Source organism: Cetorhinus maximus, chromosome 13 (genome assembly GCF_964194155.1).
Source record: "Cetorhinus maximus chromosome 13, sCetMax3.hap1.1, whole genome shotgun sequence".
NCBI classification, from domain to species: domain Eukaryota; kingdom Metazoa; phylum Chordata; class Chondrichthyes; order Lamniformes; family Cetorhinidae; genus Cetorhinus; species Cetorhinus maximus.
This window is the reverse complement of record NC_135891.1, coordinates 107,886,900-108,031,078: the sequence shown is the minus strand read 5'-3', so window position 1 is coordinate 108,031,078 and position 144,179 is coordinate 107,886,900. Positions and strand designations below refer to the sequence as shown.

The following is a 144,179-nucleotide window of genomic DNA, read 5'->3' as shown; positions in this document are numbered from 1 at the left end:
CAGAACACCTTCGGTCTGTTCGCAAGCATGACCCGGACCTCCCTGTGGTTTGCCATTTCAACACCCCACCCTGCTCTCATGCCCACATGTCTGTCCTTGACCTGCTGCATTGTTCTAGTGAAGCTCAACGCTCATCTTCCAATTAAGCACTTTACAGCCTTCCGGACTGAATATTGAGTTCAACAGTTTTAGATCATGAACTCTCTTCCATCCTCACCCCCTTTCTGATCCCCCTTTTTTTTTCCAATAAGTTATCTAGATTTTTCTTTTCCCACCTATTTCCATTATTTTTAAATGTATTTCCATCCATTGTTTTATCTCTACCTTTTAGCCTATTTCGATCCCTTCCCTTCACCCCACTCCCACTAGGGCTATCTTGTATTGTCCTGCTTTCTACCCTTAATTAGCACATTCCTTAGATAATATCACCACCTTCAACACCTCTTTGGCCTTTGTCTATGACATCTTTTGACTATCTCCACCTACCACTGGCCCGCTATCCAGCTCTACCTGTCCCACCACCACCACCCCCCTTAAACCAGCTTATATTTCACATCTTTTCTATTTTTAATAAATTCTGTTGAAGAGTCATACAGACTCGAAATGTTAACTGTGTTCCTCTCCGCAGATGCTGCCAGACCTGCTGAGTTTTTCCAGGTATTTTTATTTTTGTTTTGGATTTCCAGCATCCACAGTTTTTTGCTTTTATCGGTTAAAATCTATTTTGTTTTTACTGTTGCCTTAACGTGGATGTAGCTGGGAGCCGGATTAATTAGGGGTGCTAGGAGTTATCATAGTAATAATTTGCAGGCCTGTGCATGTGCTTAAAATTATTTCTTTTATTAATAAATGTTTAATTTAGTTTTGCAAAAAAAATCCTCCAAGACTCAGTGGACTTATTACTACTGAGTTCAAGGCACACATCTTGAAATAAAAATACAAATTGCAAAACAGTTGTGGCAGTTGTTTCAAGTTTCCCTCTGGGATTTGAGTAGCTTAGCACTTTCCATCCACTGTGCCATAACAAACAATATAAGGTGTTAATGGTCACATCAGTAAACAAATTGACAAAACAAAGCAGAACAGAGGATCGCCCATGAAAAGTCCCTCTTGTGTTCATGGTGCCTTATACTTACGCTTGCGAGTGCTGCGGCTTGGTGACCCCCCCTTGCTGGCTGCGGCAATGGAGGCAGCCTGCTGACTGTGCTGTCCTGTTGGTCTTGATGAGCTTGGCGGTAGTCCTCTGGCCAGTGGAGCCTGTGCTGGCCCCGCCTGGGCTATCCTCAGTCATCGTGGCCTCATCAGATGCTACGCTCACTGGCAGAGGGGCGGAGTAACTGCTGCTGTCATCCAGAGCACCTAGAGAGGAGCCGCCAGAGATGACAAGCAGATTGTGCCCCTCCCTGCTCACCATTGCTGGACAGGCGCTGAGCAGAGATACTAGGTGCCTCATCCATCTCTCACAGTGGCAGAAACCTTCTGAGGTCATTGCCTGTGTGAGGGCTTGCAGGTCCAAGGGCAACCCCAGGAACCCCCAAAACAAAAACAGAAAATGCTGGAAAAACTCAGCAGGTCTAACAGCATCTGCGGAGAGAGAAGCAGATTTAACGTTTTGAGTCCATATGACCCTTCTTCAGAGCTGCTCAGAAACTCAGGAAGCCCACCAGCTAACCGATGTGGGGCTGCTGGATAGCGGGGTAAGCGCCTGTCCACTTGCATCCAGCACACCTGCCTGGCCAACCACCTCGCAATTGGGCATCGCCATATCTCACCTCCGACTCTGCCAATCTCCCTACTGATCTCCAGGCCATCAATTCCGCCCACCCCCCCTCACACCACTCAGTCTCAAATCTCTCAGGCTTCCATTCTTCCCCCACCCACATCCTCCCTCCCTTGAGGTCTCCAATTTCCCATCTCCCCCAAGCCTCGAATCTCTCAGGCTACTAAACTGCAACTTCACTGCCTGCCCCCCACCCAACCTAACCCCACCCCGCCCCCCAACCCGAAACCCTGTGATCAACCTTTCAGGGCCACCACCTCTCAGGAATTGGAACCACAAAATCAGACCCTGCCCACCCTACCATTCACCAGTTGAAGGACAGATCTACCTGGACCTGGGGGTGGGGGGGGGGTGGGGGGGGTGGGTGGAGCTAGTCCTCCCTTTCCCAGCGGGTCGAGAAAGCTCAAAATCCTCCCTCCGATTCCTGTACGATGCACCTAGGCAACTGCATTCCTACTTCACTTCATTAGCAGGACTAGGCTTGCCTATGTTCACTTTTCAGTTGAATAGTCTACCTCGTAGACGCTATCACTGTTTAGACAAAAAGATGGTCATCTGGGCAGGATGCTGGATGCTCCCCTCCCCCTCCCTCCACCGCCAGTATCAGCCCCATCTTAACACTGCAAGGAGACAATACCTTCAGGGAGAGAGAAGGACAGGGAGAAGAAAAAAATGCCAGGAAAAGGGAGGGGAAAAACAGAAAGAAGAAATTACGTGAAGGTTTTAAATTAAATTAAACACGCGCAAGGGCTCCTTTCTTGGGCAGTTTAGTATTGCATAATCGTAATTGAGAACTAACTTACAAAAGAATCGTATATAAAAAACCATAATAACTTTTGAAAGTTAGGGCAGCAAAAATGTCACATCCAGTCCGATTCTTGGATGAGAAAATTCAACTTGAAACCCATTTCAATGCTTCTGAACTGATTCAGGAAAGTGAGGAAATGAACTTTGTGGTCATAAATCATTTCAGTGACTGTTTGAAAGCCCAATCCAGAGCAAGTTATAGCAAAATTATAACAGTCTTCCTGGTACGACTGTATCCAGCTAATACACAAATATTTCCAGTCAAAAATGCTGCTGTAATCTGGCACCCGTAAGAAAACATGTTTTTTGGCAGTGATTTCATAACAAGGACTACCTTTACAGCATTGGCACTCAGACATAGCAAAGCAAATAAACACTCTAGTCGCTAAAAGGCAAAGTAGGAAATGGCAGGAAAAATTCATGATAAATTATTTTAAATGATAAATTATTTAAACTGGTAAATGCATAAACAGTAAAACAAAACATAGTACGGTTTCCCTGTACTAATGAGCGTGAGTATGAATCCAACTACCTGAAATGATTTCAGCAGAAGAATTGCTACTGATTCAGGTATGAATGTTTAATTTAATGGTGACATTGGAAATAACACCAAAGAGGTCCAATGGTTATGGGCAATAATAACTCAGAATTACAAATCTCCAAAAAAACATTTAAAAGCTCAATAATATTTGGCTAGGTACTGAATGTTCTTAGATGTGGAGTCATAATGAGCCTACACAATAATGCTTGGAAATGGTCAACCTGAAAGAGTGGATTGCTTGTGTTTTCAGTTGAACACTTAAAATAATACGAATGGGAGAATTATGCTAGTGAATCAAAAACAGATTTAAATTGGAGTTAGCAAATGCAAATGCTACAGTTAGCCAAGGAAAGAAGACAAATGGGAGCTTCTTAAGGCTGAAAAATTGCACTTAACGCTGATACCTTCTCAATCTCATTCTCAGGTTGGCAGCATGGGACTAGTGGGGTATCACAAGGATCAGTGCTTGGGCTCCAGCTATTCACGGCCTGTATCAATGATTCGGATGTGGGAACCAAGTTTGCTGATGACACAAAACTAGATGGGAACGTTGATTTGTGAAGAGGGCACAAAGTGGCTTAGGCAGGCTGAATGAATGGGCAAGAAAAAGGCAGATGAAATATAATGTGAGAAATGTGAAGTTATCCACTTTGGTAGGAAAATGCAGACTATCTCTTAAATGTTGAGAGATTGGGAAATGTTGATGTCCAAAGAAACCCAGGTGTCCTTGTTCATAAGTCACTGAAAGCTAACGTGCAGGCGCAGCAAACAATTAGGAAGACAAATTAAATGTCGGTCTTTATTGCAAGAAGATTTGAGTACAGGAGTAAAGAAGTCTTGCTGCAATTGTATAGAGCCTTGGTGAGACCGCATCTGGAATATTTTGTAGTTTTATTCTCCTTACCTAAGAAATGATACATTTGCCAAAGAGGGAGTGCAATGATGGTTCACTAGGCTGATTCCTGGGATGACAGGATTGTCCTATGAGCAAAGACTGAGGAGACTGGGCTAAGAGTCTCTAGAGTTTATAAGAGTGAGAGGTGATCTCATTGAAGCATGCACAGTTCTTACAGGGCTTGACAGGGTAGATGCAGGGAATATGTTTCCCTTGGCTGTGGGGGTGTAGAATCAGGGGACATAGTCTCAAAATAAGGGGTATGCCATTTAGGACTGAGATGAAGAGGAATACCTTCACTCAGAGCAGTGAATCATTGGAATTCTCTACTACAGAGGGCAGTGGAGGCTCAGTCATTGAGTATGTTCAAGACAGAGGTCGATAGATTTCTAGATACTAAAAATATTGAGGGATATGGGGATAGTGTGGGAAAATTGCACTGAGGAAGAAGATCAGCCATAATATATTGAATGACAGAACAGACTTGAGGGACTGAAAGGCCAACTCCTGCACTTATTTCCTATGTTCCCCAGGCTAGGTTCCTTTTCTAGTGGTTGACCAGCTACTCTATCCATTCAATGATCGGAAAGGCAATTAGGTGTATGTCACACAAGAGTTAGAAGCTTGGGAAGCAATTGGATCTAGTTTTGATGGCAGTGGTCGGACTAAGTTGCTGGTAGAAATCAACACCTCCAATTCAGGAATTGACTCATCACAGCCTACAAGAACCAGATGCACATGCTGGTTACAGCTGTCTCTCTGTACATATTGCTGTGTTATCCTGCTGACCAATTCCTCAGACTAGCTGCAAGTGAAGAGCCCTGGCTGCACTTTGACTTATGATTGCACGAAGGGTACTGGGTTTGAGGTCACTATTGCCTTGCCATTACTGCTCTTTGTGGGAGCCAGACACTGAAATCTTAGCCCAGGGTTTTTCTGTGTTGGATCAACTAAATTATACGCTTTGCCCTTCAATATACATAGAGACATGGAGGGGGTGAACTTCCTTGCTATTTTCAGTGCTTTAGTGGTGCATAAATGATGAAAGCAATTTTTATCAGGCAGGAACATCTGGAGAAGATGTTTCTGCCTCACTGTTGGTGGGCAGGCAAAGAGGCCAAGCGGCCTTTGCATTAATTTGGAAACCTCATCCACGGGTGGGGTGAGGTTTCCAAAAGCAAATAAAAATAAAATAAAACTTTAATTTTTCATTAATAGCATATCCCTGCTCATGTGACAGAGTCACATGGGGAGGGGGCATTGTTTCATTACATTTTTATGTATATTGTTTTTCATATCTCTTCATTTCCCTGAGGCAGCTCCATGTCTCAGGGAGATTATGAAGCACTCACCCGCGCACATGCACGAAAATTGTGCTCGGCCGCTTACCTTCCTCCCCCCTCCTTAAATTGGCCCACCAGCATGAAGTCGCGGTCCGGTGCCGATCATAGCTGGTGGTCGGCTTCCCGACTGCCCCCGCCCACTCCTGCCGAGCCCACCTCCCCGCCAAGGGCAACATTCTGCCCAATGTTTCGAGTTGAATAGCTTGGCATGTGGGTACAGCAAGCAATTAGGAAGGCAAATGGCGTGTTGGCCTTTATTATGAGGGAATTGCAGTACAAGAATAAAGAAGTCTTGCTACAATTGTACAAAACTTGAGTATTGCTGTAAAAAGACATTTTGTTGAAGCTTTTTGTCTTGCACCTCAATGTCAAGAATACCAATGTCAGGAGAAGCACTAAATAATCCTCAGTGTGCTGAAAATTACATTGTCAACCAATTTAAGATTGTTGGTTGGGCTTACAGTGTGGCACATTTGTGTGTAACTGGAAACTATATATATTAATACACAGGGCATGTTCTTTGCAGACAGAAAGAACATGTACACACATTGTGCCTGTTTCAGCTAAACAAAATAAGTGACAGCCATTCACTGGTTCATTCTCAGGGCAATGCCTTGACCAATCAGAGTCAAGCTGCCTGGTTTAAATTTCAAACAATGCTTGGCAGTTAACTGTCATTCTCCATGGCAACATCTCTACCAATCAGAGTCCACTTGCCAACCAATTAGCACTCTCTTCTCAAACAGTATAAAGTTGTTGTTCCCCTTGACATTGGTATTCTTGCAATTGTTCTGAGGAGAGCAATACTACTCAAGTTCTGTACTACCAAATGGCTAATTGCACAGAGCTTCAGTGAGTGGATACCTGGGGCAGTGTGTGCAGTTTTGGTCTTCATATTTAAGGAAGGATATACTTGCATTGGAGGCAGTACATCAAAGGTTCATTAGAATGGTCCCTGGGTTCAGAGGGTTGTCCTATGATGAGAGGCTGAGTAAATTGGGCCTTTATTCTCTGGAGTTTAGAAGAATGAGAGATGATCTGATTGAAACATACAAGATTCTGAAGGGTAGACACAAAGGTTTTTTTCTGCTGCACGGAATCTAGAACATGGGTGCACATTCTCAGGGTAAGGGGTTGAGAAATTTCTCCACTCAAAGGGTTGTGAATCTTTGGAAGTCTTGACCCCAGAGGGTTTTTTATTCATTCACGGGATGTGGGCTTCGCTGGCTGGGCCAGCATTTATTGCCCATCCCCGGTTGCCCTTCAAAAGGTGGTGGTGAGCTGCCTTTTTGAACCGCTGCAGTCCATGTGGTGTAGGTATGCCACGCTGAAAGTGGCTGAAATGGCAGAGGATGATTCATTGAATAAGGAGGCCGGTGGGGTGAAAAGTGAGGACAAGGAGAACTCTATCATGATTTTGGGAGAGAGAGGAAGGGGGCTAGAGCAAACATGTGTGAAATAGACCAGACACACGCGAGGGTCCTGTCAACCATGCTGGGGGTGAATCCTCGGACATTTCAGAAGCTCTAACGTGGTGAGGAGACCTGGGAAGACTGGGTCTCCGGGTCGCTGACTCTTACCTGGAGGTTCTGCTGCAGGAACCGAGGGGTTGCAGTGAAGTGAGCTTTCCGAAGGACAAGGGGAAGAGGATAACCTCCCCAGCCAAGCAAGCATGGATGGAATTGGCCGAGGAAGTCAGGAGTGTGCTCCCTCCAATCTGGAGACAAGTGCACCAAGAGGATCCAGGGCCTTAGGAGGGCAGGACAGGTGAGTGGCATAAAACTTCAGGTGCCAGGCCCCACACTCTGACTTGCCCAACATTCTCAGGTCGACACACCTTTCAGGTCTATTCATTCCTCTCTCCACAGGCACCTCACATCCCCTTTTGAACAGCCAAAACACAAGCTCACCCTATTGCCCTCTCTCACCCATTCCTCATAATGACCCTCTAGTGCTGGTGCTCTTTTTGCTGTTTCTCCTGCTGCTGGTGCTGTTGCCGGTTGCATCACTTCCGCTCGTGCTCCCCAGCAGAGGTGGAGTTGGAAGGTGTAGCTGCATAAGCTGCTCCCGTGCTGTATTGGTGGCTGAGAGCAGGGAGGTGCAGCTGAAGGTGAGTGAAGTGCTAGACAGGTGAAGACAAGGAAAATGTTGTCCTCCCCTCCTCTCTATGTAAACCATCACGAGCACCCTCACCCCTCTCCTTGCTGGAGAAGAAAGCAGATAACCTGCTGAGAGGCAGACCCCGGGGAGGAGGAAGGGGAAGGGGAAAGGGAGGAGGAGGAGGAGGAGGAGGAGGAGGAAGAAGAGGAAGAGGAGGAGGAAGGGGAGGACTGGGTGGCCCTCCGATGGCAGGCACCTCGTCAGATACTGACGTTGTGTTCCCCCCTGCTTCACTGCAGAGAAGGTCTTGTTGCAGGAGGCTGCAGATGACAGCAGTGACCTGTGTGAAAGCCTGAATGTCCTCCAGCACTGGTGTTCAAACATGTTGAAAGAGCTGATCATGTCCCTTTAGACCCGGTGTTGGGGCCTCCCCTCCTTCCAGCTGGATTTTGGTGTCTTTCCTCTCTGCCCTGTGGAATGGCAAGCAGCGGAGTGGAAGGCAGCTGCTGGTATTGCTCTTGCTCATGTTGCTCTTGTCCCTCAGCAGAGGTGGAAGCTGGAGCTGCATAAGCTGCTCCCAGGTGCTGTTGAAAGATGGCAGCAGGGAAATGCAGCTGAAGGTGAGTGAAGTCCGAGACAGGTGAGGTGCCTCCCAAGAAGTGGGCAATCACCTGTCAAGCAGTGGTGGTATTCTATGTGAGAAGTGCTTTGAACAGCAGTATCTCAATAGCTGTGGCTGGAGTTCTCCAGTGTAACTGATCAAAGTGTTCCCAGCTTGTCAGTTTCACTGAAGAAACTCTACCCTCTCTATTCGACTCGGTGACCCTGGCGAAGTGTAGACACAGTGTGGATCTCATACACTGTTGGGACAGAAAGGATCCAAGGTTAAAAAGGCTCTTCATTGCCTTTTTAATTGGCTCAGTTGCTTTTCTGCGTGACCCAAGGGGGTTCCCCAATGGACTCAGAACCCACCCTGGGAAAAGCAGGAGGAGGGCGGGATCACATCATGTTCCTGACCCGTTGTCAATCTAAAGGGATTTAACATCCTGCACTCTCAAAACCCTCCTCACTTGGCTGGGAAAATTGTGCTCAAGTTCAGCCTCTCTTCATCCACATGTCATCAGAAACAAACTCAAAGTAAAAACTTCAGTTCATACCAACTGAGAGGGACTATGCATCAGTTTCATGACTAATGAGAGTGATGTAGACACAGTTTTTAAGCAGAAGCTCCATTTCTGTCTTAGACCGCCATAATATGGAAAGTAAAGCAGACCTTTACAACTCTATCATTTTTGTCATAGTTTTCCTTCCCAGGATCTCCAAATGGGCCAGTTAAATCTGATTTGGTCACAAATAGGGGCTCTTGATTGTTACCTGTTGCCACTTTACTTGTGGGTACATTATGAAGTTCCATGTTTTTTCCAAAAAGTGTTCATCTTAAAAATTTAGCTGCTGTGCTAGGGTAGATGGGTCTCAATCAATAGCTCCATGGGACTCATCTTTTATTCTACAAATATTACAATGCATTTGGTTTTGGAAAATAAGTTTAATCCAGTGATAATGGAAACAGAGAGTGGGGTCCAGTTACTTGACACTTGCAGTCCTCAGGGGCTTTGCTGGGGAGGCAGTGGCATAGTGGTATTGTCACTGGACTAGTAATCCAGAGAGCCAGGATAATGCTCTGGGGACCTGAGTCCCATGGCAGATGGTGGAATTTGAATTCAATAAAAATCTGGAATTAAAAGTCTAATGATGACCATGAAACCATTGCCGATTATAAACGCACCTGGTTCACTAATGTCCTTTAGGGAAGGAAATCTGCTGTCCTTACCTGGTCTGGCCTACATGTGATTCCAGATCCACAATAATGTGGTTGACTCTTAAATGTCCTCTGAACAAGGGCAATAATATGCCAGTGACGTCTACGTCCCATGAACGAATAATAATAAAAAAAAGTTTGTTATGGGATCCAATGCAATATCAGAACAAAGATTTGTCACGTGTGAATGGCAGAAAGTTTGAGAAGTATCACGACAAATTTATCTACAACAGGGTAAATTAATCACGAAACAAAAACAGAATTACCTGGAAAAACTCAGCAGGTCTGGCAGCATCGGCGGAGAAGAAATCAGTTAACGTTTCGAGCCTTCATGGCCCTTCGGCAGAACTGAAGCATAGTTAGGAGAAAGGAGAAATATAAACCGGTTTAAGGTGGGGGGTGGGGGGGGAAGAGAGACGTTGAGGGTGTGGTGATTGTGGAGATAAGCAGTGATAGGCACAGACAAAAGGGTCAAAGAGGTGTTGAAGGTGGTGATATTTGTCTAAGAAAAGTGCTAATTAAGAATGGAAGACAGGATATTCAAAGTACAGCTCTAGTGGGGGTGGGGTGGAAAGACTAACAAGGTTTTAGTTTTAGATTTAAAAATAATGGAAATAGGTGGGGAAAGAAGAATCTATATAAATTATTGATAAAAAGGGGTGGGGGGGAGAAACGGGGTGGGGATGGGGGGAGGGGGAGTTTAAGATCTAAAGTTGTTGAATTCAATATTCAGCCCGGAAGGCTGTAAAGTGCCTAGTCGGAAGATGAGGTGCTGTTCCTCCAGTTTGCGTTGGGCTTCACTGGAACAATGCAGCAAGCCAAGGATAGACATGTGGGCAAGAGAGCAGGGTGGAGTGTTAAAATGGCAAGCGACAGGGAGTTTTGGGTCTTTCTTGCGGACAGACCGCAGGTGTTCCGCAAAACGGTCACCCAGTTTGCGTTTGGTCTCTCCAATGTAGAGGAGATCGCATTGGGAGCAACGAATGCAGTAGACTAAGTTAGGGGAAATGCAAGTGAAATGCTGCTTCACTTGAAAGGAGTGTTTGGGCCCTTGGACGGTGAGGAGAGAGGAAGTGAAGGGGCAGGTGTTGCATCTTCTGCGTGGGCATGGGGAGGTGCCATAATTGGGGGTTGAGGAGTAGGGGGTGATGGAGGAGTGGACCAGGGTGTCCCGGAGGGAACGATCCCTACGGAATGCCGTCAGGGGGGGTGAAGGGAAGATGTGTTTGGTGGTGGCATCATGCTGGAGTTGGCGGAAATGGCGGAGGATGATCCTTTGAATGCGGAGGCTGGTGGGGTGATAAGTGAGGACAAGGGGGACCCTATCATGTTTCTGGGAAGGAGGAGAAGGCGTGAGGGAGGATGCGCGGGATATGGGCCGGACACGGTTGAGGGCCCCCCCCCCCCCCCCCACCCCAGCCCACCTTAAACCAGTTTATATTTCTCCCTTCTCCTAACTATGCTTCAGTTCTGCCGAAGGGCCATGAAGGCTCGAAACGTTAACTGATTTCTTCTCCGCCGATGCTGCCAGACCTGCTGAGTTTTTCCAGGTAATTCTGTTTTTGTTTTGGATTTCCAGCATCCGCAGTAGCTTTTAGCTTTTTGTTTTTATCTCAGGGTAAATTAATCACCTATCTTAATCAAGATATACAGTAAAAATGATGACATCCAACTATTTTTCATTATGTTTTCTTCACACACGTAAGCAAATGCTAATAAACATACATGAGCTTTTCCCTTTTGTCACATAACAGTCTATCCTTTTGAGTTGTTTATAAGCACTGTTGCTTGCTGTGAATTCAGAATTTTCAACGCTAGACAAAATGAAGGAGGTAATTTTGAACTTATTGAGCTGAAATTCAGGGACCAGAAAACATCCTTTAAAAAAAATTGCTGCAAATGATAAACTTTCTCCTGTGCAGTTCATACTTTGAATTATTTTCACTGTGGTTTCATATATAAACCTTGGAATGCTACTCACTGAGATAGGCTGAGATCTGCCAGCAGTCATAACTGAGCAATGATATACTCTTGTGATTAAATAATGAGTCCTTGTTGCCTGTATCTCTTGACTAAAGGCATATTTAACAATCCATTAACTCCTTGTAAGTTTCTGCATCAATTTTTTATTAAACATCACATAAAAATAAATCTTTGGGTAGGTAAAACAGACTCACAGGGCAGAACTTAATGATCTTCCCCGCAGTGAGTTTGATGGTGGGGGCCATTTAATCAGGCAGGAGGGTGGCAATTAAGTCCATGGGGTTGTGACGGGGGTGGGGGGAAGTCCCATGGATGACCTTCTTGCCCCGCCACCAATAAAGGTCTTTGAGTATTCACCCAAAGGCAGGAAAGGGATTTAACATGTGGGAGGCCCAAAAAGCAAACCATGGTGTGTTTGCTCATGGGATTCCAGGATGGGTCTCTCATTGTCAGGTATTCAGTGCCTGATCGAGGGACCCAGCATCGGGAAGAGGGGTGGAGGCCCAAAGAGAGCCACCCCCTGTCTTTGCTGCAGACTCCCCTCCCCATCCCATGTGACACCCATCCTACATCCCGTTCCCGCCATCACTCACCTGTGCCTGGGTCCATTGGCAATCCTCGACCTCAGGTGAGTCTAATATTGACAACAGTCACTGCCTCCCCAGTGGTGCCGAAGAGCTGCCGCCCTCCGATTGGCCGACAGCTGTCGTTGGGTAGAACTCCCGGGGAAAGCCTGCTGCTGCCCAGTTAAATGCCTGATTGGTACTTAATGAGGCGGGCCTTCCTGAAAAGAAGGGATGCAGGGTTCTTGCCGGCTCTCCAGCCAGCGGGTGAGACCCCTGTCACCTCTATTAAATACCATCCACGGTCACCAGGCATCACATGAACACATGATAGGTTAATGAATAGAATGCAATGCTATAAAAAAAATTACTGTGTGCTAGTGGTTTACCAATGACAGGTGGCACAACCAACAATATTACTGTAAAAAAAATGCATTTTCCATGTTTGTCACCCTGTTTATGAAAAGTGTGACAATTAAATTAATTTATATTCCAATTGCAAGGGAAGAAATTGCATTTATAGAACATCTTTCACAACCTCATGTAGCACCCATTCATACTGGCATTGGAAGATCTAAATGTTCTTCCTTTAAAGGGCTGCTGGAGGTTGCAGTACTCTTCCAGAGCACACTGCTGACCTGTACAAGGTCCCTTCTGGGCCCACCTCTACCCCCTGTAACTCCACCCCTATCCCCTAGGATACAACTGCTGGCTGGCTCATCATGAGAAGCCAGGTGAGTTTCACCTCCCACAGCTGGTATGTTGCAGCAGGACGTCTACAGCATCCAGAGCTGGCCCAATGACAACTTGCATTTATTTAGAGCCTTCCATGTGCTAATGTCAAAAGCTGTGTCTAATTTGGTAGCCCTCTTGCCTCTGGGTCTCAAGGTTCAGATCTCACTCCAGGGCTCAAGTACAGAAATCATTGCTGACACTGTAGCATGAGGAGTGCTGCACTGTTGAAGGTTCCGTCTTTCAGGTAAGATGTTAAACCGAGGCCCCATCTGCCTGATTGGCTGGATGTAAAAAATCCCTTGGCACTATTTTGAAGAAGAGCAGGGGGGTTATGTGGGGTGTTCGGGCCAAGATTTACCCCTCAATCAACATCACAACAAGTTATTTGGTCATTCTCACATTGTTTGTAACAGCTTGCTATGTCCAAATTGGCTGCTGCTTTTCTTAGACCATGGAGGGATTTAAAACACGAGGATGAAAACATTGCTCATTGTGTGCCTTAGCCTAAATTTGATTTTTATGACGTTACTTTGTGAGCCTTAGACAGGAAAATGATGCTTCTTGTGTTGTACTAAAATGTTTGATGAAAGTAAAGCGTCACAAAGTGGTTAGCTGACTTTGAGAGTTTGCGATTCTGAGTTAAACCTTTTAATTAGAATAAAGTTCAAGGATAATATTAAACAGTAGCTTTAATTAATCCTTTATCTGAGTGATACATCATTATATCTGTTCTGTTCAGACTGCTTGGATAACATCTGATTTTTTAACTTACTTTAACAGAAACACACTCAATTTTTTGTCTCCTGGTTACATGACATAATTGTACAAATTGTTTTCTAGGGGACAAAGACAACACTCATTTTGTTTCTTTGGCAAGTTCCAAAATTTAAAATTAGAGAGAGACAGCTGAATAAATCACTGCATTGTCTGGTTAAAGTCAAATTGTAATTGAAGATTAATTGGAACACTCAATGATGACTCAGGAAAATAAGCTTCTGAAACAAGTATTTAGTCATGACAATGGCTCGATTTTCACTAAAGTGAGTGAAGCTCATTATAAAATTATTCTGCGTTTTTTTAAAGGATATTTTATTCCTTTATACAGTATAATCCTTTTGAATTTTACAACTGCAAATACTCTTCCCAGAGCTGAAGAGTAAAACAGATCCTTCTGATAGATTATTTAACCATTTAGTTATTTGCAAGATCAGAGAGGTGATTGTCTCAGGTAACAAGGGAATAGGTACACGTGTTTTGATAATCCGACTACTTTGTTCCTTCTTGGCGATAGAGGTTGTAAAGATGGGAAGCACTGTTAAAATAAGCTAACTTTGCATCACTGGAGGTACAGCAGCCACAGTGGGAGAGTGGCTTGATTATGGGGGAGAAATTGGTCCCTGTCATGCCTGTGTTTTGGGTGCAATTTTTCTTCTATTCTTTTACAGGATTTGAGCATCACTGGCAAGTTCTGACAGCATCTGTGTTTCAAGTCCGTATGACTCTTCTTCAGAACTAAAGAGAAGTAAAAATGTGGTGAAATATATACTGTTTAAGGGGGGTGGGACAGGTGAAGCTGGATAGAAGGCCAGTGATAGGTGGAGGCAAGGGGGAGATTGCAAAAGATGTCATAAACAGAAGGTCGAAGGAGCATTGATGGTGGCGATACTGGCTAAAGGAGGAGCTAATAGTGACATTGAGAGTAGAAAGCAGGATGAGCAAGTGGCAGGTGGCCCTAGTGGGGGTGGGGGGAGGGGACAGTGTGGGAGAAAAGATTGAAATAGGCTAAAAGGTGGGGATAAATCAATGAATGGAAATAAATTTTAAAAATAATAATAGAAATAGGTGGGAAACCTGGGCTCAGCACGATGCTGAATCTTCTTCCGCCGCCTTTGTCTCCGTGCTCACTTCTTTGGGCAGGAGTCCTCTCCCCGTTCAACGGATCCTTTTACCCACCTCCAGTATTCTCCCTCCACCTGGACTCCTCCCTCTGGATTCTTACCTGCTCTTCATCTTTTCATTGAGAACTGTCGGCGTGACATCAGTCGTCTCAATTTCTCTGCTCCTCTCACCCACTCTAACCTGTCTCCTTCTGAACTTGCCGCACTCCATTCTCTCAGGTCCAACCCCGACTTTGTTATCAAACCTGCCGACAAGGATGGTGCTGTTGTTGTCTGGCGTACTGACCTCTACCTCACCGAGGCTGAGCACCAACTCGCAGACACTTCCTCCTATCTACCCCTGGACCATGACTCCATCACCAAGCATTAAGCCATTGTTTCCAGGACTGTCACTGACCTCACTTCCTCTGGAGATCTTCCCTTCACAGCTTCCAACCTCATAGTCTCCCAACCTTGGACAGCCCACTTCTACCTTCTCCCCAAAATCCACAAACAGGACTGTCCGGGCAGACCAATCATGTCAGCCTGTTCCTGCCCCACGGAACTCATCCCTTCCTATCTTGACTCCGTCCTCTCCCCCCTTGTCCAGTCTCTTCCCACCTACATCCGCGATTCCTCTGATGCCCTACGTCATATCAACAATTTCCAGTTTCCTGGCCCTAACCGCCTCTTCACCATGGATGTCCAATCCCTCTGAACCTCCATCTCCCACCAGGATGGTCTTAGGGCTCTCCGCTTCTTTCTTGAACAGAGGCTTGAACAATCCCCATCCACCAACACTCTCCTCCGCCTGGCTGAACATGTTCTCTCACTAAACAATTTCTCCTTAAACTCGTCTCACTTCCTCCAAATGAAAGGTGCAGCAATGGGTACCTGCATGGGCCCCTGTCTCTTTATGGGGTATGTGGAACATTCCTTGTTCAAGTCCTACTCAGGCCCCCTCCCACAACTCTTTCTCCAGTACATCGATGACTGTTTCGGTGCTGCTTCATGCTCTCGTCTGGACCTAGAAAAATTTATTAATTTTGCTTCCAATTTCCACCCCTCCATCACTTTCACATGGTCCATCACTGACACTTTCCTTCCCTTCCTTGATCTCTCTGTGTCAATTTCTGGTGATAGACTGTCCACCAATATTCCTTACAAGCCTACCGACTCCCACAGTTACCTCGACTACAGCTCCTCACACCCTGCTTCCTGTAAGGACTCCATCCCATTCTCTCAGTTCCTTTGCCTCCGTCGCATCTGTTCTGATGATGTCACTTTCCAAAACAGCGCTTCTGACATGCCTTCCTTCCTTCACCGACGTTTTCCATCCACAGTGGTTGACAGTGCCCTCAACTGTGTCCGACCCATCTCCCGCGCTTCTGCCCTCACACCTTCCTCTCCCTCCCAGAACCATGATCGTGTCCCCCTTGTCCTCACTTTTCAACCCACCAGCCTCCGCATTCAAAGGATCATCCTCTGCCATTTCCGCCAACTCCAGCATGATGCCACCACCAAACACATCTTCCCTTCACCCCCCCGTGTCGGCATTCCATAGGGACTGTTCCCTCCGGAACACCCTGGTCCACTTCTCCATCACCCCCAACACCTCAACCCCCTCCCACGGCACCTTCCCATGTAATTGCAGAAGGTACAACACCTGACCCTTTACTCCCCCCCTTCTCACCGTCCAAGGGCCCAAACACTCCTTTCAATTGAAGCAGCACTTCACTTGCACTTCCCTCAATTTGGTCTACTGCATTCGCTGCTCCCAATGCGGTCTCCTCTACATTGGAGAGACCAAACGCAGACTGGGTGACCGCTTTGTGGGACACCTTCAGTCTGTTCGCAAGCATGACCCAGACCTCCCTGTCGCTTGCCATTTCAACACACCACCCTGCTCTCATGCCCACATGTCCGTCCTTGGCCTGCTGCAATGTTCCAGTGAAGCTCAACACAAACTGGAGGAACAGCATCTCATCTTCCGATTAGGCACATTACAGCCTTCCGGACTTAACATTGAGTTGAACACCTTCAGATCATGAACTGTCTCCTCCATCCCCACCCCTTTTTGATCCCTTTTTCAAATATTTTTAAACTTTTATATATATATATATATATATATATATATATATATATATATATTTCTTTTTCCCACCTATTTGTATTATTATTATTTTTTAAGTTTATTTCATTCATTGTTTTATCCCCGCCTTTTAGCCTATTTTAATCTTTCCTCCCACACCGTCCCCTCCCCCCACCCACCCCCACTAGGGCCACCTGCCACTTGCTCATCCTGCTTTCTACTCTTAATGTCACCATTATCACCTCCTTTAGCCAGTATCACCACCATCAACACCCCTTGTTTTTGATATCTTCTGCAATCTCTCCTTTGCCTCCACCTATCACTGGCCTTCTATCCAGCTTCACCTGTCCCACCCCCTTTAAACAGTATGTATTCCACTACATTTTTACTTCTCTTTAGTTCTGAAGAAGAGTCATACGGACTCGAAACGTTAACTCTGTCTTTCTCTCCACAGATGCTGTCAGAACTGCTGAGTTTTTCCAGCAATTTTTGTTTTTGTTTCAGATTTCCAGCATCCACAGTATTTTGCTTTCATTTGAACTAGGCTGGGACCAGTGTCCTGGAGAATCGTATAACTAGAGTTATAAATAGGACTTTAAACTAATTAGTGGGGGGGAGGGTTCAACTGAAGGGAAGTTTAAAAAATCAAAAAGAAACGAGAGAGCAGAGGTGCAGGGTAGTGAAGAGGCAAATGATAATCAAAGCAAAGCCTGACAGGGAGGGAGCAGAAAACATAAGCAGAAAAGTGCAGCCAAAATTAGAACCTGAATGAGTAATAATGGTAAAAAGTCAAAGCTTAAGGCTCTTTATCTGGATGCACGCAACATTTGTAGCAAAATAGATGAATTGACAGCAAAATAGAAACAAATGAATATGCCTTGATAACTATTACAGAGACATGGTTACAGGGTGACCAAGACAGGGATCTCAATATTCAAGGGTATTCGATATTCCAGAAAAATAGGGAAAAGGAGATGGGGTAGCTTTGTTAATAGTGGAAGGTATCAGTGCGGTAGTGAGTAGTGATATCAGTGCAATAGGTCGTGATGTGGAATCAGTTTGGATGGAAATATGGAATAGCAAAGGGAAGAAGTCACAGGTGGGAGTCGTTTATAGACCCCCAAAGAGTTGCCTCACTGTAGGACAAAGTATAAATCGGGAAATAATGGAGGCATGTAAGAAGGATGCTACAATTGTTATGGGTGATTTTAATCTGTATGTTGACTGGACAAATCAGGTTGGCAGGGATAACATGGAAGATGAATTTGTAGAGTGAATCAGGGATTGTTTCTTAGAGCAATACATTGCAGGAGCTACCCAGGAACAGGTTATTTTAGATCTAGTAATGTGTAATGAGGTGGGATTAATAAGAGATATCATAGTTAAGGGTCCTCTAGGGGATAGCGGTCACAACATGGTAGAATTTCAAATTTAGTTTGAGGGCGAGTAACTCAGGTCTCAAACCAGTTTCCTCAACTTAAATAAAGGCAATTACAGAGGTATGAAGAAAGAGTTGTCTAAAGCGGGCTGGGGAAATAGACTAAGGGGAAGGTCAGTGGATGAGCAGTGGCAGACATTTAAGCAGATATTTCATAATGTTCAGCAAAAATTTATCCCGGTCAAAACGAAAGACTCGATGAGAAGGATGAACCACCCGTGGTTAACAAAGGTGGTTAAGGAGAGTATCCAATCAAAAACTAAGGAGCAGCGAAAACTAGTGGTAGGCTAGAGGATTGGGATTTTTTTTTTAGGAACCAGCAGCGGCTGACTAACAAGCTAATAAAGAGGGAGAAAATTGATTATGAAAGTAAGTTGGCAAGAAATATAAAAACAAACAGCAAGAGCTTCTTTGGATATATAAGAAGAGAGTGGCTAAAGTGAGCACGGGACCCTTGGAGGATGTGACTGGAGAATTGATAACAGGGAACAGGGAAATGATAGATAATTTAAACCAATACTTTGCATTGGTCTTCACGGTGGAGGACAGTATAAACATCCCAAAGATATCAGATAAGCAAGGAGCTAATGGGAGGAAAGATCTTGTAACAGTCTCTATCACGAGGGGCAAAGTGTTTGACTAACTAATGGGACTAAAGGCAGACAAGTCATCAGGACCTGATGGCCTGCATCCAAGGGTTTTAAAAGAAGTGGTTGCAGAAATAGTGGAGGCATTGGTCGAAATATTCCAGAATTCACTGGATTCTGGGAGGGTCCCAGCGGGTTGGAAAACCGCTAATGTGATGCCCCTGTTCAAGAAGGGAGGGAGACAAAAAGCAGGAAACTATAGGCCAGTCAGCCTAACATCTGTCGTTGGGAAAATGCTAGGTTCCATTATTAGGGGAGAAATAGCAGGACATTTAGAAAAGCTGAACACAATCAAACAGAGTCAACATGGTTTTGTGAAAGGGAAATCATATTTGACAAATTTGCCAGAGCTCTTTGAGGATACAACAAGCAGAGTTGATAAAGGGGACCTGGTAGTAGAGTGTATTTGGATTTTCAAAAGGCGTTTGATAAGGTGCCACATAAAAGGTTATTGCACAAGATAGGAACTCACGGTATTGGGGGTAATGTACTAGCATGGATTGAGGATTGGTTAACACACAGAAGACAGAGTCGGGATTAATGGGTTTTTTCAGGTTGGAAAGACATAATTAGTGGAGTGCCACTAAGATCAGTCCTAGGACCTCCATTATTTACTATCTATATTAATGACTTGGAAGGGGGCAGAGTGTAATGTATCCAAATTTGCTGATGAATAGGTGCAAGGGCATGTTGTGATGAGGACATAAGGAATCTGCAAGGGGGATATAGGTAGGTTGAGTGAGTGGGCAAAAACTTGGCACATGAAGTTTAATGTAGGAAAGTGTGAGGTCATACACTTTGGTAGGAAGAATGAAAGGGCAGATTATTATTTAAATGGAGAGAGACTCCAAAAAAGTGCAGCACAGAGGGATCTGGGTGTTCTTGTGCATGAAACACAAAAAGTTAGCATGCAGGTGCAGCAAGTAATTAAGAAGGCAAATGGAATTTTGGCCTGTATTCCTAGGGGGTTGGAGTTTAAAAATAGGGAAGTCTTGTTACAATTGTACAGGATGTTGGTGAGGCCCCATCTGGAGTGCTGTGTACAGTTTTGGTCCCCGTACTTAAGAAAGCATATACTGGCATTGGAGGCAGTTCAAAAGAGATTCACTCGGCTGATTCCTGGGATGAAGGGGATCAAGAATGGTTAAACAGGTTAGGCCTTTATTCATTAGCGTTTAGAAGATTGAGGGGTGATCTTATTAAAACATACAAGATTCTGAGGGGGCTTGACAGGGTAGATGTTGAGAAGATGTTCCCACTAGTGGGGGAGTCTCGAACTAGGGAATATAGTTACAGATAAAGGGGACACTCATTTAAAACTGAGGTGCAAAGGAATTTCTTCTCTGAGGGTAGTGAATTTCTGGAATTCTCTACCCCAGAGAGCTGTGGAGGCTAGATTACTGAAAGTATTTTAAAGAGAAGGTAGACAGATTTTTGAAATATTGAGGAGTTGAGGACTATGAGGAGCTGACATGAAAGATGAGTTGAGGCCTGAGGCAGGTCAGCCATGATCTTATTGAATGGTGGGGCAGGCTTGAAGGGCCAAATGGCCTATTCCTGCTCCTATTTCTTATGTTCTAATGTTCTTACTAATATATATCACGAAAAACAAGGGTCCCAATACCAACCCCTGGGGAACTCCACTATAAATAATCTGTAAAATATCCATTAACCATTACTCTCTGCTTCCTATTTTTCAGCAAATTTTGTATCCACATTGCTACTGTCCCTTTTATTCCATGAGCAATAACCTTTCTCAAAAGTCTGTTGTGTGGCACTGTGTCAAATGCCTTTTGAAAGTCCATGTACACCACATCAACAGCATTACCCTCGTCGACCTTTTCTGTTACCCCTTCAAAAAAACTCCAGCAAGTTAGTTAGAAATTCATGCTGGCTCTTCCTTATCAACCCATATTTTTCCATGTGACTACTAATTCAATTCCGAATAATTGTTTCTAGAATCTTGCCCAGCATTGGCGTTAAACTGACTGACTGACTGATCTGTAATTGCTGGGCTTATCCTCACAACCTTTTGTGAACAAAGGCGTAATATTTGAAATTCTCCAGTCCCCCGGCACCACCCCTGAGTCTAGGGAAGACTGAAAGATTATGGCCAGTGCTTCTGCAATTTCTACCCTCACTCCCTTCAATAGCCTTGGATGCATCTCGTCCAGTCCCAGTGCCCTGTCAACTTTAAGTACTAACAGTCTATTCAACACTTCCTCCTTATCAATTGTGAACCCTTCCAGTGACAGAGTTTCCTCATCTGTCACCATGGTCTGAGTAGTATCTACTTCCTTGGTAAAGACAGATGCAAAAATTAATTTAATACCTCAGCCATGGCCCCTTTGTCCATGTGTAAATTCCCTTTTAGGTCCCTAATCAGCCCTACTCCCCCTTTTACCACTCTTTACTATTTATATGCCTGTAGAAGACTTTGGGATTCCCCTTTATGTTGGCTGTCAGTCTTTTCTCATAATCCCACTTCGCTTCTCCAATATCCTTTATCACCTCCCCTCTGAATCTTCTGTATTCCTCTTGGTTCTCAATTGCATTTTCCACCTGACGCCTGTCATAAGCACACTTTTTCTTCTTTATCTTAATTTCTATCTCCTTTCTCATCCAGGGAGTTCTGGATTTGTTTACCTAATCTTTGACTTTCGAGGGAACATACCTTGACTGTGCCCGAACCAATCCTTTTTATTGAAGGTAGCCCATTGTTCAGCTGAACAGTTTTTTCTGCCAATCTTTCGTTCCAGTCTATCTGGCCCAGCTCCGTTCTTGCCCCTTTAAAGTCAGCTCTCGTCCAGTTAATTATTCTTACTCTGGATTGCCTATCGTCCTTTTCTATCATTATCCTAAAACGTACAATACAATGATCACTGTCTCCTAAATGTTCCCCCACTGACACTTGATCTACTTGGCCCACTTCATTTCCAAGAACCAGGTCTTTTCTTGTTGGTTTGGACACATACTGCTGTAGAAAATGCTCCTGAGCGCAATCTAGGAATTTTTGCTCCCTCCCCACCCTTTACACTAACACTGTCCCAGTCCACATTTGGGTATTAAAGTCATCCATTATAACGACTCTATAATGCTTGCATCTCTCTGTAATTTCCTTGCAGATTTATTCTTCTACGTCCTTCTCACTATTTGACAGTCTATAGTCTACACCGAGCATTGTAATTTCACCCTATTTATTTCTTAGCTCTAGCCAAATTGATTCTGTCCTTGAGCCCCCTGGGACATCCTCTTTCTCCAGCACTGCAATGCTCTCCTTAACCAATACCACCATCCCTCCTCCTTTCCTTCCTTTCCTATCTTTTCTGAACACCTTGTATCCGGGAATATTTAACACCCAGTCCTGCCCTTCCTTGAGCCAGGTCTCTGCCATGTGGAAATATGATGTTGTGGCGATAACAATCTGTGCCTGTGACTCCCCAATCTTATTTACTATACTTTGTGCATTCACATACATGCATAATAACCCTGATTTAGATTTTGTTACTTTCTCCATACCCAGTTATTATCTATTAACTTACTATTCTCTATACTAATACTATCTGTCTCTCCCGGTATTTTGTGCACCCTGGTATTCCTCTCTAATATTTTCTCTTGGTTCCCACACTCCTGCCGAGTTAGTTTAAAGCCCTCCCAACAGCACTAGCAAAATGGCCTGCAAAGAACTCAGTCCCAGCTCTATTCAGGTGCAACCTGTCCAGCTTGTACAGGTGCCATCTCCCCCAGAGCCAGTCCCAGTGTCCCAGGAATCTAAAGCCCTCCTTCCTGCACCATCTTTCCAGCCATGCATTCATCTGCCTTACCCTCCTATTTCTGTACTCACTGGCACATGGCACTGGGAGTAATCCAGAAATTACTACATTTGAGGTCCTGCTTGCTAATTTTCTACCTAGCTCTCTAAATTCTGATTGCAGGACCACATCCCCCTTCCTACCTAAGTCATTGGTGCCAATGTGGACCACGATCTCTGGCTGATCACTCTATTCCAGAACAATGTCCTGCAGCCGCTGTGACATCCTCGACCCTGGTGCCAGGGAGGCAACATACCATCCTGGAATCATGTCTATGACCACAGAAACGCCTGTCTGTTCCCCTAACCAATGAATCCCCTATCACTATAGCTCTTCCTTTCTTCTTCCGCTGCTTCTGTACAGCAAGCCGCTAATAGTGCCACAAATATGGCTCTGACTGCACTCCTTTGAGGAGCCTGCACCCTCACCAGCTTCCAAAACGGAAAACTGATTTGTTTTGGGGACTCTTGCACTACCTGCCTACTTCTCTTGGACTGCCTGGTGGTCACCCATCCTCTCTCTGTCTCCAGACCCTTAAGCTGCAGTGTGACCACCTGTCTGAACATGCTATCCACGTAGCTCTCAGCCTCGCCAATGTGCCACAGTGACTCCAGTGGCCACTTGAGCTTTGAAACTCGAAGCTCAAGTTTCTGCAGCTGACAGCACTTCCTGCAGATGTGGTCATCTAGGACACTGGTAGCGTCCATGACTTCGGACATATTACAGGACACACATTCCACTTGACTGAGCTGCCCTGCCATGTCTTAACTTTATTTCCCTTATGTTAACTTTGTTCTACTTTGGATTATTTATATTACTTTATCATATTGGCCCTAAATTTCCCTTATTCCTGGCGCTTCTCAGTTAAATCCAAGTATAGCAACTTGTTTAAAAGTATTGCACTTTTCTAATTTACTCACCAGGTCCTACTTACCAAGGCTGCCGTGCTTCTTTGAGGAAAGGCAGAAAAGGAGAGGAGCACCCCCTCCCTCCTCACTGACCTCTCTCAGTCACCAAACCCCAACTGAAGCACTCTACTGCAGCCAAAAACAGCACCCCAGTGCAGACTCAAATGATAGACCTCTTATTCTTAAACCGTGCCCTGGCTCTCTCAAAAGTGGAAACACCCTCCTGGTATAAATGCTATCAAATCCCCTCAGGATCTTATATATTTCAATTAGATCACATCTCATTCTTTGAAACGCCAATGGATATAGGCCCAACTTTTTCAGCCTAAGATAAGCCCGTCATCCCAGGAATGAGTTGAGTGAACCTTCTCTGAACTGCTTCTAATGCATTATAAAAACAGAATTACCTGGAAAAACTCAGCAGGTCTGGCAGCATCGGCGGAGAAGAAAAGAGTCGATGTTTCGAGTCCTCATGACCCTTCACTTTGTTTTTATCTAATGCATTATATCTTGTTTCAAATAAGGAGACCAAAACTGTACACAGTATTCCAGATGTGGTCTCACCAAGGCACTGGACAGCTGCAGTAAAAGTTCCATACTTTTATATTCCATTCCCCTTGCATTAAATGCCAACATTCCATTTGCCTTCCTAATTACTTGCTGTTCCTGCATGCTAACTTTTTGTGATTCACATACCAGGACACCCAAATCCCTTTGTACCACCAAGTTCTGTAATCTGTCTCCGTTTAAATAGTATATTGCTTTACTATTCTTCCCGCCAAAGTGGACAAGTTCACATTTTCCCATAATATACTCCATCTGCCAAACTTTTGCCCACTAACTTAACCTACCTATATCCCTTTGCAGGTTCTCTACCTCCTCTTGACAACTTGCTTTCCCACCTATCTTGGTGTCATCGGCAAATTTAGCAACCATACTCTCGCTCCCTTCTTCCAGATCATTAACGTAGATTGTAAAATAGTTGAGGCCTCAGCCCTTGCCCACATCCCCATTCCCTCTATCACTAGAGATCCCTACTGAGATCTCTCTGCCTCTATTTTAAAAAGTCACTCCGATCATGCCTTTGCTTGTCACTTTGCCCATCTCCATGTTCCTTGCTGCTCACAATCAATTTACCTCACAATTTTAAGGAACTTTGTGGTACCATTCTATACTTTACAAGTACTTTATCAGTTGTTCATATCTTGTGCCTGAAAAATGAATAATTAATACAAACGAGTAGCGACTGGAAGAATTATTTCAATTAATAATTCGAAGTTATTTGGAGTTCAAATTTTACACGGAATTTGACTTGATTAGGATATGTTGCACAGTAACAGTTTCATGCAAAAGAGCTTTTGATCATACAGCTTCCCTCTCCACAGTATACTCTTGGTATGTTTCGAATAATGCTGAATTCCATTTGTTGACAAGGATCTATCAAGCTCCTTTCTGAAACCCATAAAAGTTTCTTATTTCACCATTCATGCCAGTATTCTGTTCCACAGGCCTTTTTTTTTTCCAGTAAAAAGTTCCTCTTGGAATTTCCTATTTTTTTTTTATTGTCCTTAATTTGTAATATGGCCCTTTCATGCTGCTATGCTTGTAGTATGCAGCCAGTGCTAACTGTGCTCTTCAGTGGATCCACTCCTCAGCAGGGGGCCCTAAATCACGAGAGGCTAGCAATGGTAAAAGAAAGGTGCATTTTTGCTGCAGCAAGTGCCAGAAGTCATTCTACACCTGATTCTGACCTGGGAAAGACACAAGAACGGAACAACACTGGAGAGAAAGGCTGCAAGATCTTACAATGCTGTGCTTGAGGAACTTGGTTGAAGAGAGGAGAGATGTGTTCTATCCACAGGGGGCCAGATGAACTCTCAGAAAGGGGTGGAATCAGGTAGCTGGGGCAGCCAATGCTAGGGGTCAAGCCCTGATGACTTGGATGCTGTACTGCAAAGAGGTTCAATTAGCTCACGAGTGGCGAAGGTCAAGTGAATGCATCTTCAAATGCCAATCCCAACAACTGCACCACTGGTCTCTGACACTGTTCAATGCCCCATATCACCACCACTCCATCACTCACCTATCGATATTCAATCATGACTCATATTTATCATTTATAGCTTCACTTCACCCTCATACATTTATCACTGTTTACGGATTGCGCATTGTCAGCTATTCAATCGTGACTGCCACCTTACCCAAACATATTGTACAATACTCACTGACACACTTCCTTATCTCTTGCAGAACAAGGCAGTGCACAGTTAGAAGCAGCAGGTTCTAGCTGCCAGGGGCAGGGGCCGTTGCAGGTCCTTACCTCCATTTGGGAGACAGTATTTGCCATCATCGGAGTGGCCATCACTGAGACCGTGGCCAGCACTGGGGCAGAAACAGATAGAAGATGATGGTATCCTCTTATCTAATCTTTCTTCTCACCTCCCACTTTCCTCTTATCCCACAATCTCTCCTGATTTAGAAGCTGCAGATGGTGTATGTTCTTTTTGCTTCCCTTTCTCCCCTCCTCAGCACACCCCTGCCCCTTGTGCCTTTCTCCTTTAGGACACACAAGTGCTGCAACTGGCCAGGCAGTGCTGTAAGAACAACGGGCAGAAAAGAAAAAAGACAGTGGCTTGATCTCTCACTCTCAGCCACCACTGTCACATGACTACTTTGGGAGAGGTGAGACACTGGGCACAAGCAGCCTGCAGCCAGGGCAGGTGGCACAGGTAGCTTAGGTGCCAGCTTGCAGAGCTCAAGGTTGCACACTAGTTCTGCCACAGAGGACTCAGGTGAGCACCTCAAACGGGTAGGCTATTGAAGGCTGATGGTTGTGCACAATGAAATGTTTGGTCCATTGGCAGGTCTGCTAGAAAACCTGTATACAACGTCAAGGCACATGGGGAAATCCAGCTCGAACCTTGCATAGGGCCTTTGCGTCCTTTCCAGCATGGAAGTGGTGGCCAACTCCATTAGCACTCTTGTGGACCCACCCATTATGCAGCGTCTAATGGTCAATGTCTTAGCTTCTACTGCATTACAAGCAGAAGCCACCCAATATCTGAATTCTGCAGTGAAAGCTCAGATTGAAGTCAAGCAAGATCAAGTTGCTGTGATGCAAGCACAGGCTGCTGCCGAGGCAGCTGTAGAGGCTGAGCATTCACTGGGGCATTCATAGCAGTCCTGCAATCTGTGCTCCAACAGATTATTAAGATTGCTCAGCTCCTGCCTTGGGAGAGTGGCAAGTGGTTCCGTGGAGCAGAAACCCGTTTGTCCTCCCAGCACTACCAATTCCCATACTATTGCTGTCAGCCAGCCCGCCCAGGCTGCTGCCACCTGAACCGAGATGGTGCAGCCAGTACCCCGGTCTTCCAGGGCTGTTTGAACTTATCCTGCTAAGCCACCTGCTGTCTCCCCCATTGAAAGTTAGCAGCCTTCACCAGCCAGATTGTATAGTGATTAGTTGACATTTGGCATGGCTTGCTTCGTAAATTTGCTTTGGAAGGTTTATCCTGTGTTGGTGTTTATTTTTTACATTGTAGCCAAGTGAACGCTTTGATAGTCAGTGGCGAGGGACCATAAGGGGTGGAATTTTCCATGCCCGCTGGCAGTGGGCGTGACAGGTGGCAGGTGGGACAACATGGCGCGATCGGTTTCATGACAGCGAGAAGGCAGGTCACGACCTTCATAGCGGGGCTGCGTTTCCCGCCAATGGTCGTTGGGGAGCTCATTGTAACACATCAGCATATCATTCAAAGGCCATCCCGCCAGGCTTTTGGGCCCCCACCAGATTGTCCGTCCGCATCGGCGGGAAAGCACGTCGACATGTTTCATAACGGCACAGAGGTGACATGCACTTAGCGGCCTTCAATTTGGGGAAACTGAGGTGGGTGAACAGAATCATTTTCCACAGCTCGCCAGGGTCGCCTGTTGCTTTGCAGACTTCAAGGGCACCTGGGGGGCCTGGGTAGTGCTGCCCTGCCTCGGAGGCAAATGATTTCAAGGGGTCATGGGGGGGTTTGTGTCTGGGAGCAACTGCTCCCCAGCCTCAGAAGCGACTGTTGCTGTTGTTGGGGGGTGGGGGAGGATCAACTGCTGCCCTGGCGTTGTATCCCATGCACAAGAAATCAAGGTGGGGGGCGGTGTAGACGAGGGAAGTGGCCACACAGTAGGGGCACCTGTATAAACTGATCATTTCTCTGCAACTAAGACAGTTCAGGTGCAGCCACAGTGATGTGATTGGGGTCGGGCTCCTAGGCTGCCCACCCACACAAACAACGTGGAGGAACCAAAGTGCCACCAAGTGCTCCAGACCTTACCCCCTCCCACCCTCCCCCCCATCCCCCCGGCACAGACTGCGAGTCAGCAGCCATTTTACTGGACCATGGAGCAGTTTGGACTGCACACGTTGTACAATCTCCTCACCAACCCTGGCCATGTAGCAGTCACTGCTGGAGGTGCTCACAACCCCTTGCAATCTCAGCATCCTGGCTAGGAGCAGTCTCCCCCAGTCACAGGTTGACAGGGCAGCCATGCAGCGCACTCATCTCTAGCCATGCGAGGGGTGGCCAGCAACCTCTGGGAAGTGTTAAGGGGCAGCCACACAGGACCAGGAAAGGTGCTAAGTTCACCCATGCTAACCACATCTCTTTCTCTCAGGAGGACCACATCAGGAGCATGGAGCCTGGTGACCTAGCTGTATGCCTGATGAGAGCGAAGAAGACTGAGGAGAGAATGACTGAGGCTCCTGCCCACGTAAAGACAGGAGCAGCAACTTCAGGAAGAAGGGGCTGCTGGGGCTCTCTGACAGGCTGCCCAGGAGAGACAGAGAGCTGTGGCTGGTCGGCGCCTTGCAACACCCAGGTCTATAGACGCCGCCTGTCATTCTTGCAGATGACTGAGAACTGGTGTTGCCGATGACTGCATGTTTAGGGACCTGGTCGCTCACATCTGCTCCTTACTGCAAGACTTGGTGCCAAGGGGACATGGAGGGCATCCACTGCCAGTGGCTGTGAAAGTGACCGCGGCACTCAATTTCTATGCCAGTGACTCTTTTCAGGGCTCCACAGGTGACGTCTGCAGGATATCACAAGCCTCCACCAATAAATGCATCCATGAGGTCACAGATGCCATCTTCTCCATAGCACACGACTTTGTGCATTTCACCTGGGACTGGGACAGCCAGGATTCCAGGGCCATCGGATTTGCCTGGATGTCAGGATTCCCACAGGTGCAGGGTGTGTTTTGCTGCACCCATGTGGTGCTCAGGTCTCTGACGCTGTACGCGGTGGATTACATCAACCGCAAGGGCTTCCATTCGCTGAATGTGCAGCTGTTATGCGACCACCAGAAACACATCCTGCAGGTTTGCGCATGGTTTCCAGGGAGTGTGCACGAAGCCTACACCCTCAGTCAGTCACAGATCCCTGGAGTCTTCCAGGGTCCACAGAAGCTGCAGGGATGGCTGCTTGGGGACAAGGGCTACCCACAGAGCCCATGGCTGATGACACCCGTGTGGCGGCCTCAGACTGCAGCGGAGTGATGGTATAACGAGGCTCATGCTGCAGCTCACAACTTGGTAGAGCAGACAATCGGGATGCTGAAAATGTAGTTCTGGTGCCTGGACAGGCCTGGTGGAGCCCTGCAATACAGTCTGCAGAGGGTGTCACGCATCGTCATCATCTGCTGCACCCTTTACAACCTGGAGCTCCAATGGGGAGAGGAGCTGCCTGAGGAGGAGATGGAGGAGCTGCACATCTTCTCCAATGAGGAGGACGCCGACGGGGATAAGGGTGAAGAGATCCTCAGAGGCGACGATGATGGGGATGAGGCCCTTGCACTTGCTAGACGAGCCAAGCGCGCTCTGGGATGCCTTCATAGCTGCTAGATTTGTGGAGGATGATGGCGACATAGATCCTCACAGCACATTTGTGAACGTTTGACTCCAGTCTGGCTTATGGTAGTGTGAATACCCTCTGTGAGAATGCTCCTGTCATGGAGATGCAGTGGAGGCCCTAAAAGTCACTTGATTGTTGGAGGATGATGCCGACATGCAGTGAGGACATTCCATAAATCTTCACATAGCCTCTGAGAATGTCTGACTTCTGTCTAGCCGAGGGCAGCTCACTTGCGCTCTGTGATCAGGGTCATATCATAGAGATGCAGCCAAGAAACTTTAGAAGCATCTGATCCTTTGTCCACCTTCAGCATCTGAGCCCTTCAGGTGCTGGAGCATATCATCAGTGGTCACAGATGCTGAAGAGATGGGGGCCAGCCCCTCCTTAAAAGTGCTGAGAGCACAGAGAGAGAATGAGAGAACTCTGTGGTACCTGCCCACTACATCCTGGCAGCAATAACAAACACCTCCGAGATACAGGCATCAGTAACATTTCCAGGGAGTGAGAGGCTGGACCATCACTTTGGTCTGAAGGCTGCACAGAGCACAGGGAAGAGGCCCTGGACTGAGACACCTGCCTTTATCTTGTGCAGAAAGGTTTCACATCTGAGTGACATGAACACTGCTCATCAGAACAAGGAGCCTTAGGCAGGTAGACATTCTTGAGAGTTTACTGACAATAGTGAACAGTATGTACAAGTGATTAACACCCATGCACAGGCTGTGCAGCTAATTCTCCTTAACTTTCCTAATCCTGCCTCTACGTCTTGGTTCTTCCAGGACATCCACAGTGGAGGTGGAGGCAGCCTGCTGACTGCGACGGCATCTGTGATGACTCTGGAGGGCCGAGACTTGGAGGGCCCCAGCCTGCTTTCAGGGTCCTGCTGTGTGGCAGTGGCACCCTCCTCGGCCTGTGAAGCGGGAGCTGCTGAGGTCACAGGAAGAGGGGATTCGGGTCGGCCGGTCTCTCCCGGAGTCACCAGGGTGGATGGCCCCAGAGTGTGCACCTGCTGATCCTCTTCCCTATGGGTACCCGCGGGACCCTAGTTGACTCAAGGAGCAGGGGTAGCTGGAGTGAGACTGAGCTGCCCCATACCCCATACACACTGTTGTAGGCCAACTATGGCGTCAACGATGGAGTTGAGCCCACACAGCAACGCAGGAGCAACGTCCTGGACTAAGGTCTCCATAGTCCAGCCAGAAAACGGGCTATCTAGATTACATCGTCATTTCCTCTTCCTCCTCTTCAACTGCTCACTGTATAGTTGATGGCATACCTTCACGATGGTAGAGTTGTACAGGTACAGAAGACCACCATGAATCTTGGCACCCCCTCTGCTGAGGACTGCTGGGCTCCCCACAGTCAGGCAGCCAAAGTTTCCTTCCAGCATATTCTGAATTCGGCACTTCATGTGGCAGCATGACTTTCATTGTCCACACGTGGGCGGTATGTATACAAAGCTATAAGTCATCAACGGATAGCTCTTGTTATTTTGTAGCAGCCTTTGGTTTGTTGCAGTGGCTAAAATACAGAAAACAAAGCGAACTGCTGCAGAATAAAGGCATCATGACTGCTGCCGGGATACCAGGCATGATATGCTGCTTATGAGCATATATACACCCTGCATACCAGCTCCACATTGAGAGGGTGGGATTGCTTTCCGTTGAGATGCATCTTAGAGCCAACAGGTGCCCACAAAGCAATGCATATGCAATCAATGGCACCCTGTACCATAAGGAAGCCTGCAATTCTAATGAGGCTGTGCGCTATCTCCGCCTGCTGTTCTCTGGCATGAGAGAATGAATCAGTCAATTCCCTTTGAATAGAGATGTCACTGACCTCCATTATGCAACAGTGGATAGCAAACTGTGAGATGTTGCAAATATCACCGCTCCAGACTGGAAGGAGCCCAATGCATAAAAGTTCATGGACACGGTCACCTTCACAGCCGCTGGCAATAGGGACCTATCCCTGCTCTGAGGTTGCATTTATGGCTGCAGATTAAGTGAGGTCACCCCCTACAGGAGCACAGATACCTGACACACTGTTCTATGCAGGGAATTACTCTCTGAATGCCTAGGGCAGACATGGTATCCTGCACAAAACCCTTCTCCCCCACATCTGGCTCCTGCTCCTAACATCTTGCCCTGCTCTGTGTGCCCGTTATTCATTCCGCGAGTTATGCTGTGCTCCAAGGGGTATACTACTAATTCCTAGGAGGAACTAATTTATTCAGAGGCCTCAAAGCCAAGACCCCTCTATAGACTTCAGCAACTTTCAAGAACTCTAGTTAGCAGCAAACACTTATGTAATTATGACAACAGCAAGTATAAATCAATCAGCAACTAACCTGAAATTGGTTGATAATCCTCTTAAATAGCATTGGTGGAAGGGGTGGGGGGAGCGCGGGGTTCTTGCTGCTGAACATGTTCTGCTATGCGTGATTAAGAGAGGGTACTAGATGAAGGATTTTTAAAAATCCTTTGATGGGATGGGGCAAGGCTAGCGTATGTGACCCATCCCCAATTGCCCTTGAACTAGGTGGTTTACTAGACCATTTCAGAGGGCAGTTAAGAGTCAACCAAACTTCTGTGGGTCTGTTGTGACACTGCAGATGATGTGCGCCAGGCAGATCAAATCCACGTGGGAACTTGATTAAGCGGTCACAACGATTTTGCAATTTGTAATTATTTCGAGATGCGTGCCCTGAATTCAATAGTAACAAGTCCTCCAAGACTTGAGATTTTTTAGAAAACTAAATTAAACATTTATTAACAAAAGTTTTCAAGCACATACATAGGTCTACAAATTACTATAACTCCTAAAACCCATAATTAATCTGGCTTCCAGTTACATCCCCATTAAGACAACAGTAAAAAAAAACAAATAGACTTTAAATAGATACAGGCAAGTCACCACAATACCCTGGGCAGTAGAATTCAAAGTGGCTTTTCCCAGCTTCAGTTTCTTTGGACAGCACCTTATTGCACAAATACTGGAGGCTTTTCACACTTCCGGTAGATCTTGTAATGCCTTCCCTGACACATAGTTTCATATCCCTTTATACATGTTTCTCCCTTTTAATGCAAATTCCATTGTTCCCATATGTCTTTGGAATTTTACTTTTCTCATAAGATAAATATTTTCACGGTGCTCATATTATCAGTACCCTTTGGGAAAAATAAACACATTGCTTGGCCTAGCTTCTCTGGCTAGGTATAACATCCTAGCACCTCTTTGAAATTCAAACGACCCTGATTTATCTACAAATGCAAATTCTCCTCATCTCACATTCTACAACTTCAGCCTAGCTTCTTTTGATGAGCCAAAGCCTCTAGACCAGCTGTCTCCAATTCAATTAAACCCCACACACAAACTATCCAAAGCCCACTATTAACCTACTTTTACAATAAATCACAATAATATTATGAGAATTTATACTTTCGTGACAGTCTGGAGTCACATATAGGCCAGATTGTGTAAGGACAGCAGATTTCCTTCCCTAAAGGACATCTTTGATGCGTTTTTACAACAATTGATGATAGTTTCATGTCACCATTACTGGACTTGTTTCAATTATAGATATTTTTAAATAATTGAATTTAAATTTCACCAGCTGCCATGGTGGGATTTGAACCCATATCCCAAGAGCATTAGCACGGGTCTCTGGATTACTGGTCCAGTGACATTACCGCCATGCCACCATCTCTCCAAATCCAATCCTAAAATGACAGAATAACGTTAAATCAGTGTTACGTGCTGATTGATGCTATGATTTGCCTACGCTTCATACTTTTGCTTGACGCTCAATCCACAAACACAAATGCCCTTACCAATAAAGCACCTGGCATACCTCACGCAAAATGTGCTAGCATGTCATGCACCCTGTTTTGGAACACTAAGGGCACTCGCAGCACCCCAAAAAAGGTCCTGTCCCTTTGTGTATAAATTCCGCACATAGCAGTAACACATATTTGGATTCATTTTGCAATATATTGGAACAAAAAGTAATTAGAAGACTATTAGTTCCAAATGATCAGAGACAGACTCATAATAGGTAATGAAAAATTTACAGTGAGGTTAATGTGTCACGCCCTTATTCCATAAGATTAACGAGCGAGATCATTCTTCATTAGAATTTTTTTCCCCCCCAAAGCAAAGTACTTTGGCTGTATCTGGGTCTCCTATAGCAATATTCTGTTGTACAACTTAAGTACTTTAGCAATTAGCAGAACATTTTGGGAAATACTCAGCAGGTTAAGCAGAGCTGTGAAGAGAAAAACAGAATTAACGTTTCAGGTCGATGAACTTTCATCAGAATTTTTTCAGCATTAGTTATAAATTGAGAAAATTCCTGCAGCCTCCCAGTGCTCTTGCAAGCTTTGGTGGCTTCATTAATGCACTAACCTTGCGACTAACAGTTATGGGGTGAAGCTTTTTTGCCTAGTGTTGAAGTGTTACAGGGACCGTGGGTGTTCCAGTGGAAAGTATGGGTTTCTGCCTTGTCCACATTGATAGAGAGGCTGATACCAATGTTCTCTAAGGAACGGTCTTTGGAATAGAAACATTGCAAATATATCTGGAAAACATTAATTATAGTTTAATAAAAGTTTGGGTAGTATAGTTCGAAGCCTTACACAGTGGATTGAGAGATTAGAAAAAAGTGACAAAAAGGCCCATCAACTAGAGGTGAGAAATTATGTTTTTAAAATGTTATTCAGGCATGATATAAAAAGAGAAGGCATCTAACTATAGGATGAAAGCTAGAGATAATTTTAGTACTGTAATGAAAGTTTGTGCGGGTTTTTCAAAAAGATAATGACATGCAATTTAATGAAAACAGCTCTTCTTGGAGTTAATTGGTTCAGTAATGTATTAAATATTGCACTAGTGGTGACAATGAACTATTTTTTCTTCTCCAGGTCTACTTCAATGCCTCAATTTTTTTAAAAGGGAGATAAAGAATTGAAAAGGGGTAAATCTAGACAAACCATTCATCATCAGGTCAAACAAGCTAGGCAAGTGTTTTTATTTATCAAGGTTTTATTATATAGTACAAAATGACAAACATAGGCTTTTTCACAATGGACAAACAATACTAAACTGGTCACAGTTTGAGAGGGAAGTCTACATTACTTTCAATTATTTCAACTGAATCAAGAACAATTTCAAAAGTACATTAAGAAATGTTAGATACAAATATTCCTATAAAGAAAAACAGTAGAGAAACTGGATAATGAAGCAAGATTACTGAGGTACTGTGTTAAGTATCAAATCAGATTGGCCATGTACTGTAATTTTGCATCACAAGATGTGGTCCACATCAATCTAACATCCAGGATGAGTCCACACTTTATACATATGTAGCCAGTTACTGTGTAGCTAGTCTTCCGCAACCTGCATGTGAAACTTAAGGATGCAATTACAGTGCATGCAGAACAGTCACACAGAAATACTTAGGCTAAATTAGAAATAGAAGAGGCTTTTGCTGTGGATGGGTGTATCGAAACATTAAAATGTCACAATGCATTTATCGCTTGGTATGCAGACCAGATATATGTATGCAGACGTACATTAAATTCTGGAATTTGCAGAGTCTTTCAGAAACTTTAATGGGGAGGAGAAGCATCTTATATAGTGCATCTTTTCAAAAGTTAACAGCAAAGATCCCAGTTATTTCTCACTGTATCTTTTTCCACACTTCCAACAGGCCTACATTCATGTTACTTTGGCAGATGACAGAAAATGGAAGTAAACAGGTTAAAAAGAAATCTTTGAAAATGAAGAATCACCATAGCTCAACTTTTACTTCTGAAACCAATGACCCACCATAGGTGGCAATGAATTATTGAAATATTTTCTCACAATTGAAGTACAGTTATTTTGCACTCAGTTAAGCTTTTATATAAAAAAAATCCTGTGCCCTCCCTCCCCAACTACATTCATCCAGACCTTTGCCACTTACGACGAGCTATTAGATGGCATACAAAAATGACATGTTCATTTTTGCACCATGTTCCATTTGCAGGGTAGTCTGTAGTGAATAACTTAAGCACTGAAAACAATGCCACAAATGGCATTTTCAAAAACACATTATTCCATGTTAGTAAAAGTTTCACAGCCTGCAATCTCAACTCCAAATGCACACAAATACACATTTGTTCCGTTATCTTCACATTTACCACTTTTACTCAAAAGTAATTTCAGATATTAGACAAATCTTTTTCAGATTTTTCCTTTGATTGATCTGTGTTCAAGAAGCCGCACACACATTCCCTCGATCAGCTCTGCTGCTCATTCAAAAACAAAAGGCATTATTTGCACTGAATGAACAGAAGTTGAACATAACATATTCATGAATTTATGTAACCTGGCTATAACTTACTCTTCTTTCAGATAACAGTGTTCTTTTTTTCCCTAATTCATGTACACAATTTGACATTTAGATCGGTTACACCCTTTATGAAAGCAAAGTTTCTACTCTAACCATTGCAAGAGTGCCACTCTTTTAAAAACAGCTACATTTGAAAAACAAAGTGGTCTCTTGCACAACCAATATTGCAATGATTTTCAATAAGTTAATGAATTCCAAATACTTCCAGTTAAAGCTAGTATGACACAATTTGCACTTTCATAGAACGGCATTCAGAATGGCCAAGGATCTTTCACACCAACGGGCAGCACTTTGCCAAAATCATAAGATAAAATTCACCATAAGGCAATAATGATGATATTAAATACTTCTAAAGTGTTTGCTTTCATCACTGTACTGGACTTTCACTTCTTGGACTTTGAGCACAATATTGTAGGCACATTATTACAGACCTGTACAGGCTGGAATTGACAAGTCACAATGACATATTTTTCTGCATTTGAACAAAATTTTCAACATTTCCAACTATTTTGAAGGTTTCAAAAGGGCATTAATATGTAACACAGTAATCCAAATATGTTGGGTTAACTGATAATATGTGCAAAACATTAACTACATTGATAACCATCTTATTTTCAAAACAGTTTACAATGCATTAAAACACTACAAAAGATCAAAATGATAGGTACAGCACAGTGAAACATGCATTATATGAAGGGGAAAATGTCTGTTGGAATGTGCAACAGAATGATTTTCTGAATGAGGTGGAATCACTAATAGCTCATTATGGAATAAAATGATTTCAAGTCTTCTTAAAGTAGGTGGCTCAAATGCATTGATAAATTACAACATACAGCAAAATCACTCATCTCAATTAACACATTTTGAAGTATTGAAAAATGTCAAAGTTGAGAGAACTGGAATAAGCTGTAATGAAGCACGGATGTTATGGTGCCTATTCACACAAAACAGAGAAGTGCCACTAATACTGATCTTGACAAAATGTATATGCAACAAAGAGGAATTTCCCTTGGTTTTCAGGGTGGCTGATGAACAAAATACTCCCAATTGAAGTATAAAATACTGTGCAATATAAAACTGAGTTCTAGAGATCAGCCTATGCAAATTTGCAAAAGTGAATGTCCTCGATAGTTCCTTTCAAGTCCTGAATATAAAATCTTACAGGCACAGAATGTTGTTATCCATTACCATCTTTTAAAGCGTAGTGTAGACTTCACCAGCTAAATGACCACAAAAATAAATATATTTCACCATCTAGTGGTTACTTCCTAGATTGCGGCAGAGTGCTTCTTTCTGACAATCTAGGCAGTCCAGGAAATCTACAAAACATACGAACTACAGGAGTTTAAACATCATTACAGCATCAGTCTTATAACTTATATTTACAAAGAAACATCAAAAATATTGTACCACTATTTTTCTTCTTTACAACAGGAATTTCTTATGCAATTCGGACTTTTAGTGCCAAGCTGTAGGTGAAGCCACAGTCTGAGAGTAATAGAGGGCAGTTACATACAAGGAATGTTGCAATTTACAAATGTGCAATTGGCTGTCCAAATACTGGGTCCTTATTCTATTTCATAGTGAAGTCACATACATGTAACATGCATGAAAACAATGTCTAATCCATATACACTTTCTCCAGTCTAGTTAATATATAAAAAAAAGCATATTTAGATTCAAATAAGACAACAAATCTGCACAAATAGAGGTTATGCTTATTTTCAACTTCAACGTAAAAAAATAACTATTGTAGATAGAACACATTTAACCCAGTCACATTTTGCCCAGAGCATGGGTTAGAGAATTCATACATATCATTTGTCCTCTTCAATGTACAAATTTTGTTCTTTAAAATACCCGAAAGAAAATATGCATGTTGTTTTAAAATCAATCTTATTCAAGAACATGACTAGTAACTTTAAGCAATGAATGCTTTTTTTAAAATATGCGCACATGGTTGTCTCAGAAAAATTAGCATTTAAAAAGTCAAAACTAAAAATCGATGGGACTGTATCGCCTCCAACCCTAATGAGAAGTTTTGACCCTTTTGCTCGATAGTTTCACAATTGCCAATTGCCACTGGGTACCTCACTCAAGTGAGGATGTTTAAGCCTAGGTATTGAGTAAGATACTGGTCATGTGAGGTTTGGCTCTATCATGTCCTCACCCAACCTTTGCACTTCCAGCAGGGATCAATGTATAGAATTCAGAAGTAGAAACCATGATTGCTTTTAGTCTCCTAACCCAGGGGCACTTAGCCTTCAACTGCTGCTCTGCTTGTGGTCAGCTAAGTATGTACAGAGTGCTAAGCCTGGTATCCTCCTGATCTGTTTTGGTTACTCATTGGACCAATTTGCTATGTCATAGGGGACATGTCATAGATCAATTTTAAAATTGGGCAATAATTTTATGTTTCAATCTCATTCTCCTTCTGCAAAGAGCACATCTGAATACTTTATATGCTTTTGACTATATGCATAATGACCATGGCACAAAAGGAATCCCAAATCACACTGCATTTGGAGGATATGACACGTAGTACAGGGACATAGCTGGTTTCCATACTGATGAGCTTAAATACATTGCTACCCAAAAACTGCACTTCAAGCCTGGTCTTTGGTTCAATTAACTACGCTGAGTTGGGCAAAGTGTCAAAAGATTTATGCCAACACCTGAAATTTAAAATAATGAAAATTTCTACATATAAATATATATATATATATATAAAATAAAAAGTACGAGTGAAACATTGGCAAAACTTCCAAAAAATATTCGGGTTTTCCTTTGTAAAACCAAAAAAAAATCATAAGATTGAGTAAATTTTGGATTTGGTTTTTGCTCATCTTGTGAAGCCAAGTTTTCGATGACACCCAATTATGAAGCATTAAGGAAAGACAGCAAAGGGATTGCACATCAAGACAAAATGACAGAGGTTGATAAACATTAGCAGCAGTAGGACAGTATTTTTCTTTCAAAACACGCATACTTATTATTAGTTCCTTCTGTAAGACAGCACTTTTGTTTCAATTAGTACAAATATAGAGTAAGTGCAACATTTTACAATGCACCGCATGTTTTGTAACATACATGACTTCTCTATGGTTTCCTGGCTACAGTATCCAAGAACAGCCCAAGATGCTTTGGAAAGGAAAATATCAATAACACCTCACATATTTTTCTGAAGCACATCCCCTTCTAGCACCTTGAACTGCACACACCTGTCTCCAAATTCCTGGTTCCCTCCATGGCTGATTCTACCTTGAGATCCTAAGCAAAACAATTAGGGGGAGTTGGATCATCAGCCACTAGGATTCAACACCTGAGGGTAGGATCTTTGCAACTAAGCTAGCAGGTTGCTCTTCATAATGCCCATTGTAACTGTATGAACTTCCTTGTTTTTGTCTACTGAATTGATGCACAGCTTTTGTTTAATCCATCTGAAGTGTGACTGATAAAAAAATATTATTTAAATTTAGGGAACTCCAACCCCTTCACTGACTGAAAACTAATTTTGGTTTGAACAAGGTACACTTAGGCTGGTGTTATGTCTATTAATATTCATCAGGCCAGTGAAGGGGTTAAATGTCAGTCACAAATAACTAATGGCTTGCACAGGTTAAATTACACGACTGAAAATGTACAAATATACATTATATGTTTACTTCTAATCTTATAATTCAGTCCATCAATGACAAGGAGGATCAAGTCACTGTAATAGAAACAAGGCATCTATGATGCAGCAACCACCCAAATACACAGTTGTTGTGCCATAGAAATCATTTCAATGCCACATTATAGGGTTATATTGCAATGGAACTCTACATTCCTGTAGGATATTCTCACAAAAATACATGTTATTAGTTCAGATTATGCTACACAGAACAAGAATAAAGTTTTCATTCTCTCTCAATATAATACACCATGGACTGTGACTTATTGCTGCTTCTAACCATTGCATGAACACCTACAGCTTTATGAATAGATTTGTCGATTTTTCTTTTTACATAACAAGTATTTGAAGTTTGTGGAAACTGTAAACGTCCATTATAAGTTTCAGAAATACAAACTTGGCGAGGATTGCAGACAATTAAGCCAATCTAACTCAATAGTATTAACTTTTTCATATTTTGCAAGCCTGGCCAATTCCCTGGGTAGTAGTGCATACATACAGCTTTTGTGATCTCCCAACATTGCTCAAGAACACACATTTTCTCCCACACTCAGTTCAGCACCTCAGCTGGCCTGATGGAGCTGACCTTTGTGAGTTGTAGTAAGGTTCCCCAAATGTTAATCAGATTTGATGCTAGCTAACTGCTGTTATGGACTAAGTGGTGATGTAATTATGATCGCATCTTCACAACAAATGAAAACGCCTTTGTGCTGGGTCCATTGTGATTAAGATGCGAGCATGTTCACTCCTTGCTCTTATTTGTTCTTTTCACTCCACAACCTCCAAAAATAAATCAAGTTGGACAAAAAAAAACATTTGCGATTTGGCCATCTTGCAGCAAGTTTTATTAAAAAAAATCATAATCTCATCAAAATTTTGGGGAAACCAGGAGTCATCATAACCACGAGAGGGTTAAAATAAATGCAGACATGGGAGTCCATGACACAAGTAGAAAATAAGAGGAAGCAACAAAGCGATGGTGAAAGGTTTCAAGAAGGAACGTGTACATAGAGTGCATGAATAAATAATGCAAATGGGAAGACACATAAAACAACCATCATCTAGCAATAAGAACAGACAGTCCAGTCTTCACCGCATTAAGGTTTTAATACGATCAGTTTCCTTAGAGCCGTACCAACCTCACAATGTCATAAAATTTAAAGCAGGAGTGGGGAAAGTGGGTGACAAAGTCAGATCAAGGCTTCACTCTGTTTTAAATATTATGTGAATTAGAAAAGCATGCAGAATGGGACTATTTATGAAGTTCATTATTTTTCCCAGTTGGCAGTTTTAAGCATTAATCTAAAGAATGGTCAGGTTTGTGTGCCCAGTTGGTCCTTTCTGGATGGCGAAACAAAATTCCTCCTCCCTCCTTTTGAAGCGAGAAACATAACACTCCCAAACTTATGAGCAGAGGGAACAAAAAGAAAAGAAAACGTCTGCTTTTCTATGCAATTGACGACCTGCTAATGAAATTACGCACTTCAACACTGCACCTCCGTGTGATTTGTTATCAAGTAGTTAAATAGAGAGAGCAGACATTCTGCAGATTCTGGCTAAAAAGAAGAATTTCACGCCAAAGAGACTAAGGGGGATACTGTGCAAGTGATAAAATACAACGGCCGCACACGAGAAACTCTGCAGTTCTAACTAATGTCACTTCGTTCTTCACAAAAAAAAGTGAAAAGCCAGATCCTTTCTTTAAGGAGCTCAAGTCCAAAGATATCAAGAGAACGTTATCTAGATGCTGGCAAGAGAGGGAGAAAAAATTAAAGAGAAATCAGGCCCTGCAGAAAGTATCAAGTTTCGTTCTAACAGCAAATGCTGCTCATCAGGACAGAGCATAGACACCCTAACAGACATGAAACACAAGCTGCCCTCCAATAGCTCTGGGGGCGCATTTAAAATGTCAATTTGCCAGCAAGTGGTACATTTGGACACTGGTGATATGCAACATGCATAACGTTCAATGCTGTTCAGAATTTTTGGTTCGCCTCATCCTTATTCCCACACCATATTTTATCAGATGTCACTACTCACCTACGTAGTAACAGTGCAAGTTTGAATTCATTAGAATACTGTTTGAAATAAGTGGTTGTTAGAATATGGACATTTCCAACAGTTGCACAAGCTTGTCCTTTACAACAAAAATAATGACCCTGAGAACATTCCAATTCTGCACTTATTGTATTTTAAACATGGCATCGATGATTACATTGCCCATAGAAGTGACTGTAAGAATCATATTATTAAACTGCAGCAAAACTGAGCATTTGAAGAACTTTCCTCCAAAAATTGCTTGTCATTATGGACAATCTCAGCTTTTTCGCTACTACAAGAGAATTTGATCAAAGGACATCTCTAATTTAACTGCAGAGCTTTGGTTTAGTTTGATTTGTGCCCCTATAAATTTATGGACCTCTTCCCAATAAACATAGTGGGACTCATGAGGGGAATCCAAGGTTCTTGTTAAAACGGCTTTTAATACTCATTCACACCGAGAGGTCCTGACATGAAATTTTCTTACGCAATAACTGCAACAAATTCATCCTCTCAGATTTTCTGTTTTTATTATGCTTGGAGCTATAAATGGCAAAATGCATAGCTTGCAGGTGGGAACAATTGTCCTGGAATTACTTTGTGTTCTCTGGAACACAATCAAGAACAAGAGCAATAATATTGTAGAAAGTTTGTGAAGTACTCTGGCATAGACATGATATAGAGTTTCATGCAAGTTTGTACCTCCTCAGTATTAAACCAAGATTTCAATTAATAGATGATTCATATAAAAAATTAAAACTATAAAGGCTACTGTAAAATAGCAGCACAAATATACAATTTTTACTTCATCGCAAAATCTAAACTTTACGAACTAAATGGCTCTTATGTTTTGGAGGGAGTAACTCAATTGTTCATTATGGTGCAAATGACAGACAGTACAATTTGGAGTACTTCAGGATTCAATCACAATTTAAAGGCAGTGAACTTGGTGTTTGATGCAGCTGCAAACATCCTCTTCATCTTTACTCATGAAAACAGAGATGAACTAAGATAGAATCTGGCATTGGTCTCTCGACATGCAGTACTCGACATACAAGAATACTGCATGTAGAGAGAAATTCTCAGTTTGAGAACTAAGTGGGACCTACTGAGTTGTACGTAAAATGACTTATGACACAGTGACTCTTATGGACAGCCTAAAAATACTGAATAGTAAATAATTCCAAGCATTTCTAAAGAGTTCTTTTAACATTCAGTGGGACCATTGGATCAACATGTAGAAAAAAAATGTGTAGCAGGTTATGATAACTTGGTTGAGGGAGGAGGGCCAAGTGATCTGATGACTAAGGTTTTCAGCAACATTTAAAAAATAGTGTAACACAAATGGCTTTACGTGTATTATCCTTTGTGCGTTAGTCTATTGCAGTCTTGCAGAGGCAGTTAGCAAATCTGTTTCCCCAACAAACAGGGATGGTTTTTAAAGTAACACAGTGATGTGATATGAAAGAGTTAGTAATGTTTGAGTGCACAGATCCTTTTCAGTGCAAGATTACTGAAGTTTTGTTTTATTAAACATACATGCTGGAAGGCAAAGGTTACTGCAGCCCCCAGCCACTCAAACAATGTTGTGTCACTGTCTAAATTAAACTGCAACTCAACTGTAGTACAGAGAAAACTGCTTCACCACACTGTAAAGGATAGTGCAATTAAACAATTTAAAAACCTACTCCGACGTTACTTCATGGAAGAGGATTTCAATCACAAAGCAATCATCATTTCCCAATGATGGGTATAAATTTTAACCACTGATAGTCTAGTTCTTCAGATATGCAGGATTAGCGTCTGTGACAAACTAAACGTGTTTCGATAAAGGAAGCAGTTCTAAATGTTTAACTTAATAGCCAATTAACTGGCCAGCAGCAAGGTGGGTATACTAGTGAATGAATTCCAACTGGACCATGGCTTGGATACTTAGGTGACCTATACTGGCTTATTTTAAGAGGTTTAGCAGCTATTAAAAAGAATTGTACTTTTATATGGAGGAGGTGGGATGGGGGCAGGTCTTCTCTAATGCAAGGCTTTAATGTAAAAGAAATTCCAAACTTCCACAACCCTTATGTTCATGGAAATACAAATCCTTTCTGGTCCATGCAGTACCCTTTTATTAACACTAGATGTACAGCAAAATATTTACCACAAACCATCATCTAGTGGCATAAATTCAACACAGCAACCGGCTCACATTTTGGTATATGGAGTCCCTGGGACCCAGTTTCAGCAATCCCTAGTACTACCCTGGTTCTAGTGATTGGATAATATGTGCCCTCTCCTGGCACCTAGATCATTGTTTTGTACCAGTTCAAAATGGTTCAAGGTTGGCTCACCTCTGGCGGCTGGATCCAAAAAGGGGACAGATAGACAGTTGATACAAAATGAGGTTTCCTTAAATTGAATAGTTCATATTTGCCCAAACCATTCATAGGTTCAGCTATTCCATGTTTCTCTTTCTTGGTCATGAAAGTAGCTTCTTCCACCGTTAAGGTGGTTTGGTTAAATCGAAGATACAACTAGAAATCTGTCACACACAAAATGCACACACACCCTTGTCCAAAAGGAACACTGATTAGCTTCTTAGAGATGCAGGAAATGACTGGAGTTGAACTTTAAACACCGTGCACAATAAAAAAAATGATCATGTCTATGACTAGAATAAAATGCCATGAGTGAGACTTGCTGGTGAAATCGTTATGAATCCAATTTCACAGACAAAACGAATACAAAAACTGAACAGGTGAAAAGGTTGCTCTGTAAAGTGTGGGGAAAGCCTCCTCTCCATGTAACATCCAAAGAGGGTTATAGATTCTATCCTTGTATCTGGGCCCAAAAATAAATGGTTCTTTCCTCTCAAGAAACAAATACACACTGTAAATAAATAGAAGACATCACTGATGTCATGCCAAAAATTAGATTTCCAGTAACTTTTAAAGTAAAATATAAATAAAATATTCTGTAAGACGCCTAGCTCTCACTGAGATAACGATTCCGAATGAATAGTTGCAGGGTGGTGCAATGTGTGAGCACTGAGCAAGCTGTTCACATCTCCAACATCAATACTTCCAAAATCCGTCACAGCAACAGACATTTTTGCCTGAGCAATGTGCGAGGTGTGGTTTTCAAAATCCACACTGCCAGGATTATCAGGCAGTCCGGGATTGAATGTTTTGGGCAGAGAGAAATCCATCTTCAATTTTTTTGTGGACATCTCCAACGCTGGTCTGTCCAGAATGACTTGATCCAGTTCCAGCTGGAAAAACCCAGATTCTGCTTGACTTAAGGTAACAGTATCACAGTCGTGCGTGGGTGTAACTCTTCCTTGGCCACAGATGGGATCCAGCGAACAACTTGTTTCAGATCGGTTCACTGGAGGGCTGCAGTACTCAAACATCTGGCTGTTACCACTCATGGTGCAAACTGCAATTTCGACATCTTGCTGTTCTGTAACGAAATGTGTGTGGGATGGGTTTGGGAATAAGTATTTTTTAAAAAATCAATAGCTTGACATGACACATTTGATCATCTACGCAGTGGAATTTATTCTTAAGATAACAGGGAACCAGTAAATGTAATATACCCAAATTTCCAAAAGGCACTCAATAAGATGCCACAAAAAAGGTTAACAGATGAGGACTCGTGGAGTTAAGGGCAATATATTAACATGGATACAGGATTGGTGAATAGACAGGGAATGAAGAGTAGGTGTGAATGGGGCATTCTCAAGTTGGCAAGACGTGACTAGTAGACTGCCGCAAGTATCAGAGCTGAGGCCTCCAGCTATTTACAATCTATATTAATTACTTATTGCTGAAAAAAGAGACACGTCAAAGCTTTCTGACTTGCACTCATCAGGACACTTCGCAAGAATACCAATATAAGGGGAAAAACAACAATTTATACTGTCTGAGAAGAGAGTGCTGATTGGTTGGCAAGTGGACTCTGATTGGCAGAGGTGTTGCCATAGAGAATGCAATTGATTGTAACTGGCAGCCAACTGCCAAGCATCATTTGAAATTTAAACCAGGCAGCTTGACCCTAATTGGTCAAGGCAATCCTCTGAGAAATGAGTCAGCGAATGGCTGTTACTTATTTGGTTAGCTGAAACAGGCGAAACGTGTGTACATGTTCTTTCTGTCTGCAAAGCACAGGGCCCTGTGTATTAATATATGTAGCTTCCAGTACATGCAAATGCACCACACTGTGTGCCCGACTGACAATCTTAAATTGGTTGTCAGCATAATTTTTAGCACACTGAGGATTATTAGCAAACGTTGTCCAATCGTGGAATCACATCTAATGTTGGACACTGTGTTATGAGTTTTGAAGTACAGGCTGGTTGGGTACCTTGCCCATTGCGAACATTGGCTGCGACATGTTGTTTGACATGATCCGCCAGTCTTTGGACGTATAGCGTACATACCTAACATCACACCGGCAATGAAATTCATAAACCACATTACTCTTTTGTGTGATAGGCAGAACGTCTTTTTGGCTTGACAGCAGCATCCTGTTAGTGGCGAATACCACTCGTGTTGCTACCACATTATAGCAGCATGAAACAGCTAGTTTCACCTGTTGCTCAAATTTTGAGATGCTTTGCCTTTCCAGGGTAATCTGAAGTAGACTGGGCACTTTCAGGGTCGAAAGTGATGGTCTTAGGCCCATTCCTGAGTTTGTGTGATATATAGCACAAAATGATCTGGTCAGGGTAGCCACTATTCCGCAGGATGCCTTTGATGTGCCCTGTTTCAGCATCAAGCTTGCATGATGAGCAAATGGCTAGGGCCCTATTTACAAGGTTGCCAATAAGGTCAATCTTATAGCATGTGGAACTGTAAGAATCCCAATGTATATATTGACCAGTGAAGGTAGGCTTGCAGTAGACTGTGGTACAGAACCCCTTGAAAGATTTCTCAACTAGTACGTCAATGAAGGGGAGTTCATTTGACTGCTCCATTTCAAAAATGAATTTCAGTGCAAGATGGAGCCCATTAAGACAAGTAAGGAAATTATTACATGCAGCTGTGGATTTAAATATAGCAAATGTGTCATCCACACATTGGAAATATGTGAGGGGTAGGAGGTTATATGTCATTCCATTGAAGGCATGTTTCTCATGGAACCCAACAAAGATGTTTGCGAGAGCTTGGCCTAGAGGGGATCCCATGGCAACACCATCTATTTGGGTGCACATGGTGTCTCTAAAACTGAACTCAACTGCGCAAGTTGCCGAGTTCATAAGTTCAATGAATACTGATTCACGCAATGGTGGTGGGTGCAGATCGCCATGATATAGTGCAGCAGCACAAATATCTATGGCTTCCTTAAGTGGAACATTGGTGAATAGGCCAGCAATGTCAAATGAGCACATGGACAGAGCACGGCTATCGATATGCAGGTCCTGTACGGCCTTTGCAAATGTGAAGGAATCCTTCGCTCCGTATGTGGAAAACTTGCTCAAAACTAGTTGTAACAATTCGCCCAACCATTTGGCCAATTCATGTTGTGCAGAACCGGCCACAGATGGGGCGTAAAGGGACATCACGTGTCTTGGGCAGCCCATACATACGCGGACGCAGCGAGTCGTGAGGATGGACCCTGTCATATATATCACGCGGCAGCTCATCGCTCTTACAGAAGTCCAGCAAATGTTTTTTTTAAGCTTACTTTTGAGCAAGGCTGTTCGGTCATATTGAGCAGATGGTCCAATGGATATGAATTTGGACCCGTCATTAAGAACGGCGTACATTTTATTAATATAATCACTCTTTGTAAGGATGTCTATTCCCGTCCCTTTGTCAGGCTTACTGGTGTGTATGTCTGAGTTGGTCTTAAGGCCTCACAACGCTGCAAGACATTCGCATTGTATGTGAAAGTCAGACAAGTCATTTGGAATCCCGCAATATGCATGCACCTACATACGCCTCTACAAATCAAGAGTCCACTTGCCAACCAATCAGCACTGTCTTCTCATACAGTTTAAATTACTGCTTTCCCCTTATATTGGTATTCCTGCAGTGTCCTGGTGAGTGCAAAACGAAAAGCTTCGACATATCTCTTTTTTCAGCAATACTCAAGTTCTGTATTACCAAATGACTATTAATGACTTAGATAAAGAGAGAGTTATGTAGCGAAGTTTGCTGACGATACAAGGCTAGGCAGAAAGTAAGCTGTGAGGAGAACCTAGAGAGGCTGCAAAGAGATACAGCCAGGTTAAGTGAGCGGGCAACAAGATGGCAGATGGAGTATAATGTGGGGAAGTGTGAAATATTCACTTTGGTCGTAAGGATAGAAAAGTAGAATACTTTTTAAAAGGCGAGGAAATTAACATGCAAGTACAGCAAGCGATTAGGAAGGCAATGGCATGTTGGCCTTTATTGCAAAGAGATTGTGGTACAGGAATAGAGAAGTCTTACTACAATTGCACAGGGCTTTGATGAGACCACACTTGGAGTACTGTGTGCAGTTCTGGTCTCCATATTTAAGGATAGATATATTTGCATCGATGCAGTATAGCAAAGGCTCACTAGTTTGGTCCCTGGGATGAATGAGAGGGTTGTTCTCTAATGAGGGGCTGAGTAAACTGGTCCTATATTCTCTGGAGTTCAGAAGAACAAGAGGTTATATTGAAATATACAAGATTCTGAAGGTACTTGATAGGATAGACATTGAGAGGTTGTCTCCTCTGGCTGGGGGATCCAGAATATGGGGCCCGGGTCTCAGGATAAGGAGTTCATCATTTAGGACTGAGATGAGGAGAAATTTCTTGACTCAAAGGATTGTGAATCTTTGGAATTCTCACTCCAGAATGTTGTGGATGCTCCATCGTTGACTATATTTAAGGCTGGGATAGACAGATTGTTGGTCTCTTAGGAAATCAAGGGATATGGAGAGCAGGTAGGAAAATGGAGTTAAGGCCAAGGTCAGCCATGATTGCATTGAATGGCAGAGCAAGCCTGACAGGCCATATAATCTACTCCTGTCCTATCTCTTGTGTCCTTGTGTCCTGTGGACATATAACTACATTAGAAGTAACTTTTCTTGAGGCACTGCCAATAAAGACCATGGAGCCATTTGGAAAAAGAAATCACATTAAGGGCAGGTGCAAATTTAAATTTGGGATATCTACCTCGCTGATCAACACAAAAGTAGTGTAAAAATACGATAATCTCAGTGCTTCAGCCAATGTTCTGGCAGGAAAATCACAAGCTACAGCACTAATCCTGCTCAGGGACCCTATGTAAATCACACAGGAAGTTCCAATAGGATTAAGAGACCAATCCAACTGGATTGCAAGATACTGGCCAGAATTTTGCATTTGAACAGCAGATCACAGATTGCGAGTGCAAAGTGGCAACAAGGAAGTCTTAGCCATTACATTTAAACCAGAGGAGAATGAAAAAAAAAATCACAGCAAAAGTCAAAACACTTTAAAAATGTAGATTTTTTTCTTAAGCACTTTAGAGTTTCAGGGTGACAAGCTTTACCTACAAATATTTATGATGTCTCTGGGCAACAGAAGTGATTACCTGAGTTCTGAAGGACTAGTTGATCCTGCTCAGAGTCCAGTCTACTGGTAGTAGAGGAGATGGGTGGAGAGTTTGGAGCTCGGCTGCAACTCTCACCCTCGATACCGTCCAATTCCTGGTCCATGTAATCTCTTACCAAAGGGAAACAAAAAAATGTTAGTGCTGCTTGAGAGCAATTTCCAAGCAAGAAGGGAACAAATGTATGGAGAGATTAATCATAATTTCTATCAATTCAGCTCTCCAGTTTTCAGACATACAAACTGCAGATATTCCCTCGTACTTGAATGGGTTGAGTGCTCAATGGCAAATCAGACAGGCTCCATTACAGCCATGTGGTTCTTGCTGCTCATATTTCCAACACGTGCTGCACTCTAACAATTATTTACATCTCAATGTAAAAGAGGAACATCAACTCTTTTTTTAGGTTTTAAACAGGTACAAGCCATACAAACCCAGACCTTAAAAGTTACAACTGTCACACATTAAAATGTGGCCCCATGAAGCCACAATTAATGAGCCAAACTTTAGCAAGGAGACATACAATGGTAATAAATAATTTATAGACACACGTGGGCTTCAGTTCATTTGGGCAGCATGACAAGTTGTCATGTAACTCCGTGTCTAACTGTAACTCATTATTACCTTCCTTTTGGCAAGAGATGTACAAAATGTTTCCTCCAAAATTCAGCCCTGAGAAAATCTGACAGCAGATGATTTTCCTTCTGACAGCTGATCACTAAGAGTGAACATCGTGCACAAATGCAGCAACTTTCATAATTTTTTTTATTATTCATTCAAGAGATGTGGGCTTTGCTGGCTGGGCCAGCATTTAGTTGCCCTTGGGAAGGTGGTGATGAGCTGCCTTTTTGAACTGTTGCAGTCCATGTGATGTAGGTACACCCACCGTGCTGTTAGGAAGAGAGTTCCAAGATTTTGACCCAGTGACAGTGAAGGAACGGCGATATATTTCCAAATCAGGTTGGTGGAACTTCCAGGAGGTTGTGTTCCCATCTGTCTGCTGCCCTTATCCTTCTAGATGGTAGTGGCCATGGGTTTGGAAGGTGCTGTCTAAGGAGCCTTGGTGAATTCCTGCAGTGCATTTTGTAGATGCACTGCTGCTACTGTGTGTTGGTGGTGGAGGGAGTGAATGTTTGTGGATGTGGCGCCAATCAAGTGGGCTGCTTTGTCCAGGATGGTGTCAAGCTTCCTGAGTGTTGTGGGAGCTGCACTCATCCAGGCAAGTGGGGAGTATTCCATCACACTCCTGACTTGTGCCGTGTAGATTGTGGACAGGCTTTGGGGAGTCAGGAGGCGAGTTGCTCCTCACAGGATTCCTAGCCTCTGACCTGCTCTTGTAGCCACAGTATTTATATGGGTAGTCCAGTTCATTTTCTGGTCAATGGTAACCCCCAGGATGTTGATAGTAGGGGATTCAGTGATGGTAATGCCATTGAATGTCAAGGGGCAATGGTTAGATTCTCTCTTGTTGGAGATGGTCATTGCCTGGCACTTGTGTGGTGTGAATGTTACTTGTCACTTGTCAGCCCAAGCCTGGATATTGTCCAGGTCATGCTGCATTTGGACATGGACTGCTTCAGAATCTGAGGGTCACGAATGGTGCTGAACATTGTGCAATCATCAGCGAACAACCCCGCTTCTGACCTTATGATGGAAGGAAGGTCACTGATGAAGCAGCTGAAGATGGTTGGGTCAAGGACACTACCCTGACGAACTCCTGCAGTGATGTCCTGGAGCTGAGATGACTGACCTCCAACAATCACAACCATCTTCATGCTAGGTATGACTCCAACCAGTGGAGAGTTTTCCCCCTGATTCCCATTGACTTCAGTTTTGCTAGGGCTCCTTGATGCCACACTCGGTCAAATGCAGTCCTGGTGTCAAGGACAGTCACTCTCACCTCACCTCAGGAGTTCAGCTCTTTTGTCCATGTTTGAACTAGGGCTGTAATGAGGTCAGGAGCTGAGTGGCCCTGGCGGAGCCCAAACTGGGCATCAGTGAGCAGGTTATTGCTAAGCAAGTGCCGCTTGATAGCACTGTTGATGGCCCCTTCCATTACTGATGATCAAGAGTAGACTGATGGGGCGATAATTGGCCGGATTGGATTTGTCCTGCCTTTTGTGTACAGGACATACCTGAGCAATTTTCCACATATCTGGGTTGATGCCTGTGTTGTAGCTCTACTGGAACAGCTTGGCTAGGGGCGCGGCAAGTTCTGGAGCACAAGTCTTCAGTACTATTGCTGGAATATTGTCAGGGCCCATAGCCTTTGCACTATCCAGTGCCTTCAGCCGTTTCTTGATATCACATGGAGTGAATCGAATTGGCTAACGACTGGCATCTGCGATGCTGGGGACCTCCGGAGGAGGCTGAGATGGATCACCCACTCGTCACTTCTGGCTGTAGATTGTAGCAAATGTATTGATGTACTGGGCTCCTTCATCATTGAGGATGGGGATATTTGTGGAGCCTCCTCTTCCAGTGAGTTGTTTAATTGTCTACCACCATTCACAACTGGATGTGGTACAGTTTAGATCTGATCCGTGGGATCGCTTAGTGCTATCTATCACTTGCTGCTTATGCTGTTTGGCACGCAAGTAGTCCTGTGTTATAGCTTCACCAGGTTGACACCTCATTTTTAGGTATGCCTAGTGCTGCTCCTGGCATGCCCTCCTGCACACTTCATTGAACCAGGGTTGATCCCCTGGCTTGATGGTAATGGTAGAGTGGGGGATATGCCGGGCCATGAGGTAACAGACTGTGTTCGAATACAATTCTGCTGCTCCTGTTGGCCCACACGCTTCATGGATGTCCAGTCTTGAGATGCCAGATCTGTTCAAAATCTATCCCATTAAGCACGATGGTAGTGCTGCACAACACAATGGATGGTATCCTCAATGTGAAAGCAGGCTTTCGTCTCAACAAGGACTGTGCAATGGTCACTGCTACTAATGCTGTCATGGACCGATGCATCTGCGGCAGGCAGGGTTGGTGAGTATGAGTTCAAGTATGTTTTTCTCTCGTTTGTTTCCTCACCAACTATCACAGACCCAGTCTACCAGCTATGTCCTTTAGGGCTCGGCCAGCTCAGTCAGTTGTGGTACTACTGAGCCACACTTGGTGATGAACATTGAAGTCCCCTCACCCAGAGTACATTCTGCGACCGTGCCACCCTCAGTGCTTCCTCCAAGTGGTGTTCAACATGGAGGAGCATTAATTCATCAGGTGAGGGAGGGTGATACGTGGTAATCAGCAGGAGGTTTCCTTGCCCATGTTTGACCTGGTGCATGAGACTTCATGGGGTCCGGAGTCAATGTTGAGGACTCCCAGGGGAACTCCTTCCCGACTGCATAATGGAAGTGTGTATGTGTGTGTGTGAGAGAGAGAGAGAGAGAGAGAGAGAGAGAGTGTGTGTGAGAGAGAGAGAGAGTGTGTGTGTGTGTGTGTGCGTGTGTGTGCACGTGTGAGAGAGAGCGAGAGAGAGTGAGTGTGTGCGTGTGTGTGTGTATGCGTGGGTGGGCGGGGGCAGGGTAAGGTAGATTACAATAAAATACCCTGCATAATTTTTTTAAAAATGAATTATTGTAGTCTATAGGTTCCAGATAAAAAGGATGACACACATTGTATATATTCTATATATCAGTGAATTTTGCATTGGTTTGCCCATAGAAAGTCAGGACAAAGCTTATTTCTCTCAGAGCACATCAGTGATAGTGTAGTTATAGGTGTGGGCGCTCCTTCTATTAGAAATGCATGGTTGCAGGTATGCCTCTGTATCACAGAAAAAGGTGTTCAAACAACAAATGCAGGACACATGCAACATTTCATATTGTACAGATGAATTAGTAATCACATTACAGAAAAATTGTAAAAGCTCTCTTTACCAGGTGGAGTTGGTTGAAGTTCTCTCTCAACTCCTTTTAATTTCAACTACAGGTCTAGCCCAATAATTCCTATCAGCATGGATTGTAAACGATTTGCAAATTCTGTTTTTTTTAACTTGATTACATTTTATGTTGTTAACACACCATAATAACATGCCTCCATTATATTTCTCAGCATTTACATCCAGTTTAAAACAAAACACAAATCAGTGATCTCAAGAGAACAGTTTGAAGATCATCATTAATACCAGAAGTCATATATCTGTATTACAATGGAACAAATAGTTTCCATGTGATAAGCAAGTATGGTCTACACTATTAATGCAAGGTTTATTTTCAGCTTCACAAATATGCAGCAAATCTAAATGCACAATTCAGAAAACAAAGCTTTTAAAAAGTGCATCAAATTTCTAATTGAAGATTAATGACTTACGACTGAAGACTGGCTATTTAAACCAGTTAACAAATAAGCAGCTGTTTTTCTTCTTGGTTCTCCAATAAACAAATTTATATATAGTAATTCAAGATAAATTGCAAGAATGGGAGTTGATCCTAGCAGGTTTATTGTCCAACATCCATGCGCATGTGCTTAATTGTGCACTAGTGACCTTGGGCTTATTCCTCATTCCACACTATGGCTATCTATCCTGTAACACCTCTACTTTCCAACTGTCCTACCTCATCCTACACTAGTGCCTGAAATCAGATAAGGTATCAGTGTCAGGCATTGTGGAGCAACTGGCATTTGACACATACATAAATCTTTGCTTTTATGTCAAGCATCTTTTACAGAGCTACCAGAAATTGTTCAGGATATGTGGCTAGCTCAACATTGCAGGTTAATGGCTTTGCATATGGTATTTAGGGAACACCCAAACAATGCAAGCTTTGTGATTAATTAGATACATCCATTATTTCTGCTACTTGGGGAAGAATTTTTCCGTCGGTGAGCGGGGGCGGGGCCCGATCGCCGACGCATAAAATGACGCAGGATGATGTCGGGTGGAACTCCCGACATCACCCCGCGTCATTTCCATTTCCAGGTCGGCAGGGGCACAGCCAAGTCAGCTGCCCGCCCGCCGACCTGTCAACGGCCTGTTGGGACCATTGAGAAACTAATTAAAATCATTAATGGTCCTGCCCGTCCAACCTTAAAGTTGGCGGGCAGGCGGGGAGCCCTGGCAGGCTTCAGAAAAAGCATGAAACCTCATGCACGGGCGGGATGAGGTTTTATGAGTGTATTTAATTTTTTAATCAAGGTTTCAAAAACAGCTATGAACATGTCCCAACTTATGTGACAGGATCACATGAGGGGACATGTCAGGGAAATTTTTCTATCATTTGTATTACAATTTTAAATTCAGAGCCGATCTCCCTGAGGCAGCCTCAGGGTGAAGAGTGCACTGCAAAAGAGCGCACTCCCAGCTGAGGGATTCCCCCGTCCCCACCCCGCCCGCAAAGGGAGCGAATAGCGCTTCCTGGCGGAAGTCACACTGGGCGGGCCTTAATTGGCCCGCCCATATAAAATGGCGGCACGCCCCCAATTGGGGGCACCGATCGGGGGTGCGCCCGCCTGTGCCTGCTCCTGCACTTCCCCCCAACAGGGGGGAAAATTTTTCCCTTCCAGTTAGTGCACAAGATCACAAAGTAAAATAATGATCCCCTGGTGCTGTCTGGACAGAATGGAAATGAAAACTCAAAGACTTCTACAGGAGACTTACTTGTACATATTGTAGTACAGAGCAGCGCAGCATGACTGAAGAATAAGTCTGGAAAGAAAATCTCCTTTTGGGGATAATTAACATCCACCTTAAGAGGTGGACAAGGCCTCTGTCTAAAGTTGCATCTCTGACTCAATCATTAACGTATGACTAGGCACAGACACATAGGTCTGTTGAACTACATGGTTCCTAATATTAGTATTGAGGAATTTCAGTGCTAAAAGATGACAATATGGGTGACTTATATCCTAGAATTGTCCACGTTTTCAAAATAAGGGAAGGTGCTGGCTGTGGGAGTAGGGGGCAGTCTAATAAAATTGGTAACCCAAGGATCGGAGTTTGGACCTCTGTCCAATTTTTATATCAAAGGAATGGACTCAAATATAATGTAAACTAAAAGAGGCGGGGAAAGTGAAGAAGATGGCTCAGAAATTATAGAGTTCGCTGGACGGGCAATTGAGATGTAATAGACGGGCATTCGGCCCGTTGTGCCTGTGCCAGCTTTCTGCAAGAGCAACTCAGGTCATTGCACTCGCCTACCTTTTCCCTGGGGACCTACATATTTTTTTCATTCAGGTAACTATCAAACTTGCTTTTGAAGGCCATGAGTGAATCATTATCCGGGATGTTCTGGCTTCGTTTGTCCTACCTTCCCCATTATGGGAATGTGCCTCAACTGTACCTGACCCATCTCTTCTTTGAAGGCAGCCCATTGTTCCATTACAATTCTGTCTGGCAATCTTTAATTCCAATTTGCCTGGGCCAGATCCGTTGTCACCACAATGAAATTTGGCCCTACCCCAATTAATTATTTTTACTTTGGATTGGCCCTTGTCCTTTTCCATAGCCAACCTAAACATTATGATACTATCATTACTGTCCCCTTAATAATCTCCTTCTGATACTTGATCCACTTGACCCAACCTCATCCCCAGAACCAGATCAAGCAATACATCCTCTCTCATCGAGTCAGAAATATACTAATACAGAAAATTCTCCTGAACATATTCAAGAAATTCTTCCCCCTCTCTGCCCTTTACATTATTACTATCCCAGTTTATATTTGGATAATTAAAGCCCTCCATCATAACTACTCTATAGTTTTGGCACCTCTCTGCAATTTCCTTGCAAATTTGCTCCTCTATATCGTTCCCACTAGTTGGCAGCCTACAGAATACACCCAATAGTGTATTCTATTGTTTGTTAGCTTTAACCAAATAAGTTCTGCCCTTGACCCCTCTAGGATATCTTCTCTCTGCAGCAACATCATACTGTACAGTGCTCTGGTCAAACCACACAGTTCCTGCCACCAAGAAACAAGAGAGGCATTCAAGCTCTGAAGGCAATGCAGAGAAGAGATGCAAGGCTGATTTCTAGGGGTCTGAGTTACAATATTAGTTAAATCTTACCATTAGAGCCTGGAGAAAAGGCAACTGAAAATTAAATTTAAGAGCTATATAAAACAGTAAACAGTATGAAAAAAGTAAAAGAAAAGTAAATATATTTAAACTTAAATCTTGGAACAGGACAAGAGGCTACAGATTCAAATCAGTAAATGGCAAATTTAAGCATTAGGAAGTTCATCACTTGGGATGAACATCAATAGAGCATCGGAGTTGAAAACTCTGAAATCAGCTAAAATCTAATTAGATGCTGTAATGGAGGAACTTAAGATCCTTTGTAAATGGATAAGCTAAGATGAGCCAAACTGTCTTCCTTATTTGTAACTCACGTATAGCAAGTTGAGTTTGGGAAGAAAATGCCCTTCGTAATTAAACTATTAGTGAATAATACCACTAATTATGTTGTATCCTGGAAAGGGTTTCAATTTTATTTCAAGATGTACTGTAGAAGACCCAAATATCAGTTGAAATATTGAAAGATTAATAACATTCTATTTTGAAGAACAGTCCATGAAGCAAACTTGCACACCAGAAATAGCCCTCAATTAATTTTCCAGACAGAGGAGAGAGGGAGAGAGAGACAGCATGAGCGTAAGTGGGAGCAAGAATGAGTTAAAAAAAAAGAGAATTAAGTTTCCTGACTTCCAAGTATTTTATTCAAATAATAGCCACATTGATTTTACTATAAAATTAGTAATGGCCCACAGGTTAAATAACCAGAGTAATACTTACAGAACACCTGGGTGAAGGCTGTACTTCTTTTTTCCAAATTTGGTTTGCTGGGCAAAATAGTCATAGCGTTCGGATTTCTTCCACATATAATAATATGCAACACACTCGCCAACAGAACGTGTTCTTACCTAGACATACAACATGGGTTCAAAAATGCTGCAATGTTGTGGAGAAAATCTACAATTTTAATGATCAACACCACCATCCAATTTCAAATTACACTGGGATTTATTTTAAAACCACAATTTTTTTATGTACAAATTTCTTGATCAATAATATTTAGACCATAGAATGATAGAATATTAGGCCCATCACGTCTGTAAATATCTGCCCTCAAATAATTATCCAAATCCCTTCTGAAAGTTACTGCTGAATCAGTTTCTAGCACCCTTCCAGGAAGTGAATTTCAGGTCACAATTACTTGTTCTGTAATAAAATCTTCCATGTCTCCTCTGGATCTTTTGTTAATCACTTTAAATCTATGTCCTCTGATTATGACAAAAATTCCCTCCAAGCTGCTTGAGGGCACGCCCGTTCATCGATGCTAGAGTCCAGAACTCACCACGCAGAGGACAAACAGGCCACGCACAAGAAGCTGTCCCTTTAAGATGTACCCATGTGCAACTACACAGCAATCTTAAAGGGGCCATGCAGTGCAACAAATGGGCCGTGCACAGCGAAGGAAAATTAGAGGGGACATGGTTACTGACCCTTCTACCACTGGACAGAGTTTCTCCTTATTTATTTATTTATAAATAGTTTGCATCTGTCTTCAGGGAGGAAGATACAAAAAAATCTCCCAGGAATTCCAGAGAATCACAGAGCAGAAGAGGCCCTTCGGCCCATCGAGTCTGCACCGACAAGTGAGAAACACCTGACCTACCTACCTAATCCCATTTACCAGCACTTGGCCCATAGCCTTGAATGTTATGACATGCCAAGTGCTCATCCAGGTACTTTTTAAAGGATGTGAGGCAACCCGCTTCCACCACCCTCCCAGGCAGTGCATTCCAGACTGTCACCACCCTCTGGATAAAAAAGTTTTTCCTCACATCCCCCCTAAACCACCTGCCCCTCACCTTGAACTTATGCTCCCTTGTGACTGACCCTTCAACTAAGGGGAACAGCTGCTCCCTATCCACCCTGTCCATGCCCCTTATAATCTTGTACACCTCGATCAGGTCACCCCTCAGCCTTCTCTGCTCCAACAAAAACAACCGAAGTCTATCCAAAGGACTAGTGAGAATGTGGAAATGAAAAAAAGTATTTGTAAAAAAGTAGTACTGGAGAAATTAATGGGACTGAAAGTTGATAAATCCCCTGGACGTAATGATCAACATCCCAGAGTTTTGAAAGAGGCGGCTATAGAGATAGTGGATGTGTTGTTGGTTATCTTCCGAAATTCTATAGATTATGGAGTGGTTCCTGTAGATTGGAAGGTAACAAATGTAACCCCACTAATTAAGAAAAGAGGGAGAAAGAAAACAAGGAACTACAGACCTGTTATCCTGACATCAGTAGCAGGGAAAATGCTAGAATCTGTTATGAAGGATGTGATAACTGAACGCCTAGAAAATAATGGTAGGATTGGGCACAGTCAACATGGATTTTTGAAAGCACAATCAAGTTTGGCAAGCCTGTTGGAGTGTTCTGAGGAAGTTACTAGTAGAATAGATAAGGGGGAACCAGTGGATGTGCTGTATTTGAATTTTCAGAAGGCTTTCAATAAGGTCCCACAAAAGAGGTCAGTAAGCAAAATTAGAACACATGGGTTCGGGGGTAATATATTGACATGGACTGAGAATTGGTTAACAGACAGAAAACAGAGTAAGAATAAAGAGAACCTCAAGGATCAGTGCTTGGGCTCCAGCTATTCACAATCTATATCAATGATTTGGATGTGGGGATCAGGTGTAATATTTCCAAGTTTGCTGATGACACAAAACTAGGTGGGAATGTGAGTTCGGAGGAGGATGCTGAGGCTTCAAGACGGTTTAGACAGGAGAAGTGAGTAGACAAGAACATAGCAGAAGGAATATAATATGGAAAAATGTGAGGTTATCCACTTTAGTAGGAAAAACAGAAATGCATAGTATTTCTTAAATGGTGAGAGACTGGGAAGTGTTGATGTCCAAAGGGACCTGGGTGTCCTTGTTCAAAGGTCACTGAAAGCTAACATGCAGGCGCAGCAAGCACTTAGGAAGGAAAATGGTACATTGAGCTTTACTGCAAGAGAACTTGAGTACAGGAATAAAGAAGCCTTGTTGCAATTGTATAGAGCCTTGGTGAGGCCGTACCTGGGGTATTGTGTACATTTTTGGTCTCCTTACTTAAGAAAAGGTATACCTGCCATAGAGGGAGTGCAATGAAGGTTCACCAGACTGATCCCTGGGATGGCAGGATTGTCCTATGAGGACATGTTGAGGGGAATGGCCCTATATTTTCTACAGTTTAAAAAACATACAAACTTCTTACGGGGCTCGACAGTATAGATGCAGGAAGGTTGTTTCCCCTGGTTGAGGGGATCTAGAACCAGAGGACACTGTCTTAAAATAAGGGGTAGGCCATTTAGGACTGAGACGAGGAGGAATTTTTTCACTCAAGAGGTCATTAATCTTTGGAATTCTCTACCCCAGAGGACTGAGGAGGCTCAGTCATTGGATATATTCAAGACAAGAGATTTCTAGATATTAAAGATATCAAGGGATATGGCATTATGGCAGAAAATCAGCTATGACCTGGTTGAATGGTAAAGCAGGCTTGAGGGGCCGAATGGCCTACTCGTACTCCAATTTCCTATGTTTCTGTATACTCCATCAAAGCCATTTCTGACTTTGAACACTATATCAAATCTCCTCTTAAACTTCTGTTATCATTCTGGTAAATCCCTCCTGTACCTCCTTTAAGCCCTGATATCCTTTCAGGAGCGTGTTGCCCAGAATTGAACACGATACGCCAGATGAGGCCTAACCAGCGTTTTATAAAAGCTTAGCACAACTTTTTTTTAAATTCGTTTATGGGATGTGGGCATCGTTGGCTAGGCCAGCATTTATTACCCATCCCTAATTGCCCTTGAAGGTGGTGAGCTGCATTCTTGAACCGCTGCAGTTCAAGCAGTGTAGGTACACCCACAATGCTGTTAGGGAGGGAGTTCCAGGGTTTTAAGACCATAAGACGCAATAGCAGCAGTAGGCCATTCGGCCCATTAGGTCTGCTCTGCCATTCAATGAGATTATTTCTGATCTGATAATCCTCAACTCCATTTTCCTGCCTTTTCCCCACCCAGTGACAGCGAAGGAATGGTGATTTTTTTCCAAATCAGGATAGTGAGTGGCTTGGCGGGGTACTTCAAGGAGGTGGTGTTCCATGAGTTGGCTGCCCTTGTCCTTCTGGATGCTAACAGTCGTGGGTTTTGAAGGTGCTGTCCAAGGAGCCTTGATGAGTTCCTGCAGTGCATTTTGTAAATGGCACACACTGCTACCATTGGTGGTGGTGAGGATGGGGTGCCAATCAAGCGGGCCGCTTTGTCCTGGATGGCGTCAAGCACTCATCCAGGCAAGTGGAGAGTATTACATCAACACTCCTGACTTGTGCCTTGTAGATGGTGGACAGGCTTTGGGGAGTCAGGAGGTGAGTTACTTATCACAGGATTCCAAGCCTCTGACCTACTCTTGTAGCCACAGTATTTATAAGGCAGTTTCTGGTCAATAGTAACCTCCAGGATGTTGGTAGTAGGGGACTGAGTGATGGTAATGCCATGATTAGATCCTCTCTTGTTGGAGATCATCATTGCTTGGCACTTGCGTAGCATGAACATAACTTGCCATTTGTTAGCCCAAGTTTGGATACTGTCTAGGTCTTGCTACATTTGGACATGGACTGCTTCAGTATCTGAGGAGTCACAAATGTTGCTGAACATTGTGCAATCAGCAGCGAACATTCCCATTTCTGACCTTATGATGGAAGGAAGATCATTGATGAAGCAGCTGAAGATGGTTGGGCCAAGGACAATATTCTGAGGAACTCCTACAGTGATGTCCTGGAGCTGAGATGATTGACCAACAACCACAACCATCTTCCTTTGTGCTAGGTATGACTCCAACCAGCAGAGAGTTTGCCCCGATTCCCACTGACTTCAACTTTGCTAGGGTTCCTTGATGCCACACTCGGTCAAATGCTGCCTTGATGTCAAGGGCAGTCACTCTCACCTCACCTCAGTGCTATAGCTGTACTGGAACAACTTGGATAGGGGCGCGGCAAGTTCTGGAGCATGCCTTCAGTACTATAGCCAGAATATTGTCAGTATCCATAGCCTTTGCAGTATCCAGTGCCTTAATCCGTTTCCTGGTATCACATGGAGTGAATCAATTTGGCTGAAGACTGGTATCTGTGATGCTGGGGACCTCCAGAGGAGGCCAAGATGATCATCCACTCAGTACTTCTGGCTGAAAATTGTTGCAAATGCTTCAGCCTTGTCTTTTGCACAGGTGTGCTGGGCTCCCGCATCATTGAGAAGGAGGATATTTGTAGAGTCTCGAGTGAGTTGTTTAATTGTCCACCACCATTCACGACTGAATGTGGCAGGACTGCAGAGCTTGGTTGTGGCATCACTTTGCTCTGTCTATTGCTTGCTGCTTATGCTGTTTGGCACCCAAGTATACCTGAGCTGTAGCTTCCCAAGATTGACACCTCATTTTTAGGTATACCTGGTGCTGCTCCTGGCATGCCCTCCTGCACTTTTCACTGAAGCTGGGTTGACCCCCTCGCTTGGTGGTAATGGTAGAGTGAGGGATATACCAGGCCATGAGGTTGCAGATTGTGGTCAAGTACAATTCTACTGCCGTTGGTTGCCCCCTGCGCCACATGGTTGCCCAGTTTTGAGTTGCTAGATCTGTTCGAAATCTATTTTGGTACAGTGATAGTGCCACATAACACAATGGAGGGTATCCTCAATGTGAAGGTGGGACTTCGTCTCCACAAGGACTGTGCAGTGGTCACTGCTACTGATACTGTCATGGGCAGATGCATCTGCAGCAGGCAGGTTGGTGAGGATGAGGTCAAGTATGTTTTTCCCTCTTGTTGGTTCCATCACCACCTGCCGCAGACCCAGTCCAGTAGCTATGTCCTTTAGGACTCAGCCAGCTCAGTCTGTTGTGGTACTACCAAGCCACTCTTGGTGATGGACATTGAATTCTCTCACAGAGTGCATTCTGTGCCCTTGCCACTCTCAGTGCTTCCTCCAAATGGTGTTCAACATGGAGGATCACTGATGCATCAGCTGAGGTGGGGGTGTGGTGCTAGGTCTATCCTAATTGGGACAGGACACACACACGAATGGTGCTGGTGCTGTCCAGGACATTATCTGAAAGGTATGATTCCGTGAGTGTGACTATGTCAGGCTGATGCTTACTAGTCTGTGAGACAGCTCTCCCAGGTGTTAGTAAGGAGGACTTTGCGGGGTTGACAGGGCTGAGTTTGCCATTATCATTTCCAGTGCCTAGGTTGATGCCGGGTGGTCCGTTCAGTTTCACTCCTTATCCAATTTTCAGTAGCGGTTTGGTACAACTGAGTGGCTTGCTATTTTCAGAGGGCAGTTAAGATTCAACCACTTGCTGTGGAGTCACATGTAGGCCAGATCAAGTAAGGGGGGCAGATTTCCTTCTCTAAATGGAAATTATACTTTTAATTCCAGATTTTTACTGATTTCAAATTCCACCATCTGGGATTCCAACCCTGGTCCCCAGGGCATTACTCTGGGTCTCTGGATTACTAGTCCAGTGACAACACTACTACGCCGCCGAAGTCTGTAACTATCCTCCTCACTATTTATTACAAATATGAGTTTTATGTCATCTGAAAATTTAAAAATTTGTATACCAAGGCCAGGTAATGAATATACATCAAATAGGGCAATGGTCTCCATACCAATCCCTAGGGAACATCCCTGTATACGTCACCTCCAATGTAAAAATTAACTGTTCACCACTAGTCTCAGCTTCTGTCCTTTAACCAATTTCACATCCACATTGCCATTGTCCCTTTAATCCCTTTTCTACTTTGAGGACGGCCAGCCTTTTAAGTACCCCCTCTTTTATTTTTATTCAATCCAAGATTGCGAAGACATCCTCCTTTACAACTACATCGGCAGCATTCTCTTTGCCAGTAAAGACAGATGCAAAGTGCTCATTCAATAGTTCAGGTAAGCCCTCTGCCTCCACAAGATGATCTCTTTTTTGGTGCTTAATCTGCCCCATCTTTCCTATGGCTATCCTTGTACTTTTATTATGCGAAGTTAATTCCTTATTTACAGGATAGGTTATCCATTCTCTTCAGTCCATCTGGATGCATACCTCTGCTGCTATGCTGAAAGGTCGTGCAATTTGCATGCTGCCAAGCCACTTTACATTATTTAAAACTTATTTACATTTTATATTATTCAAATGGAGAGAGGCTACAGAATGCTAAGGTGCACAGGGATCATGCATCCTTGTAGACGAAACAAAAAATGTTAACGTGCAGATACAGTAAATAATTAGGAAGGGAAATGGAATGTTGGCCTTTATTACAAGGTGGATGGAGTGTAAAAGTATGAAACTCTTGTTACAACTGTACAAGGTGTTGATGAGACCACACCTAAAATACTACATACGGTTTTGGTCTCCTTATTTAAGGTGGGGTATACTTGCATTGGAGGCAGCTCAGAAGAGGTTCATGAGATTGATTTTTGGGTTGAAGGGATTGTCTCATGAAGAAAAGTTCAGCCTATAATTACTGGAGTTTAGAAGAATGAGGGATGATTCTGAGCGCTTGACAGGGCAGATGCTGAGGTGTTTCCTTTTGTAGGAGAAGCTAGAACTAGGGGGCTTAGCTTAAGTAAGGGGTCGCCCATTTAAGGCAGAGATGAGGCAGAATTTCTTCTCTCAAAGGTTCGCGAATGTTTGGAATTTTCTATCTCAGAGAACTGTGAAGGTGGAGTCATTGAATATAAGGAAGGTAGAGGTAGACAGATTATTGAAATATAGGGGAGTCAAGGGCTACGGGAGAAGGGCAGGAAAGTGGAGCTGAGGCCAAGACCAGATCAGCCATGGTGTTACTTAATGGTGGAGCATGGCCTACTCCTGCTCTTACTTCTTATGTTCTTAGTCAGTTGCTTGGCTGGATCTACCCAATTCAATTCTGGAACATGAGAATTGTGTTATTTCATAAGAATAAGTTTGAGTGTTTACATATGTGAATGAAGTCAAACGGCTGAGAGAATTATTGTACAACTCCCTTCCTCAAATGGTTTTGACTTTTGTGTAACCTGGTTCTTTAAAGGCCAGAGCCAAAGTGACAACCTCTACAGCTACCACTGAATAGAGATTGATGCTTCGGGTTCTTTACCCATTCAGAATCAATGACTATGCATACTTAACATTTGAGTTGGCTGACAAAAATTGCAAAGCTGAAAATGGCCAAGATGGCAATTATATCTGCACACAACTGTAATCAATTATTTCATCTTTGTACACATTAGCTAAACATGAACAGAGGTAATTTCCAATAGTATCCATCTTCATATACAAGCAAAATAACTTCCACTATTAACCAAGTTGCCACAACATATTAACTGAGGCTAAATCATTTTTCCTGTCTCACCCAGTGGACCTGGATGTGCAAAGCTCATATGGTAAATAGACAGGAGTTCTAAAGAGAAACTTAAAATAACGATTAGCATGTGTAGAGCTAAGTGACTAGAGAAGTAATGTAGCAAAATAATTACAATCTTGCATCTACAGGCATTTCCTATCGCCTTTTCACGATAAATGTGGACACAAGAATTTATAATGGAAACATGCTGAATACATGACTACACAGAGGACTAAATTACATTGTCACATCCTGATCCAATTATCCCATTATTTAACCTCTCTTCACTCAAAGGCTAAACTTGGTCTTGATTACCTATGTGCAACACCATGGGAGACTGAGGAGTTAAAAACATATTTTCTATTTATATATTTAATTTGAAAAAAACATTTCATTTTATCCATAATAAAACCAGAAAACACTCAGAAATTTCAATAGATCAGGCAACATCTGTAGAGAGAGAAAAACCAGAGTTAATATTTCAGTTCGATGTCTCTTCATCAGGTCTAAAACATTAACTCTGCTTCTCGTCACAGAAGCTGCCAGAACTGCAGTATTTCCAGCATTTTCTGTTTTTCATTTCAGATTTCCAGCAGTGGCAATATTCTGCTTCTAATTCATTTTACCTTATTTGCTTGTATGAGATGGAAGTTTTTACCATGAACTCGAAGCCCATGTTCAAAATTTCTGCATTCCTCTTCACTCCAGGCACACAGTTCATCTGCAAATGCAAAAGTATGACAAGTTATCGTGAAAGAATAGAGTCATGTGATTTTTCAGGACATGAACAAAACAATCTCTAAGTTTCAAAGGAAAGGTTTATCACAATTGATAGCTGAGTAACAATTTGCAATACAAACTAGTTATTTTCTAATAACTTGCTGTTAGACTATGGCAAGTTACAAAAGTATAAAGGAAATTTCAGAAAGTCTTGCCATTATAATTAAAATATGCAAGAAACTGCAGAATGCAAGTATGAGTAGCTCAATCATGTTTCACATCTCTATAATGCATCTAGCACTAAAGAGGATTGGGTCATTTGGGAAGTGCTGGCAACAGAAGAGGGCTTTTCCCAACTTGAATTACTTATTAATTAGAGGTAGAAAGCATAAAAAAGGCTGCATACCTTGCACTACTTTGACATTAAATCTTAGTCTTCTGAGGGCTTCCTCTGCATTGAAGTTACATTTTACAAGTTCATACAAAGCCTATGGAGTTAAACGGAGATTGAAAAATAATAAAGGAATTGAAACACTACTTCACCTGAAAATAGCTCTGTAGATAAAAACATGGACTACTTTATCACTGAAATGACTGTAAGGTCTTAAAGCATTAAGTAATTTTAAAATTTCTAAAACAAAATCAGAAATTGCTGGAAACGTGAATCATCTAGGGTGAGAACAGAAAGATCAGGAACAGTTGATAATTCAAATTTTTGCTTTAACAAAACACATTTATTTTTTTCTCTCAGGTAGTAATATGTTCAGGTTTCATATCCGATATGTGAACATACCTCTTTTCTCCACAGATGCTGCCTGAACAGCTCTGTGTTTCCAACAATTTCTGTTTTTCTTTCGTAAGAACTAGGAGCAGGAGTAGGCAATTCAGCCCCTCGAGCCTACCCCGCCATTCATTACGATCATGGCTGATCTCATTTCGGCCTCAACTCCAATTCCCCGCCCTCTCCCCATAACCTTTCAACCCATTACTAATTAAAAATGTCTATCTCCTCCTTAAATTTATTCAGCATAAATTATTTCAGATTTCACGTATCTTCGGTTTCTTGTTAAAAGTAACCAATGTACATTTAGTTAATGAATAAATAGAGATGAGGAAAGCCACCTGATTTTTCTTAACATCGATAAAGAAAGACCACCCATCGTAGAGTCTACTTCAAGTCTACCATTCTATCCAGATGTTCATTCCATGTTTTAATCATTCTGGGTGAAGAACTTCCTGATGATACTCATCAAAAATTTGCCTTGTGCTAGCTTGAACAAGCACCTCGATTGGCAACAGTTCAGTTTGAAGTAATTGTCCAAATTTACTTTAATGCAAGTCAGTGGTCATATTTGAAATGATGAGTTGAATGGAAAATGTCCTTATAACAGTGCCAGCTTTACCTTGGCACTTGCACAACCCTTTCTTCTGTGTAGGTTTTGGAAACCTGTTGCTGATCTATGTCCATGAGTTCTTTTTCTGTCCCTCCTCCTGACACATCAAATGGAACATAAGAGCAATGGTAATGGTAAATTATGGTAAGAAAGAACTTTTCTGCAACATATCACGGCTGAATTGATCCTAGCATGAAATATATTCAGGATTAATTCAGTAGTGTATAATCTGGGATCACAGGTTGGATTTGAGTTGGTGCTAGATCTGCATTAAACTTAGATTGTTAGTGTAAAGGGCCAAGTGGAGAACAGTTCAATTTTCCATTCAAATTAGTCTGTACAGATGGTTTAGTCACCTGTTCACTATCTTTAATGAGTATTCCTTCAGGTAAACTCTCATTCATTTTCTCGTCTCTTGCTCTCTTTACTGCTTTGTATAGGAACTCCTCAACTTGTCTTTCTGGGAGAACGTAGGGATCCCAAAGCAGTTGGTCCTCATTGTCATAAACTATAAGTGTGGAAAAAGAGCAAATGCAATGAGAGTCAGGATATAAAAATATGAATCATTCAACACCGAATCAATATTATTAATAGCCTAATTGAAGAGTAGCAAGTATATCACTTAACAAAATGAAGCAAAGTTTGATATTTCAAAAATGCAGATTTAGCTGAGAGAACATGCACATATAAAGTGCCTTTCACATCCCCAATACACTCCAAAATGTTTTACAGTCAATGTACTACTTTTGAAATGTGGTCATTATTATTTGTAGGCCAACATGGTAGCCAATATACACAGTAGGACCCAATAAATATGTGATGAATGACCAGTTAATATTTTTGGTGATCTTGATTTACATTTTGATCTGAAGAGTCTAGGGGCAAGTTTAACTAATGTCATTTGTTGTTAGATACCCTGCTACAGCGAAACCTGACCAGTAATGTTTCTTCCACCAGTGCCAGGTAAAGAGTCAACTCTATTGATGGAATGCAGCTGGAATTATAGTTTCCTGCAAAGCTCAGGGCACTAATGGTTCTGCAGATAAGTATGAGTCATGCAGAAAACAGTGGAGACATGAAGTGAGTCAGCATCTGAAGTGCTTCAATTGGGTCAGTGTATTTATTGAAACCATCATCAGTGAGTAGTTTGTTTACATTAATGTTCCAGGGAAAAAAAGTTTGTGAATTTATTACAACAATTAAAAGCAGCCTTCCACAGATTCTGTAGAGTCAGGCCAATATACTACCCTGTACCATATCCAGAAGATTATGAGCAAATCAACAGAAAAAAAACATATTGTTGATGATTCTAACAGCGAACTTTCATATTCCACAAATGAAGAAGGGTGCCCAGTTAACTGGATGGATAATGTGTAGTTCAGAATAACACTGACTGCATAAGTTCAGTTCCCATTCCGCCTGAGGTAGACTTGGGACCCGCCTCCTTGCCCTGCCCCTGGGAGTAGGAGGCAATGGCAAACGACCACTACTATAAGTGATGACTAGCTGGATTGGCATGAGCCTCCAGAACTTATTTTGGTTTATTGAGAAACCTAGGGAAGGATCACCCACACCTAATGTGCAGGACACCAGCAAGGCCAAAATATGTAGGAGAGGAATAGAGAGTCAGTGTTGATGTACGCTGAACACAACAGAGCAACATCCTACTGCTGAAACAATTTGCTGAATCTCACTGACCCACAGCTGGGAGGAACAGAGGTTGGGGGAAGAAGGTAAAATAGAGGAAGCTGTGTAGGGATGGCTCCTTGTCACTGTCCTGCTTCCAGGGAAGTTTCCCAGCAGAGGGTTGCAAGGGTGGCCAATCAGCTGACTGCTGCATGGAGACAGGCAGCCGATTTGAATAATTAAATGACCAATTAAGGGTCATTTTACAGGGTTGCCAGCATATTGCCAATGGTGGCGTAGCCTCCCCACTGCAAGGGGGGCGGGGGGGGGGGGGGGGGGGCGTGAGCTTCATGGAAGCCAATCTAAAGGTACCATCGGAGTCGGGGGCTCCATGCCACACAGCTGGAGAAGACAGCCCCTGTGGCCCCAAAGATCTCCAGCAGAATGGACTGCCCTGCAGTTACGGGCCCTTCCCCCTCAGCCATCCTGAATTTTAATTTGTACTTAACTCTACAACTCCATATTGAGGCGTCCCCAAGCTTCCCACGTGCCTCAGCAGTGCCCCCCTCTCCTGGTGGCTCTGCTGAAACTTCAGAGCTACTGATTGGGCAGTAGCATCAAGTGCCCACCCGCTAACCTTAATTGGACAGCAGGCTTTCAGGCAGCCATTCAGGAGGCCACCTGCAGTAAAACTGCAGAGCTGGTCCCACTGCTGGCAAGTGTGGGCTTGGAACCCACTTTTCGGTCTCATGTTGGGGTCCTGAGTAAGTTTCTGGGCAGGCAAAGGCCATAGCTGAAGCTGGGAAACTACCAATACCAGTGGCCAGTCATGGGCTCAGCAGGGGATTGGGCTCCTTCACAGCAGCGATGGGGAAGGGGCTATAAACTGATCAAAATAAAGTTACTTTAAATTTTAGCATTAGAGCATAGATGGAGTAGAAATTGAGTCTCACAGTGTAGTCCAATATAGACCAGCATGGAAGTGTGGTCTTGATGACCCGAGAAGATCCGGAATTTGGAAGCCAAGTGTGAGAGAAGATCCAGATACAAATCTTTTCTAGGGCTCGCAATAGCCCACCTTCCACCACCCTCCGGGATATCTGCACTCCTCTAAGTCTGGCTTCTTCAGCGTCCCCAATTTTAATCTCTGCACCATTGATGGCTGTGCCTTAAACTGCCTAAGCCCTAAACTCTGGGATTTCCTCCCTAAACTTCTCCACCACTTGAGCCCGCTTTTCTTTTTTAAGACAATCTTTAAAACCTATCCCTTTGACCAAGGTTTTGTCATCTACTCTAATATCTCCTTCCGTGGCTTGATGTCATATTTTGTTTTAGAATGCTCCTGTGAAGCACCTTGGGGTGTTTTACTATATGAAAGATGCAAGTTGTTGTTGTTGTTATAAATGGTTATAAGAAGCCACAGAATGCTAACTTTTTTTTGAATAATGCATCGTCCTTTTCAAATGTCATTTATCTAATATAGTTTTTTGCAGTGCAGAAGTTAGGTAAATATACACAAAATAAAGTGGATATAATGCTTTAGAATCACTTCACCAGCGCATGATACCAGTGTAAACAGCAGGATCCAAAAGCTTACCATCATCACTTACTGGCACTTAAGAGGTATTGCAACTATTGAGCCTGGACAAATTAAATTTAATGGCTGAAAAATGTTTATTCAATGGAAAAGCACATATCCTTTTGGCTTTTCAGATCTTATTACTTGCTCAACTGAACAGGATTTGTGCTGTATAAAAGGTACACTTGTAAATAAATTGTACTCCATTTTCAATAATGGTCTAGTTTAAATCTCTAACTCATTCTACTATATGAATGGATGCCTGAACAAACTTATAGAGCAGTAGATCCATACAGACAGAAACATCTTTTGATGGTCAATCAAAATTCTTTCAAGTATTACTTGACTATTCACAAACTAAATCCAGATATTAATAAACCATCCATCAAAATAGTTGGTGTAGCAATCCTAAGCAGTCAACAACAGAAACATAGGTTTATAAAACACTTTTAAGAATTGGAAACAGGTTTTCAGAATGCTTCAGTGTGAAGAAAAAAATGGATACTGAACGAGCAGGAAGAACCAGTAGATGAGACTAAGTGATGCGATTGAAAGGTTGGCTGAAGAAGAATGTTCTGAAAAGATTTCTGAAAGCAGGAAGGGGTAAGACAGTGGTAGTTAAGAGTGTCAGCAACGATGTAAGGCTGAAGGGGATAATGGAGGTAGGGTGGGCGAAAGTGTGAAGATATTTGGAGAAAAGGATAAGAGATTTTGGTGTCAAGAGAGGGGCATGGGGAGCAAGTGGATGGTGGCAAGAATCAAACTGCAGGAAAGCATGGGGCTCAGATCAAGCAAGCAGGCATTCTGAGTTTGTAACGATTTGTGGAGGACTGGAAGCTAGAAGTGCTCAGGTCAGCTAGATGAGCATAACCTAGTGATGATCAGAGATTCAACAACACTGCAGGGAGAGGCAGTGGCAGGGATAGGTACCATTTCGAAGGGGGGAGCAGATCTTGTTGGTAACAGAGTTGATGTGGGCGAGAAAACTCAAGACCTCATACAGACAACATGCCAAGTTTCTGTATCACTGAACATAGCCTGAGCTGTCAAGTAGGGGAGTTGAGAGGAGCCTTCAGTTTTCTCTACATTGAGTTGAAGGAAATTTTGATTCATGCAAACCAGCATGTAGAAAGACTACTGAAGCCTGTCAGCCCTGCTACTATAGTATAGTAATAAATGCATTTCAACATATTGCACATTATATATTAACATTAAAATGTCAAACTGCACAAAGATTGTTCTGTTGAAGGGTCATGAGGACTCGAAACGTCAACTCATTTCTTCTCCGCCGATGCTGCCAGACCTGCTGAGTTTTTCCAGGTAATTCTGTTATTGTCAAAGATTATTCGGTATGATTCTAATATATTGCCCTGTGCGATATGGAAAACACAGGTCTGAAATTTATACAAATAGCTCAATGTTGGTTAAAGCCTTTTGATAATCGATAAAATGTTTAACTAAACTGCTGCAGGTCTATGTGGACAAATATATTTCAAACGGTGCTTTACATAAAGGGAAGATTAGACATTTACATTTAGAGAACTGAGAGAAAGGTGTGAGGAAATGCCAGTAAAGATGAAATTACATATTCCTTACCTTTTTCATTTTGCCTATATCGGCCGATGAATGGTGGAATAGGGGCTTGATACTGAGGTCCAACCATAATTTCCTGAAATAAATCAAGATAAATTTTTTGACACATTATCCTTCAGGATGTAAAATACTCTAAAACAAAACTCTTAAATATCTGAAAAAAAACTTTAAATAACTGTGAAAAAAAAACAAGCATAGTTGCTCTATCTACTTGCATACATATAAAACGTAAGCTAATCCAATGACTTTGACCTCCAAGACATTATATAAATAACAATTAATCCTAATGGGCTCATATTTTAAAAATTCAGTCAGCCAAATACAAGTCGTACAGTGATAAATTTAAAAAATACTCTAGGCATTTCATCGGCACATCATTTCAACAAGGTTACTACTTTCATTCCTCTGAGTACTGAAGAAATAAGGAGTTTCTGCATTTTCATTACCAAGTTCTATTTGAACAAATGGCACTTGAAAAAAATAAAGTTAATTATATAACACAGTTGTTATTGCAAAATGACATGACTTCCATTAGTGTCTACATTTATCATAACAGGTGTGATGTTTCAGGATATTTTGGCTATTTGTCCACGTAAGGAGATGTTAGGACAGGTCAAAGCTTGACCAAAAGAGGGAGGTTTTTAAGAAGCATCTCAAAAGGGAGGAGAGGTAGATAGGCTTACAGGAGGGAACTCCAGAGCTTAGGGCCTGTGCAGTTGAAGGCACAGCTGCCAACAGCGGATTGAAGAGAATTCGAGGTGGGGGGGATCTGCAAGAGGTCAGGATTGGAGGTATGCAAAGCCTTTAGAGGATTGTAGAGTTGGAGGAGGTTAGAGAGTTAGAGAAGGACGAGACCGTGGAATTATCTGAAAACAGGATGAGAATTTTTTTTTTTAAATGGCGTTGCTCAACTAGGAGTCAAAATAGGTCAACCCAAGAGAAAAATGGCTAATTTGCCAGGAGATGCTCTTCCCTCAGATTAAACAAGAAATTGGATAGACATCCATTTTCCACTCCCTCAAACAGCTTTGTTAACTCCTTGGGAGGTGCATTTCAGCAGGCAAAGATATCTCAAGTAACAATTTTTCATGTGAGTTTAAACAAACAGTCAGTTTTGGCAGGCTATCCAGCCATGGGAGGAGTCACCACAGCCAAGGCCAATCTTTCTCATGCTCTTTTCAGCAGAAATCACTAGAGAGCATCCAAGAAGAGGGAAGATGGCTGATTTTCCTCTCGTCAGGCCAGGGGCACTTAGATCAACTGTGGCATCTCAGTACTAGGAACTTAACCAGAGATTTTCCAGGCTGTGTAACTCAGCTATACACTACCTCAATGCAATAACTTGAACTTGCCAGTGTTGTCAGGAGACAGCAAAAGTGGGAAGAAGAAAAGGCAATGAAGATAAAATAATAAAACAAAAAAAATGTAAAAATTGAACAAATGTGGCAAGAAGTAGATTATGTTTTTCAGAAAAAGCATAACTCAATATTCAAAGTTATATTGTGACAGCTGTCCTCCAATGATGTTAACTTATCTGGACCTATGCAATAACAAGTTTTCAGACACTGATGAAGGAAGGGAAATATAAACTACACCTTGTCCAAAAGGCACTAACCTTTTTACAGTCATTAGACAAAATGGAATCATCTTCTTCAGAGTCCTCATCTGATAATGACAGTTCCTTATCATCCTCAATAGAATTAGCTGGAAACAAAATAAAGCTGATAATTAATCCTTGAACTAAATATTTAATTATAATTAACAGAGGCAATAATTATAGATTTTTATTGCAAGTAGCTTGAGCAATTCTCTGGTGTAAAAGTCAGACCGGCAAACTCATTTCAGGAAATGCAGCAACGTTATCTGAACAAGAATTTCTTTGATCCTGAGAACGATTATGCATTGTGTTATTTAAACAAAAATCTTTTCAGAGTTTTATCGTTAAAGCAGCATGTCTTCTTCATCCCAGCACAAACTGAACTGAGCATGTCATTTTCCTCTATCCACACAGAAATAAATGTCTCAATGACAGCTACAGAAATCAAATTAAAAGAAGTTTTACACACCAACTTTGGGCATGTGATCTCCATACCCATTCACACAGTGCACGCGTGTGTACTTTAACCTTTCCAACAGGACACATCATGACAAAAAGCAAGCACCACCTAATTGTGTTTGGGTGGAAAGCAGGTGTGAAAATTGCAAGTCAACTTTCTCAGCCATCATTCAAATAATGTCACCAAGAACCGCTTGCAATTTTGAGCCAAAAACTTAGAAGCTGCACTAAGATGTGGTACTTCTCATAAGTTCATGCCGGAATTCAAACTTTTGACCAAAGAGAATGATGGCAAATTCTTGCTCTGAATGGCATAGATGTTAGTCATGTAAATATACATATTAATTAACATTTACCTGTATTGTGTGTGAGGCATCTTTTATTAAAATGGCATTGCCATAGTCACACCTGTGGGTAGTCAGCGACTTCTACTGGGTAACACTTTTTTCAATACAGCTATCATGGCTGCTTATTTCCAACGGAAATGTCACTGGCTCTTTCTATTTGAAATTTCCATCCTTTGGGACTCTTTACTATCGGTAATGGGATTCTTTCATGGGCTGAAGCAGCTTGCTATTCCACTCTTTCCAAGAAAATATCTGGAATTCCAGCAGTGCGATGGATTGGGGTATGAATAATTAATGAATAAATAAAGTTTCAAGTTCTACATCCAGTCATATTTCTTTCATGGAATTAAGCCAGGAACAGGGGTGGGGGAGGGGGGGAAATGCATTTATTAAGAATCTTAAGATGTTAATCATCTACAGATGAGATAACTGAAAGAAATATGACCTCAGGACTTTAAATTCACTTGAAGGGAAGCTCGCAGAGCTAATCTGGTTTACACCAGAGAAAAAAGACAACACAGAAGTCAAATAGCCTGCTCACATGAGCTTCTGGAGAAAGTAATGTGTGAGGAATATGGTGAGGTAGACCTGACTGATCCATAAAAAAGGGAAGGCTTATTGGTCATATTGGCCTTTTCCAGGTTCTAAAAATTTGAATGCACTTGGGAACCTATGCCCCACAGAGTCATAATATATTATGAAGATTCTTCCCTCTCACCCCAGTCACTTCTTTCTCCTCTAGTTTTCTATTTTCTTCTTCTCTAAATTATCTTCTACTTGGATTTTGTCTGCTTATGACAAAACCCTTCATAATCACAGGATCAATCACACATATAATGTTGTCCAGTTTTCTTCATGCACCTGCTCCAAACTTCATTGATCTTATCAAATCCCTCTTCTGATTTTCATCTTTAGTCCTAATCCGAAATACTATGTTTACCCCTTTTACATATAAAAAAAACTAAGTGACAAGACTGACAACCCCAAGGATGCAAGTCAAGAGGGGCTGAAAATAGTTCAATGTAAATATTTGGAAGAAGGATTAGCAGAAAGACATAGCATCAAAAGTTACTGGATCACACATCTTACTGGTTACTGTATCTAATAGAATCTCAGATTTAGTGGCCATGTTATAACCACAGACCAATCACATCTCAAATTGGATGAATATTAATCAACTTAATTCTTTTAGATTTATAATGGTATGGCAAAAATGGAAAGAAGTGGTTATAACAATTGTACACAGTCTTATTAAGAGCACATCTGGAATACACTGACCAGGTTTGGACACTTAGTTCAGAATATATATTAAACTAATCTGTGAGCACTCAACATGAGCTACAATACCAAAACTTAAGGGACCTGAGTTATGAAGCTGTCAACTGAGATTTTTCTTCCCCCAGAACAGAAGACTAAGTGAAAACTTAATAAAATTTTTCTATATTAGGAGATTTAAAAAGTTTTTAAAATGGCTCATTTGTCTGCATTGTACAGAGTTTTAGAACTAAGCTGCTTAAATTCAAGCTACATTTTCTTTAAGGGATAAACAACATTTGGAACTAATTGACAGCATAGGCTGTGAACAGAAATTGTTAAATGGGATTTCACTCCTGAGATCTATGAAGGATTCATGGCTATTAAAATGATAAGGATTATTCATTAGAAAGAAAGGAAACATTGAAGTGGGCAGGAGGAGATAAACCATTGGTCTTCCTATCCGGAATACATTTTCCAGGTGGTTCTTGTGTTGCTACAGTCAATGGTCATACGTGGAATATAACCAATCAGGGATGAATAATGCACATTGTATGGAGGTTTTCCCAAATTATTTGTACTGAGAGATCATGCTGCCTTTCTCCACCATGGTGTGCAAACTGCACTAGGCCAAATTTAATTCAGTCCTTCTTAAAAGGAAGGTAATGGAAAAGGCATGGTTAAGACAACATATGTTCAAACTAGTAAAAGATAACTTTAAAGACGGATATAAAGGCAAAATACTGTGGATGCTGGAAATCTGAAATATAAACAAAAAATGCTAGAAAAACTCAGCAGGTCTGACAGCACCTGTGGAGAGAAAGACAGTTAACGTTTCGAGTCCGTATGACTCTTCAGCTCTGAAGAGGAGTCATACAGACTCGAAACGTTAACTCTGTCTTTCTCGCCACAGATGCTGTCAGATCTGCTGATTTTTTCTAGCATTTGTTGTTTTTGTTAAAAATTGATATGAGGGTTCCTTAAAAGCAAAGTGATCAACACCTAGGATGGACTTCCAGACAAAGAGGTAGAAGCGAAAACTATGGAATAATAAGAAACAACAAATAGAGCAATAGGAGCATAGACTTGTTCCGGATGAATGAATTATAACAAGTTAAACGGCCTTCTCCAACCGTAAGGACCTTGTAAACCATCACCTTATAGAACTTACATCTCAGAGGGTGGGGAAAAAGATCAGATGCTTCATGGGAAGTGACTGATGGAGTCAAATCATCTGCTGAAGACTGGGTTTCTTCCTCCTCTTCTCCAGAAAGAAGATCTTTAGCGATTTGTTCCTGTCAACAAAAAACAGGGGTTTATCATTTATGTTTTCTTAGTTATTCATATTTCAGCAGTCTTACAGCAAGGCATGGACAACATTCAGACTTGGCCTGGTAACTGGCATTACCATCATTAAATCGCCCACCAACAAAATCGTGAGGGTCACCACAGGCCAGAAACGGAACCGGACCAGCCACATAAATACTGTAACTACAATAGCAAGTCAGAGATTGTATTCTGTGGCGAGTGACTCATCTCCCCACTCCTAAAGCCCTTTCACCATTTAAAAGGCACAAGTTAGGAGCGTGATGGAATACAGCTCCAACGCTCAAATTCAGACCAACCAGGGCAAAACAGCCCACTTGACTGGCAGTCCATTCACCATCATCAACATTCACCCCCTCCACCACCGGTGCACCAGGTCTGCAGTGTGTACCATCTACAAGATGCACTGCAGCAACTCACCAATGCTTCATCGACAGCCCATAACCTCTACCACCTGGAAGGACAAAGGCAACAGGTGTATTTGGAACACCACCACCTGCAAGTTCTCCTCAAGCCACACATCATCCTAACTTGGAAATATATCAATGTTCCTTCATCATCACTGGGTCAAAATCCTGGAACTCTATCGCTAACAACATTGTGGGAGCACCTTCATCACATGGATTACAGCAGCTCAAGAAGCCAGTTCAACACAACCTTCTCAAGAGTAATTAAGAATGGGCAACAAACACTGGCCTTGGCGGCTGCTCCTACATTCTGTGAATGAATAAAAAAGTTACAAACGTACTTTATAATTCGCTGTGACTAATGATGAAATCAAATTATAAACATACATTTTCCTTGCTTATTTGGAGAGGGACACCCTTTGTAAAGAGGACACAATTTGAAAGACTCTTTATTGGAAAGCTTAACTTAATGAAATTTGTTGAACTTGATACCAATTGTGCAATAAACTGACAGTTTTTCTTACTGATCCTTCAATCATATAGAACAAAAGATCACTGGGGCCAAGCTACAAGATAGCAATACAACGAAGCATGAGGCACTTAAGTCAGAAGAACAAAGCACAAGCGGTTAAGTGAATGTTAGTCGTAAGTTTAAAAGACAGAGATTCAAACTAACTGCCAGACATGAAGCACTTAAGCCTTCCTGTTTTGATAAAAAGGTAGCTGCTTTATAGGTCTAAAGATAGAACTGCTACAAAAGCACAACACCTGAAAGAGAAAGACAGGTTAATGTTTCAGGTGTTGACCATCAGAACTGATCTGTCTGCTGTTAATTTGCAGCATTTCCTCACTGTGCACTCCTCCCCAACTCAAAGTTCCATCTTTTTTTTAACCATTTTACTTGCATAGCAAGTTTTCCAGCTGGTTAGTATTTTCAACTGATATCTGAGAAATGATTGTCCAGCATTTCATGCATTTACGCAGACTCCAAGAAATATGTTAAATGGTGTTTCTGAAAAAAGTAGAAAATGGTGAAAATTGCCAAGTAAGGTTTTTGAATCCCCACTGCAGGTTTAAAAAGAAACCATTGTGACTATGTGCAAAGTTGATGCCAAAACAGCAGAGTTGTTGGACAAAAGCAGCAGAGAAGCTACAAGTGCTTTTTGATAAAGGTGTGGATTTGGATGCAGTCAGCAACTTCACCAGCAAAAGCTTATCCACATTAATCAGGCATGAAATTTGCAAACGACTACCTATATTTAATAGTTTTGATTATAGTATGCAAACTTTAAATGTGCCCATAATACAAAAGAACACTCTTTTCTGATCAGTTATTCAGATTTTTTCAATAACCAAAAAAACATCACCATTCATTTCCACCATTATTTCATACCAGATCTCTCACAAACTTGTACATTTTCCTTTGATCAGGATGAACAACATCAAGGGAGATCCACTAGCTTATTATAAAAGGGTAAATGAATGTTGGCATCAATTGGCTGATTGCTTTAAAAAGAATGAAATCCACTCAACAGATCCAGAAATGATTACCTTATCCAGAGTCATATCCGGCAAGTTATCAGCAAGTTCACTGGGTGAGCTGCCCTCACTTTCATGCTCCGAGATTGGATCGGATGCTTCATAACCATAAAGTGCTAGAAGTTCTTCGAAAGGCACATCACTTTCCTGTATGAAGAGATTAAAATAAGCAATCATGAATCTTGTCGCCTTGTTTCCTCCCTCTTCATTTGAACGGAAATATAATGTACTATAACTGTAAAAGGACACAACATAGCACAGGAGTGAAACCACAAAGGGTGGTGAAACCACATTCCTAGCCTTTACTGACAATTTTATTAAATACAGCCCATACTGAATTCAAATTATTTGTTAACTACTTTTTTAACTCTGAATCCCACTTTGTTGTGTTATTATCTTAATTACTTATGGAGTGCAGTAGCATTGTGGCCATGTTGATGGATTGGCAATCCAGTGGCCCGGACTATTGATTTGGAGAATGAGTTCAAATTCACAGCAGCTGGGCAATTTAATTTCAGTTAATTAAATAAATCTGGAGTTATAAAGATAATATCAGTATGGTGATCATAAAACTACCGGACTAGCATAAAAACCCATCACGCTCGCCAATATCCTTTACGGAATGCAATCTGTTGTCCTTACGCGGTCTGGCCTATATGTGACCCCAGACACACAACAATGCGGCTGATTCTTAACTGTCCTGTGAAATGACCTAGCAAGCCATATCTCAAGGGCAAGGAGGGATGGGCGAGAAATGCTGACCTTGCCAGCCAAGCCCTCATCCCATGAATTAATTTTAAAAATGCAACTTATTGGATTTTTTGCCGTCTTCAGTGCAAATTGACAATTATTCGGAGTGTACTGCAGTTCATCTACCTTTTCTGGATCTATCTTGTAGCTGCAATGCATATGGACAAATGGTTTTCATTGCTCCAAAGTGCGGAAGTAGCAGAATGGAAACAAAGATGAAATGCTACAACAGTTTTGAGAGTCACACAGATGACACTCAAATCTACAAATCTAGTTACTGAACAGAATCATGTATCAGGCCTACACGTGCATAGCATTCAGGATTTTAAAGTTTGAAAACCCTTAACATGAATTTACCCTTTCCAGATCCTCAAATGATTTATCGGCCTCAGGCGTCTCCTCCTCTTCCTGAGGTGGGTAACTGTGAGATAGGATATCGGCCAAATTGAATCTGTGATCTGCTGAGCCCATTGAGCCAGCTTAAAAGACAAAAATCGACTTTAACAATTACATATTCTCTTGCACACATTAGGACAGCCTAAAAAGAAATACACAATTCGGAGAGAGTTAAGAACGAATGGACATAAAGCAGTAATCTTCTAAAAAGTTAATTGATTTTTTTTTTAAAAAATGTTTTCTCCACGTCTACCTTATGCAGTTCTAAGAAATTATAGAAATACAACTGTATATTTATACCAATACAATGACCACTCATTACAATGTGCAAAGGTATTTTAGTTTCTGGAACACGTGCGACATTTAGCTACTACCCTTGTGTGTTCTCTAAGGCGTCCACACTGGTATCCAGTGCATGCTGATGCAGATTATTGGTTAATTATTATTGGACAATGCTGAGATCCTGCCATGGGAAGCACTCGTTTGTGATCTGTTAATGTGCTGCTGAAGTGTTGCATGCTAAAACAAAAATGTATACAAAACTGTTCGGGATTCCCTAAACATTAGCACTATTTCCCTTTAACACTGACTAAAATTCAGTAAATATCAAATCTTGGTTTGACCCACACCTGGAGTACTGTGTGCAGTTCTTGTCACCATATTATGAAAAGAATATAAGGCACTGGTGAGGGTGCAGGGAAGATTTACAAGGATGATGCCTGAAATGCATGCGTATACATATCAGGAAAGGACGAACAGGCTGGGTTTCTTTTCTCTTCAAAAAAAAAGGCTCAAGGGTGGTCTAATAGAGGTCTGAAAGGTTTTGTTAGAGTGGATACTGAAGGAATGTTTCCATTTGTGGGGAAGAGCATAACTAGAGGCCATGAAGTGCGCATGCACGCACACACAATCCCAGAGCATACAAAATAGGAGTAGGTCAATCGGCCCCTCAAGCCTGCTCCGCCATTCAATAAGATCATGGCTGATCTGATTGCAACCTCAACTCCACATTGCTACCTACCCGCCCATCCCCACCCCTCCACACCCTTTCACTCCCTTGTTAGTCAAGAATCTATCTACCTCTGCCTTAACAATATTCAATGATCCTGCCTCTGCTGCTCTCTGGGGAATAGAGTTCCACAAACTCATCACCCTCTTACAGAAGAATTTCTCTTCATCTCCGTCTTAAATGGGAGGCCCCTTAATTTTAAACTGTGTCCCATGGTCCTAGCCTCTTCCACAAGGGGAAAACATCTTTTCGGCATCCACCCTGTCAAGTCCTCTTAGGATCTTATATGTTTCAATAAGGCCCTCTTATTCTTCTAAACACCAATAGATACAGGCCCGATCTCCAAACTTTCCTCATAAGATAACACCCCCACCCCAGTTATCAGTCAAGTGAACCTTCTCTGAACTGCTTCTAATGCATTTATATCCTGATGCGGTCTCACCAAAGCCCTATAACAGCTGCAGCAAAGCATCCCAACTTTTATATTCTATTCCCCTTGCAGTAAACGACAACATTCAATTTGCCTTCCTAATCATTTGCTGGATCTGCATACTAACCCTTGTGATTCACATACCAAGACACCGAGGTTCCTCTGTACCTCAGAGTTCTGTAATCTCTCTCCATTTAAATAATATGCTGCTTTTCTAGTCTTCCTGCCAAAGTGGACAATTTCACATTTTTCCAGGGGAGGCAACGGCGTAGTGGTATTGTCACCGGACGAGTAATCCAGAGACCCAGGGAAGTGCTCTGGGGACTAGGGTTCGAATCCTGCCACGGCAGATGGTAGAATTTGAATTCAATAAAAATCTGGAATTCAAAGTCTAATGATGACCATGAAACCAATGTCAATTGGGTATGCCCTGTAAAAGCTCATCTGGTTCACTAATGTCCTTTAGGAAAGGAAATCTGTCACCCTTACCTGGTCTGGCTTACATGTGACTCTAGACCCACCGCCATGTGGTTGACTCTAAAAGTTCTCTGAAATGGTCTAACGAGCCACTCAGTTGTAACAAACCGCTACAAAGTCACAAAAAAGGAATGAAACCAGACGGACACCCAGCATTGACCTAGGCACCAGAAATGACAACCGCAATCACAGCCCTGTCGACACTGCAAAGTCCCTCTTACTAACATCTGGGGGCTAGTCTCAAAATTGGGATAGCAGGCTAGTCAAGCAACAGACTGACATGATCATCCTCACGGAATCATACCTTACAGATAAGGTCTCCACCATCACCATCCCTGGGTATGTCCTGTCCCACCTGCAGGACAGACCCAGTAGATGGTGGACAGTGGTATATAGTTGGGAAGGAGTTGCCCTGGGAGTCCTCAACATCGACTGCGAACCCCATGAAGTCTCATGGCATCAGGTCAAACATGGGCAAGGAAACATCCTGATTACCACATACCTCCCTCAGCTGATGAATCAGTCTCCTCCATGTTGAACAGCACTTGGAAGCACTGAGTGTGGCAAAGGTGCAGAATGTACTCTGGGTGGGGGACTTCAATGTTCCATCACCAAGAGTGCCTGGGTAGCACCACTACTGACCAAGCTGGCTGAGTCCTAAACGACATGGTTGCTAGACTGGGTCTGCGGCAGGTGGTGAGGGAATCAACAAGTGGGAAAAACATACTTGACCTCATCCTCACCAACCTGCCTGCCGCAGAGGCATCTGGCCATGACAGTTATCGGTAGGAGTGACCAGACGAAGTCCTGCCTTCACATTGAGGATACCCTCCATCATGTTGCGTGGCACTACCGCCGTGCTAAATGGGATAGATTTCGAACAGATCTAGCAACTCAAGACTGGGCATCCATGAGGAGCTGCGGGCGATCAGCAGCAGCAGAACTGTACACAAACGCAATCCGCAACCTCATGGCCTGGCATATCCCCCACTCTACCATTACCATCAAGCCAGGGGGTCAATCCTGGTTCAATGTAGAGTGCAGGAGGGCATGCCAGGAGCAGCAGGCACACCTAAAAATAAGGTGTCAACCTGGTGAAGCAATGAAAAAGGGCTACTTGCGTGCCAAACAGCATAAGCAGCAAGTGATAGACAGAACTAAGCAATCCCATAACCAACGGATCAGATCCAAGCTCTGCAGTCTTGCCACATCCAGTCGTGGATGGTGGTGGACAATTAAAACAACTCACTGGAGGAGGAAGGTTCACAAATATCCCCATCCTCAACGATGGAGGAGCCCAGCACAGCGGTGCAAAAGATAAGGCTGAAGCATTTGCTACAATCTTCAGACAGAAGTGCCGAGTGGATGATCCATCTTGGCCTCCTCTGGAGGTCCTCAACATCACAGATCCCAGTCTTCAGCTAATTCGATTCACTCCACGTGATATTAAGAAATGGCTGAAGGCACTGGATACTGCACAGGCTATGGGCCCTGACAATATTCCGGCAATAGTCCTGAAGGATTGTGCTCCAGAACTTGCCGCGCCCCTAGACAAGCTGATCAGGTACAGCTACAACACGGGCATCTACCCAGCTATGTGGGAAATTGCCCAGGTATGTCCTGTACATGAAAAGCAGGACAAATCCAACTCGGCCAATTACTGCCCCATCAGTCTACTCTTGATCTTTAGTAAAGTAATGGAAGGGGTCATCAAAAGTGCATTCAAGTGGCACTTGCTTAGCAATAACCTGCTCACTGATGCCCAGTTTGGGTTCTGCCAGGGCCACTCAGCTCCTGGTATCATTACTGCCTTGGTTCAAACATGGACAAAAGGGCAGAACTCTCGAGGTGAGGTGAGAGTGACTGCCCTTGACATCAAGGCAACATTTGACCGATTTGGCTTCAAGGAGCCCTAGCAAAACTGGAGTCAATGGGAATCAGGGGGAAAACTCTGCTGGTTGGAGTCATACCCAGCACAAAGGAAGATGGTTGTGGTTGTTAGAGATCTGTCGTCTCAGCTCCAGGACATCACTGCAGGAGTTCCTCAATGCTTGGCCCAACCATCTTCATCTGCTTCATCAATAACCTTCTTTCCATCATAAAGTCAGAGGTTTGCTGATGATTGCACAATGTTCAGCACCATTTGTGACTCCTCAGACACTGACGCAGGCAATGTCCAAATGTAGCAAGACCTGGACAATATCCAGGCTTGGGCTGACAAGTGGCAAATAACCTTCGTGCCACACAAGTGTCAGGCAATGACCATCTCCAACAAGAGAGAATCCAGCCATCGCCCCTTGATGTTCAATGGCATTACCATCACTGAATCCCCCACTATCAACATCCTGGGGGTCACCATTGACCAGAAATTGAGCTGGACTACCCATCTGTGGTTATAAGAGCAGGTCAGGGGCTAGAAATCATGCAACGAGTAACTCACCTCCTAACTCCCCAAAGCCATCTACAAGGCACAAGTCAGGGGTGTGATGGAATACTCCCCACTTGCCTGGATGTGTGCAGTTCCCACAACACTGAAGAAGCTGGACACTGTCCAGGACAAAGCAGCCCACTTGATTGGCACCACATCCAGAACATTCACTCCCTCCACCACTGATGCACAGTAGCAGCAGTGTGCACCATTTACAAGGTGCACTGCAGGAATTCACCTGCACGACTCCTTAAACAGCACCTTCCAAACCCACGACCACTTCCATCTAGGAGAGCAAGGGCAGCAGATAGATGGGAACACCATGACCTGGAGGTTCCCCTCCAAGTAACTCACCATCCTGACTTGGAAATATATCGCCGTTCCTTCACTGTCGCTGGGTCAAAATCCTGGAGCTTCCTTCCCAACAGCACTGTGGGTGTACCTACACCACATAGACTGCAGTGGTTCAAGAAGGCAGCTCACCACCACCTTCTCAAAGACAACTCGGGATGTGCAATAAATGCTGGCCCAGCCAGCAAAGCCCACATCCCATGAATGAAAAAAATTTTCAAATGTTAAAATTTTTGCCCAATCACTTAACCTATCTATATCCGTTTGCAGATTCCGTGCGTCTTCTTCACAACTTACTTTCCTGCTCACCTTTCTGTCCTCAGAAAGTTTAGCAACGATACTTTTAGTCCCTTCATCCAAGTCATTGATATAAATTGTAAATAGTTGAGGCCCCAGCATTGATCCCTATGGCACTGCACTCATCACATCTTGCCAACCGGAAAATGACCCAATTATGCCTACTCTGTTTTCTATTAGCTAGCCAATCCTCTATCCATGCTAATATGTTACCCCCTACACCATGAGCTCTTATTTTACATAGTAACCTTTGATGTGGCACCGAATGCCTTCTGGAAATCCAAGTAGATAACATCCACAGGTTCCCCTTTATCCATTTTGCTTGTTACTTCCTCAAAGAACTCCAATAAATTAGTCAAATATGATTTCCCTTTCACAAACCATGTTGACTCTGCCTGAATGCACTGAAATTTTCTCAGTGCACTGCTATAACCTCAATAATAGATTCCAGAATTTTCTCTGTGACAGATGTTAGGCTAACTGGCCTGTAGGTTCCTGCTTTGTCTCCCTCCTTTCTTGAATAGAGGAGTCATTTTCGCTATTTTCCAATCCGATGGGACCTTTCCAGAGTCTGGAAATTCCAGCACTTTGTTATTCACATGAATTATATGAATCATAGATGAAATTGTGAAAAATCTTACGGTTTACATATTTCCTTCAAGTGGGAGACCACGAATAACACATTGATCAAAGCAAGACTAAACAAGTACACCTTCGGTCTGTCTGCAAGCATGACCCAGACCTTCCTTTAGATAAAAGCAAAATACTGCGGATGCTGGAAATCTAGAAACGTGGTCCATCACTGACACTTCCCTTCCCTGCTCTCTCAGTCTCAATTTCTGGTGAAAGAGTGTCCACCAATATTCACTACAAGCCTACCGACTCTCACAGCTACCTTGACTACAGCTCCTCACACCCCGCTTCCTGTAAGGACTCTATCCCATTCTCTCAGTTCCTTTGCCTCCGTCGCATCTGTTCTGATGATGCTACCTTCCAAAACAGTTCCTCTGACATGTCTTTCTTCTTCCTTAACCGAGGTTTTCCACCCACGGTGGTTGACAGGGCCCTCAACCATGTCCGTCCCATCTCCCGCGTATCCGCCCTCACACCTTCTCCTCCCTCCCAGAACCATGATAGGGTCCCCCTTGTCCTCACTTATCACCCCACCAGCCCCCGCATTCAAAGGATCATCCTCCGCCATTTCCGCCAACTCCAGCATGATGCCACCACCAAACACATCTTCCCTTCAATCCCCCGGCGGCTTTCCGCAGGGATCATTCCCGCTGGGACACCCCGGTCCACTCCTCCATCATCCCCTACACCTCAACCCCTTCCCACGGCATCTTCCATGCAACCGCAGAAGGTGCAACACCTGCCCCTTTACTTCCCCCTTCTTCACCGTCCAAGGGCCCAAACACTCCTTTCAAGTGAAGCAGCACTTCACTTGCACTTCCCTCAATTTAGTCTACTGCATTCGCTGCTCCCAATGCTTTCTCCTCTACATTGGAGAGACCAAACGCAGGCTGGGTGGCCACTTTGTGGAACACCTTCGGTCTGTCCGCAAGCATGACCCAGACCTTCCTGTTGCTTGCCATTTCAACACACCACCCTGCTCTCGTGCCCACATGTCCGTCCTTGGCCTGCTGCAATGTTCGAGTGAAGCTCAACGCAAACTGGAGGAACAGCACCTCGCCTTCCGACTAGGCACTTTACAGTCTTCCGGACTTAATATTGAGTTCAACAATTTCAGATCATGAACTCTCTCCTCCATCTCCACCCCCTTTCCGATCCCCCCTTTTCCAATAATTTATAATTTTTTTACAAACATATTTTTCTTTTCCCACCTATTTTTAAATTTATTTTGATCTATTGCTTTATCTCCACCTTTTAGCCCATTTCGATCCCTTCCCCCCACACCACCCCCACTAAGGCCATCTGCCACTAGCTTGTCTTGCTTACTACCTTTAATGCCCCCATTAGCACATTCCTTAGATAATATCACCACCGTCAACACCCCTTTGTCCTTTTGTCTATGACATCTTTGGCAGTCTCTTCTTGGCCTCCACCTATCACTGGTTCCCCTATCGAGCTCTACCTGTCCCACCCCGCTCTATCAGCTTATATTTCACCTCATTTCTACATTTCTTAGTTCTGATGAAAAGTCATACGGACTTGAAAGATCAACTGCATCCCTCTCCGCAGATGCTGTCAGACCTGCTGAGTTTTTCCAGGTATTTTTGTTTTTGTTTTACCCAGACCTCACTGTCACTTGCCATTTCAACACTCCACCCTGCTCTCATGCCCACATGTCCATCCTTGGCCTGCTGCAATGTTCCAGTGAAGCTCAATGCAAACTGGAGGAACAGCACCTCATCTTCCGACTAGGCACTTTACAGCCTTCCGGACTTAACATTGAGTTCAACAACTTCAGATCATGAACTCTCTCCTCCATCCTCACCCCCTTTCCGATCCCTCTAATAATTATTATATATTTTTTATATATATTTTTTCTTTTCCCACCTATTTCTATTATCTTTTAAAACTTATTTCCTTCCATTATTTTATCTCCACCTTTTAGCCTATTTTGATCCCTTCCCCCCACTCCACCCCCACTAGGGCTATCTGTACCTTGCTTGTCCTGCTTTCTACCCTTAATGTCACCATTAGCACATCCTTTAGCTAATACCACCACTATCAACACCCCTTATTCCTTTTGTTTATGACATCTCTGGCAATCTCTCCTTTGCCTCCACCTATCTGAGACTTGGTTGCAGGTGGGGCAGGACTGGCAGCTTAATGTTCCGGGGTTCCGTTGTTTCAGACGTGATAGAGGGGGAGGGATGAAAGGGGGAGGAGTGGCATTACTAGTCAGGGAAAATATCACAGCTGTGCATAAGCAGGACCGCCCGGAGGGCTTGTCTACAGAGGCCATATGGGTGGAGCTGAGGAATGGGAAAGGTGTGACCACACTAATAGGGTTGTATTATAGACCACCCAATAGTCAGAGAGAATTGGAGGAGCAAATCTGTAGAGAGATAGCAGACCGATGTAAGAAACAGAAAGTTGTGATAGTAGGAGATTTTAACTTGCCACATATTGACTGGGACTCCCATACTGTAAAAGGGCTGGATGGCTTGGAGTTTGTCAAATGTGTTCAGGAAATTTTTCTAAATCAATATATAGAGGTACCAACGAGAGAGGATGCAATACTTGATTTCCTATTAGGGAACCAGACAGGTCAGGTGACAGAAGTATGTGTAGGCGAACATTTTGGGTCCAGTGACCACAATGTCATTAGTTTTAAGCCAATTATGGATAAGGATAGGTCTGGTCCTCGAGTTGAGATTCTAAATTGGAGAAAGGCCAATTTTGTGGAAATGAGAAAGGATCTAGGAAGAGTGGATTGGCATAAGTTGTTTTCTGGCAAGGATGTGTTCAGTAAGTGGAAGCCATTCAAAGACGAAATTTTGAGAGTGCAGAGTTTGCATGTTCCTGTCAGGATTAAAGGCAAAGTTAACAGGCATAGGGAACCTTGGTTTTCAAGGGATATTGGCGATCTGGTTAAGAAGAAGAGAGAGGTGTATAGCAGGTATAGGCAACAAGAAGCAAATGAGGTACTTGTAGAGTATAGAAAATGTAAGAAAATACTAAAAAAGGAAATCAGGAAGGCAAAAATAAAACATGAGGTTGCTTTGGCAGATAATGTGAAGGTAAAGCCGAAGGGTTTCTACAAGTATATTAAGAGTAAAAGGATAGTAAGGGACACAATTGGTCCCCTTGTAGATCAGAGTGGTCGTCTATGTGTGGAGTCTCACGAGATGGGGGAGATCTTAAACAGTTTTTTTGCATCAGTATTTACTCAGGAAACTGGCATAGTGCATAAGGAAGGAAGGGAAACAAGCCGTAGTTTCATGGAACATATAGAGATTAAAGAGGAGGAGGTGCTTGCTGCCTTACAGCGAATAAAGGTAGATAAATCCCCCGGGCCTGACATGATATTCCCTCGGACCTTGAGGGAGACTAGTGTAGAAATTGCAGGGGCCCTGGCAGAAATATTTAAAATGTCCTTAGCCACGGGTGAGGTGCCGGAGGATTGGAGGGTAGCTCATGTTGTTCCGTTGTTTAAAAAAGGCTCCAAAAGTAAACCAGGTAATTACAGGCCAGTGAGCCTGACGTCAGTAGTAGGTAAATTATTGGAAGGTGTTTTGAGAGATCGGATATATAATTATTTGGACAGCCAAGGGCTGATTAAGGATAGTCAGCATGGCTTTGTGCGTGGTAGGTCGTGTTTAATGAACCTTGTAGAGCTTTTCGAGGAGGTTACCAAGAAAGTAGATGAAGGAAAGGCTGTGGATGTTGTCTACATGGACTTTAGTAAGGCCTTTGACAAGGTCCCACATGGGAGGTTAGTTCAGAAGGTTCAGACACTTGGTATCCATGGAGAGGTTGTAAACTGGATTCGAAATTGGCTGTGTGGGAGAAGACAGAGAGTGGTAGTGGATGATTGCTTCTCAGACTGGAGGTCTGTGACTAATGGTGGTGAATTGGATCAGCAAGTTTGCTGATGACACTAAGATTGGAGGCATTGTGGACAGCGAGGAAGGCTTTCAAAGCTTGCAGAGAGATCTGGACCAACTGGAAAAATGGGCCAGAAAACGGCAGATGGAATTTAATGCGGAAAAGTGTGAGGTGTTACATTTTGGAAGGTCAAACCAAGGTAGGACATACACAGTAAATGGTAGGGCACTGAGGAGTGCGGAGGAACAAAGGGATCTGGGAGTTCAGATACATAATTCCCTGAAAGTGGCGTCACAGGTAGACAAGGTTGTAAAGAAAGCTTTTGGCATACTGGCCTTCATAAATCAAAGTATTGAGTTTAGGAGTTGGGATGTTATGGTGAGGTTGTATAAGACATTGGTGAGGCCAACTTTGGAGTATTGTGTGCAGTTCTGGTCGCCTAACTACAGGAAGGATATCAGTAAGATTGAGAGAGTGCAGAGAAGATTTACTAGGATGTTGCCGGGTCTTAAGGAGTTGAGTTACAGGGAAAGATTAAACAGGTTAGGACTTTATTCCTTGGAGCGTAGAAGAATGAGGGGAGATTTGATAGAAGTTTACAAAATTGTGAGGGGTATAGACAGAGTAAATGCGAGTAGGATCTTTCTACTTAGATTAGGAGAAATAAACACGAGAGGACATGGCTTTAGGGTGAAAGGGGAAAGGTTTAGGGGGAACATTAGGGGGAACTTCTTCACTCAGAGTGGTGAGAGTGTGGAACGAGCTACCATCTGACGTGGTAAATGCGGGCTTACTCTTAAATTTTAAGAATAAATTAGATAGATACATGGATGGGAGAGGTCTGGAGGGTTATGGACTAGGTTGCAGGTCAATGGGACTAGCGGAATAATATTTCGGCACAGACTAGAAGGGCCGAATGGCCTGTTTTCTGTGCTGTAGTGTTCTATGGTTCTATCACTGGCCCTCTCTCCAGCTCCACCTGTCCCACCCCCCTTAAACAGCTTATATTTCACCACATTTCTTATTCCTCTTTAGTTCTGATGGAGTCATACGGACTCGAAACGTTAAAACTCTGTCTTCCTCTTCACAGATGTTGTTGGACCTGCTGAGGTTTTCCCAGCAATTTTTGTTTTTGTTTCAGATTTCCAACATCCGTAGTATTTTGCTTTTAACTAAGCAAGTATGCTCAGGGAGCATCTCAACTGCTGTTGCCACATTTCATTTACAATTAGTAAATTTCTTTGAAGCCATGGTCAATTGTTGGCTTTATTTTATATAGAGGCAAGATTTCAGAAAGTTGCTCCACAGTGCCACATACTGACCAGAGTCTGCAACTACATAGCTGCAGGCAAATATTTGCATACTGTATAAGAAATCCATTCTAAATGTTTCAACATTAATTACTGATATAAAAGCATGACTAAAATGGCAACAGAAAGTAAAAAGAGAAAATAAGAAAACACACAATTTAAAAAAAATAATTAGTAATCTTCCTTCTAAGAACAAAATGTTGGGCTCAGTATATTCAAGATAAAGATCAATATAGGAATGGTTCTGTGGGGATAGTTCATATGGTTCTGATGAAAGGTCACTCCACCCAAAACATTAGTTCTGGTTCTCTCCACAGATGCTGTCTGACCTGCTGAGTTTTCCCCCAATTTTTTAAATTTAAGTCGATACAGGGATAGTGTGGAAAGGTGGAATTAAGGTATATCAGCCCTTATCTTACTGAATAGCAGAGGTTCGAAGGGCCAAACGGCCTAGTCCTGCTCCCATTTCTTCTGCTCTCATATTCAAAGACAAGAAAGTGCTTTCTATATTCCCAATGTGGCATTAAATGAAGCATTACCCCTTGACACTTCCAAAGTTGCTGTTAAGGTATAGGAGCGAATAATTCAAAACTCTGTGCCTCATGCACTCACAAACTGGGCGGGTTCTCCAGTGTTAAGATGTCAGTTCCTTGTCCTCATCTGCAAAAACTTTCCATGGCTTCAGTCCTTCCCAGCACTGATCACAACTTCTTTGGCTAAATTTACAAATCCATACATTGCCTTGCCTCTTCAAAGAAAAGTGATCATCTCCAACCACAAGTTCTCCCAAGCACCCTATTCTCTTCTGACTTAATCTTTGTTTCCTGCTTGCTAAACCACTAGTGGGCTTATTTTTCAAAAATGTTTCCTGCTCGCTCGACCACAAGTGATTTATTTTACAAAAATCATTCTTTTGAAATTCTCTTCATAAATCATTCCTCCCTTGTCACTTCACTAACTTGCTTCAAAAGGTTCTTGAAAATCTTATTGTTCGATTTGTACTCTTGGGTTCCACTTCCCACATTCTCTCTCATTGTCACTTGATCCACTATCTCTTTGTTAGTAAGCATCCTACATATTCTCCCATGTGTGAGCATTCTACAACTATCTTTGTCTTTCGACTTGGCACTACAGCCTTCCGGACTCAACATGGAGCTCAACAACTTTAGATCATAACCGCTGCCTCCATCTTCTTCCGTGTTTCTTCACTTTTCGCTTTGCTGACTCAGTCTTCATCTTGTTTCTTCCTTTATCCCTTTGTGTTGCATTCAGATGGTTTTTATGTAGCAATTCATGCCTCATTTGGGCACAACCTTTGTTTCTTTGCTCTATCCATTACCATTCTCTTTGGCTGTTGCATCATGAAATCCTTAGTTATTTATTCTCCCCTGGCCTCCACCTGATCACAGGCCTTCTCCTTTGGTCTTCCTGCCCCCTCTCCCTTCCCACTGACTTAAAAACTCTTACATTTCTATCTTTCTTCAATTCTGCTAAAAGATCATCGACCTGAAACGTTAACTCTGTTTCTCTCCACCAATACTGCCTGACTTGCTGAGTTTTCCATCTGTTTTTTTTTCTTATTTCAGATTTCCATCATCCATAGTAATTTTCTTTTTTATAAATATAAGTTGATGTTCTACCTTTGTCAATGTAGTCTAGCAATAGGTTATAATACATGGATATTCATTGACCTTCCTCACAGTAACCCCAAGAGAATTAATTTAGCTCCAAATGTTTCTTTGATGGAGGATTTTTAAAAATTCTTTCACAGGATGTGGGCATCGCTGGCTAGGCCACCATTTATTGCCTGTCCCCAAGTAACCTTGAGAAGGTCGTGGTGAGCTGTATTCTTGAACCGCTGCAGTCCATGTGATGGAAATGCACCCACAGTGCTGTTAGGAAAGGAGTTCCAGGATTTTGATGCAGCGACAGTGGAGGATGATTATCATGATACTTTTCTGTAGTTGCTGTCACCATCTCTACTTTCATAATAGCTGTATCTTTCTCTGAAGGGAATATGATGGTGCTCTTGGCAGAACTATGGAATGTCATATCTTCTAGTTCATAGTTGCTGCCTTGAGGAGCCACAGGTGATGTTAACTACAGCCTTCTAGGACTAGACATTCTCCTCCCCCGTACTCATAGCACCAGGATGACTTTGGCCATATCCATGAAAAACATCTGGCTTGTGAGAATGGTGCAGTGCCTTTATCTTCTTCAACCTATCACAGCATACAACGGATGATTCCATTCCCCTTCCACTGCCTCTTACCCGCTGTCTGGACGTGTGTTTGTCCTCAGGGAGTTCCATTCTCATCTATTTTAAGGCGGACGGTGTATCTCCAATGATTACTTTTCTTTCCCACATCCCATCACCTCCACAGACCACTGCACTTCCTTATTTATATGGCATAATTCAGTCTCAGAGGGTAGCTTCCATATGTTGGTCTCGACTCCCAGCTCTACTTCTCCACTCTTTCCCTTGACCCCCACAACCATTCCTGTGCTGCCAATTTCCCTACTCTACATCAAGTTCTGAATCAGCCAAAATTTCCTCTAAGACACGGAAGACTGAAACCAAGAATTTCAACTCCCATCCTTCCCTGGTCACTGACTCCTTCCCTTTCCTGAATAACTACTCAGACTGACCCAGGCCTCAAACTCCATGCCAACCAAAAGCAGTGCTTAAATCCTACATCATATCCTCCATCAACGCTACCACCCCCATACAGTCACCCACCTCTGTGCCACCTCACTTCTCTTTTACTGAAACTATTACCCATAACCTTGTCACCCTTTAAACCCCAATTTCCATCTTGGTAGGAGCTGGCAGGGCCAGTCTGCTTTGGGGCGCCAAGACTGAGAGAGTGACACGCAGCATGACAGGTAGAAGAACTGCAGTCAGATGGCTCCATGACAAACAGGAAAACAGGACTAGTCCAGAAATGGATGGGTGCACTCCCTCAGAGTGAACAGCAGCACCAACTATGGATTTCTACAGATAATGGGCAAAATCTGAGTACTTAAACTAAAATTTTGGAAAATTACTGCTAACTGCCTCTGAAAACAGCTTAATGTTATCGAGGAAACTTTACAGTAAGCAATACTCTCCTTCATATTGGTCATGAATAACGTGAACAGTGCGATACCACAAAAAGCATGATTATTATCCCTCCTTCATTTGCTATTTAGTGTAGATCCCGGAGGCAGAATAACTCTACAGATATTCTCAGGCTTCCGAATGGTTTAACCCCTATATTTACAATGAGACATTCCCCAGAAGTGACATCACCAGAACATTCTGGCAGGAAGAGAAAGCCCCTATTCGAGGGTCTCTTAAGTCAGCAAAAAAAAGTGCCTTTTATATTTAAAGAAAATCATTGTCTAAGGTGTAATAAGTGAAATATTTGAACAAAAAGTAAATTTCAATAATCCTTACTAAGTCACAACTGTTCTTAAACTGTTAATATACTATACCTCCTCCAGACTGAAGCCCGTTTTCTAAGGAACATAGATTCTGTGTTCGATATAACACCACACGTGGACTCTGTCTACCAACAGAGGCCTAAAAGAACAAAATGAAAAACAATTAGCATTGTCCAAAACAGAAACTAGCCACAGTCTTTAGGAAGATGTTACAAAATCTGGACCAATCACCAGTGAAGCAAGGGCGCAAGCTGCTGACCTTGAGGTAAGCTTCCCACTAAGATATTGCAATCTGTGGCGTGGTTTCCCCTTTCCCGGGCAGCAGTTTAAACCTGGCACCAAGTGGAGGGGATGGCTTTGCCCAGTGATGTCAGCAAGCAGGTAAGCAGCGTTGAAATGTTCTCACAGACAGCAAAGCAGGAAGTTAAAAGCATTCGATATCCTTCACTCCTAATTTCAATTTCCGTCGAGCAAAATAAATTGTGATTAGTTTAAAAAAGATGCTAAAACAAGGTTAAACAAACTTCACTTTTTTAATATTAATGTCGAACTTATTCCGGAGAAATTTGACACTCCACAAATAAAATTTGCTTCTGGGCCAGTGAGGGTGTTTAGTAGTATGTCGTTAAAAACCCAATTACATCTTATTCAACAAGGTGTAAATGCTTCAAGGGTTTTTACAATGAGATTAAAAGTGTTAGAGTGGAAGTTCTGTCAATTCATAAGGTTTCCCTTTGATTGCAGTCTGTTGGGTGCCTCAACAGCCTCTGGAGAAGTGTAAAATCATTAACAATGACTTATGGATTTCCATGGTATTGTGCAGACTTCCAAAGCTGCTGTCAGTTTCAGTGGAGTAATGTCAGCAAGCGCTGACAGTTTCACTATTATTACCACCACAAAATCAAGCCAATGTCCATTTTATACCTCAAAAAATGCTCAACATATAAGGTTTTGCTGCTAAATACCACAGATATTGAAGGACTAATTATACATTTATATCAGCATTGTGGAAGGGAGCTCCAAATTTAAAAGTAATCTTTAAGATTGCCAAAGTCTTGCACGCGCAATGAAATTGAATCAGCCGAGCAGCTTAATGGTGTAGGAGGAGGTAAGAAGGAAATGTGCCTCAACATGGAGAGAACGCTCTTTAACTAGAAAACTTGATTTAGCCAAGATACTCCTAAACCTTAAACAACATCCCATCCTTGGATTTTCAACGTGCATGATTATATTTAAATCGACCACTAAAGATTATTAAATTGGTCTGGTCTGCATGCAATTTCTAAAAGTTATTCCATTTTTACCTATCGATTAGTTTCTCTTCCTGCTCTATTTTTTCTATCCTTGGTCCCCTCTTACTTCTCATCTACATGCTGTGTCTTGGCGACATCATCTGAAAACACAACGTCAGATTCTACATGTTTGCTGAAGACACCCAAGTCAGCCTCACTGCCACCTTTCTCAACACCTCCACTGTCTTTAATTTGTCAGACTGCTTTCCAGGCATCCAGTACTGGATGAGCTGAAATTTCCTCTCATTAAATATCAGGAAGTCAGAAGCTATTGTCTTCGGTTCCTGCACAAATTCCGTTCCCTAGCCATCAACACTGTCCCTCTCCTTGGCAACCATCTGAGGATGAACCAGACCATTCACAATCTTGGTGTCGGATTTGACCCTGAGATGCGCTTCCAAACACATAGCCACACCACCATCAAGAGCGCTTACTTCCATCTCCATAACATCGCCCAACTCTTCTTAGCTCATCTGCTGCTGAAACCCTCATCCATGCCTTTGTTACCTTTAGACTTGACTGCTTCAACACTTTCTTAGTTAGCCTCCTATCTACCACCCAGAATAAACTTGAGCTCATCCAAATCTCTGCTGCCCATATCCTAACTCGCACCAAATCCCATTCGCTAATCATCCCTGTGTTGGCAGGCCTACATAGACGTTGGCAGGTTGGGAACCTGATTTTAAAATTCTCATCCTTGTTTTGAGATTCCTCCTTGGTCTTGTCCTTCCCCAGCTCTACAGTTGTCAGAGATCTCTGAGATCCTCCAAATCTGGCCACTTGTACATCTCCGATTTTAATCATTCCACATGGCTAGCCGCGCAGGCCTTCAGCGCTGAAATTCTATTCCTAAATCTCTTTGCCTCGCTATCTCCTTTAAGACACTACTTCAAACCTACCTCTTTAACCAAGCCTTCGACCATCTGCCTTATACCTCGTGGTTCAATGTCAAATTTTGTTTGATAGTAAAACATACCATGATGCTTCACGGGTGTGCTACGTTAAAGGTGCTATGTAAATACAAGTTGTCATTGTTATCCAGATACTAGCGCATTTCCACACAGCAAGTAGTTTCAGTTTTAAAATTTGAAATCATGGAGATGGAAACAGCGTTTGGTTACTTGGGTACACAGCGCATCAACTTGCAGCAAGAGGACTACGAGCTGCTACTTAAGGCAAGCTCCACACATCTATGGGTTGAAATATTTTGCCACTTAGTGCCACTCATAACCAACAACTTATGTATAATACATATGTGGTTTTATTTGTGGCAGTTCATGCACAAAGGAAATTGCAAGCCAACATTAATATCAGATTAATTTCAATCAGAGAACCGGCTATTTAAAATAGCCCATCATTTTAAAAATCAAATAACATAAATTGGTAAAGAAATGCTCAATAAGCCACACCAGTGGTCCTTTTGTTACATGTCCCTTCAACATCCCTATACTACAGCACAGACATAACTGTACTACACATTCCAAAAGTAACTGTAAATAACAAGTTTTAAAATATGCCAAAGAAATCAACTATCATAGTAACTACTGAGAAGTTATGAGTTTGGGGTTTTTTTTCCAACTTTGTAAAGGCTTAAAGTTAAGCTTTGCATTCCCTAGATGTCCAGGGGTCCATCACGTGGAATAACAGGGCTAATAAGTCAGTACTTTTGCAGTTTGACAAATTAAAGTGAAGCTGAGCATACATCTTACAACTGTAGCCATTTCCAGGCCTGTTAAAAGCATATATGAACATATATTTGGCAATATATTTATTGCATACCTGCTTTCAAAAGTGATGAATTTACCTATATTACTCATTATTAACATGATGCATTTAAGCAAGATTGAAACAATTTATATGCAATTATTGTAAAAAAATGAAGTTCAAATGCTGGAATGTGCAGCATGCTGTGAATTTGGAGCTTTCTTTGTACAGCAATCGGCAGGGAATGAAATACTGCCACATAAATAGCAAATTAGAGGGAAGGAAACTGTAAAGGGAAGTACTTACCCCATAGCTGTCCAGCAGCGTTAGGTTCAAGCACTGTTCTACCTTTGCAGAGTAATTGTTCCACATAGGTCTCAAATAACCAGCATTTTGCGGCTGAAAAGACATCCGCCGACATCAAGCAAAGGGATCCTATGGTGCACATCATCTGCAGTTTTCGGTTCCATGGTCTGTCATTAGACAATTAGGAACGCCACTCTCATTCTGAAAATTAGTTCCTGTCGAGATTTGTTCTGAACACAGTAGAACTGGTCAAGGACCCCTCAAGTTTAAAATGGCTGGCAAACGTTGAGCTGAGGGACGCCTTTTGTCCTAAGGTCAGTTAGGTATCCGACACATGGCAAGCTATCATCATGTTCATGAGTTTCTGAAGCGAGCCAGTAAGTGTTTTGTCTGCCCAACATAGAAATCTATTAGGGAAATAGCCCGCTTGCCAGAGTAAAAAAAGCTTAAGCACATGCTGCTACGGGCTGGGTTTAAAGGATCCCACACACCTCTTTCAATAGTAACTAGAAGAGAATAGGATATATATTTCAAAAGGAAAAATTTGCAGGGCTAAGGGGAAAGAGCTAGCACATTGACAATGGGCCAAATGGCCCCCTTCTGTGCTGCAAGATTCCATGATTCTATGGCAGTTTGACACTAACTTTACAAATAATGCACAATGACCTGGTATACGAGCTAACATTCCTCAATGACAGAGGAATCTAGCCATATTATCAGACCTTACATTATTCTTATTTTTAAAAATAAACTATAAAATGATTGAAACATGTCTTTAATCAAAGTGCTATTCTGATCCCTGCTCCATTGATGAGGATAGTTTCAATGAGAACATTTCAGCAATTACAAAATCATTTTTTAAAATAAATTCATTGGAAGCGGCCATTGTGTTCATCTGTCCAAACATGCTGGTGTATAAAGTTGGCCGGATATGATAAAGTAGTCCTAATAAACCAAATTCAGCATTACAGACACGGTTCCAAATTAACTGCAAGAATTACCTTTAAATAATCCCATTTTTAAGATGCAGAAAAAAAGGAACTAATGTTTTATCATATAATGTTATCAAAATGCATGCACAACTAAATTAGCTTTGAAATGTGACAAATCAGTCTGCATTTGTACATGTTACGAATCAAACTAATTCTACAATTATCACTAAATAGTAGAGAAAATACAAGTTCCGCTCCAAGTTATACACCATCCTACTTGGCAATATACTGCCATTCCTTTATTGTTGCTGAGTCAGAACCCTGGAATTCCCTACCTAATGCTATTAATGAAGCACAAGGAAGGCAGTGGTTCAAGAAGGCTCACCACAAATTGTCAGGTTAACTGGCATTGAGCAATAAATAGTAACATGCCAGGGTCATTCACATCCAATCAACATTTTTCCTCAAATAAATTCCTTTGCCCATTTCACTCAACAGCATCTTCCTCTCCAGGTTCTGCTTTTAGATTGCATTACTGTATTTGGGCATGGTAAGGTCTCCCTAAATCACCTTTACTGAGAACACAAGGGCTGCTGGCTCAAATTTTAGTTCAGATCATTTGCCAGAAAGAAAAGCATTAGGACACCAGTTAAGGTTGACTGAGAAATTTGAAATTCCTATTACGGTATGCCTATCATTCACTGTACCTTAATAAAACCCGCTACAACAGTTTAATATATGGTAAACAAGTATCATTATACATCAGAGGAAGTAAAACAAAAAAAAATTCTTTATGAGAGACATTTTAGTAGAGATATAGCAAATGAAATTTTAGAAATGAAATAGTGGATTATGAAAAATACATCAAACATACCATGACAAGGACAGAAACTGATGCAAGAAACAATTTTCTTGTACCAAATCTGTTGTCACTGATCCCACATTTTGTCACGGCTCACTGGGGTTAGTGCGCTGTAAATATCAAGCCCCACTGTTCCCCGAGCCATGACAAATGTGAAAAAAGTTTGACCAAACCACCAGATTGCCCTAATTCTACCTAACTGCTTAATTTAGGTTAACAAAATACAAGCACCAAGTTTGTAAACTTAATAAGTAAATAAATGTTTATTGAACAAACTGTTGTTAACCAGTGGCACGCACACACGACACATATGAGACACAAAAACATGGATTTAAGGGCAGGATAAAACAGTTCAATAGCACCAATTCCGGAAAACAGGATTCAATGGATTGATTTTAATCGATGTCTTCCAAATTCCTTCAGTTCTTGTTGATGACACGAGATGGTCTTCCAGCACTTTCAGTATTTAGTTCACTGGTTGAGCACTTGCCTTTCAATGTCTCTAACAGTGATTTTCCCCTTTGCCTCTTGACAGGGGTTTTCAGAGAGAGCAGGTTATAGAGATATGAGGAGAAAAAGCCAGAAGTTTTATTTTTACATATAGTGACAAAGCATTGTCAGGAACAGGTGGTGAATTCTATCTCATGACACAATTGCCTTCATAGAGAAAGCAAAATCAATGGTTGATTAACACAGACACCCTAGTCTGGGTGTTGAAGCGGTGTGCAGAACTAATGATAAATATCATATTAATCATATATTAATTTAATCGCATGCACTGTTAATGTCGAAAGACATGTTAAAGTAACACCTAATTTGTTACTTCAACATGTCCTTAAACATTGAGTTTGTACAAGTAACAGTACACACAATTAAATACAAATACTAGAAAATGCGCTTCATTCACTCTATTCTACCTCAGTGCAAGCAGAACTCACAGAAGACTACCATCTGAAGAGCATCATATCCTGAGCACCAAATGTCACCGCCACAGATACACATACTATGGCAGCAGACCTAGTAATATTGAGGAGAAAGCTTAAAAGTAAAGCAAAGTGAGGAAGATAGAGCAGCAGTGGTAGTTTGAGAGGTCCTTTGCTACCCAGTTTGATGCGTACATCAGAGTTCTGTTACAGTAATGATCAGATATACTGAAAATAAAAAATTGCAGACTTGATCAATCACCTGCATTTGGTCCTTAAATTGAGTATTATAATCAATCCAACCGAAAATAACAAAGCCATCAGCAGAATTTAATATAAGTAACAATTCCTGTTGGCCAGTTTGTTATCTTCGTTCACTTTTCTCTTTCAAGAGTATTCCTTTATAAAATGCAATCAATCAAGGAAAACAGGACAATAACAAGAAAGACAAAAAAAGACAGAACGAGAAAACAAAAGGTGGGAAGTGGTGGGTGAAGATGGAAGAAAGCTGTGCTTTCACTAACATGGGCTTAATGCGAGTGATTTTCCACATTTCAGCACTGCACAGTTAACAATGCCATCATCCCATCTGTCACACACAATGGATCAAGGTGGCACAACTTAACTTGATGGCACGGTAGTATTGCCAGGTAGAAAGAAGTTGAGATCCTAACTGCTTAACAGCCTTCAAAGTTATACAAGGCTACTCCTAGCCTCACTCTTCTCAGTCTGCTAAAGCAGAAAAAGTCCTTCTTGATGTGAAAATACTTTGCGATCAGTAAGGGTAGTGTTCAACGGAAAACCTCCCAGGGTTCCATACTCAATTCGGCATCACTGATGTTAATGGTTTAACATACTGCTTATTGAGTGCAGGTTACTTCCTTTAGATTTGTGGTTAAGTCCACAATTCTTCATTACTGCTACAATTGTGTGTGCGAAACATCTGTGTTACTGGGCACAATTTTCAGCAAACATCAGTCCATGAATAACCCTGGCCAAACCGCGCAGTCTGTTCAAATTGAAGAGTTTTCCAGATGTACCAAACTTGATGAGTGTGTCACTGTATTCCAATCTTTTGTGACAGTAATCATTGCTGTCAAGACCAAAGAGGCTCAGTACAAGAACACAAGCAGGTTTGATCTTTTAAAGTTGTTAAATAGTTTGGAAAGGGCACCATCTATGCATAATCTCTCGATCACACCCGTCCTGTAGTTGATGAACAAAGTCCACACAACCTTTTCCAGACATCCAAATTTGGACTACAGTTTCTGCAATCAAGACCTGCAGACTTCATCAAACATCGAAGCAGAATTCCAGACTATTATCTGCATTCTTCTTTTATTTGGTGCATGATAACGATCATGTTGATTATGCTTCCTTTCATTCCGAATCCATTCTATATTTCTCAAAGGCATCTGTAAACACTGGCAGCTCCTGTTCCCCTTTGAACGTCAGCGTTAAGTTGGATTATCCACTGGCCACATACTGTATTTGCACAATAGGAGGGAGAGAAGGAGGATGCCAAATATGTGCCTGTCCAATATCTGGTGTGAAAAAAGTAGCCAAAAGGTTTCTCTCAAGAAATTCTTAAATTTTCTTGTACTTCAGCAAGGATGCACACACAAACACACTCTTCGTTGTTGAGAATTTGTTTTGGGGTTTTCCATGAGAAACTGCATCCATTATTCAAGGATCACTCACCTTGAAGGGATGTGCAATTTGTATTTCTGAAAGGAATATTCAATTGTCGACAAGCATGCTTAAGACAAAAAGTGTATTAACAGAGGGTTATGCCACAACATTGTGCTCGGTGCTCCTTTTACCCATTAACACAAACGGTTGGCTTGTCGGCAACATTCCACGGTGACCCGGGGAAGAAACATTTTTTTTTAAAAAAAATAAATAAATACAAGATTATAGCTTAGTCGCCCTTTGGGAAATTGTATAATTGGGATTGTCACTATTTTGCGAACTAAGATTAATGGAGAAATACCCTCAATCCTTACTGTGCAATGCAGGGTTAGTTCACCTTTACTCGCTCGGCCCCCGGGTGCTCCTGCATTGCTCGCCCTCCTGTCGCTTCCCTCCAGCTTCTACTGAGCCTCCCGGTTTCCAACGCTCTTGGGTCTATTCAAAAACGGAGTTTTTCAAACTCAACAAACAATCTCCCGTTCTACGTGAAATTTCGGCTGTTTGACGCACCCCCTCTCCCCATTCAAGTTGCAACCCAAAGCTTTTCCATCTTGCTCGCCCTTACGTCACTTGGTCGATCGTCGGGATACACAGTTTGCCACACACACACCATTGTGATGGAACAATGTCCTGCATTACACTGTTTGTTGTTGTACCACACTCCCAGGCAAGTTAGCAACTCCTGTGAATTGAAGCACCCCACCCCACCCAAAAAAAACACACACAAAACACGTCCAATCACAAACCGACAACTCTGCTCAATTTTCAAAACTATAAAACTGTTTCGAAGTTCTTAGGTTGGGGGGGGGAGGAAACAAATACTCAATGTATTTATTTATTTATTTATTGGAGGCCACTAACGCTTCAACTTCTGCCCACTATGGCTGAATGAATTGCGCTGGAAGGCTTTGTCAGTTCAAAGATGAGCGAATCGGGAGGCTGGGCAGGTCCATTTCAGGACTAAAACAATTCCCCTTGTTTGTAAGCGGGTTTTTTTTTGCACGGGGTGGGGGGGGGGGGAAGTGAAATCTCACCATGGCGATCAACTATGCTTGCAATGTAAACAAGAGCGTATACTGGATCACATTCTGCATATACCCAACAGGGAGGGAGAGAGAGAGAGAAAAAGAAAGGTACATCATGTCATCTATATTCCCAATATCTGATCAGAAACTAGGTGAAGGATCCACCACCCCCCCACCCCCCCAATAAACAAGAAATTCTCAACTCATGAGGATGTGCATTTCAAATGAAGGTACACTGTTAATACATATATATATGCAAAAACATTTGCTACACATATCTGATCAGAAACAAGGTGAGGGATCCACCAACCACCCCCCCCCCCCCCAAAAAAATACAAGAAATTCTCAACTCATGAGGATGTGCATTTCAAATGAAGGTACAGTTAATATATATATATATGCAAAAAAAATTGCTACACATATCTGATCAGAAACTAGGTGAAGAATCCACCCCCCCCCAAAAACAAGAAATTCTCAACTCCTAAGGATGTGCATTTCAAATGAAGGTACAGTTTATATATATATATATATATATGTGCAAAAAAAATTGCTACACATATCTGATCAGAAACTAGGTGAAGGATCCACCAACCCCCCCCCACCAAAAAAAACAAGACATTCTCAACTCATGAGGATGTGCATTTCAAATGAAGATACACTGTGTTAATATATGCAAAAAAAAAATTGCTACACAACACGCCATAAATGAAGCGCAGGTATGCAGTGCAAATAACGGAGCGCAAATATGCACCAGGTTGAATGGAAACCCTGAAGGCTCATTCCTGTAGTTGCTTTCTGAGCTCCTCTGGGGCAATGTGGCAGTAAGTTTACAAACAGTGAGTAGGCTAAACGCGCAGGCGCAGTGCGCTCCGGGAACTGTCAGGTTGTCACTGAGCCGGGGCCGGGACAGGCGCTCAAACCAACCACCACCACCCCCCGCTACCCCACCCCCACACCTCCCCCCCACCCCCGCCCCCAAACAAAATAAAAATCACTCGCCGTTAATGCCTGCACCCGCCGACTCCAAATTCACCAAAACCAGCGGCTCAAGCGCCGCTCCCTCGATCTATCCCTCAACCGCCGGCCGCTCGGGAGCCAGCAAAAACGCGGCGCAGTCATTAAATCACATCGGGGTAAAACCAGCTCTTGCGCCGCCTCACCTCCGCCATATTGTTTCTGTCTCTGCCTGGGAAATCCGAGCGCCTGGTCCCGGATGTTAGCCGGGGTGGGTGCTGGACAGCGCCGCTGCTGGCGGTCAGCGGGAGTGCAAGGACACATTGGCTGCTGGTGTCACTGGGGCGCTATAGTTGCCTTTATTGCGTTTAGAGGGACCCGACCTACTAAGTCACTCTTTCCTCCTTGCAGTGTAAGAGATACCTTGTCTTTCCTCTTTCTCTCTCCTTTTTTTCTTTTCTCTTGCTTTCTCTCATTCCTTTCTCTCTCCTTGTTTTTGTCTTTTTTTCTTTCTCTTTCTCTCTCTCTCTCCTCCAGGTCAACAGAACCTCAACAGGACTCAGTTTCTTACACTACAGCTGTAACTATACTTCAGCAGTACTTTATTTGGCCATAAAGTCCTCTAGTAGAAACACCCTGAGGTTGTGAAAAGCACTATAAAAATGCAAGTCTTTCTTTCGCATCAACAGTCTTGTTGATGTCGGTGTGGGTCAATTGGTAACACTGTTAACTTGAGACAGAAGGTTACGTGTTCAAGTTCCATTCCAGAGACTTGAGCATACAAAACTAGGTTCTCACTCTTGTGCAGCTGAGGGAGTGCTACATTGTCAGACTCAGTGCCTGATCAAGAGATCCAGCACCAAGAAGGGGGGAAGTGGCCTCTGAGAGCCAACCCCTACCTTTGCTGCAGAGCCTCTTCATCTCATCTCCACCACCCCCACAACCCCCATCCCACCCTCAATTCCCTTAGGCCTGGGGTCCCTCGGAGATCCCAGGCCTTTGCTAGGTGCATTACCTGTAGCACCCCTCCCACTGGCGCTATCTGCAATGCACAGCTTCCAGCCCCTGATTGGCTGGTAGCTTTCGGGGGCGGAATTTCTGCCTGAGTTCCTTGATCCTGAAGAAGGCTTGCATGATGGGCACTTAATTCAGCAGGCCTTCCTCAAAGAAGGCGATGTGAGGCTCTTGTGAGCTGTCTGGCCGCTGTCAAGACTTATGTTGCCTGCACGAAACACCACTCTTTCGGTCGGGTAACAAAAAGCTTTGTCAAATAGGTAGCTTTTAAAGAGTATCTCAAGGGAGGAGAACGAGGTAGAGAGATGCAGTGGTGTAGGGAGGAGATTCCAGAGCTTAGGGTCTAGGCATCTGAAGGCATGGCTATCAATTGTGGAGCGATTAAAATCAGAGATACTCAAGCGGCCAGGATTAGATGAGAGTGGATATTCTGGAGGATTGTGGGGTTGGATGAGATTACAGAGTTAGGAAGTGCAAGGCCGTAGAAGGATTTGAAAACAAGGATGAGAATTTCAAAATCAGGACATCACTTAACAGAGAGCCAATATAGGTCAGCAAGCACAGGGGCAATAGATGAATGGAACATGGTGCAAGTTAAGACATGGGCAGCAGTTTTGGATGACCTCTAGTTTATAAAGAGTAGAATGGGGGAAACTGGTCAATAAAACATTTGAATGGTCAAGTCTAGAGATAAGAAAGATATGAATGGGTGCTTCAGCAGCAAATGAATTGAGACAATGAAGACAGTGAAGTAAGGCAATGTTACAGAGGCAGAAATTGGCAGGCTTAATGATGGCACAAATATGTGATTGGAAGCTCTCCTTCGGGTCAAATATGACACCAAGGTTGCAAATAGACTGGCTTATTCTCAGACTGCTGCCAAGGAGAGGGATAGAGTTGGTAGCTAGGGAATGCAGTTTGGAGTGAAAACCGAAAACAATGGCTTCAGTCTTCCCAATACTTAATTGGAAGAATTGTCTTGCTAATCCAGTGCTGAATGCCAGATAAGCACTCTGATAATTTAGCAACAATGGAGGAGAGAGGTGATAGTGAGATAGAGTTGGGTGTTGTTAGCGTACATGTGCTTTCAGATGACATCGTTGGAGATTAGCATGTAGATAAGAAACAGGAGGTGAGCAAAGATAGATCCATGGGGGACACCAGAGATAATGATCTCTCATTTGCCTACATTGAAATCCATTTGCCACTGTTTTTCCCATTCACTTAACCTATGAATATCTCTGTGTAATTTTATGCTTCCATCTAAACTACTTATCATACTGCCTGCCTTTGTGCCATTGGCAAACTTGGATATTTGGCTTTCTATCCCATCATCTAATTCATTAAAAAATAAGATGAATAGTTGATGCTGCAACACAGATCCTTGTAGGACATCATTAGTCACATCCAGCCAATTAGAGTGCCTGCACATTACCCCTACTCCATGTCTCCTGCAACTCAACAATTTCTTAGCCTGGTCAATAATTTTCCTTCAATTCCAAGAGTTTCAATTTTAGCCAACAGTCTCTTATGAAACACTTTATCAAGTGTCTTCTGGAAGACCATATCAATGACATCCATAAACATTCCCCTGTCTACTACTCTAGTCAACTCTTCAAAAATACAATCATGTCTGTCAGCCATGAAAAAACCCTCTACAAGTCCTTTATAGTCAGAAAAATTTCAAGAATTCAATGACCCTATTGTTAATTATGGACTCTGAAGGTCTGAGGAGCAAATTGGCTGAGGTGGATTGGGAAAATACATTAAAAGGTATGATGGTACATAGGCAAGGGATAGCCTTTAAAGAATTATTACATAGTTTACAGCAACAATACATTCCTTCAAAGCACAAAAACCCAAAAAGAAATGTCAGTCAACCATGACTAACAAAAGGAGTTAAGCGTCATATAAGATGAAAAGAAAATGCGTATAAAATTGCCAGGAGATATGAAATAGAAGCAGAAGTAGGCCATTCGGCCCCTCAGGCCTGCTCCACCATTCAATAAGATCATAGCTGAGCTGTTTGTGTTTCGAGCTCCACATTCCCGTCTACCCTGATAACCTTTGCTTCCCTTGCCTAACAAGAATATCTACTTCTGCCTTAAAGATATTCAATGACCCCGCATCCACCGCCTTCTAAGGCACAGAGTTCCCAAGTCACACAACTCTAAGAGAGAATATTTCTCCTCAGCTCTGCCCTAAAAGAGCACCCCTTAATTTTAAAACAGTGCCCCCTAGTTCTGGACTCACATACAAGAGGAAACATCCTTTCCATGTCCACATTGTCAAGACTATTCAGGATCTTATGTACTTCAGTTGGATCACCCCTCACTCTTCTAAACTCCAGTGGAAACAAGCTCAGCCTGTCCAACCTATTCTCATAGGACAACCCACTCACTCCTGGTATCAATCTAGTAAACCTTCTCTGAACCACTTCTAATGCATTTACATCCTTCCTTAAATAAGGAGACCAAAACTGCACACAGTACTCAATATGCAGTCTCACCAATGTTCTGTATAACTGAAGAATAACATCCTTACATTTATGTTCAATTCCTCTCGTAAAAACATAGCATTCCATTAGCTTGCATAATTACTTCTTGTACCTGCATACTTACTTTTTGTAACCCATGCACTAGAACACCTAGATCCCTCGGCACCTTGGAATTCTGCAGTCATTCTCCATTTAAGTAACATTCTGCTTTTTTGTTCCTGCCAAAGTGAACAACTTCACATTTTCCCACATTATACTCCATCTGCCAGATTTTTGCCCACTCACTCAACCTATCTATATCCACCTGCAACCTCCTTATGTCCTCTTCACAATATACTTTCCTACCTATCTTTGTGTTATCTACAAATTTAGCTACCATGCCTTTGCTCTCCTCATCTAAGACATTGATGTAAAAAGTTGAGGCCCCAGCACAGACCCCTACGGGATTCCACTCATCACATCCTACCAGTTGGACAAAGATCCCCATTTATACATATTTTCTGTTTTCTGCCAGCTCGTCAATCTTCTATCCATGCTAATATGTTACCCCTTTAAACCATGAGGTTTTATTTTCCGCAATAATCTTTGATGTGGCACCTTATCAAATGCCTTCTGGAAATCCAAGTACAATACATCTACAGGCTCCCCTTTATCCACAGCACAAGCTACTTTTTCAAAGAACTCCAATAAATTGGTTAAACATGATTTTCCTTTCACAAAACCATGCTGACTCTTCCCAATTACCTTGAGTTTTTCTAAGTGCCCAGCTATAACCTCCTTAATGGTCGATTCAAGGACCTTCCCCGCGACAGACACCAGGATAGCTGACCTATATTTCCCTGTTTTCTGCCAGAAATAGTAGTAAACCTGAGGATTGGAAGTATTTTAGAATACGGCAAAGGAGGACCAAGAAGCTGGTAAAGAAAGGGAGAATAGAATATGAAGTTAAACTGGCAAAATACTTAAAAATGGACTGTAAAAGCTCCTATAGGTACTTAAAAAGAAAGTGTTTGGTTAAGACAGATGTTGGTCCATTACAAGCAAAGTTAGGAGAATTTATGGTAGAGAATTGGCAGAAAAGCTCTATGATTACTTTTTGTCTGTCTTCAGTGAGGAAGATGCAATACATTTCCCAGAATTAGAGATCCAAGGGACTAGGGAGAATGAGGAATTGAAGGAAATTAGTATTAGTAAGAAGGGTGTATTGGAGAAATTAATATGCTGAAGATTGATATGTCCCCAGGACCATATATTCTACGTCCCTGGGGTATTGAAAGAGGTCACTATGGAGATACTGGATGCATTGGTGATCATCTTCCAAAATTCTATAGACTCTGGAACGGTTCCTGCAGATTGGAAGATAGCAAATGTCAACTCACCATTTAAAAAGGGAGGGAGGGAGAAAACCGGGAACTTCAGACCTGTTAGCTTTACATCAGTGGTAGGGAAAATATTAGAATGTATTATAAAGGATGTGATAAATGGACACTTGGACAATCATGATCTGACCGGGCATAGATAACATGGATTTATGAATGGGAAATCAGGTTTGACGAAGCTGTTGGAGTTTTGTTGAGGATGTTACTAACAGAACTGATAAAGGAGAGTTGGTGGATGTTGTATGCTTGGATTTTCAGAAGGCTTTTGATAAAATCCCCTACAGAAGGTTGGTTATCACAATTAAAGCACATGGGATAGGAGGTAATACAGTGGCATGGATTAAGGATTAGATAACGGGCAGAAAACAAAGTAGGAACAAACGGGTCATTCTCGCATCAGCAGGCTGTGACTGGTGGGGTACCACAAGGATCAGCACTAGGGCCCCAGTTGTTCACAATATATATCAATGATTTGGATGTGGGGACCAAATGTAATATTTCCAAGTTTGCGGATGACTCAAAGCTAGGCGGGAATGTATGTTGTAAGGAAGATGCAAAGCATCTTAAGAGGATTTGGACAGACTCAATGAGTGGGCAAGAACATGGCAGATGGAATATAATGTGGAAACATATGAGGTTATCCACATTGGTAGGAGGAACAGATGTGAAGACTATTTCTTAATTGGTAAGAGATTAGAAAGTGTAGATGTACAAAGAGACCTGGGCAGCCTCATCAATAAGTCACTGAAAGCTAACATGCAGGTACAGCAAGCAATTATGAAGCCTAATGGAATGTTAGCATTTATTGCAAGAGGAGTTGAGTGCAGGAGTAGTGAGGTCTTGCTTCAATTGTATAGAGCCTTGACTAGACTGCACCTGGAGTTCTGTGTACAGTTTTGGTCCCCTTACCTTAGGAAAGATATTATTACCATAGAGGGAGAGCAACAAACGTTTACTAGGCTTATTTCCAGGATGGCAGGACAGTTCTATGAAGGGAGATCGGAGAAACTGGGCCTCTATTCTCTCGGGTTTCAAAGAATGAGAGGTGACCTCATGGAAACCTACAAATTACTTAAAGGGGCAGACAAGTTGATGCAGGTAAGATGTTTCCCCTGGTTGGGGAGTCTAGAATCAGGGGACACAATTTCAAAATAAGGAGGAAGCCATTTAGGATGCAGATAAGGGGGATTTTTTTACTCAGAGGGTTGAGAAACTTTGGAATTCTCTACCCCAGAAGGCTGTGGAAGCTTAGTCATTGAGTATGTTTAAAGCAGAGACTGAGAGATTTCTAATTACGAATGACATAAAGGGGTATGGGGATAGTGTGGGAAAAAGGCATTGAAGTGGATGACCAGCCATGATCGTATTGAATGGCGGAGCAGGCTCAATGGCCGATTGGCCTACTCCTGTTTCTATGTTCCTAAAATTTCCCGACAGCAGGTGTTAATCAAACTGGTCTAAAATTCCCTGGTTTCCCTCTTTCACCTTTCTTAAATAGCGCAGCAACATGCACAATTTCCTAATGTAAAGGAACCATTCTCAAATAAAGAAAACTTTGGACAATCTGTAAGGGTGTTTGCAATGTTTTCATCCACTTCTTTTAAAATCCTGGGATGTAAACGATATGGTCCTGAAGATTTGCCACTCCTTAGTGCCAATATTTTCTTTATTACTGTTATTTTTCTTACCTTAATTTTAGTAAATCGTTGTCCCGGATTCAATATTAGTTTAAATAGTTTTCATTAAATGTTAGTTTTAAAGTTGAGCTGTGACTAAAATATTGCTGAAAAAAGAGATATGCTGTCAAAGCTTATGTTTTTTTATTCATTCACGGGATGTGGGCTTCGCTGGCTGGGCCAGCATTTTTTCCCCATCCCTAGTTGCCCTTGAGAAGGCGGTGGTGAGCTGCCTTCTTGAACCGCTGCAGTCCAACTGCTGTAGGTACACCCACAGTGCTGTTAGGAAGGGAGTTCCAGGATTTTGACCCAGCGACAGTGAAGGAACGGCGATATATTTCCAAGTCAGGGTGGCGAGTGACTTGGAAGGGAACTTCTAGGTGATGGTGTTCCCATCTACCTGCTGCCCTTGTCCTTCTCCATGGTAGTGGTTGGGGGTTTGGAAGCTGCTGTCGAAGGAGCCTTGGTGAATTCCTGCAGTGCATCTTGTAGATGGTACACACTGCTGCTACTGTGTGTTGGTGGTGGAGGGAGAGAATGTTTGTGGATGTGTTGCCAATCAAGCGGGCTGCTTTGTCCCTGAACGGTGTCAAGCTTCTTAAGTGTTGTGAGAGCTGCACTCATCCAGGCAAGTGGGGAGTATTCCATCACACTCCTGACTTGTGCCTTGTAGATGGTGGATAGGCTTTGGGGAGACAGGAGGTGAGTTACTCGTCACATGATTCCTAGCCTCTGACCTGCTCTTGTAGCCACAGTATTTATATGGGTAGTCCAGTTCAGTTTCTGGTCAATGGTAACCCTCAGAATGATACTGGGGGATTCAGTAATGGTAATGCCATTGAATGTCAAGAGGCGATAATTGGATTCTCTCTTGTTGGAGATGGTCAATGACAGACACTTGTGTGGTGCGAATGTTACTTGCCAATTGTCAGCCCAAGCCTGGATATTGCTGCAATTGGATATGGACTGCTTCGGTATCTGAGGAGTCACAAATGGTGCTGAATATTGTGCAATCGTCAGCCAACATCCCCACTTCTGACCTTATGATGGAAGGAAGGTCATTGATGAAGCAGCTGAAGATGGTTGGGCTGAGGACACTACCCAGAGGAACTCCTGCAGTGATGTCCTGGAGCTGAGATGACTGACCTCCAACAACCACAACCATCTTCCATTGTGCTAGGTATGACTCCAACCAGCGGAGAGTGTTCCCCCTGATTCCCATTGACTCCGGTTTTGCCGCACTCAGTCAAATGCAGCCTTGATGTCAAGGACAGTCACTCTCATCTCACCTCAGGCATTCAGCTCTTTTGTCCATGTTTGAACTAGGGATGTAATCAGGTCAGGACCTGAGTGGCCCTGGTGGAACCCAAACTGTGCATCAGTGAGCAGGTTATTGCTAAGCAAGTGCCACTCGATAGCACTGTTGATGACTCCTTCCATTACTTTACTGATGATTGAGAGTAGGCTGATGGGGCGATAATTGGGTGGGTTGGATTTGTCCTGCTTTTTGTGTACAGAGCATATCCGGGCAATTTTCCACATAGCCGGGTAGGTTCCAGTGTTGTAGCTGAACTGGAACAGCTTGGCTAGGGGCGCGGCAAGTTCTGGAGCACAAGTCTTCAGTACTATTGCCGGAATATTGTCAGAGCCCTCCGGAGGAGGCTGAGATGGATCATCCACCTGGCACTTCTGGCTGAAGATTATAACAAATGCTTCAGAAATATCTTTTGCATTGCTGTGCTGGCCCCCCCCATAATTGAGGATGGGGATATTTGTGGAGCTTCCTCATCCAGTGAGTTGTTTAATTGTTCACCAGCATTCACGACTGGATGTGGCAGGACTGCATAGCTTAGCTCTGATCCGTTGTTTGTGGGATCGCTTAGCTCAGTCTATCACTTGCCGCTTATGCTGTTTGGCATGCAAGTTGTCCTGATTTTTAAGTATAAAAGCAAAATACTGTGGATGCTGGAAATCTGAAACAAAAACAGAAAATGATGGAAAAGCTCAACAGGTCTAACAGCATCTGTGGAGAGAAAAACAGGGTTAACGTTTTGAGTCCATATCACATGGACTTGAATGTTAACTCTGTTTTTCTCTCTACAGATGCTGTGAGACCTGCTGAGTTTTTCCAGTATTTTCTGTTTTTGTTTCATTTTTAAGTATGCCTGGTGCTGCTCCTAGCATGCCCTCCTGCATTCTTCATTGAACCAGAGTTGATCCTCTGGCTTGATGTTAATGGTAGAGTGGGGAATATGCCAGGCCATGAGGTTACAGATTGTGTTCAAGTACAATTCTGCTGCTGCTCATGGCCCACAGCGCCTCATGGATGCCCAGTCTTGAGTTGCTAGATCTGTTCGAAATCTATCCTATTTAGCACGGTGGTAGTGCCACACAACACGATGCTCAATGTGAAGGTGGGACTTCGTCTCCACAAGGACTGTGCAGTGGTCACTCCTGCCGATGCTGTTATGGACAGATGTATCTGCGGCAGGCAGGTTGGTGAGGATGAGGTCAAGCATGTTTTTCCCTCTTGTTGGTTCCCTCACCACCTGCTGCAGACCCAGTCTAGCAGCTATGTCATTTAGGACTCAGCCAGCTCGGTCAGTAGTGGTGCTATCGAGCCACTCTTGGTGATGAATGTTGAAGTCCCCCCGCCCAGAGTACAAACAGTGCGCTTGCCACCCTCAGTGCTTCCTCCAAGTGGTGTTTAACATGGAGGAGCACTGACACATCAGCTGAGGGAGGACAGTACGTGGTAATCAGCAGGAGGTTTCCTTGCCCATGTTTAACCTAAAAGTATCTGCTGATGCTTTATCCTGAGTGGTTTTCTTGGTAGTTTTTGTTATTAATGGTTTGTCATTGCCTTCCACTCTCAGAGGTGGGGCTCGGAAGCAGGTCCCAAGTCTATCTCAGCCAGAACGGGAATCGAACTTATGCTATTGACATTATTCGGAACCACGTGCCATCCATCTAGCCAGCTGAGCTAACTAGCCCCCCGCTTAGTGACCAAACCAGGGCAGGAAAGATGAGCATGGTGTCAAATTCTACTACATCCTGATTTGTGTATCATCTCCAACCTTCTCACTCTGCCTTGTCAAGTCTACTCCAGCACACCACTCCTTGTACCAACATACCTTGCAGGTGCACCCATTCTTCTCTGTCTATGTACTTCTCCACATCCTTATCTGTCCATTCATTACCGATACTCTCATCTTTATGCAATTTAATATCTATCCCTCATAGTCACACTCAACTTCCACACTCCACCTATCCATTCATTGGTTTCTTCTTTCCCTTCTTGCAGGAGAAGAGAGTACAAAAGATGAGGAAGAGGCAGAGAACTGGAGATCCTCCGGTCATCTTATAATGGATTGCTGCAAAGGAGGTGGTGGTGAACATCAGTGAAATCTTGGCGTGCTCGGTGATTGGAGTTGGGAAGCCCCCTTGTTACACGATAGCAGAATTAAATATCAGATAACCACATGGCGCACAACATTTACTCATGTTGATTTAATGTCAGCAGTGAGTGAAATGCATTTTAGGTGCATCATGATCACTTGGAACATTCCCATTCATGTCTTTAATCTCTCACAGATTTTTGAAGCATCCTGGAGCTGGTGCAGGAAGAGAATGACAACAATTTGGAGGATGTCACTCACTCTGAGGGTGCACCATCACAGGACTCATGCAGACCTTCCACTAACCGAGATACTCAAAGTTCAGCAGCACTGGCAAGGAAGATAGTTGGGTTTTCATTTGACCTCTCGGATATCACAAATGAGCAAGAGCAGATGGGACTCCCCACTGCTGTCCCTGGCTCCTCCGTGTCTGAAGCTGCAGGTTGCTCCAAGCTCTGTAGCTGAGCACAGATGCTGAACCTCAGGGGCTGCCGAGGATAGTTCTGAAGCAGCAGCAAAAACGTATAATGTGCTGGCAGGCTTTCCAGCAGCGTTCTTGAAGATAGATTGGAGGAGTCCGTCTTAAGTATGAGTGATGTAAAGTTGCAGGTCTTTGCAATATCTTCATCCATGGAAAAAGAGTGGTCACCTGTTCGGGCCCTCAAGCCTGGCAATTAAATCAGTGTGTGCAGTCCAATGGCTTGTACACTATGAGTGAAATTTAATGCCCCCTCAACCTGGGAGTGGGCTGGTGTGTGGGGATGCTGTTTAATCTGGTGGGGAGACACAAGGTAGAGAACCTGTCGCCTTCCTGACTCCCCCTGATTAAGTCCAGTGAGGGTTGAGGTCAGCCTTCCCAACCCTAGGTCATTTGAGGCCCTTAAACGGCCATTGGTATTCTACCCTGGCTTGCCTGTGTGTTGGCTGAGGTGGGGGTTGGGGTAATCTTCTGCTTGGACACCCTGTGCCCAATGGAGGACACTGTCGGCAACAAGGACTGCCCTGGTGTGACCCAACACCCCTTACCTTCCAAAATGATCCTCCTCCCTCTCAACAGGGCCTGCCTAATTGGCCCCAGCAATGGAGCCCCACCTACCTCTCCTCCTGGGCCTCAGTGGCTGCCCTTCCCCTTGGCCCTCCTGAAATCTCAGCAGTGCCCATGCTCCCGATGGTGCTGCTGGTACTGAAGAGCTGCTGGCAGCTCCCAGAGGTGGGATCCTGGTCCTGAAGACTCCGAGAATCCTGATGGCAGGCAGGTGAGTGACTGGGATTAAATACCATCAGGGTCCCCGGGAATGGCCACGACAGAATTGCCACTGGCTGTCCAGCTGGTGGACAGGGCAATTAGATTCAGCCCACCTTAAATACAGAATCACAGAATTTTAACGGCACAGAAGGAGACCATTCGGCCCATTGTGTCTGCACCAGCTCTCCAAATGAGCATTATGACCCAGTGCCATTGCCCTGCCTTTTCCCTGTACCACTGCACATTATTTCTACTCAAATAATTATTTAATGCCCTCTTGAATGCTTCGATTGAACCTGCCTCCACCACACTTCCAGGTAGTGCATTCCAGGCATGAACCATTTGTTGTGTGAAAAAGTTTTTTCTCACGTCACATTTGCTTCTTTTGCAAATCACTTCAAATCTGTGCCTTCTTGTTCTTGAGTGGGAACAGCTTCTCCCTATCTACTCTGTCCAGCCCGCTCATGATTTGGAACATCTCTATCAAATCTCCTCTTAGCCTTCTTCTCTCCAAGAAGAACAGTCCCAACCTCTCCAATCTATCCTCGTAACCGAAATTTCTCATCCCTGGAACCATTCTTGTAAACCTCTTCTGCACTCTCTCTTAAATAGCGTTCATGAAACCCTGCTGATTTGCAGAAAAGTGCTTCCTAGCTCATTGCTAGCAGGGAAATGTGGGTGAGTCATTAGAGGGATAATGGTGAAAGGGCAGGGAAATTGGGACTTGGCTCAAAGTGCTTCCACTTCTCAACCACTGCCCCCTACCTCAGTTGGTACTTCACGTTACCTTGTATCCCAATGACAGAGTCTGTCCCTGCATAGGTGCAGCTGGAGCTATCTCTGCAAGAGCCCTCGCAGACTCCAAAACCCAGAGGATATTGGCCAAGAGCGTCTCAGTAGTAAGAGCAGGATCCTGAGCAACCTGTTTCTACATCTGCTGAAGTCCCAGCTGGTGCACCAAGTGTAAGTGCTTGGAAGAGAAGGAGTAAAAATCTGTAGTTGTACAGGGTATGCACATGGATGTTTCAAAGTGTTAGATTCATAAGTTTCAGTTTAATTTTTGAGCCATGTAAATGTTATCTGTTTCCACCGCTTTCCAGTGGTCCCCATTTTAGGTTGCTGCCTGGCAAGTGGCCTTTTCACTTGTGACGAATAATACAACATGAATTGACACCGAGCAATGAGGGTTTGTGAGAGGGAAGTTTGGTTGCTTGCGGGACTGCTTTGTGTCAGCAGCATTAGCGGGGTTTGGGGGGAGGAGACTAAATAACTTTTGAATGTGGTTGTCAGATGGGTGGACTGGTGGAACATAAGTTAACCTCACAATGAAGAGGACATCATGGGCAGCAATGAGCACTGTTGCTGCTGCATTGGTCGCATCGCAGTGCTGCCTCCTCTTCCGCGGAATCATGTGAAGAAGCTATCCTCTGTGGCTTTTCCCTCCTGCGGGTCAAAACTTCATTGTTATGCAACGTTGTGTAGGGCACAACACACCACAGCCATCTGAAGATCCTTGCTGCTCGGTATTGAAGGGCACTCCCAGATCGGTCAAGGGACTGAAGCACATCTCCAGTTTGTTGATGACTTGCTGAATAATATATCTGGCTGTCATACTGCTTTTGTTGCATTGCTTCCGAGCCTCATTAGTTGGGTTGCAGATGTCATCAGCTACGTTTTAAGTGGGCATCGCTTCTCTCCCAGCTGCCAGACAGTAAGTCTGTTTTGAGATGCAAAGTAATCAGGGAGGGTGGACTGCTGCAGGATGAAAACAACATGGCAACTGCCTGAGAATCTTATGCACTTCTGCATAAATGTCTTGTGGTTGTACATCAGCTGGGGTGGAAGCCCTTGCAGTTGATGAACACTCCTAGGTGATCTAGGGGTGCCTTAATTGCCACAAGTGGCAGATAATGATGCCTTGCACCTGTGGGAATCAGCCAGAAGAACAAACCCAAACGTCCGCTAACCCTGACTAGCACCATCAGTGGCAAAGTTGACATAATTGCCTGCCCTGGCAAATAAACCATCACCTATCTAATGTACTTGTGGACAGCTCACTGTGAAATCGAGCAAAGGTCTCCAGCAGAGTCCTGGGAGGAGCCAGAGGCAAAGAAGCAAGAGAGTGGAGGTGACTTTGACAGACACTGGTAAAGTGTGCCTGCCAGGTTTACTTGGGAGCAGGTTTTGTTCCATCACCTGCACGAGACCCTGAGCCTCCTGGGACACTGATATTTCAGCACGTAGAGGAAGCTTATCTTCTGCCTGTAGACCCAGTGTTGCGGGTATGGCCTCCTGTGAGCTGCAGCTCTCTGCTCATCCTCTCTGTCCTGTGAAGTGATTGTGCGGTGCAGGCTAGTGCTGCTCCTGCAGGTGCTATTGATACTGCTGGTCATCTTGGTATTCACCTGAGCTCCAAAGTAGAACAGCGTAATTGGCATTCATGCTGATCTGATAGATCACAGCTCCAAACTGAAAATCAGACATACAAACATCCAAAGTTGCGAAAGTAACTTCCCTACAAAAGTCCGATGAAAAAAGTATTTCAAACAGACAAGCATCAGTTGTGAGGTTTCAGCACTTATTGGCACATTTCCCTGTCATGCCTTTAGCCCCCTCAGTCGTTGCTGTCTCCTCACCTTCCTTTAACTGGCGAATTCCAGGAAGAAGCCCATGGACCTATAGTTACATTCCAAAAGCCATGTTAATATCGGTCTAATTAAGCAATTAACGTATCGAAATTGATGACTCGCCTCTCTCAAGGGGGTTACCTGCACACAGCCTAATACTCTGAACTAAAATATGGAAGTTGGCGGGTTGGAGCTGGTTTTCTGCTTTTAAGCCCTCCCACCCACTCCCAAACTCATGTGCACCGGCAAGTTAAAATTCACCCCTTTAATTTTTAGGACGGAATTTTCTACCCCTATTGACATTGGATGTCATGGTGGCATGAGCGGACATTATGGTGAGAAGGCCAACAATCGATTTCACACCGTCATGAAACCAGTTTGCGATCATCCATTCCACCCATCAATGAAGGGCCACTTTCCTTGCTACCGGATGTCAGGAATCTAATTTCAATGCATTTGCATCTCATCATCTTGCCTGCTCGCCGGAATCATCCCTCCACATCAAATTTACCGCATACGTCGGTGGGAAAATACGCCAGCCCAGGACACGTTTTGACAGGTGTGTCCTTTAGGGAAGGAAATCTGCCGCCCTTACCCGGCCTGGGCTACATGTGACTCCAGGCCCACAGCAATGTGGTTGACTCTTAAATGCCCTCTGAAATGGCCGAGCGAGCCACTCAGTTGTATCAAAACGCTACAAAGTCTCAAAAAAGGGATTAAACTGGATGGACCACCTGGCATCGACCTAGGCACCGAAAATGACAATGGCAATCTCAGTCCTGTTGACCCTGCAAAGTCCTCCTTACTAACATCTGGGGGCTAGTGCCAAAATTGGGAGAGTTGTCTCACGGACTAGTCAAGCAAAAGCTGACATTGTCATCCTCAAGGAATCTTATCTTACAGATAATGTCCCAAGCACCAACATCTCCATCACTGGGTATGTCCTGTCCCACCGGCAGAACAGACCCAGCAGCCCACTGGTATACAGTGGGAAGGGAGTTGCCCTGGGAGTCCTCAACATTGACTCTGGACCCCATGAAGTCTCATGGCACCAGGTCAAACATGGGCAAGAAAACCTCCTGCTGATTACCACTTGATTGGCACCACGTCCACAAACATTCGCTCCTTCTACCACCGACTCACAGTAGCAGCAGTGTGTACCATCTACAAGATACACTGCAGGAATTCACCAAGCCACCTTCAACAGGACCTTCCAAACCTACGACCACTACCATCTAGAAAGACAAAGGCAGCAGATAGATGGGAACGTCATCACCTGAAAGCTCCCCTCCAAGTCACTCACCATCCTGACTTGGAAATATATCGCTGTTTCTTCATTGTTGTTAGGTCAAAATCCTGGAACTCCCTTCCTAACAGCACTGTGGGTGTACCTATACCACATGGACTGCAGCAGTTCAAGAAGGCAGCTCAACACCACCTTCTCAAGGGCAACTAGGGATGGGAAATAAATGCTGGCCCAGCCAGCGAAGCCCACATCCCGTGAATGAATTTAAAAAAAAAACCAAGTGCGACATGCAGAAGTCAGAACTTACTATTAGGGCCTTCTGGACATCCTAGGAACAGAAGATGCTGGAGCCCTACAGCAACCAGACCCTGGAGGAACACATGCATCATATGAAGGGTGGATTCTCATGGACATGGCTCCGCAGCAAAGCAGCTCATGGAAGGTGGGAGGTCTCCGGTAATATCTGGGGTCTGCTTCGGGGCATCAAGGTCTCGGCCATGGGCTGCTACAGATGATCATTGAGGGTGGCGGGGAGAGGAATGTCTAGGTTTGACTGGGAGAGGAAGGTGTACTGGGGGTGGGGGGGCGGGGGGGGGGGTGGGGGGGTGAGGTTTAGGGGGGAACAAAGGTGTCAAGGGGGTGAGGGTGAGTTGGGGGGAGGACAGTTTAAATGAGGGAGAATGTCGCAACTGGGAAGGTAGTTGTAAGGAGGATGAAGGTGTAAGGGAAGAGTTTGGAGGGGGCAAGGAGTTTGGGAGGAGGGAGTAAGGGTGGAGTAGGGGGTAAGGATGGGGGATTTCCAGGTGAACGTGCAAGGGACGGGTCTGTGGAGTCAATGACTGCCACCTGGGGAGCGAACTGAGGGTCGGGGTGGTAAGAGGGAATGGTGAGTATGAGAGGGGACAGAGTGAGCATGAAGGGTGGGAGGGTGAGGGTGCAACGGTAGCGATAGAAGGGATGGCAAGGGTGGCTGGTGGGGGCTTGAAGGCTGACATGGACCTTGGGGGTGGGAAGGAGGAGGTTGGGGAGGTAGTTGTAAGGGAGAAGAAGGTGTTAGGGGAAGAAGTTTGAAGGTGGGGTTAGGAGTTTGGGGTGGAGGAAAGAGTCTGGGGGGAGAAAGGAGTTTGGACGGAGGCTGTGGTTGGGGGTAGGATTCTCGGGAATGCAGGGAATATGCACATTCACCTGGACATCCTGGAAAGAAAAGGGTTCTGGTGGGTAGGTGATGGTGAGGAGTGGAAGGTGATGCCAGGGGGGTGAACAGTGATGGGGGAACGAACGTGGGTGACTGGAGGAGGGGAAAGGATGGGGGAGCTGAGCAGAAATGTGACGACTACCATTTTTCTCAAATCGAAAGTGAGCAGGTGCTGTAAGGGAATGCGATCGGTGGGTGGGCGGAGATGCAGGTCAGCTCAGATGGACAACTGAGAGAGAACCCCAGCAGGTGAGTGTGATGGATGAAGGCTCTGCGTGCATGGGAGAGTGCTTAAATGAGGCCCCGAAAGGCCCTGCCACACACACACTTCTTCCTCCAGAATCACTCATGGTCCGGCTGCCTGTAGCTGAACTGCTGGTGGGGGGAATGCAGGGTGCGGACTCGTGAAGCCTGTTAATGAAGCTGAAAGACACCATTACACATGATTCAGTGAAGTGAATATATTTTCAGATCAAAACGTGTTCATCCGTGCAACTACTTGTGATCAGAATTTCTAGGCCTTTTCTAGGCCTACCACTTCTTCTAGGTGCTGCCTTGACATCCACAGGAGAGGGGGAGACTGCCTGTTCAATGGTTGGCCCTGTTGCCTTCGGCATGGGTGCTCTGGGGAGTCAAGGCCTTGGGGGCCCCAGCTTGCTTTAGCTGTCCTCCTGTGGGCCAGCTGCTCCCTCTGCGGTGACAGAGGATGAGATAGAGGGGGTCACAGGCAAAGGGGACTCGGAGGGAGCGGACAGCTTCTGAAATTCCTGATTGGATGACCCTGGGGTGTCCAGCTGCCACTCCTCCTACCTTCGGGTGCCCGAGGACCCCGGCCTGACTCCTTGAGGGGAAGGAGCACTTGGAGAAATGCCGAGTGCCCCATTTGCCTCATGCGTTGCCATTGCAGGAACTCACCCATGTCTCCCACAATGGAGTACAGATCTGCGCACATCTCTGTGTCCTGCTGGACCAGGGTCTCATGGCATCCACCATCCTTCCCATGGAGACCTCCATATGCGTGGGCACCACTTTATCAGAGAGCAGGCGGACGCACTCCTCCGACTTGCGTGCCACTTTGTTGAGGGCTTCCAACTACTCTGCGTGATTTTCCCCACCTTCTGCTGACTCTCTATGATGAGTTGGAAGGCTGAATCCAGAGGCTCGTAATCTGACCGAGACCTCACTGATGCCTCTTCCCCAGCAGTCCTCCGAGTGCCGGGGAGCTCGGCTGAACCTGCCTCCTCCTGCTGCAGACACATATCTATGTGGTGACCACCAGATTGTGAACCCGAGCCTGCTCTAGGTCTAGGTCCCACCGAAGTGTGTGTCTCTGCACTGGTGGATGGTGTGTGCAAGTGCTGTGTCGGGTCTTCCAGGCTGCTTATTTGCAGCTTTCCGATGGGGGAAGTGTCCTCTTGGCTGGAGGTGAGGACCTGGATGGAGCTGAGGGACTGGCTGGCTGAGGGGGTCAGTCGCTTGGCAGAGCTCCCTGTGAACCAAAGTAGAGATAATTAGTGCATGGCAGCAGAGTAAATAAGTAGGAGAGGGAGCACTCACAGCTGCACTGAGAGAGGGATGATGTGGTGCAGGATCCTCACGTGGGTGTTCGCCAACCTCACTGTCGCCACAGGCACGGCCCACGTCCTCACCAGTCAGTGCAATGGCACACTCCTCAAAGTGAGTGAAGGGTCTAATGTGGACCACTCTACCCCCGGTCTGGTACTTCTCCCTGCTGACGTGAGCAGACTTCTCCTGCATGAGAACAGATGGAGAGAGTGTCAGCAGGACACATGGCATTGTGTGAAATCTTTGTGTGGTGACCAGAGCTATGGACAAGAAGAGGGCACGAGCTTCGGAGGATATGAGCCTGTTGGGTATGTGTGAGAATTAGTGGTGTTGTCCCATGAGGTGTGAGATCCCTGTGAATGTGTGATGGGTTTGTGAGTGAGTGTGTGAGTTGAGAGTGATGAGAAGAGTGACTTACCCTGGCGGAACGGGTGAGACCATTCATCCTCTTCCTGCATTGAATAGCTGCCCTCTTTTTGCAGGGTGTTGGCACTGACCACGGCTGCCACCTCCTCCCATGTTAGATTGGTGACCTTGCTTGCTGATCTTCGCCTAGGGCGGGGGTAGAGGACTTTACGGCGGGCCTCCGCCTCGTCCAGTAGGAACCCGAGAGAAGTGTCGCTAAATTTGGGGGCAGAATGATTCCTCCCTTTGGGAGCCATCAATTCCCAGCAGCCTTCTGTCCCTTGAAGAGTGCTAGCTCTGTGCAGGGGCAGCCTTTAAACATGGCGCCTACTATACTGAAGGCCTGAGGTGATGGCCGGCCAGTTTAATCAGAGGCTGCCCCACCAGCGACCTCGGCGTGTTGGCTGGGAATGCGTTATTAATGAGGTGGGACGCACCCGGAAGGGGACAATATGGCGCAAAATGCCAAGATTACAGCCGGCAGGTACAACATCCTTTTTTCCGCCTGCTACAGTGCTTAGTCCAAACCTGGAACGGTTCCCCCTTTAGTTTCAGGCCAGGTTCACATTTACCAATAAAAACGCAGTTAGTGATGAAATATCTCAATGTTGTGACGTGGTGACTTATTTGACAGTAATTCTGGAATCTAACACAAAAATTTGACTATGATACATTGTAGAATATAATACAGTTGAATTTAAGATCAGTTAAACCACTTTGTGTGTGCATTCCTTGATAAATAAGCTCCCCAGCGCTAGAATCCTCTGCATAGAGAACAAAGCTCAGTTAGCTTGGATACATTTTTTTTTCAAATTCTCCCGCTTTTCCTTGTGTAAGTGACTGTTCTTTGCTGATGAAGCTGGGCAATGAGTATTGCCAAGATTTTCAACAAATATGTAATTACAGTCGAATCTAATCCTGTCTTTAGCTGAAACTCATACACATAATTTTCAAGTAGGGCTCACTAGTTAGTGATTAGTGGAGGGAATCCTGGCAAATTTTTTGACTTTGTACTGCAACTAATTGTAATGCATTGCACATGTCTCATAGGAACATAGGAATTGCTAGATGAAAGAAGACCAACGTCTATCTAGTTCACCTTCTACCATCCTGGTATGCACAATGGCGTTTTTGACTAATCATAGCAATCTATCTCCATCAATTAATCTACAACTAACTCAGAAACGACATAAGAAAAACTCCAGTGCTGGAGAGCTATAGGAAACATAGGTTCAATGTCACATTTTATCTCATCACGGGCACTTAACAATGTATTGTCTCAAATTGCAGGTCTCCTCCAGGTGAGTCTAGGCAGCAAAAGCATTGCTCGAGGGTGCAGCTTGTGTGTCCTAAAATGTTCCTTACGGTAGGATTGAGGGCGTGCTGTGCCTGTGCGCATGGGTTCCAGACTAAAAGTCACGAGACATACCAGAAATGGTTAACTCTTGTCACCCAGCAGCGAGCCTTTGACTTTTCATCGTGGGTTAAATACAACTGGCACAGAAATGACAGAATTGTGACCACTTCTGGGATAACAGTCATCCACCTACATGATGCCCTGCCTGGATTGGCTTCCCAGCTGCACATCGAGGGAGTGCAGTCTCTTTCAGTTCATGAAAATCACAGTATCTTTACAGTGCAGAAGTGTTCATTTGAGGCCCATGCAAGGCAATGTACAGCCAGTCAATGGCATTCTGCAGGCACTTAATGTAATGTCTTAAATTATTTGTATACTGTAAACTGATAAGAACAACTAAGCTCAATACAAACCAAGGTTGAACCTGGGACCTCCTGGTCCTTAGAACTGAGTATCACATTGGAAGAGTGTTTATCTGCACAGTCATGTGAAGCCCTTTAAACAATGGATTAACAAAATTACCGTGCTTAGTTTAGTCAGATATATCCATTTTGTTCAGCAGTAGAGGCAGTGAGAATTCCAGTGCTGTTATTGCTGGCATTGTGTGCAGTTAGGACAGTCCTTCAGCCTTGCACCAAATCTGGCAAACTGCTCACCAGAGGTAGACTGGTAATTATTCTTGAGTTAGAGGCAAGATCTTCTATATTATTATTGTTGCTTTGCAAATGCTCTCTAATCATTGTACCTTGTCTAGATTAGTAACCTGCAGGCTTCATGCAAAAGCATAAATAGTAAGAACATAATAAAATCAGGTGTACAAGAAGTTCAGAGAAGCAAAGAACGAAAGATCTAACGTTCATAACTTTTAGCCTTTATATCGCTACACACAGAATGCATAAAAATTATAATATACCCAGAAATGTAATAACTGGAATCATTTCAGATCTTCCCAAAAGTGCTGCTGCTGCGTTGTAGCTACCCCTGCCAGGAGATCTGCTGTCATGGCATGTCACGCTCGTCCATCTTGCGCCACCCTCACACATCCACTGCGGCTCATCTGCAAGCGCTCTGTGACATCTGTCATCCAACCCCTCTCCCTGCTGCCAACCACTTTAGAAGTAGCTCTAGAAGAGATCTCTGTAGTTTTTCAGCTCTGATCAAATGGCTAAAATACTGACATTTTCCTTTCTGGATGCGACTTTTTAAGAGTTCTCTTTGCTCTTGCAACTTCAAGCACCTCTTCATTGATCTTATGGTCTGTATGTGGAATTTTTAGCATATGTCTTAGCATCCCCATTTCAAAGGCCTCTGTTTTCTTCCACAACCCTTTATTTATTGCCTAGGTTTCTGAGGCATACGGGAAAGTGGATAGAGTGTAGCAACTTATGGGCAGAATTTTATGTCCCGCGGGCGAGCGCTCACCTGTCATCGCGCACTCTCGCGATATTTTGGTTGGCAGGTGCCAGAGCCGTGACCACCATTAATCAAGAGGCCACTGAAGGCCATTAAAAAGCCAACTGATGTCGATTTTTCGTTGCCTGTGTGATGTCACGCTCATCACACGGGCAAAATGGGCAGGCGGCCAGCCGACATTTTCCAAAACCTCATCCACGGGCGGAATAAGAGGGGTGAGCAGCATTACCCGTGGCAGTAGTGGGAAATTTGGTACGTAGTTTGCTGCTGGTGACTTATTGGTACTTAGCAGCTTCATCTCTGTTCGGGGCTTCATTCTGAGCATTTCCAGGCTTCACTTCAGGACTCCTTGGTGTCTCCAAAGCTCCAGGAGGATTCAGACCATGTGGACCCTTCCAGGTATCGGACAGCCTTCCTTTACCCTGGTAAAGGGGATTGTGGTCACCGCTGGTGGCACCGCCTCTGAAGAGGAAGAGAGGGGCATAAGGGAGAGGAGGCCAGCTGTCCCAATGCAGCTTCCAGGGGAGGGATGTGTGGGAGGAGAGGCACAGGCACAAGGGGCACAGGAAGTCCAAGGCAGAAGGGGCCGCAGAAGATGGTACTATCCTGCTGCCCAGGTTTACAGGCAGCAATGCAGCTGCCTCAATATGTCTGTTCTGTTCAGGCAGGTACTGACCTTTATTCTTTACTGTACGGACGAGGCCAGCCAGGCTGAGCGAGTCAGAGGCTTTGCAACAATTGCTGGATTCACCCGCGTCCAGCGTGCAATCGACTGCACACATGTGGCCATCAAGGTGCCAGCGGGTCAGCCCGGTGCCTTCAACAACAGGAAGGGATTCCACTCCATGAACGTGCAGATAGTGTGTGACCACAGGATACAGATTCTACATGTCTGTGCAAGGTACCCAGGCAGCTCCCATGATGCTTATATCCTGAGACACTCCCAGGTGCCGAAGTTCTTCAGTGCTCCAGCCCGGCTGGATGGATGGCTGCTGGGTGACAAGGGCTATCCCTTCAATAGGTGGCTCATGACACCTCTCCACCACCCAAGAACAGAAGCAGAGAAGCGTTAAAATATGAGTCATGCCTCCACAAGGGCAGTGATAGGTCTTCTCAAGATGTGCTTCCAGTGCCTGGACCGTTCAGGGACTGCACTACAATACCCCCCAGAGCGGGTGTCACTGATGTGGTTGCATGCTGCACTCTCCACAGTCTGGCACTGGCAAGGGGGACCCACTGGAGGAAGAGGATCTTGACACAGCTGCTGTAGGGGGTGGTCAGCTTCACCTCTGACTTCTGAGCGGTCCGAATCACTCCCACTCCCTGGGTTCTAGACCTTGGACTTATTTGGGGGTTGTGACAAAGTGCATCAGACAATTGGTTTTGGTGCAAGAAAATTTATTGAAATCACAAATGAACTTATAACATTAGGATTACACTGAGATTATACAAACTTACAAAGTACACTTAGTTAAGAATGGGGAACACACGGCATAACGAGGGAAAATCACGCTACTAATCCCCTTACCCTTGTCCCACCCCCAAAACCTAACTAAATTGAACTAGGAGAGGTCAGGGATCATGCTCACCAACCAGGGTTCCTTGACAGTTCGAAATCCAGCCAGGTAAGCTGGTTGCAGTTTTGGGGTACGCTCTTTGTGTCCTCTGGGGCCTGCCATCCCCACGTGGTCCTGGTCTGTGGAATCTGCGAAGGTTCTTCAGTTGGGTGGAGGGCGCAGTTGTGGGTGGTCGATCTTCGTGGAGGGCTGCGGTTGCGGCCTTGTTGTCTTCGGTTGAGCCTGCCACCCCGTGCCCCTCGCCGTGATGTTGCCTGCAGGCCTGCAAACCTCCAGATCTTCTTGCTTAAACTCTGTTTCAACCGTTTCAAATAGTGCCCACTCTCCTGCTAGCTGGTTTCTCTCTTCCTCCTTCATAATTAACTGCGCCAGTTATACTGTCTTTCGAATTTCTTATTGGAATCCAAATCAAGGTTAGTTCTTTGTTTGACTTTGGTGGGCTTCCCCCAGTGATTGTTGTCTCATTGTTTTTAATGGGCTCGCATGATGTTTATCATTGTCTTCCTGCCCCCGTAACTAGTTTTGAACTGAAAGCCATTGTATGTGTGGAGTATTGATGGGTTCACATAATTGCATTAATTGTGCCTCCCTGCCTTAGTAGTTAGTAGCGATTATTTATGCAAGATTTTGATGGGCTTTAGTTTCATGTGAGGTGAAGTCTTTCTCTGGGTTGATTGTTTTAAAGGGAAGAATGCGTATTCTGTCTCCTCTCGTTGTCTGGTTTCAGGCAAAAAATCCACACTGCACTCAATAAGCCCGGGCATGTCCAGTTCCAGGCCTTCATGGGCCTAGCCTCCTGTCTGCAGGGTTCCATACTCAACTCAGCAGTTTAAAAGTCCAAAAGTCATATCCTTGTTGATGATATAAAAAATGTGGGAATTTTGAGAACCCTTCACTGCAGAGGCCATAGATGATGAGTTCAGTAGTGAGTCCGAAGAGGAACATGGCGAGGAGAATGCTGAGGGCTTGGAGGCAGACCTCAGTAACCTCCAGAGAGGCAGGGACAGTAGGGACACATTGATCCAATGCTCCTTCAGCTAGCATACCAAAGATCATCTTCAACCGCATGCTGGAGCTGTCGCCTCCATCCCAGATGTCTGAAATGACCCTTTCATTTGAATCCAAAGTCCACTCAGTGACTATGCAATAAAGTTTAGAGCCACTCATGTCCAGCATTACATACTGGTGTAACCTGCACCAAGAAAATAAAAAGGTGAAGCATACTCAGGCCATTATGACAAAAGCAAAATTTATCTCATTTTGACAATCCAAAAAAATTTACATAACTTTCTCAGGTCTTCATTCCCAGAGCAGTAAAGATAAACCAAATATAAATTAACAGAAAATCACCGGTGACCTGTCCTCTTGTGCTCATGCTGCCTTTAACTTACGTTTCTGGAGTGCTGCACCTTGGTGCCCCCTCCTCGCTGGCACCGGCATTGGAGGCAGACTGCTGACTCTGCTGTCCTGTTGGCCTTGATGACCTTGGTGGTCGTCCTCTGGCCAATGGAGCCTGTGCTGGCCCCAACCTGGAAGGTAGTGGCCAGTTCCATGGCTAGCATCTCCCCAGTCACCACAGCCTCATCAGATGCAACAGTCACTGTTGGCGGAGGGGCAGAGGAGCTGCTGCTGTCATCCATAGCGCCCTGAGAGGAGCCTGCAGAGACGACAAGCAGCTTGTGCGCCAATGTGAGGTTGCTCTGGACCTCCTTGCTCACCATTGATGGCACCGAGCTGGGATATTGGGTGCCTCATCCATCTCCCACACTGGCACTGACCACTTGTGAGGGCTTGCAGGCACGAGCACAACCCCAGGAGCCCCTGGTTCTGTCCCTGGAGTTGCTTCTCCATGAGAGTCGCCGCTGTCTCCATGGAGGAGGCAGTGCGCTCGGCTATGAGGGTCAACGCAGTGCTCACGCTCCACATGGACTCCTCCACAATGGAGATCATGGCACACATTCCCTCATGGATCTCCTCCAGATCCTCCCACACATCTCGCTGGACATCCAGCATTTGCTGCCTAATTTTCAACTCCAGAGGTTCCTCATTGGCCTTTGACTGAGTATCGTCCTGGTAAGCAGCAGTCCTCTGACTGCCGGCACCCTGGACACTCTCTGCCTCCACCTGTACCTCAAGTGAGTGTGAAGTGCCCTCACCAACGTGCACTGACATTCTAGCCGCCCAACTAATGCCCACCGGGATGCTGCTATTTGCGCTGGTGCCTGCTTCAGGGAGTGGGTGTGACACAGGTGCAAGTGAAGCTCCTCTGCCGTCAGGGGTGACCCTTCAGGGCCCACAGAGAAATTGTGTGCTGGTGAACCTAAAAGGGAGAACAATGACATATCATTAGTTAAAGTCATCACACTGTCACTGTGCATGCCAGGCACCCTGGTGAGACATTGGAGATCTGCATCATGGTGCCATCATCTTTCAATGATCAATGGGGACTCCAGGTTCGAAGCTCCCATCAATGAAGGGACTACACTAAAATGGTTGGTTACACAATCTGAAACTCTCACCTCTGTGCACTGCCCTCCTACCTTCGTCTGGCACCCCCACATCTCCACGCCTGGTTGCACAGGGTGGGTGCCGCCTCTTGAGCTCGAGGGTGTCCTGCTCAAACCTGCTAAGCAGCTGGAGGGTGGGTGGGCCTCTGCCTGTATGTGCCCTGTCTGCTTGGTTATGACTTGTCTTCTCCTGAAAGGACAGAGGAACATTGATTAGTCCACTCTCTACCTGCAGCGCCTTTGCATCCTAGCCAACCCCAGTTGAGGAGAACCTTGCAGGGCACATCCAAGTCATGGCCCTCGAGCTGCGAGGCACTCAGTCCAAGCAGCCAGGGCTCAGCCCCTTGGCCAAGTCCGGTGTCATTGGCAGTTGGCACTCAGACTCTAGCACCCCTGAGGTCCACAAGGGAACAGCCACACCTTAACACTTCTGCACACTGACCCATGCCAACATGGTACTCAACCTTCCTGAGCGCAGCAGGCAATTGAACCTTTTTTGGCACTGCACCACATCATGGCTGTTCACCAGCGCTACCACCTCCTCCGATGCCCTCTTGGTGAGGTGCGGTGGCCTCCTCATCCCATCTCTGGGGACAAGGGTATCCCTCCTGACAGCCGCCTCCTCCAGCAGGACAGCGAGGCACTCATCCAAAAAGCAGGGGGCCGAGTGCCTTACCGACTTGCCCTCCTCCCTGGCGTCTCCAACCAGACTCTGCTCCATAACTTGAATGTTGAAGATGCAGAGGAGATGTTCTTCTGTGGCAGCCTGGGCCATTTTTAAACTGGCCGCTGGGTCGCCATTGGACCCGGTGGCTGACAGGTACCCGTCCTCACTTGGCCCTTCCCGACCAGTGACGAGCCGCATTTCACGCTGGGTGGGCTTTAATTGCCCCGCCAGCTTGAAATTGCAGTCGGGGGGCCGATCGCGGGTGGAGGACCATTTCCTGGTTGCTCCCAACACGTCCGCCCGACGACTTCAAAGTCCCGCCCTATGAGTTTTCTCCTTGTTACAAGCATGAGTGCTTTTGTTGTTAACACATCCTTCATCTTCATTAAATTACTTTTGGCTGTCTCTATCATTCCAATTTTAGCACCGCATCTACCATTTTGTTATAATTTGTCCCAAATAGACAAACTTATCTACTTGTTCCAGTGTGGCACCATCCACTTCAATCTTCACTCTAGCTTCTTCTAAGGTACTATTTCTAATTACCATTGTTTTTGTCTTTTTGGTGTTCATGCTCAGTCCATATTAAGAATAGAAAAGCAGAATATTTTTGAAAAGGTGAAAACTTGTAAGTGTTAATGTTCAAAAAGACGTGGGTGTGTTCGTACAAGGAATGCAGAAAGTTAGCATGTAAATACAGAAAGCAATTAGGAAGGCAAATGGTATCTTATTGTTTATTGCAAGGGAATTAGAGTACAGGAAGAAAGAAGTTTTGCTACAATTGTACAGGGTTTTGTGAGACCACATCCAGGATACTGTGTGGAGTTTCAATCTCCATATTTAAGAAAGTATATACTTGCATTGGAGGCGGTACAACAAAGGTTCACTAAATTGGTCCCTGGGATGAGGAGGTTGTCCTATGATGAGAGGTTGAGTAAATTGGGCTTATATTCTCTGGAGGTTAGAAGAATGAGAAGCAATCTCATTGAAGCGTACAAGATTCTGAAGGGGCTTGACACGGTGGACGGTGAGAGATAGATTCAACAACCAATGGAAAGGAAAACACAGTCTCAGGATAAGGGGCTGATCATTTAGGACTGAGACGAGGAGAAATATCTTTACCCAAAGGCTTGTGAATCTTTGGAACTAGCTACACCAAAGGGATGTGGATGCTCCATCGCTGAGTGCATGTAAGGCTGGGATAGATAGGTTTTTGGCCTCTCAGGGAATCAAGGGATCTGGGGAGTGGGCAGGAAAGTGGAATTGAAGCCCATGATCAGCCATGACCATATTGAATGCAGAGCAGCTTTGATGGGCCATATGGTCTACTCCTGTTCCTAGTTTTGTGTTCCTGTGTATTCTAAACTTCTAGATTTTACTCGATCTACGATATTTCGTAGGTCTTCCTCTGATTCTGCAAGTAGTGCTGTGTTGTTGCTGAACTGCAAGTTTGTTTTGTTCTTGCCTCTGATTTTTACCCCTGGAAGTGTTGCTTTATGGGTTCGTTTGATGTCTCAATGATGAGATCTTGAGACTTGCATGTTTAAACATGAACCATTTATTGGCAGTCTTGAATTATATACAGGTCCCATTTATTGTCGTGCATAGTGCTGCTGCCACGCAGGTAGGCTGTTTCTAGAGTGTTCTACCAGTCTACTACTATCATACCCTGGGCAGTGCTATTCTCCAGTCCCACGTTAACCCGTGCTCTGCTGAGCACTTTTACATTTAAAAGCATGCAACACCATACAGCAGGAAGTACATCTAATTCCCTGAATATTTGTTCTGTGTACAGGTTGAATAATTTTGGTGACAATACACAGCCTTGTGGTACTCTGCTTGAAAAATGTCTGATTGTCTGTCTTCTAGCCAGTTGCTCGCTATTTGGTCCCAATATAGGCTCTGGATAAATAGCACGTCTTTACTGTCAATGTCATATTTTAACAGCAGGTTTATTAGCTTTTGGTGATAAACACAATCAAACGCTTTTTCATAGTCTCTGAAGCATATGTTCTTGTTTACTTCTAGACATTTATCAAAGATTGTTCTTAGGTTAAATATTTCTTGTCTTGTTCCTACTTCAGATCTAAATCCAAATGGCTTCACCTATGTCTGCTTCAAATATGTTATTGTTTCTTTTTATTATGATTTTCAAGATCAGTTTAATGAGATGACTTGCTAAGCTTATAATTTTAAATTGATTGCACTCCATTATTTAGGTTTCTTAGGTAACTTAATGAATACTGAATGCTTCAAGTCACTTGGAATGCATCCTTTGGTGTATATTTGATCACAAGTTTCTGATATCATTTCCAATTCTGTTTCTTCAAGGGCTTTCAGATGTTTTGTTCTTACTTCATGTATGTCTGGTGCTTTTCCTGTACTCATCAATTTCAAAGCATTCTTTATCTCTGATATCATAATGTTTAGTCCTTCATTTGCTTCCATATCTTGAGGACTCCCTGGATATTGATCACCAAACAATTCACATATATTCTGTACATCTTTTTGCTGCTGCATCCCTTTCAAACAATGGTTTACCATCTTTATCTTTTATGTACCCGCTACCTGTTTTTATCCCTTTCTTTCTATCTGTCAAAGATTTCATCTTCTGGTGCTTAACTCTCACTTTATGATTTCTTTCCAGCTCTAATACTTCATCACATCTCATTATACCATTTCTCTTTAGCCTGCCTACATGCATTCTTTATTTTATTTTCAATTTCCTCATACTCAGTTGTGTTTCTTTTCTTTCCCCTTTCTATCATCATTGTTAGCGTCTCATCTGTCATTCACTTCTTGTCTCTTTCTTTTCCGTTTTGGTATTACTTCCCTTGCAGCATGTTATGTACTCTCTTTCATGTTTTCCCATTTGCTTCCTATTTCTTGTTCTGAGATCTCAGCTCATTCTGTTTCCTCAGTCCTGAGATATTCATACTTTTTTTTACATTTAAAGTGAATGCCTCTCCGATGTTCCCATCCTTCAACATGTCAAGGTCTAAATGGTCGCACATCTTTTTCTTCTTTGATATTTTCAGTTTCATCTTAATTTTTGCCACAAGGAGATAATGATCTGAATTTATATCCATGTCGGGCTATGTAAGAATGTTCTTTACGCTGTTTCTAAAATGTCTTTTCACCATCACATGTTCTATTTGATTTCTATATGCATTGCCTGGACTTCTTCAAGCGTACAGTCTTATTTTTGGTTGCTTAAAGAAGTTGTTTGCCACCATCAGATCATGTTCTTGTCAAAACTGTATCAGTTTCTCTCCTTTTTCATTTCTCAATGCAAGGTCATATTGACCGATACGCATTCCTGGTGTTCCTTCACTGACTTTAGTGTTTAAGTCGCCCATTGCAATTACCACATCAGTTGATTGAACTTGATCAGAACATTTCAGGATGTCACCATAAAATGCCTCTATTTCCTGCTCACTGTGAACTTATGTTGGGGTATAAATTTGTATGACAACCAGATCAAAAGGCTTTTGTTCAATCTTAATCATGATCACTTTTTCGGAGATTGGCCAGTAACCTTAAACTGATCTCTTATATCTTTTGTTCACTTGGATTCCTATTCCATTCCTATGTTTCTCACTTGCTGAGAAGTAGAACACTGATTCTTCTTTTCCATCTAGTACCTCAATACAGTGCCCACCCATTACCTGTATACAATTATCAAGCTTCCTTGTCTGATGTAAAGTCCTTATATTCAATGTTCCTATTCTCAAGAAGTTATCTCTTCCATTGAGTGTAACAGGCTTAGAAGCTGAACTCTCTTGTGAGTTTAGGTCAACTTCATCAAAAATTTGTTGGTTACTTCGTTGGACAAGGGCTTCTCCTTCCCTGTCACTATCTACAACAGAATCGGTTGCATGGAAACCAACCTCTTCTGTATCCGCTATTCTTTGACTCTGACCTTCCATGACTAACTATGGGACTTATACTCTGATGTCCCAGGTGAATCACAGTTGACTGGCCACATTGCCTTACTAAGTGTCATGACTGTGCCCTCGGGCATATCATATACCTTCCTAGTGTCTGCCTTCTGAGCCAATGTCCTAATAACTTATAAGAATCCTCTGCCATTCCTAGACTTTATTCATGATAGAAGGGTTGATGTCCACACACCACACCAGCTGAAGCTGATGGGCCCTTTCTTAGTTTTCATGACTGCCGAGGGTATGGTTGCTGGTGTGCACAACTAGCTATTTGAACTCATAAGTGAGAGTTGGAGAGTTGTGGGGCACTGGTTTTCCCTACTCACACCCCTTTTGATATGGGTGTGCGGCTTGGCAGGGGATCAAAGGTACTAGCCCTCTCTAACTTCTCCCATATACCCCCAATTCCTGTAATTAGAGAATATAGTTTAGTACCTTATAGCGTCTGGCTATTTTACTGGTATCAGGAGGGAATATTTATTTATGTACATATAAATGATACTTTGGACATGACATTATGTGAATAAAACATAAAGCAAATTTTCTGTTGGAGTAACATCAGCAAGGTTTATGCACAAAATATTTTTGTGCGGTGTCAAGTAGAGATATTTTTAGAACTTAAGTACGTCAATTAGGCTACCATTTCTGCAAGCTATATAACTGAAATGCAAATTTAACTGATATAAAGTTCTAAAAATATTCATTGTTGACATCATATGATAAGCGGGGATAAAAACAATCCACTTTCACATGAACAATATGCACTTCAAAGTAAAACAGGAGAAATAAAACAAGCCATGAGTGGCTTTTTACCAGCAATAACTTTAACAGAAGGGGCAATACAACATTACAAGTCTGTGGAAGATGCCCTTGTAATTCAGGAGTTACTTAACCTTATTGCTGTAAAAAGCTTTTTATGACTTGTAGATATTATATTTCCCTAATAACACATTCTCTACCTGACACCCTGTTGTTATAGGGCAGTAATTGTTCTGTTTGATTTACCTAAAGGACTTATAACAGTAACTATGTATCTGAAACATGTATTTACTAAAAAACTATGATTGGCATAGTAGAGTCCTGTAGTAGTAGTAGGCCACCCAATGGTGTGTCAGTTGAAATTATGCATTTTAATAACTGCTAATGACCCTTCTGATGTTTATGAATGATCTGGCTATTGGAGGTAAAGAAGACATCATATAAAGCAAAGCACATTGGAATGTCCAGGTTCAAAGGAAGTGAATTCAGATAATTTGTCAGAGAATGCGTTTCACACTCCAAGGGCAGAATTTTCACCTCAGCGGGCGGGTGCGCGCCAGACCCGCTCGAGCGTGAAATGGCGCTGTTGACGTCAGGCGAGTGTCCCTATGTCAACACGCAGTCGCGTGCCCGCCGACAGTTAAAAGGCCTGTTAAGGCCATTAAATTATCAATTAATTTAAATTTCAATGGCCTTTGCACTTTTTAGGAAACCTCATCCACGGGCGGGATGAAATTTCCTAAAGCAAATGAAAATAAAACAAAAATTTTAAAATTTAATTAATAACATGCCCCTGCTCATGTAACAGAGTCACATGAGGATGACATGTTTTATACCATTTTTCATTTCTTTATTTTTTTTTTAAAGCTCTTCATCTCCCTGAGGCAGCTCTGTGCCTTAGGGAGATTCTCAATCGCGCACTCGCGTGCATGCACGAACTTCACACTTGCCCCACTGTTATGAAGCTATTAATGTATATAATGTTGAAATTATTTTTTTTTAAAATAGAGGTTTAGTCTGTGGGTGTGTCTTAATTGGATTAAAGCCAGTTAGTCTGGGTGCTTTGATGTATACTAGTTTTGAGATGTAAGAGACGTAGAGTGCATTTGCATTTTGTTGAACAGAGCATTCAAAAGGGGAAGTGAAATCTGGCACCTAGTTAGCAGAGACCAAGCAATGTTTATATTACTAATAAAATTGGTACTATGAAAGAGGTTTTATTGTTAGAAGAGGTGGAGTTCCAAGGGGCTGGTGATACAATGAGAATTTACATTTAATGAGATGTGCTGGGTAGAACAGACAGCAATTTTGTGTGTGCAGAGCAGAGGCATGTAACATCAAAGCCTGTAAGCCTACCACTCTGTCTACAAAGGAACCAAAGTGAAAGGAACCTCATTTTGAATTTGTAAGATGAAAATGCTTTGCCTGGTGTTGCTTTAGTTGCTGTTGCCTTAGTGGAGGTTAGTTTGGGAATTTGTTAGAAGTTATGATAGTAGTAATTTGTAACCATGGGCAGAATATCCCCCCAGTTGGGGGAGAAGTTCAGGAGCGGACGCGTGCAGGTGCATCTCCGATCGGTGCCCCCAATTAAGGCCCGCCCAGCATGACATCTGCCAGGAAGCGCAATGCGCTCCCTGTTTGGTGGGGGGGATTCCCTAAGCCGAGAGTGTGCTGTTTTGCGCGTGCGCGTGAAAGAGCGCACTCATCTTACTGAGGCTAAGTGCTGCCTCAGGGAGATCTGCGCCAAGTTCAAAAATGTTAGAAGTAGAAAAATAAAATTTCCCTGACAGGTCCCCTCATGTGACACTGTCACATGAGTTGGGGCATGTCCATCACTTTTAGTTAAACTTTTATTAAATTTTTAAAAGCCTACATGAAACCTCATCCCACCCATGGATGAGGTTTCATGCTTTCTCTGAAGCCTGCCAGGGCTCCCAGCTTGCCCGCAAACCTTAAGGTTGGATGGGCAGGCCCTTTAACCACTGCAATTATTTTTTAAATGGCCTCAATAGGCCGTTGACAGGTCGGCGGACGCACAGCTGATTCGGCTGTGCCCCTGCCGACCTGAAAATTTAAATGACGCGGGGTGAGGTTGGGAGTTCCGCTCGACGTCATCCCACGACATTTTACGTGTCAGTGATAGTGTCCCGCCCCCTACATGCCGACCGGAAAATCCTGCCCCATGTGTCTATGTTTAACTTGTGTAAATTAATAAATGTCTCATGTAATTTGATATAAAAATCTCTCGAGCACTAGTGGTTTTATGCCTGAATTTAAAGTTGCATCTCAAACATACCAAATGAAAATATAGGTTATGACATAGTTTTAAAGCTTCCCGCTGGGATTTGTAACTGCTGTGTCATAACGCCCTCCTCCCCCACGCCCGCACATGCAGCGCTGAGCGCCACTGCTCACGTCTCATGCTGAGCGGGCTTTAATTGGCCCACCGGCGTGAAATCAACTTCTGGCCTCACTTGCGGGCAGTGGTCAGCTTCCCGACCTCCCCCACCGAGCCCGCCCGACAAGGGCTAAATTCTTCCCCAAGTAAAGTTGCAGCAGTCAGTGGGTGTGAACAGCCTGGATATGGATTTTAAACTAGGTCAAAAACATACCTTCCATCATACAAAAGAATGCAAGAATTGTGTGATCTCAATTTAGATAGCAAAGTTGCGTGCAGCAAACAGAGATAAAAGGCATATTAGTGCCACGCAAACAATCCTTAAAGTTGGCAAGGAACCGATTACTTTTTAATCTTAAGGAAAACCAAAATACAACCTGGACAGCTACTGATATTACACTTGCAATACATGCTGTTTACTATAAATCACTTTGAAACACAATGTTAGGTAATTTAATACAGATAATTTGCTTACTACAATGATTGCTCTTGAAAATATGTCTGATCTGTAACATCCTATTGTATTTATATACCTATCTTATATGAAATGCCATGTGCTTCACGCACATCTCTTGTAAATGCCTCACTTACTTTCTGTAACACTATTTTTAAACTGTAATTTCTATCTCACATAATTTAGCGTCAAACTTTCTTATCATGCTTAAACTTACTCATTATTATACTTACCTCCCACTGAGTTGCCCCTGGCTATGTCTCTAACACAGGTAGCACTATGATCCCTGCTGCCACAAGTCTTAATAAGCACTTTGAACAGTATATAGTAATTTCTAGAATCACCACCTGCATAGGGATATAGCACTCTTCTCCACAACTCCCAATGTTACAATGAACCATTCTGATCACACCAGCAATGCTGATGTTGAAACTGGGCTGCAATAGAATGCATGCTTTAAGTTGGTAATTAAGCCCCCAAATGGGGAAGGATTAGGGAATCATTGCAAGAATATATAAACCAGTTCATTCTGGGTGTCTGGGAGAGTCTGTGATTTTAGTTTGCCGTCTTGGAAATAAACCTGTTTTAAGATACAGACTAGCTTTAGGCTCTTTCTTCCTTGACATACAATTATTGAAATTAACAAGCAGTCCACTTCACCAATGCTTCCATGATTGAAACTACTCTCACACTCACATCACCCCCAGTTTTCCAAAATCCCGGAACCCTTTTTCCATTTATCATAGCCCAACTACTCTCACCTCCAATACTCCCACACCTCACCTCCCCTTCCCACTATTCCCACTACAAAATCACATCACTCTCTCCTTAGTTCTTCAATCAGGAACAACTTCTGACTCTGTCAATTTTGGGATTGATTTATAAGAAGCCATGTGACATAGAACTCTACGTAGAGCAGTTTCTTAAATTACTTCCATGTAAACTCACCAATGTTTAGACTTTGTAGCTTTAAGGGGACAAAGACTTGAGAACGGTTAGTCTATGGTTGACACAAGAAGGCCAAACAATTACACTTTAAAAAGACATGCTGTTGCACTAAGTTAGAGCTCCACTGTTCCAGCACAGCCCTTTTAAACAGATGATTTATTTTGAGCATCAGGAAAGAAAATCTGCTACTTATTCATTGAAGAAAATGTAAGGAAAATTCATTGATCTGCACTGCTCACTGTGCGTGGACCTACACTAAAGAGATTGTGTGGAGAATTGGTGCTACAGAATTATGTACCTATTTTGACAATGGTGCTCTTAAGGTTGGCTCCCTGCGGGAACGTGCGATTAGTGAATATATTCTCTATTTTTCAATGTATAAAGCAGACTGAGATGAATATATTTATCCTTGAATGAGATTCTTTCCACAGCTGTTAATTCTTTATTTATTCATATTTTTTGGATGATTCATGCGCATTCAATATCATCACTCAAACTTCTGGGTAATCTGACAAAGTTGTTTCTGATGAACAAGAGCTACAGATGTTTAGGCACTCTCAACCCAATCCTTCTAAATCAAAGTTGTAGCAAAATCTTAGATGTAGGATTTTAGGAGCTGGACTAAGCTTGTCTAAAACAGGTTTATTTTCATGAAGAAATAAACAGCGTGTGATTTTATTTTGACAACAGAATTCATTCCAGAGAAAATCTCTCTCTAGAAGTCTTTTGCTTATATATGATCATCTAACTCTAACCAATTCCTTTAAAGTGGAAAAGCATTCTCTTTACACTGAAGGCAAGAATTTCTGCAGTGCCACTCCTGAGAACGTGCAAGACATCAGGTGACCATTTTCCAACTAAGTTTTTGATATATCAAACCATTGTATTGCATCCATACTCACAGTGGTCCTTGTCTAAGAAGGATTAAAATAGAGGCTATCAATGTGCAGTCTGCAGTATAACAGTGGCAGAAAGATGCTCTTGGTCTGCAGTACATTTATGAGTAGATGGTTTTTATTGCAGACACTGTAAAACAAATACAATGATTTTTGGCTCTTCTGCTATTGGCCCATTTACCATTTGCGTACACTGATCCAAATTCATATTAAAAAAAAATTGATTATTTGCAGTATGTTCTATTTCTATATTGTAATCACAGAATTCACAACTATTTTTTTAGGTTTTCAGCTTTAAACTGCAGAGAGAATTATTCACTCCTTGTATCACTTTTTCACAATAACATAATCTTGACCTGAAGTGTGTTGTATAGAATACATTCAGATCAGTCATGGGGAGGGACGGTGAGGGATGATTCCTGGTCCTCCTGACCTCCAAGCAGTCCTGTAAAAGGGGCACATACCTATTCTCCAAAGCTGGCTTCAGTTTCCTTGAGCTGGCTGGATTGCTCGAGGCCTAGGAAACCCTGACAGCCAGGGCCAAACTGGTAAGGGAAGTTAAATATGAGACGCACAGACTCATTGCGATATCTATCTGGGAAACCCATCTTCTGGGAGTGGGATGGCTGCTTGTCCCCTGTCCCACCACCATTAAACCCAGAAGTGGACAGATTGGAGGCCAGCTGGGTTGTAACTAGTGATTTTTGAAATATTTTTACATCTCATCTGACCCCCCAACTCACCCATTTTTTGGAGGTTAAAATTACCCTCTTTAGTCTGATTAAAGCATTGCAAATATCACATCCTACACTTCAAACATTCATGTTAAAAAAAGCCATTCAGTACAAATACTATACTATATGAAATACCTGTAAACAAGAAATGTTGATGGAAATTAAACTATGCTGTGTGGAATAACAAATTGGAGATTTTTTTAAACTCCTGCATGCTTCACAATTTTAATGCTGGATTGAATCTTTTCAGGTCATTTTATCATATTGTAATGTTGCATTTTTAATTCAGGTGATTGTCAAAAGAGCAACCAGAGTGTGTCCATAAGGCTGTGTCAAGAGAAAGCTACCTAGGTATTTGACCCATTCAAAGTAAATAAGTTAACGCTAACTGGAAAATCTATAATTTTAATGTAGAACCTCCGAATAAGAATCACAATAATTACAATCTCCACAACTTTCCACTGTCCTCTGGTGCTCCAGAGTGCAATCAGCTGAATATAGGCTGAGTCATCGAATGTCCAGTATGGAGTCACAATTACAGTAACTAACTATTACCTGCATCTGACCAACAATTATACCCTCAAGAGATACTCAATTATACATCTAGGATAATACAATTTAAGGGCTGTAATTAACTAGAACATTCTGTAGCTGAAACAAACAACTAGTCATTTTTTACAAGAATAACAATAGCCTAGAAATTATTGTTGGTGGTTTTAATGGATGGGTGTTTAACATCTTCATATAAGTTTTTAAAATCTGCTACTTTAATACAAGCAATACTTTCAATTGGTTAATGTCTCTGCTAATATAATTAATTCAGGGATGTCGTACAAATATATTTCAGTGTTCACTTGTTTATATCAACAATTGCACTCTCTAGGCTAATATTTTCTCAACTATTAACCAATAATGGGACATAACGCAATTCATCAAATAGATTTTATATCCATATGTTTAACCTTCTTTTATATATATCTCACCCCAATAAACTTCCTCCTTTTCCTGTAAACAAAAACTTGAAAGCTCTTTCTAAATTAATTTGCTGTTACTCCACTAATACATTCAGACACTCCATGGTGCAAATTCTAAAACTCTACTTCTTATTTCTAAGAAGAAATACTTCATGAAACTTTTTCTCCTTGATTCTTTCTTTCAAGTGAAACCGATCCTATAGTATCAAATTTTGCTGTTAAATTTCACCTAGGAAAAGATATAAACAAATGTAGAGTATTAATTACAAACAATTATAAAGTAGGAACAATTACAATTTGTGCATTCTCCTAAAATTCTTCACTTAGGGCCATTGTGAAAAAAGAAGCTTCCATCTGTAGATCTTGATAATATCATCTGTTAGCCCTGTCATGTACGGATGCAATAGGACTATTGGCTACTCTGTTACCATAGTGTTAAACACCAGAGTCCAATGTAGGTTGTCCATCGCATGAATCATTTCACCATAAAAGACAGGAAATCATATTGTTATTACTCAAAAGCTAGGAAATACAGCAAATAGACAGCAATACAGAGCTTGACTTGCATAATGTTTCAAACTGTGCCAAAATTAATAAATTAGTCAAAATCCTAGGATAGGATTCTCCTCCCTCATTTTGTCTGATATTAGGCAGCACAATAGCAAAGAATGAGGGAAAATTCTGGTGTTGAGAATGACCTTCGCCTCGCTGCCTGGGTTTGGATTCCCTTCCCCACCCATTGCATTAAGGAGAGGGGGTCTGAATCCTTGATGAATTTTCCTAACTTCTCCATTCTTAACACTGCTTGCCAGTCAGGTCCACCATGTGTAAGGTGGAAGGGGAAGGGAAATTAATTCTGAGGTCCCCCTTGCAGTGGCCTCAGCTCCCTACAACATGGGCACCGCTCACCTGGCTTTGTAACATCTTGTTGTCTGCTAAGACCCTCTGGACGGCTGCTTTGTAAATTGTCTGGCCTTTTTTTTGCCTCTTTAAAAACCTATCTACAGCACCACCAGTACTTTGCAACTAGGCACTGGTGGGCTTATACTTGACAGCAGGCATCCTACTAGGAGCCCACTGTGAATATTAAATAGCCCTCAATCTCAGGAATTTTCTTTTTTGCACTTCTTCAAATAGCACCAACAGATCTTTAAGATCCACCTGAGAGATCAGATAAGTCTTCAGTCAAAAGGCTGAACTGAAAGGCAGCACTGCCACCAATGTCACTCTCTCTAAATACAGCTCTGGAACATCAGATTGGGTTACATGCTTAAGAGTCTGGAGTGGGACATGAAGCTACAACCTTTGAATTTAGGGATAAGAGTGCTACCACTGGGCTAAAGCAGACATAGTGAAGACTGAATATAATCTGCAGAATTAGCTAGATGGTACCAGTAACATACTTTGTCTGAATTAACTTTCACTTCTGCTTTGACAATAGATAGGATTCAGTCCTGTGTTGCATCATTTTTTAAAATATTCGTTCATGGGCTGTGGGTGTCGCCGCTAAGGCCAGCATTTATTGCCCGTCCCTAATTGCCCTTGTTCAGAGGCCATTTAAGAGTCAACCACATTGCTGAGGATCTGGAGTCACATGTAGGCCAAACCAGGTAAGGATGGCAGATTTTCTTACCTAAAGGGCATCAGTGAACCGGATGGGTTTTTACAACAATCAGCGATGGTTTCATGGTCACCATCAGACTTTTAGTTCCAGATTTTTATTGAATTCAAATTTCACCATCTCCTATGGTGGGATTCGGACCCCAGTCCCCAGAGCATTAGTATTACAGAGCACAGAGATGCTATGTTATGTCTAACATGAAGATGAACAAGGGACAGATATTGTACAAGCATTGATCTGAAATCTGCATTTCCTCCTTAAAAGTATACAAAACTAGCAACAAGGGCTTGTTCCACTAGTAATGTGGAGGTCTCCGCTCAGGTAGAATGGAACTCTGCTCTCAGTTAAATTTAGCATTAACTTAGAGCCGACTGGATAGTTGGGCCTTTGCCAAATTAAAAATAATATTTAAAACATTCTAGGGCAGCCTTATTGGACCGGTTGGGAACTTCCTAAACGTTTATTTTGTACAGGCCGCAGCTATGTAACAGTCACTGCTAGGCTGTAGTAGTGTGATTCTTCTTCGAGGATGCATTACACCATTTGATCTGGGAGACTTCAAACGAGAATTATATCACACAGTTTACATCAATGTGAAGTAGCTTCAGATTTGCTACAGCCTATATACTAAAACAGATTTGAAACATAACAATGACCTTAGTGGTGAAGCAGCTTATTTTAAATAACCTGAAAAATCTAGCAATGAGTAGTTTACAGATGTGCATGTGGTTTTGTATTAGTTTTGCTCCACTTGTACAAGAAGACAAAAATCCGAAGGGGTCCATACACATCTGAAATTCATCCCCTAATCATTGTGGTGCTTTACAAAATATAGCAGGCACTTTTCCTCTTCCACGCATCTATTAAAAGTAGTTGAAAAGGTGTCAGAGTGTATGAAGTGCACAGGTAAAGAAGTTCTTATTATTAAAGAATAGTGGGCTTTATATCAACCATGCAACAATGCAATGAATCTGTGAGACTAGCAGTGCAAAATTTAGAGAGATTTAACCTTAAAGTCTGTTGTTAAATTGTACAATTACATTAATAACCTTTTTGAACACATGCATGGGAAGCAAAAAGCATTAAGAATAATCGGGGTAAAAATTAATTTTCAACCTAAAAGATTGGCACGTAGTGATGAGAGAGAGCAAAGAAACCCTCTGGAAAAGCATGGATATTTCCCTGAAATCTGGAGATAATATTTCATGGAATTAATAGCTAACTATATTTCACAAAAGTAGGATGGTTGGGGGAGGGAAGATCTCCTGTTGCCTGCTTCTAATAAAAGTCTTGCATTGTGTGCTTCAACATCATTATATGGCCTGCACTCCCTACCACAGTGAGTTTAGGTTATGATTGCAGAGTGCTGGGAAGTTTCCCAAGGTATGATAAGCACTAACTTTGGATGCTTTTTCACTTGTGTTTTCAATATTTTGTAACAAATTAGACCAAACTCTTGAGGGCAAATGTGAATTGGCAAGATTTTATTATCATAGCTAAATGAGCTCCCACTTAATTCCTGTGTCTGCTATTTTTATGTAAATGTTACTTTATTTGAAATAAATCAAATCGTGATGATTGTTAAAAATACTGTGCACAGGTGCTTAGCATGAGTGCATTAAGCTTTCCGACATAAACTTTCTAGATTGGAGTTCTGCCCTTACATACAGTAATACATATCTGCCAATATTTGAAGGATGATAAGAGTTCCATGGATAGGCTAATAAAGAAGTGGGTAACTGAGCCTCTAGACTAGGAGAGCCAAGATTCATTTCCCGGTCTGTATTGAGTTAGCTGATCTCAGCCTCAGCAGCAGTAAGTGGAGCAGTACCCCCTCTGCACGATGCCCTCGAGGTGGCTGTGGTGGGGAAGAGACCGTTGTTCACCTCCTTGTGGATTGTGCCTTTGCAAAGAAAGTCTGGAGAGAGATGCAGTGGTTGCTGTCGAGGTTCATCCCGAGCAGTTCTGTGACACAGGACTCTGTGCTCTACGGGCTGTTCCCAGGGACACACACCGAGACAAACATCAACTGCAGCTGGAGGATCATCAACTCGGTGAAAGACGCGCTTTGGTCTGCCCGAAACTTGTTGGTCTTCCAGCACAAAGATTTGTCCCCGACCGATTGCTGCGGACTGGCACAATCCAAAGTCCAGGACTACGTGCTGAGGGACGCACTAAAGCTTGGGGCAGCTGCCGCAAAGGCGCAATGGGGAAGGGTCGCTGTCTAAGACCTTTCTACCACAGCGCACCGAGAGACTGGGAACTGTTTAGAGCCCCTCGGGATGTACAGATCAAAATGAAAGGCTGTAAATGACTGTAATATTGTTTGTACTGATGCACCTGGTGATACATTTTGTAAAAGTTTAACCTGGATTGTACCCTTGTAATGTTGTTTTTGAAATGGTTTTGAATGTGATTGAAGATTTTTATGAATAAAGTATATTTTTACAAAAAAAAAGCAGTAAGTGGAGCAGGGGAGGTGT

At 43.2% G+C, this 144,179-nt stretch overlaps 1 protein-coding gene across 3 annotated transcripts; it reads right to left on the bottom strand.

Annotated features, from left to right (window-relative positions):
• Nucleotides 1-43,426: 43,426 nt before the first annotated feature.
• LOC144688924 (mesoderm induction early response protein 2-like) lies at nucleotides 43,427-103,459 on the bottom strand. Of its 3 annotated transcripts, none has more exons than XM_078555959.1 (13): nucleotides 103,405-103,459; nucleotides 93,560-93,647; nucleotides 79,224-79,345; nucleotides 78,129-78,263; nucleotides 76,016-76,139; nucleotides 72,803-72,891; nucleotides 71,191-71,263; nucleotides 66,746-66,897; nucleotides 65,402-65,483; nucleotides 64,902-64,996; nucleotides 56,647-56,774; nucleotides 48,889-49,019; nucleotides 43,427-44,800 (listed from the first exon to the last, which is right to left on the bottom strand). In XM_078555959.1, exons 1-13 carry the CDS (start codon nucleotides 103,411-103,413, stop codon nucleotides 44,331-44,333), a joined length of 1,698 nt encoding a protein of 565 aa, XP_078412085.1. In that variant the 5' UTR covers nucleotides 103,414-103,459; the 3' UTR covers nucleotides 43,427-44,330. The 3 variants fall into 3 exon arrangements, with proteins under 3 accessions (XP_078412085.1, XP_078412086.1, XP_078412087.1); XM_078555960.1 differs by having other exon boundaries at nucleotides 103,244-103,441; XM_078555961.1 differs by lacking the exon at nucleotides 103,405-103,459 and adding an exon at nucleotides 101,534-101,602.
• Nucleotides 103,460-144,179: the final 40,720 nt, after the last annotated feature.

Bases quoted from the DNA above. Each gene is read 5' to 3' on its own strand.
- LOC144688924 (XM_078555959.1), bottom strand. The intron at 78,264-79,223 runs GTAAATTCATGT...CTCTTCATACAG, and splicing joins CATTTGAGGATCTGGAAAGG to GAAAGTGATGTGCCTTTCGA. The intron at 56,775-64,901 runs GTAAAATGAATT...TTGTATGTCTAG, and splicing joins ATCTCATACAAGCAAATAAG to GTAAGAACACGTTCTGTTGG.